Here is a 144,179-nt window from a genome sequence, read left to right on the forward strand (position 1 = left end):
TCCACCTTCTTTCCCCCAGCATTCAGTTTAGTTTTCCCCGCCTAGCTCTGTTCTGCCCTGCTATAGGCTCAAAGCAGTTCTTTGTTCTTTAACCAATAAAGCAACACATAGACAAAAGGACCTCCCACACCAAGCCTGGTCTACATAGCCAATTCTAGGACAGCCAAGGCTACATAATAGAGAGGCCCTGTCTCAGACAAACCAAAAAAAAAAAAAAAATCCCTCGAATAACAAACAAAACCAGAAATAGATGCATCCCTTCAACCAAAGGTTCAGGGATTATCAGATAAGGGAGCAGTAAGATTTTAAGAGCCAGAGGAAGTAAAGGACTGTCTTGAAATAGTGTTCTAGGGACAAAAGAAGACGGCTGAATTCATGAACTCAAAGAGGCTGTAACTGACTGCATGCATAAGACCCACACAAGTCAAGCCAGACCCAGAACCAGCATGGAGTGGGAGGAGTCATGACATCCTACCAGGGCCGAGTGCTACTGGTAACGGCTGGCTGCTGGGCAGTTGGTGCTCTTCAGCATGTTGTTCCTGAGAAGGTACCCATGCTCCAGCAGATAACGCCACACCCATCTACACAGTGGCAGCACAAAGGGGACAGACTGTGTGTAAAAAGCCAAAAACCAAAACCGAACCTTATGAAGTTGGATGGGGGGAAACTGGAATAAAAGAAAATGGATAGATTTAATAATTTACTTTTTAATTATAAAAATGTTAAAGAAATAGAAAAACAAGGGTCAAGAGGAAAAAAATGTAGAAACAAACAAAAACAACCAGAACTGTCAACTGCACTACAGCAATTACGCTCAAAACCTGTTTCTCCCCCTATGTTATTATTCTTGTTTTTTTTTTCATTTTTTTTTTAAATTGTTATATAGCCCTGGCTATATAGATCAGAATGGCCTTGAACTCAGAGATTTGCCTGACTCTTCCTCCCAAATGCTCCCACCACTGCCAGGTTTCAAAACCTATTCTTGAATTTTGATCAGGCAAAATGATGAAATATATGTTTATGGAATTCTCACTGCCTAGAATGGGCAATGGCTCAGTGATGTGGGAGTGTCATATATCAATCTGTTGATTTTATTGGCTAAGTAATAAACAAACTGCTTGGGTTCATAGCTTAGAACATAGGTGGGTGGAGTAAACAGAACAGATTGCTGGGAGGAAGAGGAAGTGAGCTCAGAGACTCGACAGCTCTCCTCTTGGGGGCAGACGCCTCAGAGAGACGCCATGCTCCCGGCTCCTGGGCAGACGCACGCGATGAAGCTCCGACCCAGGATGGACATAGGCTAGAATCTTCCCGGTAAGACCGGTGCCCACAGATTATTAGAGATGGGTTGATCGGGATATCAGAATTAGCCAGTAAGGGCTAGAGCTAAAGGGCCAAGCAGTGTTTAAAAGAATACAGTTTCCGTGTAATTATTTCGGGGCATAGAGCTAGCCATGTAGGCGGCCAGGGTGCTGGGGACGTAGCCCCGCCGTCCCTATTTCAACAGCTCAGAAGAGAAAAGCTTTCCTAGTCCTTACCTCAGAAGAGCAAGCTTTCCTAGTCCTTAGAAAATAACAAGATGAGGATCTTTTCTTAAAAGGGAAATTAGGCATTGCATTAAAAATATTTCCCACAGCACAGCAGATCCACAAAGCCAGTAGCAACATTCCTTGACATGAACCACACTCTTCCTTGACATGGAGTGGAGCTACACATGTCACACAGTAATCAAACATTAGTCCTGGGGGTTTCAGAATCCTGACATCTACACATAGTCACAATTTGGCCTTGCGTTTTGATAAAAGAGGGAAAAAAATCCAATACAAAGAATTGAAGCACCCACCACTCAAACTCCCTCATGCTCAATATTCTCATCTGGAAGTTCAGAACTAGATGCATGGTGTCACCCACCTTTCTTCGGGCCATGCTGGACTGCCCTTCAGATCATCCCTTCTAACTCCTTTCCCAGTGCTCGGAGTTCACTATCAGGGCTTTCAAGGGCTCTTGTCCTCTCTTCACTCTCTGGTTCTGTGATGGCTGTGCCAGCCACCCCTTTCTGGTAACCCTGAGTCAGTTTCTCCTGCTACTCCCCTGTGCAGGCATCAGACCAGCAAGCGCTCTGGAGATGCAAGCAGCAGAGTGAGCCAAGGCCTGAAGACGTCTGCCCAGCAGTGTGCCCCCTACAGGCTCACGGTAGCAGGTACACTTCCTCAAACTCCAGCTAGGAAACATGAACATCTAAACATGTATTCATGGACTAGAGTTGGCTGCACAAGTGGACCCCCAACCTTATCCCTGGAATCCACATGAAGATGGAAGGAGAGAACACAAATTTTCCTCTGACCTTCATAAAATACAGGCTTTCCTTACCCCAACAACAACAGCAACAAATCTATTTTAAATGTTTATTCTGCCTAGCCTAGAAAAACATGGCTTCTGTCAGCTCAATATTTATGCTTTCTTTACCTTCTCTGACCTTTATTTAAGTTCCATGTTAGGGTGAAGGTTCCTGGTGGGAGGCTTGGCATGTGGTGGGCCCCGTGCATGCTGCCATGTGCAGAACTCACCAAGAGGCCCTTCTTTGTGTCCTAGACCCATTCTAGTGACTGTGTGTGCCGTGTCCTGACCTCTTCACCCATGCTGCTGCTGCTGCAACACCGCACTGCCGTCTTCCCTTCATGGAGCATTACTGTGTACCCAAGGCTCTCTGCTCCACTACTTATCCTTGAGGAAGCCTGTGGGATGGGAGGAAGCCTATGGCTGGGGCTCCTTCCTAGTGACCTCCCAACCCCAACAGACTTCCCTTCTGGTGTCAGTTTAAAAAAAAAAAATCTCAGCTGACATGAAAACTCCAATGTAGAGAACTAACCTCCAAACTGAACAGCTCTTGTGGGTACTGGACTGGGGTGGGTGTTAAGGAGAGGAAGGAACAAGTGTCTCCCTGTCACTTACCTCGTGACCGATCCCCATATTTAGCACAGCTGTTTGCTATTTCCAGGTCTTTCTAGACTGCTACAGTTAAGAACCTTCGTGAATCTGGCCTTGCAGAAATTCTGAGCCTTTCTTGACTGCGTAGTCCAATGACTGCTCAGTTTCTCCTTAGTGCAATTACAGTCATGAAAGCCAGGGTTTCACTGAATCTCCACTTGGGATGTGAGACAAGCCTGCAGTCTAGATCTTCCGTGCTGGACCACTGATCTGTGCAGCCAGGGTCTCAGAACTGAACGTGTTCTCTCTTCCCCCTTATCGCTTGGGTTTTCAGGGAGCGATTACTCCTCTTTGACATCAGTTCAAATGCTGCCTCCTCCAGGACACCAGCTCCTGCCCCACGTGTATCCCTTGCCTTGCAGCGCTGATGTCAGATGGCTGTGCAGCTCTCTCACCAGTGTGTGTGCTCTTCTGAGGCATATCTCATAGGTGTTCATGAAAGGATGGGTTACCAGGCAATTGGCATTAGATCCTCCTGACCTGAGAGGCAGACACCGTCCTGATCTGCCACAGCGCTATTCCGTCTTGTCCCATCTTCCTGTTTAAAGATCATAGAATCTTGCAAAATGTGGTTCACTGGGAACACTGCTTTCCCCATAAGCCTGCAGTTTGAGCTCGAGACCACGTAAAGATGGAAGGCAATGGTGGCACTGGATCACGATTCCCAGACCTAGTCACCAGGTAAAGAAGAGTGACAGGCCTTTCTTCTAAGGCAGGCACTATGTCCAGTGCGCCGAGTCACTGGGTACTCTGTCGAACACATGTTGCTGGACAGTGCGATAATTCTGGAGTTTCATCAGTGGAAGCCAAACATTTATTTTTTAGCTTTCAGCAATGTTCTTTCCAGAGTTCATGCTTTCTAATGATTATGGGGTTTTAGAGGTACTGGGGGATATTTGGTAACTAGGTACTAACTAACCCTGAATACTCCTAAGATTTAACAAGCAATCTATGGGTAAGGAAAAAAAATATGGAAACATATAACCTGATTCCCGAAATAGAGAACTCTATGAGAAAAAGAATAAGACAGATTTATAATAGCCTCAAACAAGGAAACTGATGCAGGAGAAAACCCAGACCTTATGATACAATTTGCCCCACAAACTAGAGGTCTCAACAGCTATATATATATATATAGTATATACATGCATATGACATACTGAAAGAATGACATTTAATGCGTCACAGCAATAATGTCAAAAGACGAAAGGAGCATCCTAGTGACTTTTGCTTTATCTGTATTATTTTACAAATAGAGAGAAAGCACATGGTTCGGTGCGATGGCCCAGGGGGTTAACAGTGTTTCGCCTGCATCTGCTCTCCAGAATCCATACAGGCAGAACTGACTTCACACAAGCACTGAGGCCCACATGCTCCCACACAATAAAAGTTGAGTTTCTTTGAAAGCACACATGAACCACTGTGTAATTAGGACAAATTTCCTTTTTAAAAAAGGAAAGAGGCCGGGCGGTGGTGGCGCACGCCTTTAATCCCAGCACTTGGGAGGCAGAGGCAGGCGGATCTCTGCGAGTTCGAGACCAGCCTGGTCTACAAGAGCTAGTTCCAGGACAGGCTCCAAAGCTACAGAGAAACCCTGTCTCGAAAAACCAAAAAAAAAAAAAAAAAAAGGAAAGAGGTTAGGGAGGTCAGAGACACAACAGCAAAAGGGATGGAAAACAAGCCATCTGATTCCTCTTAACAGGCTGATAAGCGTTACATATTGATACATTTTTATACTTACTGCCTTTTAAAAACGTATTTGCATGGCACAGTTCAAGCACGCCGCCAGTAGAAGGCCTGTGTTTCCCTGGTTGCCTCTCACCAGGCCAGTCCCCAGCTCCCCATCTTAGAAGTGGAGGTGACAAAAACGCTTTAGCACGAAACTGCTGTGGTAGCTTCTGTGTAGAGCTGGCCACACACCGTGAAGCAGCAGCTGCCTGTTTACCCCATACACACAGCACTGGGATGTCACTGCACGCGCTGACTGTAAAGTAAAGCTTCTATGGGAGACCAAAATTAATGAGACAGAAAAAGATGAACACGAGTGACTTCAAAGTTATTGTTTATTTGACAATTCCCAAGTCGACTTGAAAATTTTATAGGATATTTTGAGCAAACTGTGAACACTGGTGGTTCCTTTTTCCTTCCTGCAATGTCAAACATGCTCCATCTATTGCCCAAGTGACAAATAATGTCTACTCAAGGAATTCCAACTAATTTTAAATGTAACTCAAACTAGAAATAAAACTTAAATACCACAGCAGACTAAAACCAAGTACAAAGAATAGTTTTTGTTGATACCATTTGAGATTACTTTTATAAGAGAATTTGTAAGTAGTTATGCTTATGAATTAATAAGAAAGAGGAGTACTTAGAATAACAGAAACAAACTTTCTAAAGCATTGAAAATATACAAATACTTGGTCATGAATTCAGTATCAAATTCACAAACCGAAAGACAAAGAACCTCAGACTCAAGTCCCAAGAACTTAACCCTGATGAGGTTGGGGAGCTACAGAAAGGAGTAGTTAAGCTTCTTGTGGCTGTAGCCTCAGTACCCCACTCCCTATAACAACATGAAGTCCAATAATACACAAACAGTGGTTCAGAGCATTTAGTCAACATACCACTAGAGAAAATAAAGCTGTTTTCATTAAGTGTTAAAATGGGTCTCTAGAAGACGCCATTTTTGGGTTTTAGTTCAGCTGGTGCATTCAGGAAGTCCCAATTCCTACAGAGACCAGCGGCAATCCTTTACCAGCTTGCCGTGCTAGTTCAGGAAAAAACTGTTAGCCCGAATTTCTTTCATGTTTTTAAAGGTTATACATAGAGAATCTGAGTTTGCTAAAAGTACATATTTCAGTTTGTTGGGTTGTTTTTTATTCCTTTAAGCCTAAAATATCAAATAAAGGATCCCAACAGAATGTATTTTAAGCCATCACCCTGAGACATGAGTTGATTTGTGGCTGTATTTTCATGTGAATTATGGCTTTCTAGAACTCCACGCTAGGCTCTCAGAAGGCCCACTATTCTGGCTGCCCCCCCCCCCCCCCGTAACTCTTCTTCAAGCTGCATGTAGCCTAGATTCTTCCAGTTCGCATTCTCCCTATTTTCAGGCCCTCAACTGCTACCACACACAGCGAGGATTCCTAAGTAGCTATCTTCAGCTCTTGTTTTCCCCCAAGTCTCATACCTAGACTTAAAGCTTCACTTGGGTATTTTTCCATGCACACTAAACTCATTCAAAAGGAAACTCATTTGCTCCAGTAGTCCCACCCCTACTCCATCTATTCACACAAGAGGAACAGAGCCTAATCCATGCATCTGATCTCTGCCTTGCAGCTCTTCCTCATGTTGAACTCAGCCTGCAGTTCAAGACGCATTCTCCCAAGTCACCTACCCGAGTTAGGAAATCCTACCTCTTAAATCCTATTCAAACACATAATTGCATAGTTACCATCCCCAGCGCCATAGCTGTCAATTCATGTCAGCAGTGATTATTGCCATTCATGTAACTGCCTGGTCTTATAAAACATATTTTATTGCATTACTTCTTCGCAACAAAATCCCCTCATCTCTCCATTACCTTCAGAATGAATAATGCTCCAATCAAACCTTGCAAATGAACTACAAAGTTCCAATGTACCTTTTGCCCCCTCGTTGTCATGCCCTTTCCCATGTTCTATGCTTCATCTGCACTGACCCACTTTAATCTAAAGGCCCCAAAGCTTTTCTGTCTGAGTCTTTGCATATGAAGCACTCTCAATAATTCTTTTATGCCTATAATTGACTAGTTCTAGTTCCTCCAGCAAGAATTTGGGAGGGTTCCCTTTCTTTGGAAAAGACCTTCCTACTCCCCTTCCCTGGGATGATGTCCCCTGCCAGAGTCGTCTTTTGCCACGGCATGTATAGTATAAATAACTTGACCTAACACGCAACTATGGCCCTCTTTCTGTAGTTTCTATCCCAGTACAGAGCCTGGGTCATAGCTGGTGCTCAGTAACTGTCTTAGGAAAGAATGTGTAAAAGGCATATGGACTGGCTGGTGAGACGGCTCCGGAGGTAAAAGTGCGTGCAAGGCAAGCCTGACAGCTTGCGTTTAATCCCCATGACTCAACATGAAAGGAGAGAACCAACTCACAAAAGTTGTTCCCTGACTTCTGCATGACATGCACACATACTTTAAAACAAGGCACGTGGGTCACATATGAACCTATTACAAAACACCAGCCTGGAGACTGGAATTTCCCTGCCAGCTCACACCTTATCCTAGTCTTTTTTAATTTACCCAATTCAAACCTAATCTTCTGCTTGTTCCTCAAAAAGTTAAACCTAGAATTATCACTTGAAATTCCTATTTATATCCTAAGTTTATAGCCCCATAGACTCAGATTCACGTACACAAGCGTTCACAGCAGCATATTCACAATGACAGAAACAACCCAACGTTCATCCACAAATGACTGGATAGGTGAAGTAAAGCTGGTGTCTACACAACAGAATCTTATCAGCCTCAAGAAGCAACAGACTGCCCAGACAAACGACAACATGAATGGACCTTGAGAATATCAGGCTAGGCGAAACGAGTCAGACCCCAAAAGACAAACACTGTGACTCCATGCATCCAAGAATGTACAGAGGTATAAGGTACATCATCAGAGATGACAGAAGGGTAAACGGACAGTGGTGACAATAACACCATGAAAAGTATCAAAAATCACTCTCAGAAATGGTTTAAATGAGCTGGGTTTAGTGGTGCATGCCTTAAATCCCAGCATTGGGGAGGCGGAGGCCGAACCTCTGTCGAGTTCAAGGCCAATCTGGTCTACATAGTGAGTTCCAGGATGGTCAGGGCTATATAAAGAAACTGCCTCAAAAATAAGTAAGTAAATAAACAAACAGGTTGGGAGGCCTATAGCAGAGGATGTGACACATCAACTCAGGGCTCTGTCTTGTCTCCTCCACTCTGCCAGGTGCTGGTGGCTGACATTTTTAATGCCACCACATGGGAGGCAGTGGCAGGTAGATCTCTGAGTTTGAGACCAACCTGGTCTACAGAGAGAGTTCTAGGACAGCCAGGGCTACACAGAGACACAGAAAAACTTGTCTTGGTTGAGGGAGAGGGGAAGCTCAAATGTTGAATGCTATGCTTATGTTATTTCTATTTAAATCTAATTTGATATAAGAGAAAAAGTCACATGACCCAGGAGGCCCTAATAGCCCCCATACCCAGCACAATGCAGGTACTCTATTAATCATGGCTGTGCTCTGACTGGGACTCTGTTAAGTGCTTTCAGCCTTCTTCAAGGTTTAACTTGCACTCATTGTTTATTGGTTAGATCGACTAGGAGAAGCCTACAGAGCTAGCTAGCACTGACTAGTCATCCAGAATTAACAGCATGGCATATCCCAGTGATCTCCCTCAGTGCTAGGAATGAGTTTCCAGGAGTGGAATTGTCTTCCTAAGGCCTTGATGATCAGTTTGCTGTTGGGTTTGTTTATGAGACAGGGTTTCTCTGTATAGTCCTGGCTATCCCGAATCTAGTTCTGAAGACCAAGCTGCCATTGCTTTTGTTTCTTAAAGATTTACTTATTTCATGTGTCTTGTATACATTGTCCGTGCACTGTGTGCATGTCTGGGGTCTGCAGTGTCTGTGCACTGTGTGCTTGTCTGGGGTCTGCAGTGTCTGTGCACTGTGTGCATGTCTGGGGTCTGCAGTGTCTGTGCACTGTGTGCATGTCTGGGGTCTGCAGTGTCTCTGCACTGTGTGCATGTCTGGGGTCTGTGCACTGTGTGCATGTCTGGGGTCTGCAGTGTCTGTGCACTGTGTGCATGTCTGGGGTCTGCAGTGTCTGTGCACTGTGTGCATGTCTGGGGTTTGCAGTGTCTGTGCACTGTGTGCATGTCTGGGGTCTGCAGTGTCTGTGCACTGTGTACATGTTTGGTGTCTGTGCACTGTGTGCATGTCTGGGGTCTGCAGTGTCTGTGCACTGTGTGCATGTCTGGGGTCTGCAGTGTCTGTGCACTGTGTGCATGTCTGGGGTCTGCAGTGTCTGTGCACTGTGTACATGTCTGGGGTCTGCAGTATCTCTGCACTGTATACATGTTTGGTGTCTGTGCACTGTGTGCATGTCTGGGGTCTGCAGTGTCTCTGCACTGTGTGCATGTCTGGGGTCTGCAGTGTCTGTGCACTGTGTACATGTCTGGGGTCTGCAGTATCTCTGCACTGTGTACATGTCTGGTGTCTGTGCACTGTGTGCATGTCTGGGGTCTGCAGTGTCTCTGCACTGTGCGCATGTCTGGGGTCTGTGGCGATCAAAAGAGAATGCTGGACTTCCTGAAACTAAGTGATGCATGGTAGTGAGCAGTCATGTGGGTGCTGGGAATTGAACCTGGATCCTCTGTAAAAACTAGTGCTCTGAATTGAGTCCCTATAGTTTGCTTGTTTATTTCATTTTCTGAGACAGGGTCTCTCTATTAGTAGGTCAGGTTAGCCTCCAACTCACAGAGATCTACCTGTTTTTGTATCCTGAGTGCTGGGATTAAAGGCATGGCCCATCAAGCCCAGCTTTTACTATTTTGTTTTAAGACAGGTTTTGCTATTTATCCTAGGCTAGCCAAAAACTTGCAATGCTGTTTCAGCCTCTCAAGTGCTGAAACTACTAGTTATGTGCTTTCAAACTAAGATGTTATTTAAATTAAAGAGACTTAAATTCTACACATGAACAATTACTCATTAAATCATTGGAAATCTGTAAGTTTTTTTCTTTAAATGGAGACTAAAACACGGCCCATGAATAAGACACCTGCAAAAGCATGATGTAACTTACAATGGCAACAAGAGTTGTAAGCATCAGAAAAGGCCATGAAGCATCCTAACAGGGTAGAACTGTAGCTTAGCTGACAGAATGCTCCTCTAGCATGGGCGAAGCCCTAGGACCACACAGACACTGACAGGACAGCACAGGCCTGGAACCACAGAACCTGGCAGACTATCCTTAGCTATCAACTTGGAGACTATCCTGGGCTACATAAGACTTCTTTCAAATAATAACAAAAAAAAAAAACCCCAAGCAAACAAAAAATTAGTTCTAAAAAATATTTTAGAGAAGCAGGGCAGATGAGTTAGAAGAAAAATCCGCAGCAGAAACATGATCAAGAACTCTACCTCCTGACAGAGGTGTAGACGCCGACCTGTGGCTGTGAACACAGCAGGGCCCATCATCCGAACCTTGCTCCTTGCCCGCCTCTCCAAATGCAAAATGTTGAGAAGGGTCGGCGTCAAGCATATCTCATTTCTAGCCATGCTTTCTGAGATGTCACTCAGCAAAAAGCCAGGGAGAACAAAACGTCTCATTTACAAGTCACACAGACAAAGGGTACTTACTGAGTGAGTACTCAGCAAGAGAGTCCCAACAGACATGCTGACACAAAGATGCTGAAGACCTTGTCATACTACACTAGGAGGTGCATTTATGAAGACACCTAGCATTTTCATTTAATGCTATTATGAAGCAGAGTAATATTTCTATTTCTGTGTGTATCTGACAAAAGTAGGTCAGAATCCCAAAGAATGGTGAGTACGGAAGCTTATGTCTTGGAGCGGGTTATAAATCCTAATGACTGGAAGGATGTTCTCAGGGACTCAGACTCTTCAGAGCAATCATGATTTGGTTAAAAGCAGCAGCAGCTAAGTGTGGTGGCGCACACCTTTAATCCCAGCACTTGGAAGGCAGAGGCAGGCGGATCTCTGTTGAGTTCTGGGGCAGCCTGCCTGGTCATGCAGTGAGGGCCAGGCTAGTCAGGGTTACACAGAGAGACCCTGTCTCAAAACAAACAAACAAACAAACAGACAACAACAGAAAAACCCCAACGAAAACAAAATCAAAGCAGCATCAAAACAGGGATTAAGGTTGGGGAGGACTTTGTGTCTGGCCATCCTGATATGCCTCAGGTAAACACTGGTTCTGATGCTCCTGTTTGCTAGATCAGGATTCATGATAGGGACAATTCTCCATCCCTTTTATTTATTTTTATAGAGACAGGATCTGTATTGGCCCAAGTGGTTCCCAATTCCTACCTCAAATTATTCTCCAGCCTCGGTCATCTGGACAGCTGGGACTAGGAGCATGGAGAGCTATGCTAAAACTTAAAGTACAAGTGACCAGCAGAAGAGAAAATCCACAGGAAGTCTTTGGGTATTTTGGTTTTTTATTCTAGTACAAATGCAGTTTTTTTTTCCCATGGCTCACATGTCTTTAGTAATGACCTAAAGAAAAAATTTTCTCTTCTTTATTTTTCCATTTCTTATTTTGCTAAGGATTTCATGCATGTCTTAGCATGTGCTTAAGCATGCATTCTATCTGTACACAGCACCTGTGGCTACCTTGAAAGGTGCCTTCTCCAGAGTCTCTTACGCTGCATGCTGCTGGGCTCTGTGTGTGGGTCTCTGTGTTAATCACTCCTACTGCAAGGAGAAGCTTCTCCAATGAAGGTGAGCAGCAATGCACTCACCTATGGTACAGTGCTGTCATCAGAGGTCACTTCACTGCCACATTCATCTAGCAGAATAACAGGAGTAGGCTTTCCCTAAGGCCGTGACCTTCCATTAATACTGTCTCAGCCCTGATCGGGTGTCTTTATCACACCTCTCCCCTCTAGACTCAGGATCTATGTGAAAGATTTTAAGAGTCAGGGGTGGTGGATGAGTTTAAGGAGAAGGAAGACACATCCTAGACACAACAGGGCTGATGACCATATGAACTCACAAAGACTGTGACAGTACAGTAAGACCTGCACAAGCTCAAGCAAGACAGAGTCCAAATACTGGGAAGGAGAAGTGGACACAAAATCCCACCACTCACCGAGAAGCTACTGCAACTGACAGCTGCGGGGAGAGGGACGATTCTCCATTGCAGCTCCAGTGCGAGGCAGGCCTCATGCTCAGGAGTAACTTAACCGGCCAACACGAATCAGATTCCATGTTTTCAGTGGCTTCCCCTCTTCTTCAGTCTACCCCATTCTTTTCTCTCATTCAAAACAAAGAACATGAGGTAGGGTAGCTAGGGAGGGGGAAAATCTGGGAGGCGCTGGAGAACATGAATGAAATTCTCAGAGAATTAGGGTGGCAGAGATGCTCAGTGGTTAAGAACAGTTGTTGCTTTTGCAGAGGCCCTGGGTTCAGTTCCCAGCACCCACATGGCAGCTCTGTAACTCCAGTTGCAGAAAATCTGATGCTCTCTTTGGATCTCTGAGAGCACCCGACATACACTTGGTAGATACATATGTATGCAAAACACTTATATGTATACCTTTGTTTGTTTGTTTGTTTTAAAGCCACCCTTTACCTGGTGGCCTAACAGATTGTCAGGCAGTGTGGTGCTGACTCGGAATTTCTTGGGTGAAACTGTCAGTGATTTGGACTCCCTCTGCTTATTAGGTGTAAACTTATTTTTCCTTTTTTGAGACAAAGTCTTACTATATATAGCCCAGGATAACTCCAGCTCTCAATCCTCCTGCCTCAGCCTTCTCAATGCTGGGATTAAAAGAACGATGCTTCCCAGTTTAAAACAGTTTTTGTTGTCTTTAGGAAAATGGTATGAGTGAGTCTAAAATTATATATATATATATATATATATATATATATATATATATATATTCTTAGCAATACTTATTATTACTAACCATATGGTGTGGTATTCTATTAGAGATGTTTAAAAAAACGTGTCAAAGTCAACTACTTCTTACCTGGAGTTTTCTTCTTTGTGATTTTATATAGGGCTGGAAGTAGCTCAGTGACACAGAACTTGCCTAGCATGTGCTAGGTCCTGGGGTTGACCCCCAGCACCATGAAAGAAAAAGAAATTATGTCAGTTTACCTCATGAATGCTAAAAGATTATGCTAAAAGGTTCAATGAAGTCTGTTTTAAGTCTTTAGGCACAAATTTTCAAATGCTAAAATTATTTGGTATCAAATAAATGAAAGGCTCAAGACAATAACCCACAGGTTTTCCCCAGGTCCTGCCTTCTGTTCCAGTTCCAGAGACAGTAGGGGTCAGGAGGCAGCAACCCAAGCCCACACTCCAGAGGCAAAGACATTGACGGCAGAGACACACCTGCTAAAGGATACATTTAATTTGAACAGAGCAAAGACATGGCTTTTTAAAGGTATGTGGTAGCTTACCATTTCAGTGCCACCTGAAAAGATAAGGGACAAGTTCTTCTCTAACTGCTCCAACAGTTCAAAGACAACAGAGCATCAGAGTTTGGATGGTGCTGCAAACTTCATTTAGGGACAAGAAGTAATGCGATATCATGAATGTTCGTTTTTAGTCTAGAGAGGCAGAGCGAGAGGAGGGAATGAGGACAGAAGAATAAAAACTAATTTTCCAGGCAGGGAAATACTTATAAAACCTTTTATGTCAAAGTTAGGATTTTAAAACATCACATACTAACGCAAAATCCAGTAGCACCTGTAGGATTGAAGGAAATGCTGCCATTGCTTAAATGCTTTAAATATCCTTAAAAGACTGAGAGAAAAAGAGGAAGTACATTCTCCAGAGAACAACTGTATTTCAAAATAAAAACTGTATTTTTGTTTTTTTTCCAGTTTTTGCTTTTGTACAAGATTTCATAGTTGTAATAACTTACACACAAATGGGAAAGACCTCTGCTCTCCTCCTGGGTCGCTGCAAGTCCGCAAGTTCAGGCTATCGTCCCCAACATTAGTTCTGATCAATATATTACCACAGTCTGATCTAAATATAGATACATTATATAATATTTATCTCTGGGAAAAATCAAATTTTAATATGCAAATGTTTATATAATACAGCAATGGAAAAAGCTACAGTAGGCACACAATCTATGACTTAGAGGCGATGAGTTCTAGATGCTCCTCTAGTGTAGTGAATGTTTAAAATAGTCAATAGGAAGGCTTATTTATATGTGCACTTGTGTCCACCTCATCCCAAGTACTGTACATGTCTACCGACAAGCTGGGAAGTTATAGGTGCAGCCCTCAAGAAAGTGTTAAGTTACTAAAAAAAGAAACAATTAGGCTCTATTGGACATGGAAAACACTCACAAAATTTCCAATTTTAAATTTCACAGCAGTAAGAAAATATTAAAAATAATTTCTGTATATACATATAGGTATATGTATATATTGAATTACACATATGCCTCACATTATCAGTACAATTCAAGTGGAGACATTTTGGTGAGTTATTTTCCCATTAAATGATCACTATGCCAAAATTTAAAAATATTTTATTACATCATTAAAATAATTCCCTTACCATATTAACAGCTTACACTGTTTTTTTTCTTTTTTTTAAGATTTTTTTTTAAACTCTTCATAACTAAATTCCCTGATCCCTAGTGTTAAGCCTCTACTTAAATTAAAACCTGGTATTCTTTGATATTCAGAAACTCATAGATAAAATCATATGTTTTCAAAATTCTGTCCATCAAATAAATTTTATTACCTGATTTATCAGAGAAATATTTCAGCTCTGAGCATGTGTACCTAAATTATTCTCTCTATAATAAACAGATAAGGAAAATACCCTAAAATAGATGGGGGTGACTGATGTGATGTTATAGGATATATAATACATGATGATTATATGTGTGTCTGATAGAGATTTTTTCAGAGATACCTCACTGTAGAAACTAACTTTAGAAATTAACCATTTATTTTTCACTCTAATATAAATTGATATATATGTATGTATTTATATACATACACATAAGTATAAAACAAAACTAGTACTAAGAATCTGTTTATGAGTGAAAAAATGGGTTAATCTGCTTGATTTGTACTTAACAATTCAATCATTTGGGGTACAAACAAAACCCAGTGCATTCATTGACTCCGGAGTCAGGTACTCAAGCATCCACTGAAAAGAACTCTCTTCAAAATCACAGGCATTGTACAGCAAGAATATATGTATTCTGATGCAATCCCTACTCGGGCAGAGCAGACAGCACTTGGCTTGCTATTAAAATAGCTCTGTAAAAGAAGTGTATCATATAAAGAAATGCATGTTTGCTAAATGTCTTAAAATTACATCAAAACAACACTAAAACTAGCTCTCCGAGAAGAGACTGTTGAAGGTATTTCCCGTTTTGAAATGCCTAGTTAACAGTTCAAAATATTGCCTTGTGAAGTGTGAATAAAGACATGGTTTCGGTGAAGACCCATCTGCCACAGTCACAATTTAGACACAGTCCTCTGATTGGCTGCTAGGTGGAAGTGGACCTCCTTGAAATCAGCTATTTACCTTAAAGTTATCTATAATAAACAGTGCCCCCATAGCCATTATTTCTCATAAACTGAAATTCACTGAACACTCAGAAAAGATTTCTTGCCAAATATATAAATAAGTGTACCTGCATATTTTCTGTAAAGATACTTAACATTGCTAGCCTACACCGCCAAGGACGGACTGCTGCATTTCAGTTCTGTGTGTCAAATTTACTATAAATTTAAAAAGAAAAATATCCGAGGGACTCAGCTGCCTTTGTTTAATTGGCTTTAAAGTGTGTAATAAAATGGGAGACAGTATCTTCTCATAAATACACGAATCAATATGTTAAAGTAAACTATACAGCAGACAAGATTGGAGAACAGTAGAGTGTACCAGAGTAGTCACGAGAGTGAAAACACTCCCAGTAAAAAAAGGAAGAACTCCAGACACCCATTTCTGGTGATTTTCAATTGAAGATGTACCTCTCTCCCACACCTGGCAAGAATTAATTGGTAATGGCCCTGCTTCTCAGCAGTGCAAAAATATCCTGAGAAATTATTCAGATAACAACAAAAGACAGGGCTTTCATTACTAAATTTTTGCACAAAACACAGCTGTAGATATCATAAATAAATTAATTTAAAAAGCAGATAATCTTCACTGTGTTGAACAAAAAAAAGAAGAAAGGACCCAGACATTGTTAATTCTCCCATTAGCTAACATCAGGGGAAGATTGCAGTAAGTGTCTACTTAGAACTTTCCAGTTAACTATGGCCAATATACATGGAGGTAATTTGTAGTTCAAGTTTTTCATGTCTTTTTTTCCCCAACTAGCTACAGGCTAAATTCTAAAATTTATACTGAAATATACAATTCCAATTTTCAAAACACCTCCTCCTGGAGGGATGATATTCAAAAAAATTTGTGCAATCTTGGTGCAAAGCCCAAACAGTCCTACGAAGACAGACAGTATCTTTTCCTCATTTGGCACTGAAATTTACTCTCCTTAGCTGCATTCTAGTAGTTTGGCCAGATTATCTCGTAATTCTGTTAGTTCAAATATCTTTCCATCCAGGATTTCTAAGAGTGTCTTCAGGTTACTGCGGAAAGCTTCCTGCTCACTCTGGCTCTTCTCCAGGCGCTGCTCCAGGTCAGACAGCTGCCCCTCCAGGTCTTTATTCCGAATTTCAACTTCCTTCAGAAACAAAAGTTAACACACACGTCCATGTTAGTTCATTTTTAGATAACAATACAACTTTCTGCTGTCCCTCATATCTTCTAGTAAGCCTGACGTTCAAGTTCACACAACTTACGGAGATTTGGAGTCAGCCACCCTAGAGAGCCAGGCTTGATTAAGAACAGATCTATCCTTCCAACAAGAAAGGGCCGCTAGTCACTGCTTCACTCCAGGCAAGGCTTCCGGACTTCTCAGGGCAGGCAGATCACCCACCAACGTTTTATTTACATCTCACTTTTATTGCTGCTCCTTTGTAACTGACAGTAGGCGTTCCCCTGACCCGTAACTCTAAAGAAAGAGTTCAAAGAAAAGCAACAGCTCCCTAAAATGAGATGGTAAGACTGTCTGATACTGACCCTGTATTCGGGATTGAAGGAACATGTGCATAAAAACATACAATTGCGGGGGCTGGAGAGATGGCTCAGAGGTTAAGAGCACTGACTGCTTTTCCAGAGGTCCTGAGTTCAATTCCCAGCAACCACATGGTGGCTTACAACCATCTATAATGAGACCTGATGCCCCCTTCTGGCTTGCAGGCACACGTGGAAGGAATGCTATACACATAATATAATAAATAAATTTAAAAAAAAACAAAAAACAAAAAAAAACATACAATTGCTCAGATCTAGAAGCTTATACTGAAGATACAGTAACTGCATATATCAGAAGAATAAAGATGACAAATTCAGGCTGAAAATCCAGGAAGGAACAAAAAACAGAAAGAAAGAAAGAAGGAAGGAAGGAAGGAAGGAAAGAAGGAAGGAAAGAAGGAAAGAAAGAAAACAAAACTTTAATACAATACAAAAATATTTAAAATTTTTATGTGGTCTAAATGCCAGCACATTAAGAATTATGGCTTTTAACAATGTTTCTAAGGATGACAAATATTTCTAAACATTATATAATGAGCCAAGTGCAAAAACCCAAAATTACATGACTAATGATTTAAATTTAGTTTTAAAGGTCAAATTTAAAGCTGGAAAGATGGTTCTGTGGTTAAGAACGCTGGCTGCTCTTCTAGAGGACCTGGATTCAATTCTCAGCACCAACAAGGCAGCTCACGTGGATCTCAATGTGAGATCTGATGCCCTCTTCTGGCTTCCACAGGCACTGCGTGCAGGTATTGCACAGGCATACATGCAGACAAAACATCCATACACATAAAAATAAAGATCTTTTTTTTTTTTAAAAAGGATTCTGGTTTTTGAATTATGAATATTTTTCTCCACATTAATTTTTCTCAAGAATAGAAGTTTTTAGGGTCAAAAAGATAGCTCAACAGGTAAAGACACTTGCTTCCAAAACTCACAACTTAAGCTGGTATAATGGTGCACTCCTTTAATCCCCGTCTACGGAGGTCAAGACAGGCAGATCACTGTGAGTTCATGGCCAGCCTGGTCTACACAGTGCATTTCAGGACAGCCAGTGAGACCCTGTCACAACAACAACAGTAACGATTCACAACCTGAGTTCAATCCCTGGACACACATGGTGGAAGGAGAGGACAGACTCCCAAGTTATCCTCTGACATCCACACATCTGTGGCACATACACATAATAAATACATAAATCTAATAAAAACACTGAAGTTCTAAGAAAAAGATGTGGGTAAATTGACTTGAGAAGATGAAAGAGAGTAACTGTTTATAATTCTGAATATAATCACATGATTTGACAGTGATAATTCTGAACAATACTGAAGCCACATTATAATACTTCCCAGATAAGCTGCAATGTGTGGGAGGACTAAGAGAAACAGTACAATTCATAAATGAAGAGTGTAAAGACCACATCTAATCTCAAAGCATTTTCTAACTGGTATTGGCCACTTCTATGTTAGCCACATATGTTTTTAATCATTCTTTGAATAATCTGTGAAGTGAAGATAACTAATAAAATAATCAGAAATTGGTATTTATAAATTCAGAAGCTAAATCCACGGAGGCTGTAAACTATTAGGGAGGAACAGATCCTGTGGTCAAATGCAACAATCCCACTCATGACTGCACAGAGCGCTCTCTTGCACTTGGGCAACAAGCTTAAGGACAGAATGTTTCCAGCTACAGAAATAGACCAAGTGCCATTCAGCATCACGCCCACTTCACAGCCGTAGCCCAGTCTGCCCTCTGCAGTCTTCCTCAGACAAGAAAGGCTCCCTCGTTCTTCTCGCCAACTAATGAAGCACCCAAACATCTGGAGTGGAGCCACACAGTTGTGAATCAATGTCCAGCTCCGACATGTGTCTCTGTAAGACTTTTACTAGTTAAATAACCAAACAGCTCTAGCACAACACAGAGAGAACTGGTCTATTCTCAGGTGGGGAGAATGGACAATCTAGAGAACAGGGGCCGACTAGGTGTGACCAGAGCCTCAGCCAGCACCGCTCCCGGCAAGCTTGCCGATTCCCGTTCTGGCCTTTGCTTCTCTCTGCAAGCATGTCTTCAACCATCATTGCTACCTATTAATTTCCTAGTCATTTAAGGCATGTGAGGGGCACCCATCTCATGGTGTAGATTTAAAAAAAAAAAAAAAGAAGAAGCACTTTATAGGTCAGAATTTCAAATTCCTTTCAGAGTACTGTAATGGCCAAAACCTGAAAGTACAATCTCTGCAGGCCTGTTTCTCAAGCTGTCACTTTAACCTTTCCAGAGGGACTGTAGGGCTGTGCAGCGGACAACACTGTGAGACAGGAAGACCTCCATGGAAGCCCACACCTGCAAACAGTGGCTTGGTAGAACAGAACAGACTGTACATTTGAGGGACTTGACTGCATGTGAAACCTGAAGAGGCAGTCTTGGCAAGGCAACACTGTTTCAGAAAAGAGCAAGAGGCAAGGAGCCTTTAGGAACAGCAAAGGGGAAATCAAGACAAAAAGCTTTAAGCTCTTATTATATAAAGAAAAATTAAAACACTGAAGCATACACATTGTCCCTGTCTATTATTGTCCCTCAAAAGAGGGTGTTTGAACTATGAATTTAATCACCTTAAACTGCCCTTTTGTCCACAAAAATGCAGAGGTATTTTAAAATAAATATGCTCATTTATAAAACAATCAATAGAAAATACTAAAAAGAATTCAGTTAAAAAACAAAACCAACAACAACAAAAAAAACGAAAAATTTCCCCAACCAATTACAAAGCAGAATTTTTTTTAACATGATATCCCATGCTGAGTTAAGGTTTACATAAAAGTATGCAAAAAGGAGCTTGAATTAGGCCCCCATATTAAGGATACTGGGCTGGAGACTGCTCAGTGATTAAGAGCACTGGCTGCTCTTCCAGAGGACCTGGGTTTGGCTCCCAATACCCACACAGCAGCGGACAACAGTCTACAACTCCAGTTCCAGAGTATTCAATGCCCTCTTTGAGAGTACTGCAAACATGCAATACACAGGTGCAACATACAGGCAAAACACCCATAAATAAAATAAAAACAAATGAATCAAAAGACACAACAGAAAGTCCCAGAAAACTAAGCATGCTACACTGAAAAACAGGGGAGTCGATTAAATTGTTGAAAGAAACAGGAAACAACAACAACAAAAAAAACCCCATAAGAAATTAAGTATAAGGTCCTTATAAAAATAAAAAACAAAACAAAAACAGCTTTTATGAACATTTATAAATTCATTCATTATTCCTTAATTATATAAAAAATTAAAGAGAATAAAAGCAAATTAAGTAAGGAAAACCAGAAAAAGATTGGGATAGAAGACAAAAAAATTCAATTACATACTAGATATGCTGCAGAAGAAAAATAACATATAAGGACAAATTTTTAATTTTATATGTGAAGCATTTCATAACCTTTTTGACACTGGGGATGTCTAGAGAAATCTGTGAGGCTCTTTCTGCTGCTCACGATTCAGATACTACAAGAATCAAGAGATAAAGTACTTGAATATACACTATTATTGCTGTTGATATTATTTGACGCAGGGTCTCAGTATGTAGCCCTAGATGGCCTGTAATTTGTGACATAGATCAGGCTAGACTTGAGCTCACAGAAATGTGCTGGACTCAGGATTAAGGGTGTATGTCATGCCCAGCTGGATAAGGAAATTAAAATGGCCCACTAATACTTGAGAAAAATGACTTCCAACAATCACTTTATGAAATATCTTGATAAACATTGTTTTTTGAAAATAAAACAAAAATCCTCATAGCACTTGAATAAACCAAGCCCAAAACTTATTAAGGCAAGAGAATCAGAATTAGAACAAGACTTCTCAAAAGTGACATCTAAGGATTGAACAGTTAAGAGCAATTAAAAGCACAGGCTGGTCTTCCAAGGACATAGGTTTGATTCCAGCGCACACTCAGTAGCTCACAACCATTTCTAACTCCAGTTCCCTTTATGGACCCCACGGACACCTGGTGTGTACATGTGGTGCACAGATATATACACAGGCAAACACCAACATATCTACACTAAAATGTAAATAAATAAATAAATAAAAATTTTAAAGTGACATAAAAAGCCGTAATAGAGTCAAGATTGGTGAGTACTATGGTTTGAATTTGCTTCTCTAAAATTCAGGTACCAAAGCTTCACAGCCAATGTGATGATAGCTGAGTACTGAGAGATCTAGAAAGAAGGGCTGGAGAGATGGCTCAGCAGTGAAGAGCGAAGTGCCATTCCCAGTACCCACATCAGGTGGCTCAAAATCTCCTGTAACTCAAGCTCCAGGACCTGAATTCCTCTTTTGGATTCCATGGGAATCTGCACATATGTGGTGTGTACACACAAACACACAAAGACACACATACACACATCTTTAAAATAAAGAGAAAAAAGGGTGATGGGTGGGGAGGAATCTAGGGAGATTATTAGTTCCATAGTCACTAAAAGGCCATTAACAAAATTCAACATTTACTCCTCATAAAAACAAAATAAACAAACAAAATACTTTCAAGAAAATAAGAATTAAAAATTAGTGAAAAACACGAGAGGCATCTTCACTAAGAACAGAAATGCTGAATGAAAGAAAGACTCAAGAGTACTGATACTTTTGATACTAGATGTCCTATGTAGAGTGTTTTCACCACCATATTTGAAATTAAACTAAAGAAGTGTTAACAGCTGATACAATTTTAGGGGCCTGCTGTAAAATTAAACTATTACTCAATAGCAATAAAATACAATTAGAAATATCAACATAGATGTTTAATGTGAGTTCAATATGCTAAGAAGATTAAATAAACATCTCCACTTTTATATGAGAAAAATTTACACTGACAGACATTTTGAAAAGAATCATTATGGAGGTACTGCAAGCACTGTGACAGTCTGGATGAGAATGGCCACAGGCTAATTCCTGTGATTGCTGGTCCCAGCTGGTGGAACTGTTCTGAGAGGGGTTAGGAGGTGTGGCCTTGCTGGAGGCAGTTCATCACTGAGGGTGGGGTTCCACTGCCTGTGAATAAGATAAAAGTTCCAGCATTTTGCTTGCCAGCTTCCTTACTGCGATGGTCATGGACTCACCCCCTGAAACTGTAAGCAAGCCCTCAATTAAATGCTTCCTTTCGTAAACTGCATTGGTCATAGAGCAACTACAACACACATAAAGAGCAAACTAGAATCAAACAAAGTGAGGCTTCAGCATTTGGTAGCTATGTGTCTTGATTAAACATGTTAACACTTCTGAAGTTAAAATGGATACCCAACCTGTCAACATGAAATGTGTGTCAGTGGGTAGCTTAGCCAGCAGCAAGGTGTTAAGGTACCACAAAGTACTCAAAAACCAAAATAAACAGGAGGGAAACTAGCTTGAACCACCCATTCCCTTCCCTCTAGTCCCAATTATATGTATCATACACAGCCACACCAGCCTGACATTTAGGGTCAGATGACCAAGCCCATTAAGAAGCGTCACTGCCTTGACTACTAAGAGATGGTGACACTCTCCTAGTGATGAAGATATAAAATGCCTTCACACATTAGTAAGTGATCTTTACGATACAGAACTGCCAGCTGAGAACCAGTACTCTACACAGAGAGTTAAAATCTAGAAATGACATTTACCAGGATAGACCAAAACAAGTAATCTTGCCTCTTAGACTGATGAGGGATGTAACAAGTGAAGCAAGGGGGCAGGGATGGGGCTATACCATGTAAAGAACCTGTTTTCTTGTTCTCTTTTTCCTTGAGACAAGGTCTCTCTGTGTTCCAGCTATCTTGGAATTCATATGTAGAGTTTGAAGCTGGTCTCAAGCTCACAGAAATCCTTCTGCTCTGCCTCCTGCGAGTTGGGACTACAGGTGTACAAAACTATGCCTGGCCAAAAGTCTGTTTTCTTTCTGAAGAGTCACCACAGTTGCAGAGTTTTGTGGTCAAGGACAGAGGCATTAGAGTTTGTCTTGATCTAAATATAGGTTGGTCAAGTTACTTTTCTTCAGGCTCTGGGTTCCTCTGCATTGTACTGTGATATTCCGATAGAATATGAAGAGTGCTTGGCACAGTGTCTGTACGCAGCAAGCACTGAATAAGCAGTGCTGAGTCTTCTTATCAACTGGTCCTCCCTTCTACTCCCTGGCTCCCAGGCTCCTCTTCAGAAGCCTCTGCAGACTCCTCACTTTAGGAACATTCTTGTTTCCCTTCTTGAGACAGCTAGCTTAAGCTGGCAAAAGGCAACTTAGTAATACATTTTGAAAAATCTTTTCACATTTGACTCCCAGCAACACAGGATGTATATATGTCAACTAGAATCAGGAAGTATGTTAGCTATGCAGGAAAAAGTTGACAAATTTGCTTAAGACTGACGAAAGGGAAAAGGCATTTCCCTCTGTTCCACTAGGACACAAGGAATGCCAGATTTCAAACAGTAACTTGGCACACAAAACACCAGCAGGTCCCTACACTAAATGAAATCCATTTGAAATATTTTCCCTGAAGTTTAGGGTACCCTTTAATGATAAAAGCAGAAATTTCCAAATTACTGCGCAACAACCCTTTCTAAATGGCCATCGAGGATTACACACTACCTAAAGGAAGTCATCAAGGAAAGTCTACAACACTGGGCAGTAGGCATGAATCAGAAAAAAGAAAAAAAATAAAAGTGAAAGCTTAAAAAGTCACTATGATGTGAAAGAATGACTAGTACTTTCTGTATAGAACCAGTAAAGTTTTTACTTAGCTTACCTGTAGTTTTTGAGTCAGAGAGTCCCTCTGTTCTTGGAGTTCTCGGGCATTATCGATTTCTTGTTTCAATCTTTCTATTTCCTGGAGAAGGTAAAGTAATGTCTTTAACAACATTTAACTTATAATAAGGAGAGGGAAGAACTAATTTTCCTCCGAAACTATTTCCTAGTTCTGAGGAAACAGTAATTAAAAGCATCCCTTATTGACTTTCAGAGGGATATGAGTCCTGTAGAGGCCTGCTCCCTGGAAGAGTCAGGTTTCCTTCTTTTTTTCCTGGAGATGGGGCAGGGTCTTTAACTCCATTCCTTTAACTCATTATATAGCAAAGTTGGCTTCAACGCAGGATCTTCCTGCCTCGGCTCCTAGTCCTGGGACTACAGGCACAATAGCACATGCCAATTCAGAATGATTTCTAACAAAAGTATAATCTGATGGCTTCAGCATAGCACTAAATAGCTTCAAGTTTGAGATACAGTTCTTCCCCTGGTATATGAAATAGCCCTTTTTGACTAAAAATCAAAGAAAGCAACAACTTGCAAAAATTCATTTAATCTCTAACGGTTTCCTATTGCTTATATAAGTACAACTCTCACACAAAAGGCAGCCATAGTCGAACAAAGTTAATAATAACAGAAACATGAGGGGGAAAACATGAACAAGCTTTATAATATTCCATAAAAGTTTTATCTTTAAAACAGAAGCTCACAATCTCACTTTACCGCAGATGGTAATCCAGACCTCCTATGCTGTACATAATGCTATCTGGATCATAGAGGGCTATAGAGTGGGGCCTACCTCTTCCTTCACTTTCAGTGTCTCTTCCAATTCCTGTACCGTCTGATTTAGCTCAGCCTTGTGGGTGTGCACAGCATTTGCTTGACTACTAACACATTCAAGCTCAGTGACCTGCAATTAAATGAGAACACAGGTTAAATTAAGTGGCAGTTTCAAAGAGTTTCTTGAAGTCATAGTAAGCCCCTGAGAAGTTAATGAATTTTGAATTACTATATGAAAGGTTATTAAGAATCTTGGCATAAAATAAATTCTTTAAACATAAATATTTTAGGCAATGGCAAAAACCAAAGGATTACTAGATAGTTTGGGAACAATGAATTTTCAAATGGTGGTCAGAGTCAGATTATGGAAAAACACGTGATTAATCACTACAAAGAATTCCAATAAGGAAAGTTCCTTAAAATTCATACAGGTATAGCTAATGACTGTCTGCTTCCCCCATTTGGAGCATTCTGGTAAATATGGGTTCTGAGAACTGACCTTCCATAAGTAAGAATTCCCCCCAACAAATACGAGAAAATCTGAAATAAAAGATATGCTTAAGAACCACCTTAAAAACTTAGAGATTACAATGGCTTCTTATGTATTTTGGAACCGCTCACAAATGAGTCTTTCATTGTATGATGCTCAAAGTCTTCCAATTGTTTTTTATAATATTAAATTCTTTTTCTTCTTCTTTCCACTAATGAGGATGAATACAGGGCCCAAGTATGAAGCAAGCACTGCACCACTGGGCTGCAACCCCAGACCACACTGGTAAAGTCAATCCTAGCGTCTTTCGGTCACTGGCTGCAACCTATATAAATCATCTATTTGGCCAAGATGTACACTTCTAACAGTAACCTAAGAATAAATGGTGTTCATGTCCAACTTTTTTTTTTTTTTGTTTCCTTGACTGAACTAGAATGTCCCTCTGAAGATCATTCTGATCTTAACGGGTAGTAAACTCAGCACCTATCTTCTGAAAGCCAATCCCCTCTGCTGGAACCCTCAAAGCTCTCTTCTCCTTTGTTCATAATGAGGAGCATCTAATAAAAACTACTGGGAATGGGCTGGAGACATAGCTCAGCAGGAAAAGCAAGTACCACACAAATATGACAATCTGAGTTCCGTTCCCAAAACCTCAACAAGGGAAGTCACGGCACACATTTGCCCACAATCACATGCAGATATTTTACACAAACACATGCACACACTCTTGCAAATGCACATATACACATTAAAAAAATCTTCGGAATCATTGTCTTTGTCTTTCGGAACCAGTTGTCTTTGTTTGATTAACTAAAAATGTTCTAAAGAGAATTTGAATGTTGATAACAATGCAACGGGTTTATTGGACTACTTTCTCACAGATCAAAAAACAGTAAATAGCCTGTAGCAAAATGAACAAAAAATAACAAACAAAAACAACAAAACCCCAAAACAACCAACTGTAGAAAAGCAGTCACTAGCCGGGTGGTGACGCATGCCTTTAATCCCAGCACTCGGGAGGCAGATCTCTGTGAGTTCGAGGCCAGTCTGGGGTCTACAAGAATTAGTTCCAGGACAGGCTTCAAATCAACACAGAAAAACCCTGTCTCGAAAAACCAGAAAAAAAAAAGAAAAAGGAAAATCAGTCACATAGGTGTCAGTGACTCACACATCTCTGTCTAAAGGTACCTGCTGATATAGTTGGACAGCTTGATGGATTCAAACTGAAACATTTAGCTTTATTTTCCTGAAGAGTTCAAGAACTTTTAGATTCCTCAGAATACATGGAAGAGCTAGAAACTGGGATAATTAAATGAAAGGTAAACAGACCTCCCACAGGTCTTTAGTGGACTCCATAGCTGAGTGTACACATAAATGGTCAGGGAGTATAGGGAAGGGGGTGGGAGTAGGTGTAGGCACAGAAAAAGCTGACCTTGGAAGGACTGAGCTGTGGTGGCATTGGCCATAGAGAAGACATTGTGAAATCTTCTCAGATGAACAAGACCGTAAAAACACTTCAGGCTTTCCAGTGACACCTCAAGAGGGCTACATCGTAGGGGAAGAGACTGCCTGGACTAAACTAAGTGATTTTTCCCAAGGATAAGTGAAAATTGAAATAAACCAAATCTACCAGTATATAAATTCAAGAGATGTATTGCCTATTGCTGCTGCTGATAATAATAATAATAATAATAGTGACAGATAATAATAATAATAATAATAAATAAATTGTAGACAGACCACCCGGTTCCATAGCCATTCAGTTCCAAAGAAATACACAGGGATTTATATTAATTATAAACTGTTGGACCTATTAGCTCAAGCTTATTATTAACTAGTTCTTACAACTTAAATTAACCCATTCTTATCTATGTTTAGCCACATGGCTTGGTGCCTATTCTCAGTGAGGCATTCTCATCTTGCTTTCTTAGCCTTTCCTCTTCCCAGAATTCTCTTAGTCTGGTTGTCCCACCTATACTTCCTGCCTGGCTACTGGCCAATCAGCATTTTACTAAACCAATACAAGTGACAAATCTTTACAGTGTACAAAGCATTATCCCACAGCAAATAATGATCACTCTTCAAAGGAACTAGAAGACTTTACAAAATCTCACTTATAATGTCCAATATGTGTCTAAAAAGGACCGTGAATGTGGAAGACAGGAAATGGAACCAGTAGTCAGATAAATTAGAGCTAACTTGTTGCTAGCATCCCCACAGCATAAACAATCTTAAAGGAACCAGATTACACAGTAAGAAAACAAAATAGATTGTCAATGGATATTTAACACCAGTGATTTGTCATAAGTTAGGTTTCTATTGTGATAAAAAAATAAAAACTATCTTACTAATAATTAAGTATATTCATATATTATAAACGGAGCTCCACAATTTTTCACCTTTCAAATTGAAAGATAACTTTTATATACAGGAGAGTATAGTATCTGTTCTGCTCTAACCTTGTCCCCTTTTCTCTTCCTTTCCTATTCACATCTTTGCCATCTTGGCACACAGCTAATTGGCACAGCTGAAACTACAATCAGTTCATTTGCTTTCAAAAGCTATATAGTCTTCATTGCCATGCAACTCTGAGAAATATTTTTCTTTAGCCAGTATAATAAGAAACTTAGCTCATATACATTCCTGACAACTAAAGAGTATCCCAGAAGATTCCATGTGCTCTCCCCCACAGAAACCTTTATTCCCTGTGCTGGCACAGCCCTGTCCTTACCCGCTTGTGCAGCCGCTCTGCTTCTTCCTGATATGCAGCAAGTTGTTGCTTCCATTGTTTCACGTTGGCAGTGGACTCCAGCAGGGCTGCGGTGAGTTTGGCATTATTTCCTTTGAGAGTAGCTAGTTCAGCCTCCCAGTGTTTGCTGATTGCTGAACTAAAACAAAATAAGGAGAAAATTTTATCATTTCACTGAGTATTGTTTCTGAATGGACAACAATATTTAATTCTATTATCAGACGTATAGTCAAAGACAACCCCAAACAATAAAAACAAAAAAGTATGTTTAGAATGGAATACTTGTTTACAGGAAAGTGTGATACACATATATATTAGTATATATTATGCACATATAATATACCCAGTCAAAAGTAATAACAATGCAGTATATTGTTTAAGGACACCAAAGTCTACTACAGTTTCACTCCCCAGTGGGAACATATGAGGATTCTTACACGACAGTAAGGTTGTGTAACGGGTGGTGTAGTATTTTTTTAATTACTATTTTTATCTTTATATTCAGAATTTTCCAATAAGTATTTATTACAGTAACTATAATAAAATGATATGATATGCTAGATTAAGAAATTGATTCTAATAACTTCTATTACAAAAGAAATTCTATTCTTTGGGAAGACCCTTCTCTTGATAATTACTTTGTTAACTTTCCAATGGAGAACTATCTATGGCTTCTCTTTTTCATTACTGAACTTTATTTCAATTAATGAAATTCTACTAATTCTGTCCCATTAACCAGTGATGCCTATAGCTTTCTTTAATCAATGGTTGCATATGTAGTATCAGTTTGTATCACAAGGCATCTTTTTATAGACTGATATTTTATAGTAATTATAATATATTAAAGAAGGCAGTTTCCATCATCAAAATTTCTAAAGCTTAATACCAGTTTTAAAATACATCCACACTGGGGTTGGACAGATGGCTCAGCAGTTAAGAGCACTGGCTGTTCTTCTGGAGGTCCTGAGTTCTATTCCAGCACCCACATCCACAGCCATCTCAAGTGGGATGATGCCCTCTGCTGGCATAAAAGTTGTTCATGCAGAGAGAGCACCCATACACATAAAATAAACAGATTTTTTTTAAAAGATACATCCACACTATAACCCCCTAGCAGGAAGACAGAGAAGGGTAGCAGATCATTTCCAATGACAGTTCTAAGAGAAGCAAACAAATTCAAATTTTTAATCAAACAAATAAAAAAAATCAAAATCATATAAACCCAAATTTAAGGACATTCTTAAAAATAATTAATCAAAATACTTTTAAAATATGAAGAAAAGACCAAGGACCAGAACAGAGACTGGAGATAACAATGAAATACACTGAAGAATCCTTGCATATGTTCCCAAAACAGAAAAAAAAAAACACTGAGGTCGCAGGTATAGTTTAGAGGTAAAGCACTTGCCTCGCATGGGAGAGGCCCTGGGTTCGATCCCCAGCACTGCCAAAGAAACAACAAAAAGAAGGATCATTAGTGAAAGACCGAGACTTAGTTGGTATTACTACATAGTGCTGATTCCCAAGGTTTGACAATCATACTGCAATCATATAAGACATTAATTAAGAGATATCAGAAAAGGGGTATAGGACACTGCAGTTTTTATAACTTTGCTGTAAATTTAAAATTAGTTCTAAGAGTTCCTAAAGTTTCCCAGTGAACAGCATCTCATCAAAACACTAAAGGACAGAATGAAGCAATAAAGGAAGCTCTCAGTTTAACAAACTATTTTTAGTCTCAAAAAAAAACTTTTTTCAAATTCTTCTTTTGTGGAATGACTTTTTAGATTTAGACTTTTTAAAAAAAACGTTAGACTATTCACCTGCTCTAAACGAATTAGTTTTTATTAAAACTCTCTACTAGTATGGACTCCTATCTGGTAACTGAAAACTTACTGAACTAATTTGAACATCTGTTATATGCAATTATCAAAACTCTTTAAAATTAAAAATGAAAATGACTTTAAAGACTTATTCTCAAATCTACCTGTCAAAAATCAATATCATTCTAAAGATGAACTACATCTTTATAGAGAAAGAATGAGGACATTTTAGTGCATTATTATCTCAATGTTATTTTATAATCTATTGGTAGAAACTCCATTAAGAATTTGGTAATTTACTGGGCAGTAGTGGCACATGTCTTTAATTTCAGCACTCAGGAGGCAGAGGCAGGAGGATCTCTGTGAGTTGGAGACCAGCCTGGTCTACAAGAGCTAGTTCCAGGATAGGCTCCAAAGCTACAGAGAAACCCTATCTCAAAAATCAAAACAAAACAAAACAACAACAACAAAATTTGGTAACTCAATCTATGTCTATTTATTTCAATTATTATGACTGTGGTACTGAACCCATATTTTAACTATAGTGCTCCTCCATCTGTCCATGTTAAATAGATTGGTCAAGCATTATGCAAATGTTAGCCACTGTTGCATATGGTTATTTACATTGCTTAATATTCATAAAATTAAAAATTCACTTTTCAGTCTCATTAGGCACAACATACATACAGTCAGTAGCCACAAGCTTCACATGACTATTGTTTATCAAAGACACAGAATATTTAATTGTACCAGAAAGCTCTGCTGGACATTGTCATCCTGCAAGATATGTTAATTTGAACTAGGTTTTCAGTGTCTTTTATTACAGGTTCAATGGTAACCCAACAACCTAAATTTATATACCGAAGTCCTAACTTGTAAGAGTATCACAGTATGACTGTATTTAGAGATAGGCTTTTAGAGAAGCAGGGTTAAATGAGTTCTTTAGGGTGAACCTAATTCATATGACCAAAGTACTTATTAGAAAAGATAGGATCATCTAAGTATATATTTAAAGTAGGTTAGCAACGTTTTCCAATTTACCCTAGGATTTTCCAGTGTCTTAGTTATGGTTTCTATTGCTACAATGAGGAACCATAACCAAAGCAAGTTGGGAAGGAAAGGGTTTATTTGGCTTACACTTTTATGTCACGGTCCCTCAGTGAAGGGAGTCAGGGCAAGAACTCAAGCAGGGTTGTAACTTGGAGGTGGGAGCTGATGCAGAGGCCATGGAGGAGTGCTGCTTACTGGCCTGTTCCCCATGGATTGCTTAGTCTGCTTTCTTATAGAACCCAGGACCACCAGCCCAGGGATGGCACCACCCACAGTGCTGCCCCACCTTTAATTATTAATTAAAAAAAATGCTCTATAAGCTTGCCTATAGTCTGATCTCATAGATGCATTTTCTCAATTGAGGTTCCTCCCTTCAGATGACTCCAGTATGCATCCAGCTGACATAAAACTATTCAGCACATTCAGTATCTTCAAATTTGCTGACTGTTTAGATTAAGGAGGCTTGGGTTTAATATATAGCCATAAATGTTCAGTATACTATGATTAAACCCAGGTAAATGTATTTATTCTCTACGTCAACAAAGTAAGTATAAAACTTTACACATGGAATGATACTTGTTTGTGAGCAAGAAAGCTATTACAAAGTATTTCTAAGATCCTTGGAAGGCACACACACACTCTCCTACAAGCTCTTTACCACAATCTTCGGCTGCGAAGGTGAACGCTGTAGAATATTATTTTAAGGTGTGTTACTTTTGTTTATGCTGTGGAACATTTGTTTAGCAATGTAAAGATGTGTTGCTTTTGTTTATGCTGTTTAACTTGGTGAGGCTGTGATTCTTAGCCTGTCTAAAATACCTGATGGTCTAGTAAAGGGCTGAACGAATGGCCAATAACGAGGCACAAGATACCAGAAGTAGGTGAAAGGATAAACAAAATCAAACTCTAGTTTAACCCCTAAGCAGAATGACCCAACTCCTATGCTAACATAAGAAACATTCATGCCCAAGTATAGGAGGAAATACAGAGGCTGGCTTTCCATATCTATGCACTCAATCAACTACTGGCTGGAAACAGTAGGAAAAACTTATTTTGTCTATACTGAACATAAACATACTTTTCATTATCATTACTTCCTAAATAACAAAGTGTTAACTACTTATATAGCATATGTACTGCAATAGTCTACTTCACCTACAAGTTAAGTGTATAGTAGGATATATATGTAAACACCACGCCACTTGACATAAAGGACTTGACCCACAGATCTGGGTCTTGACAAGGGATCCTAGAACCAATCCCCTATGGATTAAGAGACAACTACTCTAAATTGCTGTTTTTTTATGTAATAATTGACATTCAATACATTATGTGTACCAAAGTGCAATAAATGAAGCCAATGTCAAAAGAGAAAGTAACTCAGGGGTTCTTACTCAGAGATGCAGGGCACACTAAGCAAGGATGGCGAATAGCCTTCTGAGGCTTTACTTGGAAAAGGAGACATCAAGCTAGATCAGATTGTGAATTTCAGCAGAGAAATGAAAACTACAAGCAAGAATCAAGTGATAGTGTCAAATAAAATAGAAATAAAGAATGGTTCTGACAGAGTCAGGGAATTTGACATAACTGTAGAAATTTTAGAAACCAGTTTCACTGAAACACAAGTAGAAAAAGGAAAACCACAAAACATGAAGGTTAATATTGAACTACCTAACAAAATGTGCTACCATACTAGTAAAACAGGGTTAAAGAAGTATTTTAAGATATAAAGGCTGGAAAATAAAATACCCACTCTCACAACAGGGTTAGTCACAGTAGCCAAACGGCAGAAGCAGCCCTGTGTCCTTCAGTGGTTGGCTGACCAACAAAATGAAGTATGTAGGTACATATAACAAAAGGAAATTCTGAATGTACTGCAAGGACATCATGTTACATACAAAAGGCCAACACCCCAAAAACAAATACTCTATGTCTCCACTCATATTTGAGGCACATAGTCAAGACCAGGGAACACAAAAATGCTGTCAGGGAGTATGGAGTTACTTTTTAGTGAGTATTGTATATCAGATTTGCAAAATAAAAAATAAATTACAAAAAGCCAGTGGGGTTGATTGCAAAAGAGCACAAACAACTATAGAACAGATAACCTAGTGTTTGTTTACAAATGTATAAACTACTAAAATATATACAAATTTATACGTTAGAAAGGGGAAATGCCACTGTAACGAAGTTATGCTACTACCAAAAATAGAATGAAAAGTTTTCTATGTGCTTTTGTATGTCCTTTCTGTGACCGTATGATGATATAATTGGAGGAACTGGAAGGACTTTCTTCAGCTTGGTAGACCTGTCTCAGAACTGTTCTGCAAGCCCTGCTTTCCTGGCATGTGAAAAGACTAGGTGGGTAGGAAGCAGACCAGCTGTGCTACCGGATAAGAAAAGGAGGTGTACAAACCACTGGAGACGGTGGTAAGAAATAGAAGGAGGAGAAGGATTCAAGCAGCAGGGATATGCAAAAGGAAAGTGACACAGACAAGGCACAAGGAGCAAGTGGCTGGGGTGGGAAGATACTGAAGTTAAGTCACAGAAATAGGAGAGAAAAAGTTAAAGGCACCCAGTCTCTTAATGTGCTTCTATTTCCAAAAGTATGTTCCAATGTACTGAGTGGTGAGCCGCGACACAGTTGCACTGTCTCGGGGATTTTCTTTAATCTTTTCTTACTCTTCAGAGCCCCCAAACACTGCACAGTGCACAAGGCCACAGACCACCAGACCAAAGACTTGGGTAGCCTGGAATGAGCACTATAGGGAAACAGTTCAGTATTTAGTTTTTGTTTTTACGTTTTCTTCCTTACTGTCTTATGTGTCTAATACATGTATATCTGTGCACCACTTACAGGAAGTGCCCAAGGAAGCCAGAGGAGGTACGGGGTCCCATGGACCTGGAAGAACAGTGAGCAAGGATGCTAAGAATCAAACTAGGGTCCTCTGAAGAGCAGTCAGTGCTCTTAAGTGTCGAGCCATCGCTCCAGCCCCCAGTGACTACATTTTCTTATGCTGATCAAAAGGTAAATGAATGCATGATCTATAAGTTATTATCACACGGCAAGCCTGACTTGTTCAGAGAACAATCCTATTTCCCCTAGCTGCTCCGTGGGTCACTGCATTTCTAAGGAACAGTGAAATACAATTTAGTGTGTGCTTATCGATCTTCTTTGTTTTCCTCCTGCGGCTATGCACACATTCCTTTGGCTACCAAGTATGTAAATGCCTCTGTTATAATGACTTACATAATTTCAACTTCTATAAATGCCAAAGATGTCCTACCAAAGGGAGTTCTACAAGTAAGCTATCTCAGATTCTTATATGCATTTATGTTTTAATATTCTTTCCAATTTTGAAAAAAAGGATGTTCCTTTATCTTCAACCCTAAGATACTGGTTTCCTACCTATTCGATTGATATTTAGTAGTAATTGATTTCTTTGGGTTAACTTTATAGTGTAATTTTAAGTTGGCATTTTACATTTTAGATAAAAAAGTGTTGGGGAGGTAGCTCCCCACTTGCATGTGCAGGGCCCTATGTCTGATTTCCACCAATACAAAAACACTGTGGGTGTTCTTGAGGGTGAATCTGTCTTTTATCATCAACACAGCTTTGAAGGTTATACCTTAACTACTCAGGAAGAAAGCCAATGTGTTCAGTGATTCAGAGACAACTGAAACACTATGAGTGCTGGGAGAAGGCAAAATAATCCTTCATTCTTGTGAGTGTGTTTGAGTGTTCAGTAAACTCTCCCTTCAGAAAGGACCAGTTCGTTTTCTCTTGGCTTCTAATCTACAAGGCATTCAGAACACTTCAAAACCATCACCAGAGTTTCCTTATGCTGGATTTCAAATTCAGTGTCCCTTTATTTCAACTCAAAGTTTTGTGAGGAAAGTAAAGTATTCAAAACAAGAGTCTGATGCATGAGAAGAAGCCACCATGAGTGGTTACTTGCATGCTCTAAGATAGGTTGCCAGGCTCTGGGTCTGTTATCAGAGTCTCTAAAATGGTCACCCCTTCTTTGTACTCCATACATATTAAATAATGTAGCACTAAGAAAAACATTTAGATAACCTTTTTTCAAATACTTAAAAATAGGGTAAAAACAGTCTTTTTTTTTTTTCTTTAGTGTTTCTTTGTATCAAGAATGAAGCCAATCCCCAAGTGGAAACAATCCATAGCACTACCTGATTTTAAGTCTGCCTGTTTCACATCTCACCCCAAATGGGAATAGAAGTCACCAACACTGATCCAAACATGCTTGTGTTCTTTCTCGGTTAGGTTTGTTAGGTTATTGGTGCAAGCTAGTTCCACTTAAAAACAACAAAAATGCATTCAACAGTTTAGGGTTAGGATTTTCATTTTATTCATTCTTCATTCCTTTCTTCTTTTCTTTATTTTGAGACAAAGTCTCTCTACACAGCCCTACTAAACCAGGCTGGCCTTGAATTTAAAAGAGCTCTGCCTGCCTCTGTCTCCAGAGTGCTGGGATTAAAGGTGTGTGGCATGCATGGCAAATTATTGTTTCCCCCCTTTACCTCCTTTCCTCCCTCCCTTCTCTTTTTTTCTTTTCAAGACAGGGTTTCTCTGTGTAGTCCTAGCTGTCCTGAAACTCTGTAGATCAGGCTGGCCTGAACTCACAGAAATCTGCCTTCCTAAACCTTCTGAAGGTGCTGGAATTAAAGGCATGCACCACCATCGCCCAGCAAATTTTTGTTTCTCTGTGTTTGTTTGTTTTGAGACAGGGTTTCTCTATGTAGCTTTGGTGTCTCCAGGAACTTGCTCCGTAGACCAGGCTGGCCTCGAACACAGAGATCCACCTGCCTCTGCATTCCAAGTGCTGGGACTAACGGTGTGTGCCACCACTGCCCAGCAAATTTTTGTTTATTAATAAAAATTGTTTTTTTTTTAAAAAAGGACAGAAATCCCTACTTAATGAAAGCATAGTGATCTTCTTTATAAGTAAGTAATACATCTGCCAAAAGGAAGTGCACGAGTAAGGGTTTTGGGATTTGACAGGTAAATAGGCTGAGATGTGAAGGGAATTTCCTACTACTTTCAACCCAGTAACCCGTCTCTTACTGTTTACTATTATTAAGCAGGGTACTTCTTTGGAGGCTCTTCCTCCAACCTCAGGGCAGGGGTGTCAAACTCTTGCTATGTAGCCCCAACTGACATTAAGCCTGTGATCCTCTGCCCCAATCCTAGTACACCAAGGCTCAATCAGAAAGATTCCCACAAGCCTGAAGCTGGCCTGGGCTAGAGTGAGTTTCCAGCCTGCTTAAGCTATGTAATGAGCTACCTCCAAATAAACAGATAGGTAGGTAATTGATAGGTAGGTATGTAGGTAGACAGATGATGGATAGATGGAAAGAAAGAAAGAAAAAATGAATGAATGAATGATGGCATCAAAAAGTGAATCAGAAGACAAAAGAACAGGACTCTGCACATGATAAAGTCCTAAGAATTCCTAAAACCATTTAATATATCTCACATGTGTACAGAAGTAGCTAGCATGTACTGGGGATATTGCTCAGTACTTGACATGAGGATCTAAATTTGGATCCTTAGTAGCAATGTGAAAAGCTGGGCACAGCTATGCATGCCTGCAATCCCTAAGTTGAGGAAGCAGATCTTGGTGACTAGTCTAGCCAAAATGGGGAGTTCCTGGTTCAGTAAAAGACCCTGTCAAAAATTGAGCTGGAAAGCAAAACAGGAAGACAAACAATATAGATGTCTGGCCTCTGTACTCCCACATATGCATGTACCTCCACCACTACAGGTATGCATAAACCACACACAAATTTAATTTTTAAAAGTAGCTTGATTTAATGTCTTTATCTAAAAGAGCTATCATGTTAAACATTTTAAAGGGACTCTTTTTGATCAGTGATGTAAATGACCAAAATAGACATAATTTAAGTCAAATCAACACCAGGCATTCACTGAATGATTTAAGCTTTCTTCCTTGGTACTGTAGATATATTATTTATGACAAGTCTAAGCCTTTGGTGCAGAACTCAGTAACTTCAGCAAGTTAATGAAGAAGAAAATAAGTAAACAGAACTCACTGTGGGAAGTGCTGCCTGTGATTGAGTTTTGATGGCAAAAGGGGAGACAGAGTGAAACCTGAATCTGAATCACATGTGTTCAGCTCATAAAACATTCAGCACTACTGTGCTGTTTCCCACTAGCTTTTGGAGAACACAAAAATATCTGGTTCTTGCTCACTTTGACCAAGATGAAGAGAGTCATGGTGGCTCTCAGAAATGCCCTGGATCCCACAACTGTGCTCTGTGGAGTGTAAACAATGTTTCCACATAGCTCTCTTGAGACATGTACTTCAGATGAGTGCCACATCTGTACACTCCCGGCCTGGCCTGTGGTTGGAGCTTTCTGTCCTAATGTAGCTGTGGTTGAGGGAAGATGTTAAGCTAAAGGACCACAGAAAGTCCCAATTTTATGGTCTCTCTAGTCTCACTGCTGGCTCCTAATATGAGGCGTTAAAAACCACAGAGATTCCTACTGAAAATTTACAACAGCCTATTTTCTGTCTGGAGCTAGATGAGAACACTAAACTCTTTCTCAACCATATTTACTTGTAAAAGACCCACTTTTTAATTAAGTATTTTAAACACCTTCACATAAAAATAGTTTTCCTGTATCAGTGGATTTAGAGGACTGAAGAGCCTTGCAGAAGAAGGCACTAACTACTCACTTGCAACAGAACCCGAGAGACTTGGCCCAAGCTGGTACTAGAAATTACAAGTCTATCATAGTAATACAAGTCAGTGCTTATGTTGATTTATCATTTGAAAACAACAAAAATAACTAAGAGTTTTCTTTAGGAACTTTCCCCCAGAATTCTCTACTGAGGAGGTCTCCAGGACATGAGCTTTATTTATTAAATGAAAAATGATGTTTCTTTCAACTCTTTTGAACATGTATTTACCTTTTGCAAAAGTGAGGTTTATCTACTAAATTCAAGCTTGTCCTCCATTTGCTAGACTATAACTTATAGTCATAACTTATTCAAGATAAAATAGTTTAACTATATGCTGACTTAGCTTCCGAAGGACATGAAAATAAACATCCTTGCAAAGCAAGTCCTTCAGAAAAATCCACTGTAAAAACTGCTTGGTGGGACTGGAAAGATTAACAGAGATTAACTGGAGAGTTAACAGCACTGGCTGCTCTTACAGAGGACCTGAGCTCAAGTTCCAGCACCCACAAGGCAACTTACAACCATCTGCAACTTAATTCCATAAAATCCAACACTCTCTCACACAAACAAGCAGGCAAAACACAAGTGCAGCCCCAAAAGCCATACATTCCAAGCCTATGACAGCCTTCTTCATACGCTGTATTCACCCATATAAACGCCTGCTGGAACAAACACCCTGTGATAACTGACTACCTACTTCTCCACCAGGTTAACTGTACCTCTCTAATTGTCAGTGATTTGGAGAAGACTTCAGGGGAAACTATGTGATCAGAGATCTGGATGTCTAACTGCCATGCTGGTCCTTCAAGAATCATGCAACTGAACGTCATTAATCTTAAGTTTGCTGGGGACTGAACCCAGGGGCTCATGTATACTGGGCAGATGCTCTGGCACTGAACAATACTCCCACACCATAAAAGCATTTATCTTTTGAAAGTAAAACGACACTTTCAGATACATTTTTATAAAAGAAAATAAAGAAATGCAAGAAGATAAACTTATTTTATATTGTACTTACTGATACTACTTATAGAATACCCACCGAAGACCTCAGTAGTGCTAAATGATTTTCATGCTTAATGTAATCAGAAATGCCTCTCCTTCACAAAGTTTCAGAAACTTAGAACTGTCTGACAAATTTGATGAAATTTGGGCATTTATGTATTTTGGCTTCTGAGTTTTATATGAAAATGCACACTATCTAAAGAGATTTAGCTCAGTAAGTATCTACATTGAAGATTTGCATCTGAGAAGGAAAAGAGCATGCTGCCAAAATCTGCTGGGAGCCAAGATGCTATTATCAGAAGCTGCAATGGTTTGATGGGGAGCTGCAGAATTTGATATTTGCCCTGCTGGTTTTGGTCTGCCTGGGTAGAATAGGAACGTTTACGCCACTGTAGGAACCTAGCAGGTAACTTGTTTTTTATTCTACAGGAGCTCACAGCTAAGAGTATGCTTTAAGTCTCAGCAGAGATTGTGTGGACGATGGCACATGTTGGAATTGTAAGAGTACAGAAACTTCACAACTTGAACTGAATGCATTTTGCATTAGGAGATGGTCCTGAGCCAGGTGTAGAATGCTATGGCTTGAACTTGCACTGTTCCCCATGGGCTCATGTATTCTAATACTCCAGCTGGTTTTCTGCTTTGGGGACCTTTAAGAGGTAGGGCACAGCTGGAGAAAGTAGACTGCTGGGAAGGGCACATCTGGGGTTAGAGCCAGGCTATACTTTGATCCTGTGCTCCCTCCACCTCACCCCCCCCCCCTGAAGTGCTGTAACCAGCAGCCCTTAGGTTCCCTCCCACTGCCAGTGTCCTGAGCTGCTTCTGCAGTTGTGTTGTCTCTGTCATGGTAGGCTGTGCACTTTCACGTGGTGAGTAAGCACAAATGCTTTTCCTTTCAGTTATTTTCATGTAGCCACGAGAAGGGTATGTCAGCCAAGCACCTTGCCTTTCCTTTCCTCCTACCCGACTCCTTTCATCTCTTTCCTCCCTTTCCTGCCCCTCACTTTGATAATGGCAATGCAAGTTGAAGTTGTACACTGATTTAGACTTAGACTTGTAAATACAAAAAAAAAAAGTATGGGAGGAAAATAAAAATGATTAATACAACAGATTATATTACTCTGTACCTGAAAACAAAAGGCAAAATGAATGCTTTTATCCCTGCAAGTACATTTCCTTAGCATGTATAATTCAGTTAAAAAGATGGATTAAAATGGAAGTTTCTGATTGCAATTTCCAGGACGACTCTGGGTAAATGACTTATACTCTGTTCTGCAATTTCTCCTGTTTGTAAAGTGGAAACTATACTTATTACAAACTACAATTCCTACTTATGCTGTAAGGATTAAAACTAACGATTTAAAGTTTAGATAACTGCAACTACTCAATATGCGTTTGAGTGCCATTGTCACACAACGACTTATGTTTTATTTTATTGATCTATGATGTTACAGTTTGATGATTACTATGTAGTCAGTCTACCAGTACATATATTTTACAAATTTTTTTTAAATATTTATTTATTATGTGTACAATATTCTGTCTGTATGTCTGCAGGCCAGAAGGGAGCACCAGATCTCATTACAGATGGTTGTGAGCCACCATGTGGTTGCTGGGAATTGAACTCAGGACCTTTGGAAGAGCAGGCAATGCTCTTAACCACTGAGCCATCTCTCCAGCCCTATATTTTACAAATTTAATTCAAGCCATCAATGTATTAAATGTGGTAAGTCAATAGGATTTTCTAATATTTTTCAGGTGGAGGTATCCTTAACAACAGGGGAGGGAAAAGAGGTCTAATAATGAAGAAATAACTGGCCACCTGCTCAGCAGATGTTTATTAAGCCTTGACAGTGTTTCATGCACTGTAACAGTGAGATTCAAGGATGAATAAGCATGGCAAATCCTCAAAACACTTAAGAGGATAGAAAACTTAAAAATACATCTTTCCTCCTACTCTTTTACTCTTAAAGCTAAGTAGGAAAGAATTCTTACTTCTTCCAAGTTTTAGCTTTCCAGATGTCATTTCTATGATCTCAAGATGAGGGCGAAACTACCTTGAACCTACACAAACATCATACACTGGTCAAGTCCAGTCAGGTAGTATGCATTCATCAGCCCATCTCAGTACTCATTTGATAGAAATCATGTATCAAGCATCTATAAAGGTGGATGAGATTGTTCTTAGGAGCACCATGAGGGCAGGAGAATATGTAAGCCATATGGATGACGACTTTGCACTTACAATGTGTCAAATGACATCCAATGCATGAGGTTATATATGCAAGTGAACATGCACACACGCATGAGCACACCACACACACACACACACACACACGCTATATACCACACAGACATAACTGTGCCTTCTAAATACCCCTAACTTCTAGAAATACTCATTTTGCATAATATCTTTGCAGCTATGTTGGAAGATTCAACTTCTTATGATGTTTCTCTAGATGCACATGGGTTGCAATATGCTTACACAAAAATCTGAGAACTCTCAGGACATGAGTACCAATGTTTGCCGATCCTATGATTTAAGGTATGAATTGCTTAGTTCTAAGCTAAGATCTAAGATCAACAGCTAGCTACTTGGTAAATATGCAGAATGTAATCTTAGTATTACATTACCTAATAATAGAGCAAAGAAATCATGTATAAGGACATTATACTGTGGCCTACACTCATACATTATGCAAACAAAGATCCCCTATAATTCTTTGAAAATATAATCTATCAGATACTCAAGACTATTATGACTACAAACACCTAAGTATATGCACTAGACTCTATGACATATGTCAATTATAACATGAATACAAAGGCAAGCCATCTTCTAAAATATTTATTTATACCCAGAAATTAATGGTGTTCTCAACCTGATACTAGACCATTTTTTTTTTTTACAGTGGGCAGTGGTTAAGGTAGAACCTTCTATCTGGTCATGGTGCCGAGGGTGACTGCTCAGTGTTCAGCTCAAAATGGGACCTCTTTGCACCACCCTTCCACTAAGGGTCAGTTAACATTAAAGAAGGCAATAGAAACAATTCAAGAGACAGAAGATGGAGAGAAATATTGTGTCTTCTGGACATGGCATGGCCACTGCCTTGTAAGTGCAAAGGCAGTTATGGGCTATCTGTACAAATCGAGCCTGACGAGTTCCAGGGGCTGTCGTGTGAGTCAATGGCCGCCAGGGAAGGACGAGACATTTTTCCTCAGGGGTGCAGCCACTGGTAAGCTGCCCATGATCCAGTAAATAACACTATACCCATGTGCAAATACTCTTTATTAAATTTTGTAGGTTATTGGAGGAAAGACAAACCCCTGAAAGCAGGGGGACAGTACTGGGAAGAAGTGCTCCAGAGAGACTGGGAATAGGGCTAAGAGAAAGGGATGAAGGTGAACATGATCAAATACATTAATTGTCAAGAATAAAAAAAAAAGACTAAATAAATGAACATGATCATATGGGTCTAGTCTAAATTCATTTCATGTCCTCAAATGAATACATGTCTACAGGCTCAATACTCACTGCATTTCAATTGTACCTTTTAGGCAATCCTATTTTGTCCCACATAATGACTAAATTCTGTTAATTATTTGTTTTCCAAGTCTAGTGTCCTTTAGAGACTTAAAATTTCTTCACAGCAGACCAAGGAAAAGACTGCAGAGGATCAGCCAAGTTCTAATTCTTATTCCTTTAGATTTGTAAAAGTTCCTTAGCCTGGGTATGGCTACCGGTATGTTGCCCAATCTGCTATGAATGGCCTTGCAGCCATGCTCAGGGAACTGAGCTTAGTGGTTGGGAGGGGGAGAGAGGGAGGAAGGGAGGGATGTAGACAGACAGACGGATAGAAGGTATAAAGGGGAAATTGTGGATTGATATGACTAAGATATATTATATACATGTATGAAATTTTCTAAGAATAAAAAAAGAATAGCTTTTCGTTTTTAAATCCCTAACACTTCTATGCTTCAGATTTTTTCCCTCTGGGGGAAAAGTAGGTAATGGTGCCTGTTCTATTTCTGATGAAACAACAGAAAACAAAAATTTATAAAAACGGGATAAATATAAACCTGGCTACCCTTTAATGAGCGACTTCCACATACCCCACTATTACTTTAGTTCTTTAAAAGGACTAAGGATACTGCATGCGATTTGGCATTCAGACTCTGAAGCTAACATTCATAAACAAGTCATTACAAAATATCTCCCCAGGAAAAAATTAAAAAATAACAAAAATGCATTACATTTGATATTATTGAATTTCAATAAATTAAACACAAAGGGTGACCTTTGTTGGACCCTGTATAAAATACTTTACTTCTCTAAACTAGTATAGAACTTGTGCGGGACAGGTAAGGTGTGGCTCACATGTAAAGCATCAACTGGCACTATTTAGGGTGCAAGATGTCCATACTGCTTTTCCAGATACAGTATTCTATCATTCACTAAAGGTTCACAACTTGCTTGCCCAAAGAATCTGATGCTATCATATTCCATAAATTTGTAAAATGATGCTAAGAAAGCCACTTTAGAGAACAAATTTATTTTCAGCTGGCCAGTTAATATTTGTGTGTGTGCACGTGCACAAGTGTGTGTGCGTGTGTTTGTGTGTGTGAACATGCGTAGGATAAGCCCACCTAGTCAGGACTTCACTGAACTATATTCCCAGGCTATTATTAATACTGCTAAACTCGGGCTGGAGAGATGGCCCAGTGGGTAGGAGCACTGGCCGCTCTTCCAGAGGACCTGGGTTCAATTCCCAGCGCCCACATAAGCTCAAAACTATAACTTTAAGCTATCTATAACTCCTGGGGATCAGATATCCCACAGACATGTAGGCAAAACACTAATGCACACAAAGTAAAAATAGATCATTTTTAAAATTAGTGCTAAACTCCAAATTTTCAAGTATAAGAGATTTAATTCAACCTATAACCTATTTTATCAACCTGTTTTCAATCTTTAAGTCTAGTTACCAGATAAACGATATGCTTCTGAAACTTATCTCATTATAATAATCCATTCCAAGAGCTTATGAATTCATCTGATATCTTAGGAGAGTGCTCTAATTTTACATGAATCTATTGTTGAAAAGTAGTAACTGATATACACTTTGAATCTGTAGTGCCATCTGGAAGGAATTTAAATAATTTCAATTATGTGTGCACATTATGCCAAAGCATTGGATACTCCTTTTCCTAATGTTCTATTTAAAGGCAGAGCTAGCTAATTTGCTGTATGAAAAGGGTTCCTTTATATAGCACAGTAACATTACATGTCTTAGCAATTACAAAGCCAATACTGACTCTCAGATGCAGCCACCGAAGACAGAGGATATATTTACTCATTTCTTTTTTTTTAAAGATTTATTTATTCATTATGTATACAGTATTCTGCCTGCATGTATGCCTGCAGGCCGGAAGAGGGTATCAGATGTCCTAACAGATGGTTGTGAGCCACCATGTGGTTGCTGGGAATTGAACTCAGGACCTCTGGAAGGGTAATCAGTGCTCTTAACCTCTGAGCCATCTCTCCAATCCTATTTACTCATTTCTTGACTGAAGACAGGGTCACATTAAGGAAATCAAATCTCACTTACTTAGAAATCACATCCTAGCCTTTCTCTTTTCCTAACAGCTGAAGACAACATTTGCTGAAGTGATAGTACTGAAGGCAGAAGAACCCAAGTGCAATCCCTATATTCTTGTTAAGAACATTCTGTACTTTTAGAGACCAAAATGATGACAAAACCATTTCACTACAGATTACATTATCCTTATTTAAAATACATGGAACTAGAAGTGTTCCAGAATTAAAAATTTTTCATATCATAATGAGGTATCTTGGGTGTGAAATTCATGTATGTTTTATAGACATCTCACATATACAGTCTGAAGATTATTTTATACAGGATTTTCGGTTTGTCTGAATGAACGTTGACTATAAGTTACCACCTGTGGTCAGATGAATAATTTTCCATTTGTGCCATCATATTGAAGTTTCAGAGTTCAAAGTATTTTATATTCCAAAATTCTTAATCAAATTCGTATCTCCCATAAAATTTATTTCTTGAATTAAATTAGGCTCAAGATGAATCCTATAAATTATTCACACAATAAAACTGGTTGAAGAAAGCATTGTTTTAAACATTAGAGAAATCAACACTGCTAAGGTACCATTGTATGTTTCCACTGTTTCCGAAGTACATGTTCATAAGCTTTTAACACTTGTTTCCATAACACCTCAGCCAGAAAAGCAATATGGGGGATACTTTTTTCCCCAAATACAGTTTTCTTAAAAAAAAAATATTTATTTATTATATATTCAGTGTTCTGCTGCATGTTTGCCTGCACAAAAGAAGAAGGCATCAGAACTCATCATAGATGGTTGTGAGCCACCACGAGGCCGCTGAGGATTGAACTCAGAACCTCTGGAAGAACAAGCAATGCTCTTAACCATCGCTCCAGCACTGGGATACTTTTAAATAAATATCTTAAAGCAATAACTGATGTCTTAAAGTTAAAATTACATTTTTGGTATATAAAAAATATTCAGATTAATTTTGAGGGGCTTTATTAATTCTTATATATAGTTTTATTTATTATTTAATGATTGCTATCAAATTCATTGCATTGCTCATTGTTGATATAATTTTTAATAAGAGAAAAAAATTCCCCCTAATATGTTTGTTGAGTATTCAAGTGTGGATATTACAGTGGAATTGGAAAACTACAGTACGGACCACTTCCGCCTACTGAGAGCAACAGATATACACAAAATGCTTAAATGACTGTGGATCACAAAACTATTACATGAGCAATCAGGTTGTGAATAACCCTCATTAGTAACAAGCTTGCTTAATATGTAAAGATCCTAGTTTGGTTCTCAGCACTGCAAAAACAAAGCAAACAAAGAAACACGCACATGCACACACAGGTTGTGGGAGAAAATGGAACAGGAGGGAAGGAAATTCATTATAGTAATTTATTAAAGATGTCTTCTTTAGCTCCCATTCCTACACGTTTATCCTCTGAGTAATCTAGGGTATATAGGATGGTGAGGTAGTGAAGTTTGTAAAGTTTATTAAAAGGTATTATGTACAAAGGTATGTCTCAGTGTTAGGAGTGCCTGCCTAGCACATGTTACCTACTGGATCCTACATCCCCAGCACTGCACAACCAGCCAACAACCAGACCAACACATGCAACTAAAAGTAGTGGTTCTCAATCCCCTTGTGCTGTTATCCTTTAATACAGCTCCTCATGCTGCGGTGATCCCCAACCATAAAATTATTTTTGTTGCTATTTCATAACTATAATTTTGCTATTGTTATAATTAATGTAAATGTAATGTAAATCCAATGGTCTTAGGTTACTCCTATAAAAGGGTCATTGGATCCCAAGGAGTCATGACCCACAGGTTAAGAATAACTGCCCTTGTTCCCTTTTTTATAGTACATAGGATTTAGTCATCAAATAATATTTCAACGATATAACTGTACAGGAAAGAATTTTTATTTGTTTGTAAGTATCAGTGTATAAGCTTGAATCCTTCAATTCACTTCCTTATTTTCTAATTAAAAGATACAAATTTTCTTTCAATATATTATGAAGTATTCATCAAATCTTTATTTGTATAGTAAGAGCAATTAAATAAAAGGAAAACCCAGACATTTTCCCCATAGCTTTTATTATTATTGTCTAAAAGCTCATTAGTAAAAGAATCACTTTAACACGTTATGTAACCAAATTATTCTTTGTACAGGATGCTCACTGATGGATCAAACACAATGCAATTATCTTTCAAAAGGTTACCTAATATTCATTTATAGATATAATACGGCACTTAATAGATTTTTAAATAAACAGAAACTATCAACAAAGAAATAGGCATGAATTGCTATTTATAGACATTTTTTGAGAATTTAAACTTTGCCTCACAACATCCCTGTGAGGTAGGGAGGTGGATACACGACAACATATGTGCTTGAGCAATGTTACATGTGTCAAGATTACATGGAAAAAGTTGCTATATTAGCTAAATTTCAAAAGAAATAACATCTGTACACCAGTTCTGTTTAGAAGTCCAAGAAAACCAGGTTGCTTGGTTCTTTTTTTTTTTTTTTTACTGTCTTCATCAGGAAGTTATTTTGATTTTCAACAAAGTTTTCCTCCTCTATCAAGGGCTTTTCGGTCTTCTGAAAATTAGTGAAGCAAATATTATGTCATTTCCCAAAGTTCTAAAATAGGAAATGTTTTCTCAAGTGTCTCTTCTTTCTCTAGATGGCCACACAGGATCCAGGCAGGTGTCTTCTTTAACAGAACTACTCTCTTTTCATTCTTCAATGCTAACACTGCATGACTGGGTCTTTTAAAGCTGTCGTGTTTCTCCGAGGAGCTTCTGTCAGTCAGGGATCATTTTATCTTTTCCACTAGAATACGCTGTAGATCCTCTTCTTCCAAGGGAAATAGTGACTTCACTCAGTTAAAAAAATAACCAAGGCCAGAGAAGTTCTCCAGTAAGGAAAACTGGCTGTCTTCACAGTAGGGGGAAAAAATCCATCTTGGAGAACTGATTTTTTTTTTTAAGTTGAGAAAATCACTATCCAATAAGTATAGGATAAAAAGGAATAAAGAGTTCAACTTTTCCATAAAAAGAAAAAATCTTCAAGTAGAATTTAAAAAAAAAAGTGGTAGTGGGGAAAAGGATAGGAATCTCTTTAGGTATGTGATGTTTTGTATTTATTTCTCTCTACCCAATATATTTTTCTCCAGCAAAACTCAAACATTCTCCTCTGTCTAGTCTGAGTTCAGGGTTTGACTACTAGCAGGCCCTATATGTGATAAGGCTCCTAAAATTCCATTAAAGATCGTTCTCTTCCTTTGTCATGGAACCTAAGACTTTGTGGCCACTTGTAATGGTGACAAAACAGTTAATACCTCTTGAAAGAGGCATGACTACCAGCTGGGTATGGTGGTAAGCACCTGTAATTCTGCTAAGACAAGAAGAAAGTTCAAGGCCAGTCTGAGCTACAGAACCAGATCCCACCTCACAAAACAAAACAAAACAAAACAAGGCAAAGCAAAGCAAAGCAAAGCAAAGAGCATACACACCAGCAGTGAGCTTGGAATTAGACATCACACATCATCTATTTCACTGCATAATTAAAAAAATTAGTACTACTCATTCTCTGTAATGGATGGGGGAGTGCTGTATTTTGTAGAACATAAGAAAGTCCTTAGGTGGTCTCTTTAATGGTAATTTAGCTTACAAATAAGCATATCCTAGAAAAACTTAGTTACAAAAATGTATTAAGCCTCTTCCCTGATCGCTTAAAACATTTTTGTAACTAAGGAAGCGGTTGCGGGGAGGAGGCAGAAATCCTTAATAAATAAATAAATTTAAAAAAAAAAGAAATGAAAAGCAAAAATCTCTACGTTAAATGTCAGTTAATTATCATTCTGAAAGGAATAATTATCGCTGTGGCTAAAGTTTTGAGCATGAAAACAAGTTGCTTGAATGTCCTTGATTTTTGTTAACTTATAATAAAGTTTTCAAACTGGTAAATTAAAAAAAAATAAAAAATAAATAAAATAAAATATGAAAAAAAAATGTATTAAGCCGTAGGATCAAATAAGTTTTTTAAAAACATATTTTCTAACAGGCCATGTCATTAACTTCACATTTATAGACACTAAAGCTGTGACTCTGGATTAAGAAAGAAAGCATCTTGCAGAACTGTCCAAGGTTACAGTTCAAGAATGTCTTTGGGGGCTGGAGAGATGGCTCAGAGGTTAAGAGCACTGACTGCTCTTCTAGAGGTTCTGAGTTGAGTTCCCAGCAACCACATGGTGGCTCACAAGCATCAGAAGTGATATCTAATGCCCTCTTCTGGCCTGCAGGTATACATGCAGACAGAACACAGTATACACAATAAATTAATCTTTTTTTTAAAAAAAAGAGTGTCATGGACTACTTTTATGTTGAAAGTTTAAACAAATGCCTTTGGTGTCTCAGGTATACGGAAGTAAAAGTTTTTAACATTAATTTCTCTAGGACTTCTACTATGCATGCAAAGTTTTAAAAATGTCCTATGAGATAACCACAACATTCTTGCATTCCTTGAAAATAAATGCAGAAATTTACTAAACTCTTAAAATGCCTATGCTCCAAAACACAAAATCATCCAAAGTAAACCTGGTGGAACACTGTCAAAATAAGTAATCATTTAAGTGATCATTTAAAATAACCAGCTGACGTCGTACCATAAGGAAAAAAATACTGATCATATAAGTGATCATTTAAATCAACCAGCTGACATACTGCAATAACAAAAAAAGCCATTGGTAGAGCATTAATTATATGACAAATCAATAACTTTAATATTCAAAATAACAATAGACCTTAAAGATCAGGTAGCAAGTGAACTTTATTCATATTCTCCTGTATAAGAATTACTTCCTATATGATGGAGAGAGAAAAAGAAAACAAAAATCTTCACATTTGAATATAGTAAAAGTGATGACCATGTTATATTCTTTAACAATATTAGTATTTTTTAAGGTTTTTTCTTATCAAGTTTCTTTTTTTCCTTTGAAATAATCCATAAATATTGTTGAATTTGAAAATACATAAAATAGTAAATCTATCACACTGTAGAGGCATAAGAGAAGAAATCACTAACAGGAATTAGTATGATGAAAAAAATGCTAAAAAATCTAGGGATACAAGAGAATTTGTATTTATCTACAAAACCTGCACAGCTGACATTTGATGGAAGACCCTGAATGTTTTGCCTAAGATCAGAAACAAGGTAAGGGCTTGCATGTTCTTAGTACTTACTACTGTAAGTACTACTCTAAGCTAGAGCTATTAGGCAGAAAGGTGAAATGCAAGGCACCTAGATGAAAAGTAATACAGTAAAGTTATATCAATTTGCAGAAAATTAAATTTTATCCACAGAAAATCCTAAGGAATCCACTTTAAAACTACTAAAATTAACACATTAATTTTAATAAATCCTTATCAGAATTCCAAACAGTTTCGCTGTAGGAATCTAAAGGGATTTTCTGTAGGATAAACTTTGCTTAGAGATTTTAGAGACTCAAAAATCAAACCAAAGGGCCGGGTAGTGGTGGCACACACCTTTAACACCAGCACTCGCGAGGCAGAGGGCAGGCGGATCTCTGAGTTTAGGGCCAGCCTGGTCTACAAGAGCTAGTTCCAGGATAGGCTCCAAAGCTACAGAGAAACCCTGTTTTGGGAAAAAAAAAAACCCAATAAATAAATAAACAAATGAAAGGAAAAAAGGAAGGAAGGGAGGGAGGGAGGGAGGAAGGGAGGGAGGGAGGGAAAAACGGAAGGGAGGGAGGGAGGGAGGGAGGGAAGGAAGGAGGGAGGGAGGGAAAAAAGGAAGGGAATAAGGGAAGGAGGGAGGGAGGGAGGAAGGGAAAAAGACTATACAAACATATATCCCAATTTTAAAGATTAAAATCTTTAAAGATTAAAAAGCTAAAACTATGAAGGCAATGTAGTACTGGTATAAGGATAGGACTTATCAATAGGCAAGAAGAAAATTCTATTTTTATGGTCTTTGTTTAGAATGTTAAGGTATTTTCAATGGAGAAGGAATAGCCTTGAAAAAAATAGTGCTAGAAAAACTAGATAATCATATAAAAGAATGAAGGCAAGTCTCTACTTCATATCTACATGCAAAAAAATGGATCAGAGATTAAAATTGAAGAGCTGAAACTTAGAAAAAAGTGTGCTGCAAATCTTTTGACCTCAGACAATGATGCTAAAACTGTAAAGCACATCAAAATAGGAGACAACCTACTAAATTAGAGAAACCATTTGCAACTCATTTATAAAACTTTAATATCTAGAGTATATAGAGGACTCTCACAAATCAAAAATAAAGAGACAAATCTTAACTGAAAGTGGGTAAGGGATCTGAGTAGCATTTCTCTGAAGATATACAAGTGGTCTACAGGCGTATCTAAAGATTTCCATTAGGAAAATCAAAATCACAATAAAATACAAATGCATCCAAGAAGATGTCACTCATAGGAAAGATGAGGGGAGGGAGAAGGGTGTTGCTCAGTGCAGAATGCTGACTCAACACACTTGGGGTTCTAGGTTCAATGCCAGTACCAGGAAGGTTGAAGGAGACAAACAAAAAGAAGCCCTGGTGCTACTTATACTCTGGTGAAGGAAGTGCAAATTGGTGCCGCTGCTTGCCACAACAGTCTGGCGATTCTTTTAAATAGTTACCACTGAATGAACGTATGACTCAGTGCATATTATAGAGTTCTTATACATGAAATGTAAGTAAAGAAACCCACATAGGCAGAGTAGATTCCTGATTGTTTAGTGTTGGAAATGAGAGTATGTAAGCATAGGCAAACGGGGTAATTTCTGATGGGTAGAGATTTGTTTTCATCTTGGACAAGGGACAGGAGAGTGGTAAAAATTCATTATAGTTAAGGCTGTAGTACTGTGTAAATATATTTAAACTGCTGAATTGTACATTTTAATACGTAAATATTAAATAGCACATTAAACATTGTTTAGCATGTCAATTACTGCTATAAAAAGTTGCCAATAAAAATAGTAAAGGGAGTCCAGCAGTGGTGGCACACACCTTTAATCCCAGCACACAGGAGGCAGAGGCAGGGGGATTTCTTTGATTTCAAGGCCAGCCAGGTCTACAGAGTAAGTTCTAAAACAGCCAGAACTACACGGGGAACTCTGCCTCAAAAAAACAAACAAATAAGTAAACAAATGGGCAAACAAACAAATGAATAGTAACAGGACTATTAACAGTCTTTTGCTGGAATTATGACATTAAGCTGATATCTTCAAATATGTATCTTTGCTAGTTCTACTAAATATGTGTCTGTTAATGAACAAGTTGAATCAACTTGATGTACCTTGTTCTATTATCTCAGTTACCAACAGGAACAGCAAAGAGCCATTTATTTGTTCAAAAAAACTATTCATTATTTACTGTTTGTCTGAAATAAGTAGAAATATATGACAGATAGTTAGAAATTCAAGTCAATGAGGCCTACTTGGAAAGCTGAGAATTTCTGAACAGGGAGTTCAGAAATTTCTGAACAGGGAGAGAATTTCTGAACATGAAGAGGCAAGCATGTCAAGTGATAATAAAAATGAGGAGGGTGAGTGTTTAAAAAGGGACACTTTCTTATGTTAGACTCTAATGGACCAAATTTCTGGAGGTCTCTCTGATGATCTTAGCAGGTAAGGTTACTCTGATTCTGTCCCCATGCTTGTAAAATGAAATGGCTTCTAACTACATAATGGCCAAAGTTCCTTCTACTGGTCAACAAGCTAAATTGCAAACAGAAAAATGGCAAAGTGATATAAACAAATACAATGTATGGTCATTTCAATAGCTTTTGTATCTATACTTCCTATATTCCATAAGAAAGGAAGTCACTGGAGCACACTTTCAACATACTTTAGCAAATTGTCGTTGTATTTTCATGGGAAGTGCGAGTCTAATGGAAGAAACAAGTATTTATCTGTTACAGGTTGGTACGGTCTAGATGAGAGATCAGCTGATCACTAGATAACATCCCTCTGCTTTCACTTCTAAAACCTTCAATATCTTGCACACTCCACTTAACCAGAGCTCATCATTCTTTACAATCACCCATATCACAAATTTCACCTATGCATGCAGCATGCCTGCTTCTCCCTAGGTTTGTTTTATCTTGGTCTTAATCTTTAATTCTCTAAAAAGTAAAGTCAAATAGAAATAAAAGCATTTTCCCTTATGAGCCAGAGCTGACCGCTCTCCAATGGAATCCATGCAATGGTTTGCTAAGAACAGAAAGAGAAAGGAGGAATTTTTAAAAGTCCTCCAAGGGAAGGGATCATAATCTACATCAATCTCATCTATGGCCAGTTACCACATAGCTAACTCCAATCAGACAGCTGCAAAAAGAAGCTGACAGCATAAGAGATGAACTAGCAATATCTTTCCTCACTAACAGTAACAGCAGGGAAGGGAAGGGAAGAGGAAGGAACTAATCATACACTGGAAGTAGCTTAGAAATGTCTGGATCTCACAGAAACATTTCTTCTTATAAATAACCTATACAGAGTGATGATGCCTTACAAAAGGCTTTAGCAAATTTTAACATTTCCACAAAATCTTAGATGACTTCAGAAGAAAATGAAAAGTAGTTTTCCAAAACTTTAAGACAGAAAATTAGGTGTATCCACTCAGAAAACTACTTAACAATCTTGGTGATAAAACTATATTCTTTGTTGCATTTATTTTTAAAAGACATAAATTGCTTCTCAGTTCGCAGAGAACGCAGCTCAGTATTAAGTAGCGAATTAACAAGACAGCACTTGTTATAAAATGCTACCCTTTCACAATTATGGTAAAGTAAATTCTGTATCTCTAAATTGCTGAGTTATGATCTCAAGTTATCTTAGCTTTCATATTAACCTTAAAAAATCTAGTATAATTTTTGAAGTTTGACAATGCAAAGTCAAACTGTAGCAGATAAGGGAATTGTACAATGTAAAATTTTTGCCTATAATTTTATCGGTGATAAAAAAATCACTTCTTATAAAATTAAACTCCAGTTTTATAGATTTATCCAAAAAAATTACCTACAGCAATTATTTTTACTTTAGTCCATACATATAACCTTCTAGGTTCTCTTTACCTAGAAAAGGAGAGAGATACACGCCTGGATATACACAGTAAGTGGTAAATTAGACCCGTTTTTGAGACAAGGTCCCACTGTATAATCCTGGCTGACCTGGAACTCATGAAATCTACTCCCCCTTGCCTCCAGAGAGCTAGGGTTAAAGGCAGGTGCCAGCACAACAGGAAGAACTTAGGCCTATTAACAGTACTCACTTTTTTTCTGATTTGTAACATCTGCAAATAACTACAAACTGTATTTAATTTATAAAAAGTACACTTTGGTATACTTTAGCTCATTTAAATATACATACTTTAATTTTTAAAAAATTGGTTAAAATGTTCCTTAAGACAGCCAATGAAATTTAGCTTTTAAAACTGCACAAAAACGTCTAGATGTAACTTTAATCTAGTCCCTTTCTGAAGCTTAGATAATGGATAAAAATGGAGCGGATCAACCCAGGTGTTTACTATTATATTGTTTTATAGTAAAAAGCAATATACTAGAAAATATTTTTGTATATACCTTTTAATGGGTTATTGGAAACACACAAGAAATGGCAAAAAAATCTCTAACAGAATAGAAGACACATGCAGTACCTCCAAAATGCAAAAGTCCAGCAGCACCATAAGAATGTACTATCCAAACATTAGAAGAATCCAAATATAATCAATCCTTAAAAGAACCTATTTTCCATTATGGTAGCCAAACCTATTAAAATGTCAGTACAAAAATAGCTTCACAAACTGCTGATCTATGTTCTGAACTCTTAAAAAGATGATAGCAGTTATTTATCAATATAAATACTGCATCTGAGAATCAAAGTTATAATTAACAAAATAAAATTTCTTTTCAGTAATATATTTCAATATCACATTCCAGCAGCACTACAATAATATAAAACTAATTACTTCTAAGAGAATTAGGTTGTCTTAAATCTTAATTTAAAAAATCCAACCACTTATTGTAAGAGATAACACATTCCAAAATTCCACACAAATGACACCAGGAAGCAAACAATTACCTTGTATAAGATAGGAAAACGTTTTTACACACATACATACAGGTTGGTCTATTAGGGTATAACTACATTTTAGTTAGCTAGTTTAAAACTATGGTCTCAAATTACACCCTAAAAAGTCACTTCAGTTGTCAATGCATTTTTGTTCAACCCCAAAAGGATAAACAATAAAGTTAAAAATAATTTTAAAGAAAAAAGTAATTTAGAAAAGATTTAATAACATATCCTCACAGAAATTAGCCAACATTTACCCTTGTGGTCTTCCTGTTTTACATTTCTGAAGTTTTTGAAAGCACTTATGGAAGTAGACTAAAGAGTGTTCATTCCTCAAAACATATTTGATTAGACTATCATTGCATAGTTTATGTCAGGGACATAAAACAGTACGATAGCACTTAACTAAAGAGTACTTAAGAGCCCATTTAGCAGTATACTTTCTAAAAACCAAAGAAAGTAGTAAATGATCAAGGTATGGCATTATGACACTGAATTAGGTAAAATAAAAACTGTCCTAGCTTAGTCATATTCCCTTAAAAGTTCAAGAAACTATTGTAGATAAAATTATGTATCTATAATTTGCTTTTAAAATAACACAATGAAGGAAGGCTTGAGAGTTGGCTCAGTGCTTAAGAGCACTTGCTGCTCTTGTAGAAGAAAGACCAAGGTTGAGATACCAGCACCTGCATGGTGGCTCACAACCATCTAGAACTCCAATTCTAGGGCATCTTACAACCTCTTTTGGCTTCTGTGGGTACCAGGCATGGACATGCCTGCATTTAAAACACTCATACACATAAACATTTTTAAAAGTTATTATGTATGTATTATGATATGTGTATATATATATACATACATACATACACATATATACTAGGGCAGAGTCAGAAGAACTGAGCCATCGAATCACAGTAATTATTAATGAGCAATTGGACCTAGGACATAATAAACTAAATTTTAGGATTTAGTTTTCTCTAAGTCAAAGGCATGTGCTTTCAAACTGTGATGCTTTACACCGTAATTCAGCATGCACATATATATGCATAACACCGACACTACAATGAGTTTAACTGATGTTTTCTGCTTCCCTTCTTTTTCAGAAGCCATGGAAAACCTACTAAGTTGATCTGAAACTACCATAGTTTAGGAAATCTTGAATAATACCATCTTCTATCTTTTTGAAAAGTAGGAATTCTTGCAGTACCTGTAAATAATCCATCTCCCATGAAAATCTTTATTTCAGTCAAGAAAGTAGATGAATGCTGAATCATATACCATTGAATTCAAAGGAATACTTTTTTATAAAATCCTACACTGAGAATTCTTAACATATTAAGAAAAACTGTCTGATTATAAAATGCCTTCAACATAGACTAAGATGAAATTAATCTCCCAGGTTTCCTATTCAGAACACTGTCAAATCCTTCATGACAAATCATGGAAGTCACAGAAGCAGTATCTTTAAGGTAAAAGTGACTCCTCACAGACACTCATGAAAACAGGAAAAAAAAATCATTAGTGAGGACCTATTCTAGGGAAGCAATGGCAATATTAAGGATTAGCAAAACAGTGGACACTGTGAAAATTTAAGTGTATAAACTAGAAGTAGCTTCTATAGATGTTAAATTTAAAAGTTGTTATTTCTAAATGCCACAGTATTCAGTACAGAGGACTCAGCTGAGGTGTTAAGTATATAATTACCATCGCTACAGTTCAGTCCTTTAAATGCAAATGTTAAATATAACATAATAGAAAGGAAAATTTTCCTTTCCATAATATAGTTAAAAAATTTTAAATTCTATCCTACAATACCATTTTTATAATTAAATAATGTAATTTTTGTAATGGTATCAAAGAACTGCAGTCCTTTTAAAAGACTGCTCACTAAATCGACGTGAATGTCTAGAAGTCAGATTGAGGGAATGAAGGTTTTCCCGAGTTCAGCTCTGTATACTCCAGTAACTCAAATCAGGAACAACTTACTTCAAAAAGTCTTACTATCTTATGTAAAATTTGTATTAGAGCAACCTTACATTCAAAATTTCCCATTTTTTCTAAAAAATCATTCCTGACTTCCTCCTTAGCCTAATGAGATTCCTTACTACTTGTCTAGTATGTTTAGTCCTATGCCCCATTACTTAATTCAGCTCAATCAAAATTAGAATTCACTTAAGACAGCTTGAAATATCTCACTTTGCAACTTTTAATCTGTTAAAGAATTTAATTTTGTAAACTTGGTCCCTCCAAAACAATGTGCAGTAAAAAAACAAAACAAAACTATTTTCTTAATTTTACATAAGCTAGTTAGTAAAAAGCATTCAAATAAGGGTAAAAATTAATGCTAAGGCAGATTACAGATAGGGTTTAAAAAAATAATTTCAATAGTGCCTTTTCACATTCTTCATTACAATCTAATAATACCATTTGGTCAATAATTAATGTAACTAGTTTATAATACATTAAGAACATACTGTATCTTTTAGAATACAGAATTCTTTTAAAAATTCAGAAGCAATTCAAGCTTTTTCTCCTGTTGGCAGACAAAGCAACCTGCTATTACTATTCACAGGCTTATGCCTGGTATCTACTGTCTTCTGTGAAATCAAACTATGACACCTCTAGGACAATGGAAAAGCTTGACTTCAGAGTAGGAATCCTATTGCTTCTAATTACAATTTGTGAGTCTTAGGTTACATACATGAAAACAGCAAATTGGTTAACAAAAGGGGTCTTTAAAAATTAGAAGGAATTTATGCTTTGTTCCATTGAAAAAGTTTCTCCTATAATTAACTCAATACCTCCTTTTCCACAAAGATAAGGGAAATATTCACTTAGTCAATCAATTTAAGCAACCAAAAACAATAAATTAATTAAAGAAGTCTGACCTGAGATTTTCACTCAAAGGTTGTTTCTGAAACCAAATAAGCTTCCACATTTATACAACTTATTTAATCATGATTGCTGAATTGAATGTGTACCTATGTGAAAATGGCAATGCATTCTGAGCTGGCTCAGCCCTGGGCTCTGAGTTCTGTGTCACATCAGGTGTTCTTTCATCATCTGTCCCATTGATGCTTTCTGGTGTTAAAGGAGACTGAAGATCTCCTCCTGCTGACTCCTTTAAAAAAAGAAGAAGAAAGAGAGAAAAGAGAGTAAGAGATTTTTTAAAAAGTGTTTTACTTTTGTTCAGTCACACAATGTCATCTAAATGAATTCCTTGTGATAAATCAAATAGCAATTGAAATCTGAATTAGATTAAAAATATTTTTTCAAGAAAGCAACTCATAAGAAAATTAATAAACTATAACATAATTTAAAATTATCAAGATAACGATTTAGAAATGTAATTTTAAAAACCTAAAGAATATTTGTGTTAATAAAAGAAACCAAATAGAGTAAATGGTATTCACAAAATTACTTCAGAATGAAAAATGGGCATGATAGTGTTTGCCTACAATCCCAGCACTCAAGAGGACAAGGCAGGAGAATAGTGTGCTTCAAGGCCAACCTGAGCAGCACAATGAGACACTGTCTCAGAAAAACAGAAGACTATTACCACCTACAGTGTGGTAAGCAGGGTGGGGGGCACTACCAGCTCCACCCTTTCTCACCAGACTCTGTACTAATTCTAATAAGGCCCGAAGAGTTCCTTAGTTTCTTCCTTTTCAGCTGCACTAAAACAGGCCCTTTATTATTTAATAAACATCCACTAAAGACTCACCCACCTCATTCTTTCATACTTCTGCAAAACTGTAAATACCTACTTTTCTGTGAAGTGTGAAGGGAAAATCTGGGGAGATACTTCATGATTCTGATACATAAAGAAGATGGAGTTGAGGCAAGTATCTTGTCATCTTCCGGTGTGAATTAGTCCCTATAGTCTGCCACCATCTCTGAAATCCCAGCTTCTGACAACTTAACATTCTTAGACAGACACAGTGCGGGCCCAGCATGTGGCAAGGCCATGGGTTCCCTCTGCTCCTATCTGACTTTAAAGATACTGCTTCTGTGACTGCTGAAAGTCATGGACTTTTCATGGAAGTTTTTCAGAGTTCTAAATATAAAGTCAAGCATATTAACAGACTTTTAATTATGTTAAAGGCATTTTACAATTTAATGTCAACACTAAGGATTAGAAAAATAGTAAACATTTAGAACCTCCCTACACACACACATACACACACACACACACACACACACATTGGAAAAAAGAGGAATAGAAAGGAAAGGAAAAGAAAATCTGAGTCTGAACCAACCCATACTATTATATTTTTATGTGCTAGTGTGTGTTTGTGTGAGTGTATGCATGCACTTACAGAAGACAGAAGAGAGAGTGTTAGATCCTCCAGAGCTGAGGTGACTTGGGGTTGTAAGCTCCCTGACATAGGTGCTGGGAACTGAACTCTGGTCCTCTGTAAGAACAACCAACCCCTAAGTAACATTGTAAGATGCACTAAATGATTGAGGTTCATGACTAACAGGTCACTCTTCACTCTGCTTACATATTTTGTACCCAGTAACTGCATTAGACAGTAACTGTCTAATGGAGCCAGCTGTATTTGCCTTCAAGATTGTTTATGCCAACTATACTTACAATATTAATAACTGGATTAAATATTATGCTAATTAATGAAATCTGAATGCAAAGCTAGAAGTTATTTTAATTAAAACCAAATGAAATGCTTTAAAATGTCTGAAAAATAAATGGCTATAAAGTAAAATAAAACTCACAGATGAATTGATTATATATAATACACTATATTTATCATACCATATATCAGAGAAATGATATAAAAATAGAATATTCAGGTATGTTTGCAAGTGCCAAGGTTTAGCTCTATTTAACAACTTCAAATTCATCTCTCTCTGCTTCCTGACTTCAGATGCAATGTGACCAGCAGCTTCATCTTCTCTGCCATAATGAATATATATCCCTTCAAATTGCAGGTCAAAATAAACCTATTCTCAAAAACAACAAAACAAAGCAAAATAAAAAACCCTCAAAATTCAAGAAAACGTGTAAAGGGCAAAAAGGTTGTTTGTTGTGCACACAGAGAAGCACTAGAGAAGGCAGGAAAATTAAACACACTGCTAATCTCTCCAAAGGGAGAAGATATTTGGCCGATCTCCCAGAATGTTGGGAGAAAATATAGCTTACAACTTGGTAATCCTTTGCTACCTGTTGAACTAGACTCTGTCCATATCATTCAGAATACTATGTTTGTTAATTCCAGGCCTTTTCCCCTAAAAACCCTGAGCACTGCTTCTAGGCCATAAAACTCATCCTTGGGAGAGAAGTCACTTGTATTTTACAACAGCCTAATTGACTTCTATGTTACCTTAGGGCCAGGCCAAACCCTGACTCCCACAGGGATTATGTTTACGTTAGTTGTCCTCCCTAGACCTTCTTTTGAGTACTGTTTCTAAGTCAACAGAATCCATTTTAGGGATGAAGTCATACACACTTTGTAACATTTCTTAAGGTTTGTTGTACTCAAGGGAATGGGTTAATTCTTATCTGAAAACTTTTTCCAAAATTGTGCAGTGCTTAAATACGGCAAAAAGGCAAAAAATATATAAGCTGACGTCAGACTCTCAGAATCTTGGCCCAGCACCAGCCACCTAAATCGGTGTCGAGTTTCACTCTTCCCTCACCAGGATCATTTCCCTGCTGGTTTCACATCCTGCAGAGACCTCCCTTAACAACTAACTCTTGGTATAGTAAATCTGTTAGAATCAAACACAGAAGATAAAGGTAGGATTCAAGTCAACAACCTATTTTAAGGTTTGAGATTAAAATATTGAAGAATAAAATTATTGAATGATAATATAACAATTTTAAGAATGTTTTAAAACATTTTCCTCATATTTTCCACCACTAAGAAGATTGAATCTAGGGCCTTCCGCACATTAAGCAAGCACTGTACCGATGCGCTCAACCCTGTTTTTCACTTACTGTTATGTTAAGACAGAATCTTATCAGTGTGTAGCCCAGGCATACTTTACAATCCTCCTGCCTCAACCAGGATATTTGAGATTACAGATCTGTTCTTCAAGCCTTAGTTCTTTCTTGATTAATTCATCAACTATTGGTTTCGATTCCAACAGACAAAGAGTGTGTACCCCACAGTCTCTGGCTCTCCCGATCTGTTCCACTCCCTTTCTACTGTTCTAGACTTCACCTAACTTCCTGCAGCCCGTACAGACTTGACTTAATAACTACAGTGCTCATGCTAGCTTTAACTCTCTCCCTACTAAGCCAGGAGTATATACAGCCTTAGCTCAAGAGGGTAAGACTATGAAATGGCTAACTTCTGTCTAAATGCCAGACTCCTTTCATTTCAGGAATTGAAGGTGGATGGAATAACTTGTTTATTTATAAAATTCCTTACCTACAACCAATTTCACCAGTAGCTCTTGAAAAGGGATCAGAAATACAATTTTCTGGGCTCCATCTTAGACCTATTAAGTATGAAAACTATACTGTGCTTTAGTAAGTCTTCCAGAGAATTCTGACGCATGCTGTGCTGGTTGTTTTTCGTCAACTCAACACAAACTAGTCATCTGAGAAGAGATCTCAATTAACAAACCACCTCTGTTAGGCCGGCCTGCTGGCAAGCCTGTGAGGCATTTTCTTGACTAATAAACCCTCTGTGGGCAGTGCCACCTCTAAGCAGGTGGTCCTGGGTTATGTAAGAAGCAGGTTGAGCAAACCAAACAGCAGAGTTCTTCCATCGCTTCTGCTTCAGTTCCTAACTCCAGGTTCCAACTTTGGCTTCCCTCAAGGGTCTGTGACATTGATGGAGGAAGGTCATTGGCTAATAAAGGAACTGCATTGGCCCATTTTATTGGTTAGAAGATAGGTGGGAGGAGTAAACAGAACAGAACGCTGGGAGGAAGAGGAAGTGAGCTCAGACTCCACAGCTCTCCTCTGGGGAGCAGACGCCTCAGAGAGATGCCATGCTCCGTTCTCCCAGGCAGACGCACGCGATGAAGCAAGCCGCCAGGTTAGACATGCTGAACCTTTCCCGGTAAGACCGGTGCTCACAGATTATTAGAGATGGGTTGATCGGGATGTGAGAATTAGCCTGTAAGGGCTAGAGTTAAAGGGCCAAGCAGTGTTTAAATGAATACAGTTTGTGTGTTGTTATTTCGGAGCATAAGCTAGCCAGGCGGCTGGGGTGCCAGGGACGCAGCCCCGCCGCTCTTATTACTACATGACATAGGATATAAAAACTAAATAAACCTTTACCTCCCCAAGTTCTTTTAAGTCATGGTTTTATCAAAGCAATAGAAACCCTAAAACACACGGCATCTATGTTTTCCTAACAACTATTACATGTCAGGTACTGTTTAAAGACTTCGGTGGTCTTATTCCTAATTTCACGCACAGCCCTCCCACACCTACCTTCTGGTCTAACTCATAAAGCTAATAAAGAATAGTGCCAAAATTCAAGCCTGGCTCGAGAGTACACATCATTCACTAACCATGAGTTGCCATTACCTTTATCATACTCAACTCTCTCAATAAAGTGATATAAAACTCATGCTAAAATGTACAAACACTCTTGGGTTAAGCAATTTCTCCAGTCACAAAAAACAAAAAAACCACTTAAGTTCATCTGACTTGAAAATACGTACGCTTTCTTTTGTGTTTTACTGTTTGCTGTGTATTTTTTGGAGTAAATGGAGAATGAAAGTTCGGAGGGAGAGAGAGGGACAGAGAAGCAGGGGGAGGGAAAAAGGAAGAGGGAAAAAGGAAGAGAAGGGGCACTTGAGTGTTACAGCATGAGGCAGTAGAGTCAGGAGTTGGGTCTCTCCTTCCACCATGTGGCTCTAGGGATCACACAAACTAGGTTATGAGGCTTGTACACCAAGAGATTGTGCATGCTGAACCATCTTGAGCTTCCCATCTCATTTCATTTTGCTTTTTAGTGCTGGGCATCTATTCTAGAATTTGATAAGCAAGGGGTCTCTCTCTCTATATGTATCACTGAGCTATATCCCATCCCACACACTCAAATATTCTTTTATTTATTTATTTATTTGTTTGTTTGTTTATTATGTATACAATATTCTGTCTGTGTATATGCCTACAGGCAGAAGAGGGCACCAGACCCCATTACAGATGGTTGTGAGCCACCATGTGGTTGCTGGGAATTGAACTCAGGACCTTTGGAAGAGCAGGCAATGCTCTGAGCCATCTCTGCCGCCCACTCAAATATTCTTAACTAATATGGTATACCTCCTCAAATAAAAATAAGGGTTTTGACCATCTACTATCACAAGTTATTGCATTAAAATTATTCCATTCAAACAAAACAGAAGCATTAGATTGTCATAAATGCAAGGAAGAGGAGGAAGAAAAAATTATTTTTTTTTCTACTTTTTCTCTGGCTCCTACAAAGTAAGTTAATAGACTTCTAATATTTGATAAATTAAGGCCTATATCTAAAATGCTGAACAAATTAACATATTATTCATTTTTTTCTTTACTTTTTTTTTTGAGACAGGGTTTCTCTGTGTAGCTTTGGAGCCCGTCCTGGAACTCATTCTGTAGATCAGGCTGGCCTAGAACTCACAGAGATTCACCTGCCTCTGCCTCCAGAGTGCTGGGAATAAAGGCATGCGCTACCACTGCCTGGCCCATTCTTTTTATAACATGATTTTTTTTTCCAAATATGATCATCTTTTCTACATATGTTTGACCAAAGTAAAAGCTTCAAGACATTTCTTCCACCAAAGACAAGAAATTAGCTTACTAACCTGTAATAGTTTACAATCAATTATAACACAGCAAGTTATAACTGGAGAAACAGTAACTAAATACACTGACAATGTATCAACCACTACAGCTTTATTAATATTTTTCTGTATTTACTAACTGAATGTGCAATGTGCTTTTTGTTGCAGCTTTTGGTAACAACAAAATCATTCACCTGAAAGAATCAGAACTCCCGATACACAGTGGCACATAATTTTAAATGGCTTTTATGCTTAAAGGAATCGCTGGAGTAGCAAAGCATTTGAAAAGGAAATTCAACAGAGTTTCACAAAGATAACCCAAATTATACCAGGTTGCTGCAAGTATGGAAGAATGGACTTTGTTTCCAATTCGCAGTAAACGTTTAGTCTGTGAGGAAAGCACATTTAGCACAACTCTCCTAAGTAAAACAAAAATGAACTCTTTATACTTAGTGAGGCTTGCCAAATAGTTAGATGTAAGCAGATTCTAACATCAGGAATAACCAACCATATGCCTTATATTTTACAATGTTTTATATTTTGCAATTTTTTATTTTTAAAAAGATTATTATGCACGCCTTTAATCCCAGCACTCGGGAGGCAGAGGCAGGCGGATCTCTGTGAGTTCGAGGCCAGCCTGGTCTACAAGAGCTAGTTCCAGGACAGGAACCAAAAGCTACGGAGAAACCCTGTCTCAAAAAATCAAAAAAAAAAAAAAAAAGATTATTATGGTGGGGAGATGCACAAGCTATGGCAGGCATGTGGGGTACAGAGGGCATGGATGTTGGTTCTCTCCTGCCATCTTGGGAGTTCTCGGGGGAGAACTTAGCTTGTCAAGCTTGCACATAAGCAATTCTACTCACCATAATTATCCAATATCTTGCAATATTCTGACTAGATAAATTACTCCTCTCCCCTAGAACTAGTCAATACTTTAAGAAAGTAGGAGCCTAGTGAGGAACAGAATTCTGATACCAAACTAACCACGCTAGTATCAAACAAACCAGTTTATCTGGCCTAGTACTGCAGAAACATATTCCTTTGTTTTAATCACTCCAGAGCCAGATTAGAGCCAACAGAAACTGAGAGCCAATAAAATAGCTCAAACTAACCAATCCTAAATTATTTTATCATTTCTCCACTTTTCCATGAAATCCCAAGACAAAGTCTGGCATAGATTTCCATTGCTGTTTCTGCCTCTTAACTACTTCCTTTGGGCTTTCCCAAGTGGCTCTGCATGGTGTGTCACACCTAGCTTCTAGGAATGAGTGCTCTCCTTTAGTTCCACTAAGTGAGCAAATTTGTCTTACCACTGCCTGTACAAAAGACCATGGTCAAAAACAAAGGTTGATCATCTTGGACTTTTGCTCTTCTGTTGTTAGGTATCATAGTGGTTTGAAAGAAAATGGCCCCAAAGGGAATCACATTATTAGATGTAGCCTTCTTGGAGGAAGTGTGTCACTTTGGGAGCGGGCTTAAGTCTTCTCTTGCTCAAGCTACCCTCAGTATGACTTTAAGTCAACTTCCAGATGCCTGAAAGATATAGCACTCTCAGCTCCAGCACCAGGTCTGCCTGCACGCCACCATGCTGATAATGGACTGAATCTCTGAAACTGTAAGTGAGCTCCCTCAATTTAACGTTCTATTTTTAAGTGTTGCCATGGTCATGGTGTCTTTTCATAGCAAGAAAAACTTAAACTAATACAAAAGTTGGTATCAAGCGTGGCTTGATAGTCCTGACCATGTGTTTATTAGGAGGAATTTAGACCTTGGTACTTTGGGTTAGGAAAGCAGTAGAATGCTTTAAGCACTGCATAATGGGCCATACTAATAGGAGCAAAGAAGACAGTGGTACTAAGAGTATTTAAACTGTTGGGAGCTCACTCAAAAGGTTTCAGAGAAGAATTTTAGTATGTTGTCCAGACACTGATCTTGTAATATTTTGGTGAAAAAAGGTGGTTGCTTTTTGCCCTTGTCTTAAAAGTCTGCTTAAAGCTAAAGTGAAGAATTTTGTATTAATTTCATTAGCAGAAGAAATCTCAAAACAGCCTAGTATAGACTCTGCCATGTGATTTTTAGTGGTAACTCTAATGAAGACTTATAATGAAAAGGAGCAAGTTGAGCAGGGTCAATAAGAAAATAAAAACTTTGAAGAGAAAAAGAACACCAGAAAGTGTAACAGAGCTAAATTCTGTGTTCAAGGAGATAAACAGATTAAGGAATAGAATAAAGGGAGTGGTGACCTCAGGGTAAGATCCCAACCAGTTAAATTTCCAATTTGTGAAAAGGAACTAAAGAAAAGCTTAAACCCAGTGTGGTGAGACAAGCCTTTAATCCCAGAACTGGGAAGGTATAGGTTGGTGGATCTGAGTCTGAGGTCAGCCAAGCTTAGGCAGTGAAGGGCAGAAAGCTGGTAAAGATGTAATTAAACAAGAGGGCCAAAGTTGAAAGCTTTGGTCCTGTGGTTCTGGCTTTTGAGTTAAGAATAGAAGAAAAGTTATGAAATAAAGCCGTTGAGGCCAGGCACGTGTCATGGGTGTCCCTGCATGGAGGCCATTGCATGAAGCTGTGAAGTTGAAACCTGGGTTGCCTTGCAGACCCCAAGATGTTAGAGATGCCAGAGCCATGGGATACCTGCTGAGGAGAGCTACTAACAGGAGTGGAACCAATAAAAAAGAAAGAAGTGTGTTGCAGTCAACAAAACTGAAAGGAGCTAGACATGTGAAGTGTTCTGACATCAGACATGGAGATGCAGAGTTTGGAGTTTGCCCAGCTGGTTTTCGGTCTTGCTTTGCTCCAGTATTTTCTCACTATGTTTCTTTCCCTATGTTTTGGAACAGTAATGTATATCCTGTGCCATTATATGTTGGAAGTATTTGATCTGCTTTTTGATTTTTGTTTGTTTATCAAGACAGGGTTTACATGTGTAGCTTTGGTGCTTGTCCTGGAACTCATTTTGTATGAAGACCAGGCTGGCCTCGAACTCACAGAGATTCACCTGCCTCTGCCTCCCAAATCTGGGATTAAAGGCATGTACCAACACTGCCCAGCTGATTTTGATTTTATAAGGGATTACAGCTAAGAGATTACATGAATCTCTGAAGAGACTTTGAATTTTAGACTAGTAAATAAGTTTCAGATTGTTATAGATTATGGGGACTTTTGAAGTTGAACTAAATGCATTTATTAATTATTATTATTATTTTTGCATTATGATATGGCTATAAGCCTTTGGGGGCCAGGGAATGGAATGTGGTTGTTTGAAAGAAAATGACCCCCCAAAGGGAGTGGCACTATTAGAAGGTGTGGGCTTGTTGGAGGAACTGAGTCACTATGGGGGCAGGCTTTGAGGTCTCCTTTGCACAAGCTTCCCACAGTGTGGCCTTCAGTCAACTTCCTTTTGCCTGCAAGATGTAGGGCTCTCAGCTCCAGCACCATATTCCCCACCATGATGAGAACGGCCTGAACCTTTAAAACTATAAGGGAGTCCACTCAATTAAACGTTTTACTTTTTAAGAGTTGCTGCAGTCATGATCTTTTCACAGCAATAAAAACTCAAACTAAGATAGATAGGTACATAAAAGTTATCTGGATTAAAATATTAAAAATATTCTTGTAGACACTGATATATTCTTTGTAGTAGAGATTAATTGACCAGCACACTTCTATATATACTTTGTAATTAATTTTGCCATTATTCTTCCAAATTTCACTCTGGCAAAAAGGGTATGATGATCTTAAGAGAGCAAGCTCACACATGAAAACAGATCCATGACACATACCTGTGAAGGTGTACTGGTCAGTTCCATCTTCTCCTGTGACTTCTCCTTTGCAAGTCGAGCAGCTTCTTTAAATTCCTGAAACTTTTCTGCAAACTGAACGCAGAGACTATATGCGTTAACCAAGTAGTAGTATGCCACAGAACTCGTTTTTCCTTGGGTTTCTATTAGTTTCTGAAGTGACTCCTACATAAGGGCAAACCCTTTAAACAGAATAGTTTTAGCATAAATCTTTATGTCTTGTGGGCACAGAATCCAGAGAGCAAGGTGAGTACTATCCATCCTACCCTCCTAGTATCTTGTGGCTATTCTTCCCTGTGCACTTTTCCACTCTCTATTTTCATTCTTCCTGTGTAATTTCCACAAGAACTCGAGATGCCCAGTGTAAGTATGGCGTGGCTTTCTTTACAGGCAGGACAACTGCTTGTTCCCAGCATTCAGTCTGTTGACACTCTGCATTTTATAAGTCTTTCATGCCACTGTAATTCCTTTAATCAACATTATCCAAGAAATTCCTCTTGGGGCTGATTGGATCTCAGTCTGTACAGCAGACAGTTCAAAGACTCTATATTCAAGCAAATCAAGAGTTTTCTCAATAAATAATAACATATGACTGCTGTCATATTAAGGAACAAACAAGAAAATTCACGTGAAATCTATATTTTCGTCAACTGTAATTTTCGTAATTTGGAAGAGTTTGTGTTTGCTTATCTTTAAGACCATCTCCAAATAAAGGATGTTAATTTTTTTTTAATCAAAATCCCTTCTGGAGAGGTAGTTCCCACCTTTTACTTCCTCCCACAAAGCTAATTCACTACAAGAAGCCCTAATAACCAGTGGTGACTATTCTGAATGTGTATTATAAATCTTCATGTAAAATTAGGAAGAATCCAATTATATTTTTATATTATGTTTATATTTATATAATATTTAATATATTAATATTCTTATTTTAAAGTCACTATAGTTGTTTCATTACAGAAATTAAACAAATTTCTCCTGTATTTTGTATTCTCCACTTACTATTGTGTTGCAAGGAGTGAGGATTGTATGTTAGGACATGTAAATTATGATGATTTTCTCAGAAATCTACTTAAATACTTACTTTTGAAAGATGATGCTCGGAGGAGAATCCCAATCCATAAACAGTGTTTGCCCGGCTATCAGCCCACTGGCCGAACTTCTGAGATGTTTTAGTAAATGTCATGTTTGGAGTGATGGTGCTATTTATTATTGCCTGAAAAATAAAATAAGAGTAGCCAGCCAAAAATAAGCAAATAGGCTTTTAAATATAAGACCATTTCAGCTACATAAAAATAGGTTCACTTGTAGCTCACAAAGTTAAATGTATAATTGTAGTGGTGGCGATGTGGAAATATGCAACTAGTAGAACTACAGATATATTTTTTAATGATCAAAAAAACTTTAAAGGTTTTGTGTGTATGTGTGAGGGGAAGGGCATGCACACAGATGCCTGTGTAGGCTAAATAACTTCAAATGTTGTTCCTCAAAAGCTGTCCAACTTGGTTTTTGTGATAGGGTTTCCCACTAGGACTTGGGACTTGCTGATTAGGCTAAATTGCTTGACTAGAAGGCCAAGGAATTCACCTGTCTCAACCTCCCCAGAGCAAGATTACATACAGATCCCATGTAGTCCAGCTTTTTTACAACTCAGATCCTCACCTTTGCACAAGTAAACACTTTACTGACTGAGGTAGCACCCAAGCCCCAAAGATGTACCTTGTAAATCAACTTTTACAAGTTGATAATGGACAAATGTAAGCAGTTTCTTTAATCTTGGTTTTAGGCAATTGCCCCTTTTTGGTAGAGTGGCCATCAAACTCAGGATCTTGCATATACAAGGCAAGTGTTCAACCACTGAGCCTTCAAACAGTTTTGAAACTTCTTTCCTAGGAATGTTGAGGATCAATATTCACTAATTCTAAATGCTATTCTCTAGAAACAAATATGCTTTAGTTGTAACAGAATCATTCAAAAATAAATGTATAAGGGGCTAAAGAAATATCTCAGTGGTTAAGAGGGTAAAGAGAACTGGCTACTCTTCCAAAGACCTGAGTTCAGTTTCTAGCACTTACACAGCAGTTTACAACCATCTGTAACTTCAGTTCCAGGGGATCTGACATCAAGCAACCAGCATGAATATGGTGCACTGGCATGCATGCAGGCATAACACCCACATACATAAAATTAAACCAAAATAAAATAATGTATGATATTTTGATATTTTAATGCATAATCAAGCTTTATACAATCTAATTTACACAAAATATATTTTCATACAAAAAAAAGAATTTCAATCATTTAGAAGACATTTTCTCTATTCAAGGGAAAAACAAACTCCAAAAAAAAATATTTTTACTTCTTATTGAAAAAAAACAGGCTGGTGGCAATATTTTGATTTCACACATAATTTCTTAGAAAACATAGCATTTTTAGCATGTTAATAAAGATTAACTCTGGAGATCTTAATACATTTCGGGTATTATAACATTAATTCATGTTCTCTGCCAGTGCTGGAAAGGGAAGGGACATTTATAGGTGGGTAGTCTAGTGCTCCCTAAAATTAAGAAATATAATTGCACTAACAACAAAAACATTTATGTTGTCAAATTTGAATTGGCATCTAGCAAACTAGTAAATGTGCAATGAAAAATCCAGCATTTTCTAAAAAAAATTGAAATTTGTTTACCAAGTAAAACACTAGAATGGAAATGTTTATGTGCTATTAGGAACTGATGAAGTTGCAGTGAGGATATACAGACATAGTTGTTCTGCTAAAGAAAAGGAAGATGGCACAATATAAACTGGATCCCTCCTTTCTCAAAGAAAATATGTTATCTATTGTTATGAGAGCTTTATCTTCGTATAAAATGTCTATATTTATATTTATAAAGCTTCCTCACCATTTAGTTCAAACAGCTTCCACTAGCACACACCATTTCAGGAATTTAAAACATGCTCACAATTATTTTAACTTGTGGAGCAGTCATCAAATAAAAGTCTAGGGGCTAGAGAGGTTGGTAAGCAATTTGGAGCATTTGTTGCTCTTGCAGAGGACCCAAGTTTGATACCCAGCACCCACATGGTAGCTTACAACTACCTGTAATTCCAGTTACAGGGGATCTGATGCTCTTTTCTGTTCTCTTCAGACACCAGGCACATGGTGCACATACACAAATACAGACCAAACACTCATACATATAATATAAATTAAAATAACCTAAAAAAAATTTAAAGGACTAAGTAGAAAGAAGACTATAAACAAACAACGAAAGATGATTGATTTGTTTGATGTTCTCTGAGTGCCTATTAGCTACCAAGTACAATTCTAGAAATTTGAAACACAACAACAAGAGAGGAAATGCAGTTATGAATTTAATACTATAAGAGTTGGTTACAGCAAAGAAATATTAACAATGGAATTTCAACGCCTGCAAAGGCTGTGAAATCCCTAGAAGGATATAACAGAGAGTAAAGGCAAGCAGATAAAGACCAGCAAGCATTATCTAGATTTGGTGGTCCTTCAGTGTTCTCCATGAAATGGTTAAGGAGGAACCTAAGTGTTAACCAATATCAAAAGAGCATTTTGGCATCAGACCCCAATAACTCTAAAAGGTAGGGTGATAATACATTTAATAAGCAACAAGAAAAACTGACCAATGTGCTGGTTGGACACCAGGGTTCATTTCAACCATTTCAAATTAACTTCATTATGTCTTGTTAAAGGGGTTCATTCTAATCTCCATCCTGAACCTCTCCTTGTTTCTGTATTTCTAGTCCTTGAATCATGGAAACAAAACTTTAAATGAACCTATGCCTGAAAATCTATTTCTTAGATTTTTTTTTTTTACTAGAACACAATTTAAAATTTTTTTTGGTTTTTTGAAATAGGGTTTCTCTGTGTATTCCTGGTTGTCCTGGAATGCACACTGTAAACCAGGCTAGCGTCAAATTTAGAGATCGATCTGCCTCTGCCTGCCAAGTGCTGAGATTAAAAGTGTGTGCATCACATAATACAGTCTCTCTTGAGTAGAATGAAGAAATTTAAAAAAAAAATCTTGTGTTTTAAAATAAATAATTCTCAAACCTCAAGTTTTTGTCCTTTTAAGGTGAACATGTAGAAAAGTGTGTCATTTCACACCAGGAAAGCTTTGGACCTGGCTAGGGTGAGCTAGGGTCTCTATACCATGATCAGATAACTAGAGCAATATGATGTTGCTATAAACCTTTAATCTTGGCATTTGGGAGGCAGAAACAGGTGAACTTTTGAGTTCCAGGCCAGCCAGAGTATAGAGGCCCAAAAATGTGAGCCTATTCCCACCCTGACCAGGGGTCAGAGAATTGGCTCCCTTCCTTCAAGGTTATTGTGTTTCTACCTCAAACAAAGGTCTCACTTAGATTTAGGTGACCAGGGAGTTCCTCTCTCAAGGTTACTGTGGTTAATAGTCTACCTTCAACTCCCCCAGAATAGAGAAGTAGATATGTTTCTACCTCAAACAAAAGTCTAAGGATCCAATTAAGGCTCCAGTTCCCTTAAGGAGATAACACTGGATTTCAACCTGGGAGTGATTTGCCTACAAAATGTTTTGGTCTAGGATGTGAGTGTGACTTAGTTTGTCCTAGCAACAGAATGTTTAACTATGGATGTAGCCCACAATCTTCAACTGGTTCTATTCATTTCCTTGTATCATGTTAATGCAGTTTTTTATCTTACTCCTACCTCTTAGGGTCGGGGTATTTTAAGCAATGGGAAGTTAAACGCGGGAGATTTCAGTATTCACTGAAACTCCCTCCCGATACTATTCTATAGTTTCTACTATTATTTTTGCATTTTTGTACTCTTTTTTAAAAATTTTTATCAATTTTTATTGAGCTCTACATTTTTCTCTGCTCCCCTCCCTGCCTCTCCTCTCCCCTTCATTCCTCTCCCAAGGTTCCCATGCTTCCAATTTACTCAGGAGATCTTATCTTTTTCTACTTCCCCTGTAGATTAGATCCATGTATGTCTCTCTTAGGGTTCTCACTGTTGTCTAGTTTCTCTGGGATTGTGATTTGTAGGGTGGTTTTCTTTGCTTTATGTTTAAAAACCACTTATGAGTAAGTACATGTGATAACTGTCTTTATGAGTCTGGGTTACCTCACTCAAAATGATGTTTTCTAGCTCCATCCATTTTCCTGAAAAATTCAAGATGTTGTTACTTTTTTCTACTGTGTAATATGCCATTGTGTAAATGTACTACATTTTTCTTATCCATTCTTTGGTCAAGGGCATTTAGGTTGTTTCCAGGTTCTGGCTATGACAAATAAAGCTGAGCATCCTTTGTACTCTTATATTTCTAACCCTCACACCCTTACCCTGGCAATTAGTATTTTTGTTGAGGCTGGTCCCCGACACCAGAGCTAAAGAGTGAAAGCCTGTCTCAAAAAGAAAAAAGGAAGAAAGAAAAAAACAAAAACAAAAGAAAATCAACTGTTTCATATGTTCCATTCAAGCACCAAGAACAAATGAACATTTTCTACTTAGGGTACTCTGGGCTTTTAAGGCAATCATGAAACAGAGAGGTGGAGATGAGACAGTAGAAAAAATATTGAAAGAACTGAAGTGTATTTAATTATTTCAGTGTAATTTTCCTTCCTAGACATGGACTACTTCAGTTGACCTTTATTTCCATTTAACCCCTTTTAAAGCCCATCTAATAAAAGCACAATATACTTGTACTTTTTAGGTCAAGTGACATAAGAGATTACAGAAACTGAGAGTTCAAGTAGGGAAAATAAATTAAAGCCTGAGATAGTATTTAATATCTGTTTACTTCACTAAACCAAACAGTTATGAGCAGTTACTCATTAACATTTCACAGAAACTTACTATCATCATCTCAACTTTAAGTCATTCACGTGAAAGTGGAAAGACAAGGAACTATCTGGAGAAACACAGTTTAATGACTTATGTAAGACAAAAAGTCTATATAGCCCTGAGGTCCTATAATCTAGTAAGACTTCAACACAAGGTCTGCTCCTAAAATAAATCTACTATCCCTGCCTGCCTTCTTTTTTCTTTGTGGGAATGGTAGTGACTAACACTGAACCAAAGGCTTTATACATATATACCTCCAGCCCTCCTTGTAGGACAGTTAAAAAGACAAGGAGTGAGCATAATGAAAACATCAGACTACAAGTTTAGCATTAAAATTAATTTTTTTTAGTCCTCAAACCATACTAAGTCATATGCAAAATTATTATCCCAGTAATATTAAGTATATGTAGGACAAATGCCATAAATACTGTACACTGTTGTGGTGTTGCTACTCTAAAAATGTGTTTACATTATGTGTATTTGCACATGCATGCCCTGTAGGTCTGGGGACAATGTGTGGGTCCCACTGTTGTCAGGCTAGGTGACAAGCACCTTCACCCAGAGTCAACACACTGCTGCACACTGTGCTTTTAAGAATGTATTTACTCTTCACAGCAATGCCCTGGTAGAACAGTGCATTACTACTCTTAAGATCTTTTCTACACGGGAGAAAACAGATGCACAGAACTCGAACACCTTGTCAAGGTCACAGGGTAGAAAATTCGAATGAGGTGGCTTCTATTCTGTGTTCCTAACTTCTACACTAAACTGATGGAAAGTTGGAAAGACTTTTCAAGAAAACTTGAAGGAAACTTCAGAATCTGATGTTTGGAACCTGATAGTTATACAAAATTCTCCCTTATGAACAGCATACTATCCACAAAGGATGAAATGTGTTTTGCCGATATAAACTTACTTAATCCTTACGCTGGTATGAAAAAAGGAAAGCGTTTTCTTCAAAGTCAAAACAGTAAATGACAGAGTTGAGGGTGGAACCCAATGGTCCTTGATCATAAATGTTACACCATCTACCTCTCCTATAAGCAAAGATTTTAAGATTTCTGTCTTCACACTTCTGTTACTTTAGTTTTGAAGTCGGCAGGCTTCATGGTTCAAGTGTACAGAAGTTGTTAGGGTTAGTTAAGCATTAACTGTGTTCTCCTAAAGGATCTTGGTTGCTGCTGTTTTATTTAATTTAATGTTTGTGAGTATTTTGCCTGCTTGTATGTATGTACACCATGTGTGTGCCTGGTGCCTGGAGAGGTCAGAATGGGTGTCAGATCCTCCAGAAGTAGTTACAGATAGCTATGAGCCTCTGTATGGGTGTTGGGACCCAAACCCAGATTCTCAGCCCTATATTCCACCCCAAGAAGTGATCTGAAGGAGGTGTTGTTAAACATTAAAGTGTTCTACAGGTAGGTCATCATCAGGTCACTGAGAATGTGCTCTAGTAAAATAATTTAAAGAACTTCAATTCTCCTGAATGGGCTATCATAAAGGGATCATGCCCGGCCCCATTAAGCTCCACCATGGCTCAAAATGTAATCACTTGATCATCCATAGAGAATCATCATTACCAAACTATACAGCACTGTTGTAGGAAGGAGCCAACCTGGAGTCTGCCTGGAGCTATCAAAGGTCCTGTCTGTGCCTAGCCAATAAAGAGATGCCAAGCGGTGTTTTCCGAGTGCCTAGGAACAGGCTCTGTCAGAGGTCCTGATCGTGTTTAGCCAATGAGAGGCAAGCATGAGATATTAACTGTCAATGGATTAGAATGCCTGGGTGCTGGGAGGATGTTATACAAGTTTTTCCCCATTGTTAAATAAACAAGTCTGCTATAAGCCTTCTATCTGACTCCTGGCATCTGAGTTTGTTGTCATTGCGCCTTTTTACTCCCTCCCCTGAGGAAGACTTTAGGACCCAGCAACACACTATAACCAAGGAGAAAGGGCTAGTCCCCCTTGGATTAGCTTCAAAACTGTAAACTAAATAAAGCCTTTTCTCCGCAGGTAGTCAAAAGCTGGTGTTGTAAGAATGAAAAGTGACTAATATGGAAATTCACAGTTCACCAATATTTTCTTACCATTCAACATCGATACAAAACAGAAATACAAGAAATGTTCATTAAACAAACTAATCTACCATAAATCTGAAAAGTATGTTTTCTCATAAAAATATAATAAGAGAGTAAGTTTATTCAAAAAACTTGATGAACAAAAAATGTTGCTACTCTAAGAATGACCACTTTTTGTTTCTTAAAGTCAGGCTCAGTAATTCAAAAAGGAGTATTTTAATAAAAATTAAAATATGAATGAAATTGAAGTTCTATGCTGAGGAGAGCAAGAGAGTAAGATTATTTGAAGTAACTGTGACCTACCTTTGAGCCATCTAAACTGATTATCCTATAGACATTTCTTGTGCTGTCATAGAAATAAGATACAGTGACTGCATGCTTGCTGGTGGGAACCCAGTTCTTCTTTGTGTTTGGGTCAATCTGGAAGACATGAGCTCGAGTGCTGAAGATAGGTTGTTCCCTGAGGGAAGAAGACAGAGAAGACATAAAACCATAAAGGTGACGACTGGCTGCATTACTAGGAACTTACACATACCCACAAATAAAAGAATCTTTCTTTCCAATATGAAAAGTGCAAGTATTCCATTTTAAACTTCTTTAAAACAATTACAGCCGCCAGGCAGTGGTGGCACATGCCTTTAAAATCCCAGCACTCGGGAGGCAGAGGCAGGCGGATCTCTGTGAGTTCGAGGCCAGCCTGATCTACACAGGTAGTTCCAGGACAGTCTCCAAAGCTACAGAGAAATTCTGTCTCCAAAAAATAAAATAAAATAACAAAATTTTTAAAAAGCCAATTCTTGCTACTCAGAGACTCTGTACACATGAATTCAGCTACTCACTAAAAGACATCAGTAACTCTGCGAGGTTTTGCCAACTTGACACACTAGAGTCATCTGGAATGAGAGAACTTCAACTGAGGAATTGCATCCATCAGAATGGCCTTTGGACTGTCTCTGAGGAACTGATTAATGACTGATGGAGTGGGGGGAGGAGCGCTCGGCTCCAGAGAGATCCTGGGTTGTATAAGAGAGCGAGCTGGGCAAGCCAGTAAGCAGTATTCCTCTGTGAATTCTGCTTCAGTTCCTGCCCCGGCTTTTCTCAATAATGGACTGGAAGCTGTAAGCCAAATAAACAATTTTCTCCCTCAAGCTTTTGGTTATTGTTTTATCACAGCAATAGAGAACCAAATTAATAGTCTTCAAGTAAGTACTTGTGACTCCCCCCAACCCCGTCTTACGGAACTGTGGAAAAATGAGTCACCTAACATGTACTTTTCCACCTGAAGATGAACAAGACAATACTGTCGTCTTGTTTCAACACTCAGACGATACAAGCAGGTGTCTTTTCAGTGGTCTGTTTAGTACCACGGTTTTTGCACTGCTGTGCTATAATAGATTCACTGCTTAAAATGGCCTCTCGGCATAATGCTGACGTGTTCCTAAGTTTTATATATTCATAGATGCAAGTTAATGTGTCTTATGAAGAAAAATGTGTTAGATAAGCTTAACTCAGGCACAAGTCATACTATAATTGGTCACATGTTCAATGTTAAGACACTGATAATGGAATCACACATTAACTGGGTGTAGTGCGGTATACCTACAATCCCAGCATTTGGGAAGCATGGATTATCTTGTAAATTCAAGGCCAAACTGAACTGCAAACATTATGAGAGCATGCCTATAAATAAACACATGAAAGAAATGCGCATGAAACAATTGCATGTCCTAACTGCTTTATAAAATGTGACCAGAGGCTTTAGGAACATGGTATCATATTCCCCAGGAGCAAAGCTTCAGTGCTTTTTAATTAATTATTTCTAGGACTTAGGTCCCTAGGTGACAAGTAGGATATACTATAGAGAACAGACTATAAAAATAAAAGACCCTGACTCAGACATTTTATGAACTTACAACTACATCAATCTGTAATAACTGAAAGATTCCATTCAATATACTATCCTTCCATGAGTTATACCAAAAGGTATATGGAGGAGGTACTCAAAACCATAAACAATATTTTCTTAAATCAAGTAGGATCTGAAAAATGTACAAGAAGGTTTTACAAATAGAAAGAACAAAACTAGTCAATACTCAAAACAATATTACATGTTGGAAAAGAAGGCACAAGGCAATCTGCACATAACAGGAGCACTATAGTCCAACGTTTCCAAGTTTTGAGTAAACTTGCTTTGGAAACAACATTCACTAGGTTGTCTTTGCTACTCACCCTAGTTAGTTTAAACAACATTATTTATTTATTTACTTAATGAGAAAGTCTTGCTACGTAGCCCAGGCTATTCTTGAAGTCAATATCCTCCTGCCCCTGCTTCCTGAGTGCTGAGATTGCAGGAGGTAAGCCACTAAGCTTGGTCAGAATGTTAACCTTTTAACTGGGGATATTTAATGTTTAAATCTAAATAAATCAAATTTATTTTAAATAATTTAAAACATCTTTACAAGAGTAAGTTTTAAAAAAAAAGTATAGGAAAAAGAAAACCAAGACAAAGAAGTGCCCAGAGCAGGGACAGTAAACCTGCTCTGTGGTGAATGGCTCTTCAGATTAAGCCTCGTGGATGGGACAGCATGTCTCCCATGACTTCAGCGTGTCTTAAATACTCTCCACACATCAACTTCCTCAATTTATATCAATTCCTTCAGTAACATCTGCTAACTAGTTATTTCATAAACAAATGACATTTGAATATTAACTAAGTATACAGCTTTGTTCAAGGAACAAATAGTTTCTTGATTAAAATTGAACTTAAGATTTCTGTGGTCAAAAGCCAACTGTTCAAAGTCTGGATGATAGGGGCTGCAGAGATGGCTCAGCGGTTAAGAGCATTGCCTGCTCTTCCAAAGGTCCTGAGTTCAATTCCCAGCAACCACATGGTGGCTCACAACCATCTGGGATGAGGTCTGGTGCCCTCTTCTGGCCTGCAGGCATACACACAGAAAGAATATTGTATACATAACAAATAAATAAATATTTAAAAAAAAAACAAACTCTGGATGATAAAGACTAGGGACATAATATCACTAATGAGACCACTATAACATCTGATACAACATAAGAACACAAGATTAAAAAATATCTACTACATGCCAAGAACTGGGCTAGAGGCTGGAGATGTAGCTGGGGCATAGATTCTTTAAAAACATTCAAGCCAGGCAGTGGTGGCAGAGGCAGGTGGATCTCTGTGAGTTCAAGGCCAGCCTAGTCTACAAGAGCTGGTTCCAGGACAGCTAGGGCTACACAAAGAAATCCTGTCTCAGAACTCATCCCCACCCCCGATTAAAGAAAAAAAAAGAATTTTAGTGAGTATACAAAGTACAAGAATGAAGAAATAGAAAAGCCAGTTCTTGGGGATCTCCCTTGGAAGAAAGTGAAATCAGGCAGGAAATAATTGTGCAGTTTAGGAAGATAAAGTTGATAGTAGTATGCTTGCCTATCAGGCAGGAAATGCATAAAACTTTAGGTTTAGTTCTTAGAGCTGGGGGTGAGGGAGGGAAAGGGGAAGAATGCTGCTGCTATGCAATGGGTAACAGGCAGGATGCTATTAAACACAGACAACGTATAAGACAGCAAACACATGATGTGATTTGAATTCTGATGAAGGAGAAATCCGAGTTTCCTGGATTTTTAAATTTTGGGCAACTGAAAAGATACAAGTGTTGTTAGCCAGGATAGTAAATAGAACACGGGATTTGAGACTGGAGGATTAGAAGTAGAGCTCAATCTTGACCAAATTCAGATGACTAAGAATTGGCATGCAGATCTGTCAGATTAGAAAATCAACATCTGTTTAGACCTCAGAAGAGAAAAACATGAGAAACTCAAAGTTTAGGGAAATCATCAGTTTATAACCATGCAATTTAAAATATGTTTGAACATTATCCATGTTAATAAGTTTCTTTACAGAAAAGCTATGGAAGAAGCAGCAGAGAGGGTACAAACAAAATATTATGTGTCTTCTTTAGGAAGACTTAAAATGCATCTCAAACTGACAAGTATCCAATTGATAAACACTACTTTTTCCTAGTAAAAGTTCATCGTTTTACTTGCTCCACAATAATTCACAAAAATACTAACTGAATTAAATAGTGTTTTTCTAACTATTTTGAGACTGAGAAGCAGGAGCTCCATCTTTTTTTTTTTGAGACAGGGTTTCTCTGTGGCTTTGGAGCCTGTCCTGGAACTAGCTCTGTAGACCAGGCTGGTCTCGAACTCACAGAGATCCGCCTGTCTCTGCCTCCCGAGTGCTGGGATTAAAGGCGTGCGCCACCATCGCCCGGCAGGAGCTCCATCTTAAAATATGTTTTGCAAATACTGTGTCATATCCAGTTCTAAAGTATCTACTACGAACATTTGAAGAATAAAGATCCTAACAAGTTCTGTAATAAAGAAATGCATATAACTTTAAATAATCCAGTAATAGATAATTATTTTTTTTTGAACTTTTGAGAAAGGGTTTCTCCGTAGCCTTTTGGTTCCTGTCCTAGAACTAGCTCTTGTAGACCAGGCTGGCCTCAAACTCACAGAGATCCGCCTGCCTCTGCCTCCAGAGTGCTGGGATTAAAGGCTTGCGCCACCACCGCCCGGCATAGATAATTATTTTATCTCTGATCTCGTCTTCATGCTAGGAATTGTATTTATATATACATCATAAAAAACAAACCACAAATTGAGTTATGTATTACCTCACTGAAAATTGGCCTTGGTATTTGACATGGCTATTAATGTTATACTTATAATAATGATCACTAGAAAATACGTATATATACAGAAAATACAAAATTGAGGGTTTACTTAATAATGACTACAGTATTATTTAAGTTAATTGTTAAAAAAAAAGCTCAAAGCAACCATTCTAAGAAACAGCATCAACCTCAAATTAAATAGCAAACAGAATCACTATGAAATGTTTTAAACTAGCTTAGAAAAGCAAAACTATATATACACACACAGATTCACACACATACATACACAAAATGTCAATCCTAGAGATAAGCCTAGGGTTCTTGATAATTTTCTATACTCTGTAATCAGACAGCAAGGGGCTGAAAGCACTGTATATGTTATACTTATATTAATAAGAACAGCTTACTGGGGTGTTTTTCTGTTGGTTCACTAAATTACTTTAGGAAACTAGTATAAAATAATTTTAAAATTCTATATAATATTGTTACAGAGCTAAAATTCTGTTACACTTTTTTTAATGTAATTTTATGATTTATTTTTATTTCTTATGCATTGGTGTTTGCCTGTATGTCTGTATGAGAGCATAAGATCCCCTGGAACTAGAGTTACAGACAGTAGTGAGCTGCCATGTGGGTGCAGGAAACGGAACCTGGATCCTCTGGAAGAGCAGTCAGTGCTCTTAACCACTAGTTACACTTCTATATTCAGTGACAGATTCTCAAACTTTAAATACAAACATGGGAACCTGGAAGTAGAAGACAACTAAGGGGGAGAAAGTTTTTAAAAAATCGGAATTCTGTTAGAAAAACGAGTCTTATTCAAATTCACTAGAGTTGACAATTATTATATCTAGATCTCAAACATCTGTGCAATAAGAAAGGAGCACATAAAAGAATGAACGAAACAGCTCTATCCAGGGGCTACTGAAATTTAGATTTAGAAAAAGTCCACATTTGTCATTTGACTAGCCTTATTTTAAAATGAACCAATGATAATGCTCTTTAAGATGACTACTGAAATCTATACTTTTGCAAATATTGTACTTACTCGATAAAGCTTTGCTCCAAGGAAGTACAAAAGCGTAGGCTCAATAATTACAATCAAACTGAAGAGAAATGGTGTTTCTTAGTCCACCTTTAGTGCCTACATTACAAACATCCTTTTCAGATATTTAAAGTACTAATGGACACTCAAAGATATAAAGATTTTTAACTTCAAATAACTCCCTTTCTACTATATTTTTCAAAAGAAAGTGGCCTGGTTACTGGAAATACCGTTACTAATACTTTCCACTGAGAATCTGACCCTTAAGACACTATTGGCTGACTATCCACTAACTATCCTTCTAGTTCCTCCCTAACGAACCTCAGATATTATCTACCTCTACAATTCCATTCTTGTCATAAGTTCATCTATAAATGGATCTCTGAAGCAATGATTCTGGCCAATGAAATTGCTCAGTAATTTGCTAGAGGTTTCTATGAGTATGCACCAAGAGATAACATATAAGAAAGAATCTTGTCTTAAACATTGCACATAACAACTATACCTGAAGAAGCCACCCTAACATTCTAATGGAGATACAACTGAACATAGGGGCAACATTCTTAGTTAATATTACATGGGAAATCAAAGAATCTAGTTCCTTGATTGTGAACTAAAGAAATGAGTCAGCCTAGCTGCAGGCTTCTGCTGTGATCAAATAGGTTTCCTAAGTGAAATAGCTGCTACTTAAAATACCACACAAATAGGAATGGAAGAGGTTAATGTACAAATGAGCTACCGGAACTTGTTTTCACCTGTCTGCCCAATATGATTACTGGTCCTGCACAACTCCAGCCTAGCTAGCTACAGACTAACAGTTGTTCATTATCTTCTTAAGCACTCCACAGTACACACGATTTGCCCTGTTTAAAATTGTAGTAGAACTCGATAGCTCAAGTTATAACTGTATTGAGATTAGTGGAGAGGAAGGAGGAAGGAGTAGAAAGGAGAATGTGGAGTGCTGCCACAGTCTACTCCCAGTTCATTTTCTATCACAGAGATTTAACATTAAAACTATTAACCAGAACACAGTCGAATAAGAGCTGTGCAAAAGCAGCTGTCCCTTGCAATGGGGCTGGATGAGGAGGGTGTGGCAGAGAGAACTGATGATTTTTATTTATAATCCTTTAACTACTACTGAATTTTTTTTTTTTTACCTTGCAGAAGTACTTTTAAAATGTCATTGTAGGGGCTGGCGAGATGGCTCAGCGGTTAAGAGCGTTGCCTGCTCTTCCAAAGGTCCTGAGTTCAATTCCCAGCAACCACATGGTGGCTCACAACCATCTGTAATGAGGTCTGGTGCCCTCTTCTGGCCTTCAGGCATACACGCAGAAAGAATATTGTGTACATAATAAATAAATAAATAAATAAATAAGTAAGTAAGTAAAAAATGTCATTGTAGAAAAGCTACATTTATGTAACTTGAGAAAATGCTGCTTTAGGGAACATTTTCAAAGACTCCCAAAAAGCGAGTGACTGACAATTTTTAGGACCTTAGAGTTGGATGGACTTAGAGGATGTGACACAGAGAAGGTAAAGGAAGAGTAAAGGAGCAGACAGGTAGAGCAGCTGACAGCATGACTGAAGCACAGAAGGCACACACAACTCCTGATTATAGTAATAACAAAACAAGATTTCTAGTTTGGACTTCATCTGATGTGGCAAGAGAGGAACGGTACTTGGTGAGATTAAAACTTAGAACACGTGCAGGCACACCAAGGAGCGGGCAGATGCTAGTGTGCATTAGAACACGTGCAGGCAAACCAAGGAGCGGGCAGATGCTAGTGTGCATTACTCGCTCGCAGGTCTGAGAACGAACTGTGTACCACTGAAGTAGCGCTGCATGCCTCGGTCAAGCAGGAGCACAAGCACTGACACTTCTAAAAAGATTTATCTTTCCAAATTTCATAATATAAACTGCTTAGCTATAGCACTAAATCTCAATTCCTTCCCCTCCCCTACCCCAACACGCCTAACCAAAATATTGACTAAAATATTTGGTGTTTCTTGTACAAATCAAGAAAAAAGTACCACCTAAAAACTCCTATTACTATGTTATGCATTCAACTGTGGTTTAAAGAAAGTTCTCTTAAAAAAAAAAAAATGTACTTAGAGGAAAGCAGTCCTAGCAATGCCTACCAACACGGAGTTACACTCTAAGAATTTCACTGTCATCTAGTGATGAACCAAACACACAGCAGGTGGTGCATTATAAAACCTGCAAGTCACTTTGTGGCAAATACAAAATTATAACATGATCTTGCTATACAAGAGGGAGATATACACACTTAAGATGTGGCACTGCCAACTGATGTCTCTGCTACTCCACGTTCTTAAAATCTTCTCTACTTAGAAACAATTAAAATACTATAGGTTTAGGGTGCATCAGGAGTTATAACATTTAGAGTTATGTATAAAATTTGTATTATCAGTTTTATTATACTTTATGTGTTATTTTCTGGCCTAATGATTTCCTCTAAATAAAGCTAAATTCAGAGAACTAACAGTATGCACTAGAGAAATCTGAGGAAGAGTTTTCAGTAAACATCTAGTCCTTTAAACTTTCAAAATGACTAAAATATTAAAAGGCCATTTAAGGTTTAAAAGCACCTTCAAAGAACAAGATAATTCTTAACAATGTTAAATTGATCAGTGGAGACACAGATGTTGTGCACATACAGTCAAATAAAAGGTATTTTAAATTTTCTCAAACAATAAAATTCCTCACCATTTCTCTAGTTTTATTTATACTACAAATCTGATTATATTTTATTTTATACATATCCATTTTTACTGTCATATAACAGTATACCTACTATGATCAGAACTGCACTATCTAACATGGTAGACACTAGTCACATTACTACTGAGCATCTGGAGAACAGAACTACTGAGGGAAATAAATTTAAACTCTGATATTCATTTCAGTTATCAGAAAAAAAAATGTAAGGAACAACTCTGGTAGGGGAATCTTTCCCCAAAAATATATTACATGAAATTTAAATTCAGATGAAGTACTTCCAATGACAACCTAACAGCTGAGTAGAAATGTGTACTAAATGCACATAATAGATTTCAAAATACTTGTTTTTACACTAATTACATGTTTAATGTACTATCTCAAAATATACTAAAATTGGTTTAGTTATGAACTTCAAAAGTATATTAAAGTGACATAACAACATACTATATTCTATACTAGAATGCTGTACTAGACAATGCTATATGTAGTCATTTCCTTACTAATAAGACATACCGGTTACTTTAATATTTTCACTATTATGAACCATGCTTCCCTATGTTTTCTTGTGTATGTATCATACCAGAAGCAGTGTTCCTGGCATGTGATATGCACTATAGCAGATATCCAAATTACTCTTCACAGTGCTTGTATCAATGTTTTTATATTGATTGGTCCTTATTGCACTCTACCAACATTTGATAATGTCCAAGAAACATCTTTAACTTTTGCCAATTTGATGGGCATGAAATGGCATTTCAAAGTTGCTTTAAGTTTCCATGTCCCTGGTGACAGTGAAGCTAAAGAGCTCTTCATGTACTTATGGGCCAAGGGCCAATGGATTTCTCTACTCATTTCTAAACTTGTTTGGACTCCTATTTTAAACTTGAGAATCTAAAATGACATCAGACTATACTTATGGAAATATCTCATATCTCCATTATTAGCTATATTTATTATAAAGAGAGTAAGATCAATACTCACCAGAGTAGGGCTGAATCACTCATTTTCCTAATTCGACGGAATTTATTTTAAAAAAGCAGTGTAGCAGTGGTTCTCAATCTTCCTAATGCTGTGATCCTTAATCAAAGTTCCTCATTCTGCAGTGACCCCCATAAAATTATTTCATTGCCACTTCCTAACTGTAATTTTGCTACAAATTGCAATTTGTTACAAATTGCAATGTAAATGTCTGATATGCATGATATCTAATTTGCCACTCCCAAAGGGGTTCCAACCCACAGGCTGAGAACCACTGTAATATAGGGTAGATACAACAGATATATTCTGATCTTTTCCCAAGAAAGATAAATTGTTTCTTCAACATAAAACATAGTTTTTATTTTTATATAGTACACTTTGTAACATTTCTCTAAATTTTTTTCAAATGTGGAACAGTGGGAGAGTGGCAAATGCCTGAAGTTTTTATCTTAGCCATTTAAAATGTTCACCATCTGTAATGAGATCTGGTGCCCTCTTCCTGACTGTAGACATCCAAGCAGACAGAATATTGTATACATAATAAATAAATAAATCTTTAAAAAAAATGTTCAAGGGCTGGAGAGATGGCTCAGTGGTTAAGAGCATTGCCTGCTCTTCCAAAGGTCATGAGTTCAATTCCCAGCAACCACATGGTGGCTCACAACCATCTGTAATGAGATTTAGTGCCCTCTTCTGGCCTGTGAACACACACACAGAATATTGTATACATAATAAATAAATAAATATTTAAAAAAAATGTTCAAGCTATTCAGTCTAAGAAAATTCTTTTAGGCAAAACATACTTAACCTACATATCAAGAGTAAAAATACGCTTGTACTACTGATTAGGGATACTACCAAGTAGTTTTCAAATAATGCCCACCACTACTCCATCCTCATTCACTGCAAGTCCACAGTGAACATCTGGTACTTTATATAAGGCAGCCACACATCCTTCACTTCCTACTTCCTGGTGTGGGAGAATGGTCTGTATTCTGCCAATTATATTTTAAATAAACGTTGATTGGCCAGTAGCCAGGCATGAAGTATAGGCAGAACAACCAGACAGGAAGTAGAGGTGGGTCAATGAGAACAGGAGAATTCTGGGAAGAGGATGCAGTTGCGGGCCCAGCCACAGAAGAAGCAAGATGTGACTACCTCACTGAAAAAGGTACTGAGCCATGTGGCTAACATATACTAGAATAATGGGCTAATGTAAGTTATAAGAGTTAATAAGATGCTTGAGCTAATGGGCCAATCAGTTTATAGTTAGTGTATAGCTCTGTGTGATTTCTTTGGGACCTAACATCTGCAGGAAACAGGGCAGGACAGAAACCCCAACAACAACTTCCTATATTACCCAGTTCTCATTCTTTTTCTCTGCTTAAAGGGGGCTATATTAAAACCAAATGTTATTTATCATTTTGTTATATTTTAAAGTAACAAAACCATAGGTGCAATTCCTTTATTAATGATATTTTTCAGTTATGGAGTCTGCAGATATAATTCCTGTACTGTGTTATTTCTACTCAAATATAGTATATCTCCCAAGAGTCATGTGAATGGCTCAGTTAGTACGGCATCGTATGTATATAGCAAGGCGGGTCTGGAGCCTTGTCCCTGTTCAGCTTTACTGCCCTAAAGAGGAGCTGAATTCTGAGGTACTGGGGTGATCCCAATGGATAAAGACCCAGGAGGACATAACTTAGAGCACTGATTTGCAAACTCTAGGCCACAACCAGAAGGTTATGATCAATAACAGTCAGTAAAGCATTTATTAAAATGAATATAAACATAAACTCTCAAAATAATTCAGACTTCATAAAGGGATATGTGTTGTTCCATGAAACTCTGGTTACAAAAAACTATGAACCGTGGGCAAAAAAAGCTTAAGATTCTCAATTTTAAAAATGCTTTTAATATTCATGAGTAGCTTATGAAGCAAGTGTACAAGATAAAAACAAAGGTCCTAAGTGACTTAAAGTCACACAGCCAGCAACTGATATTATTTTTAATATATGTAAGAGAAAATTCAAGTCTATCTCATTAGATAGATAAAAAACAAGTGAAGTCTCAAGTTACGTTTACAGCTATCAAAACAGGATTTATTTTTTTTAAATATTTATTTATTTATTTATTATGTATACAATATTCTGTCTGTGTGTATGTCTGCAGGCCAGAAGAGGGCACCAGACCCCATTACAGATGGTTGTGAGCCATCATGTGGTTGCTGGGAATTGAACTCAGGACCTTTGGAAGAGCAGGCAATGCTCTTAACCTCTGAGCCATCTCTCCAGCCCCAAAACAGGATTTAAAAACAAATAAACATGGAACAAAAGTCAATGTCCATGAGAGTTAAGGGAAACTGACCCTTTCAGAAGCAGTCAGTGGGTGTAGAGTCTATATATTTCAAAGCCTTTAGATTCTCAGGTGGTCGTGGCACACGCCTTTAAACCCAGTACTCAGGAGGCAGAGACAAGCAGATCTCTGTGATTTCAAGGCCAGCCTGGTCTACAAAAGATTTCTATATGCACCCTTTGACAAAGTAATTTTATTCAGGTAGTTTATATTATGTAACTAACCATAGAGATATGCGCAGACTTATTTAAGAGATCTGTGGAAGTTAGTTTTAGTTTTATGCCAACTTGACACAAGTTAGTCATTTGAGAAAAGGAAACCTCAACTGAGAAAATGTCCGCCAGACAGGCCTATGGGCAAGCCTGTGGCAGACTTTGATGATGGATGTGGGAAGGCTCAGCTCATTGTAGGTGGTGCTCCCCACCCCCTGGGCTGGTAGTCCTGTGTGCTTTAAGCAATCAAGCTGATTAAGTAATTGAAAGGAAGCCCTGCTTCATTTCTTGCCTCCAGATTCCTGCCCTAACTTCCCTGGATAATGGACTACAAGCTCTAACATGAAATAAACTCCTTCTTTCCCAAGTTGCTTTTGGTCAAGTATTAATAAAATACAGCAATAGAACTCCTAGGACATGGTCTATCACCATGGCTTAATACAAAAGGGTATGAGTTAAAAATGTTTCGTAGTTTAAGAATAACTTAGGCACATCCTAATGGAGTAGTATTTAACTATAAAAAATGAGATTCAGAGTAGTCAATGATATAAATGCTCAATATAATAAATAAAAATAGGTCATAATGCGTGGATATAGCATGTTGTGTCTGCATGACCGGAAGGAAAGGAGGGAGGGAGGGAAGGAGGACTTTTTAAGCCTTGTCTGTCTCTTATTTCTCTTAGCCCAGAAACCAGAATGATCCTTCTAAAAGCCAAACTAGCATTAAAATATTATAGAGAAAAAAGGTTGGGAGAAGGGACAAAATAAAGTCAGCAAATATGGTAACATGCAGCTGGCTATTGAAAGAGAGTTAGTAGCTACTTTTCTATGTCTGGGAAATTTCCTAATACATATAGTTTTAAAACAAGAACAGGCTCCAAAGCCACAGCGAAACCCTGTCTCGAAAAAACAAACAAACAAAAAACAAGAAAAATTCCTCCAAACTCTTCATCAGCTTCAACATCTCCTTCCTTAATGTAGCCTCGTGATGTTTTGCTACTATTTCTCAACTCTGGCTGCACAATAGAAACCAGCCTCCCTTCAGTACACCACCAGTGAATGATTTGTAAGTTTCCAAGGTGATTCTCATATGCTGCTAGGAGGAAGAACCCTCATTGGATGTGGCTCCAGCTCCTACTTTGTCTTGGTTACTGTTCTATTGTTGTAAAGAGACATCATAACGAAGACAACATATAAAAGAAAGCATTTAATTGGGATGCTTACAGTTTCACCATCATGGTGAAAAGCACAGCAATAGCCAGGCAGGCAGGCAGGCATGGCCCTGGAGCAGTAGGCTAAGAGCTTGCATCTGACTCACAAGAAAACAGACAGAGAGCTTGCTTTCTTTTAAAAGCTCAAAGCCCACCTCAAATGACACATCTCTTCCAAGGTCATACCTCCCAGGCCTTCCCAAACTACCATACCCTTCAACTTCATTTGCTCCTTGTCCTCTTTGGATTTAGTAACATTTGCCCTCTTGATCTTTTAGGCACATAGACACACCAACCCCATCCTTCAATGCACAGACATACACACCCCCCACCACCCACCTATCTAAAAGACTTTGCTTAAAGTGCTCTTTTTCCTCAGGTCCTCCCAGCATCTTCTTATGTCTCCTCGAGGTCTTTGCTAAGATATGACCTTTCAATATCTATATTAAAAAATCATAACTCCTTCATCTTTCTCAAAAAAGAGGATTTTGTTAGTTTTAATTACTGTGCTCCCAGAAACTTAAATACTGATATATCAGGCATATGGAAAATACTTACTAAGTGAATAAAATAAGTCCAAAATGCTTAAGACTTCTTGGTGGTGAGATTACAAGTAATTTGACTCATCAAATCAAAACATGGTTCAGCAAACAATTTCAATCCAATTTATTTATCTGTGTTTAAAAACCGTGAATGATATTTTTGTGATCATGTATATGTATACATATGCATACATATTCATACACATGTACATATATACACGTATATACATTCACACAAACATAAAAGTAAATCTGAGCTATTAGACGTTAGGCTTGACAGAATATGAAATGCCTTAATGTTTAAAATTAGTACCAGTTAAAAAATACTATATAGCTCTAGGATATTTGATTCATCAAGAAAATAGACTTGAAGACACTCTTACCTATAAAATGCTTTTTTCTTTTCAAAAGAAACCAGCCCCCAAATCTCCATGGATGTAAGCCTTTCCAATCAATTTTATCAGTTCAGAATTATATTCATCGTGTATAACAAAGCTAGCACTAAACTACCCCACAATAAGTCTACAGCTACTTTTGTAGCTAACTATAAACCTGCAAGCTCACCCTAAGAGATGCCATAAGCAGCAAGAAAACCAACCACCTAAGAAGAAAGCAAGGCAATCATTTATAACCAGAGAGGGTTTTCAGACTAGCTCTCAAGTGAACACAGTGTAGAAGATGATGATTTAACTAAGTGCAGACACTTGTTTAACCAATTTATAAGGAAAAGTATCAATTCTACTAAAGCCTGTGTGCCTGGGAGGTATTCTAGAACATTTAAATAAATATTATCCAAACCCCAACTGATGTTATCTCATCCAACCATTTAAGCTATTTTTAGATACATAAAAGCCATACTCTGGAGACTAAATAAAGTGGCAATATCTACACTTAAATTACCTTGTGACAAAATTATTCAAAAAGAACTCTTAAGTCTCAGTTCAGTGTCCTTTTGGAACACTTGAGAAAAGTAAATTATTAAAATGAGGAAGGCGTAATTAAACAATGAAGGTGCGATGAACAATCGCACAACATCACAGCATGCTACAACAATCACACACTGCGGCACAGTAAAGACTCCATTATAAAGGGGACAGGATATGGTGAAGAACGCAGTCTACAAAATGACACCATGCTATTTCCAGTATTAAATGTATTCACTCTTCTGCTATTAAAGTAGTCTCTCTGTATCCACAGAAGACTGACTCCAGGACCCTCGTGGGTGAAAAATCCAGAGTCCTGTATATAAAGTGGTATAATATTTGCATCCAGCCCCAACACAACCCTCCCAAATACCTTATCTTTAGATTGCTTATAATATGGACTACAAATGAAACATAATTAAAATGTTGTATAGTTATCATTCTGACAAGAACTATACATGTTCAGTACAAACTTTCTTTTTACAAATGTTTTAATTCATTCTTGATTATCAGATACAGAATTTTGAAGTGTTTATTTAATAGCATGCAAACTGTTCAAAGTTTTTGAAAACTTAAGTTCTTTACCACTACAGAATAGAAATGGATAAGAACCATTCACTAAATTAAGACTTTTAGTTCTCAGGAGGGCATGGGAGTACTGACCTATAAATCCAGCACTCAAAGGGCTAAGGCAGTCTCCTGGATATTTAAGGCCATTCTGAGGTTACAAACAAGACCCTATACTTAATATAAGAAAGTTCCAGAAAGGGGCCACGAGAAGGGGGTTAAACAGGAAAATAGTAGAATACAGTGTAGTAATAGGAGTGGCGGGGCTGCGTCCCTAGCACCCCGGCCGCCTAGCTAGCTTATACCCCGAAATAATTACACGGACACTGTATTCTTTTAAACACTGCTTGGCCCTTTAGCTCTAGCCCTTACTGGCTAATTCTGATATCCCGATCAACCCATCTCTAATAATCTGTGAGCACCTGTCTTACTGGGAAGATTCTAGCCTACATCCACCCTGGGTTGGAGCTTCATCGTGTGTGTCTGCCCGGGAGCGGGGCATGGCGTCTCTCTTCCAGAGAGCAGAGCTGTCGAGTCTGAGCTCATTTCCTCTTCCTCCCACCATTCTGTTCTGTTTACTCCACCCACCTATGTTTTAACCTATGAGGGCCAAGCAGTTTCTTTATTGCTTAACCAATGAAATCAACAATTGATATATGACACTCCCACATCAATACAGCAATATGGAAGCAAAGTAGGAAATACTCAGGAAGGTTTAAGTGGGAATGGGCTTGGGGAAAGAAGGAAGTGAAGTGTGTGTGTGTGTGTGTGTGTGTGTGTGTGTGTGTGTGTAATGTGAGTTAACCTAACTAAAGATATATGAAAAAGCCACATGGAAACCTAATATTCTGTAAGCTAGTGAAAAAAATTAAGATTATGGATTTAATTATCATGCACAGATGAATAATGTTGTTCCCAGAAGACATATTATTAAAGAAAAAATCCAAGTGCCAAGTATAGAATACCCTCCCATAAGTGGTAGGCCAAGGACCCCAGGGACCCCAACAATGCACAGGTATGACACTGCCCCTGACTGCCAACTAGAACTGAGTGGTATGACCCTACAGCAGAAGAGCACACCTTTGGGCTGCAGACACAGAGAAATAAAGCTTCATTCCTGCGGGCTAGCTTTCATCGTCCAGGAAGGTGCTATGAAGCTTCTCTGACCAAGGCTGAGAACAGCACTAATTTTTGAGTATGAACAATAATATTTAAAAGACAATTTGATAACACATCTGTTTAGCAGCACAGCAATGGTAAATTTCATCTAAAAGCCTATGACCTGCTAGCCATGGACTTTCGACCAGGTTTGCAGGGCCAGACATTAATTCCTTTCCCTGAGCAGACCTCAAATCCAAAAAGAAAATAGTTGGTTACCCCCTGATATAGATATGAATAATTTGCATTGGTGTGGATTTTAAGGTCAATTTTGTTATATGTATATGCATATTTCTAATCTTGATTAAGGTATTGTGATTGTGTAGTTCATTTAAAAATGTAATGTATAATTAGGATATATAGGTTGTTAATGGATAATCATCGATAATAGTTAGGCTTGTAGTCATGTTAGATTTTCTAGATATATAGAGATATATTTCAGTTAGATAGGCATTCTTCATATCTTTCAAAGACTGCAGGATATGGCATTTAAAGTTTTAATAACTTAGGGCTCTTCATGACAATGAGACACGTCTGCTCCTGGCAGCGCAGCACCAATCTACTTCAAGAGGAAGATGGGCATCGAAGAGGCTCGTTATGGAGTTTGATAGCCATTTGGGCAAGAAACTGCTCTTGCCTGGACTGTTGCATAAACTGGACACAGAGAACCCTCAGAGAGAGGACTGCTGAACTTGCCTAAAGGTGAGATGGTCTTTCGGGGTTCCTGACTCTTGAAAGAGTCTGCAAGACATTCTGCAAGGCACAGCAGAAAATGACTGAACTGTCTTTGAAATTTCCTGCTTCATGGAAAAGTCTGCTGGATACTATGGGCCTGAAGGCTGAAGATGGATGCCCCAACGGTACAGAGGAACTTTGGGTGACTGTCCAGGCAGTGAGATGTCTCTGTCATTTCTAGAGTTTTGGACTTCTTGTTTGCTTAGGTAATATTATATCCTTCTGGAGTCTTTGATGGAGTTGAAGAATGGATAGTTACAGTTTTCCTTAGTTATGATAAAGATAAAATAGATATAAATATTGTAACTGTAATTCTTGCTTGATAACTGTTTTGTTATATGTAATTTTACTATGTTAAAGTTAAAGCCTTTCTTTTTTGTTTAAACAGAAAAAGAGGAAATGATGGAGGTGGGTCTTGTATCTTATCTGTTGCTTTCATTGGTTAATTAATAAAGAAACTGCTTGGCCCTCTGATAGGGTAGAATTTAGATAGGCGGAGTAAACAGTGCAGAATGCTGGGAGAAAGAAGCCGAATGAGAGTCGCCATGATCTCCCACTCCAGACAGACGCAGGTTAAGATCTTTCCTGGTAAGCCAGCTCGTGGTGCTACACAGAATATTAGAAATGGGTTAGATCAATATGTAAGAGCTAGTCAATAAGAGGTTAAAACTAATGGGTCAAGCAGTGTTTAAAAGAATACAGTTTCCATGTAATTATTTCGGATAAAGCTAGCAATGCGGGCAGCCAGGTGCCGGGGACGCAGCCCGCCACTCCTATCACAACAACCCCCAACAATAGTCATGCCACTATTACACCAGAAGGTACATCTTGTCTGAAAAGTCAGTATTGTAGCTTCTTTTTCCACGGGGTAGGAGTTAATGAAGAAATAGTAATGAGGCCAAGAATGAGTGACTATTGAACGCTGACTTACCAAAGTGGAAAGAATGTGAAGAGCCCAGGACAGGGAAGAGATGTTATGAAGTGTCTTTTGGATGACACTGCCATGCATTTCATGCCATCATGAAATCACAGCAGTTATCTATGGGTACTTGCATAAGAAAGGACCCATAAACTTCCATCATGGATGCAGCCACTAGTATGCTGCCATGTCCCAGGGTTATACTGAAGATGACCTTCATCTTGCCTCTACTTCAAGTACTGGCACAACACCCAGACTCAACACCCTGCTTTCAACTCTCCAGTTTTGTAGTACTTGTTTAAAAACACATCAAAAATTTTCTGCAGAAACTAATTCTGTGTGATAAAGGTCAAAGATCTAATATAATAAAAACTGAAGGGCTTAAGTACCAGACAGTGAACCAAAAAGGTTAATAGTTACAGGAAAACCTTGATAGTTTTAACCTTTTGCAGTTGGAATTAAGTGGCATCTCAACACTATTCATCTTATAAATCAAGATGCACATAAGACACTGTTCAGTAACTTCAATCATTTATGCCAGAGGGAAGTCACAAGTCAGACAATGCAAGCTGAAACATTTAAATATGCTGCTCTGAAGCCTAAAGACAAAAGCCTATATTTACAAGATGTGGTAAAATCTGTGGTCACCATGAACGGTTTCCAGAGTCTGCCCCCTGAACACACATGATTCTGAACACCATCTGCAATAATCTTCTCAACCTTTGTGAACAGCTACTATCCCCCCCCCCCCCATTTGAAGATGAGGAACCTATGGATGAAGAGAGTATGTAATTAGCTGGGCATACTGAATCACCAATATTCACACACAGTCTGGTTCTAGAGCCATATACTGAATCACTGAGTGGAAGAATTATAGTAGAATCCTGAATTCACTGCTATCACCAAACCTATGCCTTGCCCAGGGGGAGGTGGTGGTAGTCAATAAATGCTGGAAGGGTAAATTGTTGGTGTTTTTGCCAGGAAGAAATAAAATCAAAGTAGGAAAAAGCGATGGGAAAATTAGAAAGTATTACCACATATATAAAGCTTATTTTTAGTCAAATATGCATATTCCTCCTGTCATGTTATGAAATCCAACCAACAGCTGAAGCAGATATGGGACACTTTGGACTAAATATCAAACTTTGCATTTCAAAGATCAACATATAGAAATCTCAATAAGATTAGACTCCTGTTCTTAACACAGATCTTATGAAACTTAAGTAACTTTTAAAAAGCCTACACAGTGACTGAAGTTATATTATTGGGCAATCACATGTCTACCAACAACATTCCAGCAAAGACAATTATGAACTGAGTAAGTAAATCTTCTTTATGAGGCCCTTTCCCAGCAGTTTCAACCATCCCAATGAGAATGAACTTTCCTAGGTGATAATCTTTAAATATGAAACATGGAAGCATCTTATTCATTCCTCCATACACATTTATTAACATCTCCTACTGCTGCCACTGTTGGTCCCAATGACAAGCTTTTCTGTCTAGAATTACTTCCCAAGCTCTCTCTGGCTTTATGTGGATGCACTTGTCCACATGAGCATCATTTGTTGCCCAAGAGAAAGAAGTGTGTTGCAGTCAGCAAAACTAGAAGGGCATTTGCCATTAAACATGAAATTACAGGAACTGGAGTTTGCCCTGTTGGGTTTTCATCTTGCTTTAGTCTGGTATTTCCTCATTATGCCCTCATTTCTTTATTTTGGCATAATGATATATATGTGCCACTGTATATCAGAAGTATATATTTTTCTTTTGGGTTTACAGGGGGCTACAGTTGAGAGATTGTCTTGATTCTCATTGAAACTTTGGACCTATTTTTATTTTTGGGGTGTTCAAGATAGGGTTTCTCTGTGTAGCCATGGCTGTCCTGAACACTCTGTAGACCAGGGAGACCTCAAACTCAGAGATCCACCTGCCTCTGCCTCCAAGTACTGAGATTAAGTTGTGCATAACCATGTCCAGTTGAGAAGTTCAAACTTTTAAACAGTATTGGGACTGGGAAAGACTACATGGACTTTTGAAGTTAGACTAAATGCATTTTGTATTATGATATGGCTACAAAGCCTATGAGGGGGCTGGAGAGATGGCTCAGAGGTTAAGAGCACTGACTGCTCTTCCAGAGGTCCTGAGTTCAATTCCCAGCAACCACATGGTGGCTCACAACCATCTGTAATGAGATCTGGTGCCCTCTTCTGGCATGCAAACATACATGAGAAAAAATTTATATACATAATAATAAAAAAAAAGCCTATGAGGGCCAGGGAATGGAATATGATGGTTTGGATGAAAATGCCCCATAGGCTTATATGTTCAAATGCTTACTTCCTAGTTGGTGAATGATTTGGGAAGGATTAAAAGGTATGGCTTTGTTGGAGGAGGTGTGTCACTGGTGGAAGGCTTTGAGGTTTCTTTCCAGTTGGCTTTTCTTCTCTCTGTCTCATGGTCGTTATCTCAACATGGACGCTCTCAGCTCCTGCTCCAGTGCTATGCCTGTTGGCCACCATGCTTTCCACCATGACAGTCATGGACTAACTGAAACTGTAAACAAACCCTGATAAACTCTTTTGTAAGTTATGTTGCTTCACAGCAAAAGAAAAGTAACTAAGATATGTTAAATTTTTTTATTTTTAAATCACTTTAAAAGATAACTGCTGAAGTAAAAATAACAATGTTAATGTAGGGTTCGTAACACTAATAGAGGTAAAACATACAACATTAGCACAAACTAATTCCCTAGACTCTAGTGACTAGAATATAACAGTCAAAGAGGCCAAGCTCTGCTTACAGAAGGATCTCATATATTTAGAACAGTGTCTGACACAATATAGGTTAGATGAACCAGTAAACAAATTGAAAAAAAGGAGTCGATCAACTAAAAAGCCCAAGTGCCTCCTGTCCTTCAGGGTACAAACAATACAGTCATGCCTTCCATCTCTCTTACTGCTAACCACTTCACCTACGTGCCACATCACATCCTGCCCCACCTTTTTTCAACAATTATCCGTTTATTATTTTAAAAATAACTCCTGTTAGTTATTCCTCCTCACGGAATGTTTGTTCATATTTTTGTGGACAAAATTCAACTTCCTGAACTTAGAGAATTTTGAAGCTACATATTTCACAGATATTCTTGTGAGGGAGAGAGAATGTGTGTTTGGCATGTGTTCTGCTCTTTCATGTTCTGCTTTGCTTGAGAAGGGTCTCTCACTGAACCTGGAACCAGCTGTTAGCCAGCAAGCCCAGGGACCCTCCTAACTTCAGCTGTAACCTAGTGAGGTTACAAGTCTCTAACCACTCCGGGTTTTTCACATGGTGTTGAGGTTCTGAACTCGGGCCCTTGTGTGAGTGCCCTTATCACAACTATGTTACTAGCCCCAAAATACATTCCCTTCAAGTAGACGTCTACGTTTCTAATCTACTTCATCCTGCTCCCTCCCTCGTTCTGCAACAATTTGGTTTCCAATGTAGGCTGCTCAGAGTGGAAAACCTGCCAGACCAAATTCACCGACACCCCTTACCTCACCCGGTCATTCTACTCATCTGGTCCCAGGTATTCCTTTCTTCAAGCTCATTTTCTTAATCTGTGTGACATGTGCTTTTACCTGACGTTCTCTCAGCTCTTCTGCCTACTCCTAAAATGATTCCCAGAGAAGCCTAGCCTGTTCTTTTCTATAAATACCCTGAATGAGCTCATCCACATTCACAGCATCAACCAATACTTATATATTCTAATGATTCCCAAAACTCAGTCCCTAGCCAAGTTCTGCTTTTACTAAATATCAGATCTAAATACCCAATTGTAAGATATCCCCAATGCAGATGACCATAATACATCAACTTTCAATCACCACCTCTTTCCAATGTAAACTTGCCTCACTCAATTCATGGTTACAAAAGTCAACTTCTTTATTACCCTATCCTCCAAATCTATCTAGTTTATGTCAACTCTAAAAGACAAGAACTACTTAAATCTCTTGAGTCCATGCCCTAGGGTAGTGTTTTAATTCAAACAATTATTCCTGACTAAACTGTGGCAATGAACCTACTTTGGAATTAAATTTAAGTATCTTTTGATCCCAGTTACTTCTTATACACACACCCTCTCTCAAATATAACACTTCCCCACAATGTAGCCTGAATGGCAAATCTAAAATGCAAGGCTGGTAATAACTAGTTGGAAATTGTTCTACTGGTCACCATTACTCAGAGCAATAGCTTTAGTTTTCCTCTTCTTTCATGTCTACTTTTGTATTTTATTATATATAAATATGCCTATTATGAAAGTTATGTGCCTATTACACAAAATGTGCTTATATAAATATACACACACATAGGACATATAATTTATAAATATATATGTATGAAGAAAAATGCTTCAAATCTTTTATGGATATGGGCTCATAAAAATACATGAAAACCACTAGCCTAAGGGAAATGTACAATCCTCTAACATGACAGTCAGAAAGTGGCCCCAGAGAGCCTGCTGCTCACATCTCTCTTGCCTACCTTTCCTCTCTAACGAGCATTCTTATACTCTGAAACTACCCAAACTATCTTCCCACCTGAAATGTCCTAACCATCTTACTCACATCTTCTTCCAATTTACGTTTGTGTTATAAGTCTCAACTCAAACTTAGCTGGCTATATGAATCACTTGACCATCCAAGAAACTTCCTGTTCTGCATGCCCAAACTCAGTGTATACCTCTTACAGCTTTTAAATCACAGAAATAAGAGCTTCATGCATATCTACTCATTTTTGTATTGCCAATGCCTAGCATGGCTCATGACATAAACTAAGTGCTTTTTGTTTTTTTAACAAGCACTCAGGGAGGGGCTAGAGATGGCTCAGGGGTTAAGAGCACTGACTGCTTTTCCAGAGGTCCTGAGTTCAATTCCCAGCAACCGCATGGTGGCTCACAACCATCTGTAATGAGATCTGGTGCCCTCTTCTGGCCTGCAGGCATACATGCAGACAGAACACTGCATACATAATAAATAAATAAAGCTTTAAAAAAAAGCGCTCAGGGAGCACAGTGTAGACAAACCTGAACTTCGGTTTGTCTAGCACAGTAAGGAGAACAAGTATGCTGAGGGCTGTTTTTAGTTTTTTGTTTTGTTTTAAATAGTCAAGCATGGTGGTGTATGTTCTTTCTCTCTCTAAATTATTTTTATTTTACTTATATGTGTTTTGTCTTCAAATACGTCCATGCACCATGTGTATCTGGTACTCAAGGAGGCCAGAAAAGGGCACTGGATCCCCTATACTTGCTGGGGAGTTGTAGCTGGTTGTGAGCCACCATGTAGGTGCTGTGAATCTAACCCAGGTCCACTGAAAGAGAACCTCTGAAAGATCAACAAGTGCTTTGAACCACAAAGCTATCACTCCACCCCCCAATTTTAAGTTTTTAATTTTAAAATGTACTTAAATTAGGCTTGAGTTTTCAAATGTTAGTCAGAGATTTTTAGGAAGTATTTTTGTCATCTATCAAACTCCAGACAATTAATTAATACTATCAACACATTCTGAAAAATGCCTTATATATATATTCAAGACCCAAAGGCTGATCAAAGATGGTAAATTAATGACACACATTTATCTTCCTTTTTTAAAAATTCATTCAAGTCAAAGTGAAGGAAAAAGAAGGTATAAGTCTATAATATCAAAGAACAGAAAGTAAAATTTTCAAGTATGGAAAACAAATTATTTAGTACATGAGTTGGCAAAACAAGGAAGTGTGAAAGTATCAGCAAAGAGAGAGTTAAGTGAGCAACTGCTGGTCAGAACAGAAGCAAGGTGAATGCAGAGTGAACGGTGTGGGACTTAGAACTGGGGTTGGCTGAAAGTTTAATGGGGAGCAATGGGATCTTTACCTCAGCCCTAACATCAACTACCTTTCCCACAAACAGGAGCAGTACTTGAAACGGGTGTATTAAGAAAAAAGGTTACAAATGGAACCAGGTCCCCTAAAAACAATACAAAAACCCTCTCCCCATGAATGTAAAGGGAAATACACTTACCTTATCTCAGAATGCTAAGCGTTATGTGTGTGCAATTAATCTTCTTTAAAGAAATTAACATGCAAGAATGAAGTCTATCATCCAACAAACAGGCAGTTCATAAAGAGCAGAGAGAAAATGGGCAAGAAAAAATTTCTAGTCAGGCATGGCAGCACATAGCTACAATCCCAGCACTCAAGAAAGCTGAGGCAGGATAGTTTAAAGCATTGGCTACAGAGTAAGACCTTGGCTTGGAAAGTAGGGAGAAAGGGAGGGAAATTATTCCTTAAAAATATAAGGAACTCAGCCGGGCGGTGGTGGTGCACACCTTTAATCCCAACACTCGGGAGGTGGAGGCAGGCGGATCTCTGGGAGTTCGAGGCCAGCCTGGTCTACAAGAGCTAGTTCCAGGACAGGCACCAAAGCTACAGAGAAACCCTGTCTCGAAAAATCAAAAAAAAAAAAAAAGGAACTCTGCAAATTTAGGGAGGTGAGTTGCCCACTAAAATACTGAAGAACAGGTGATTAAAAAGTAAAACCAAACAGCAGAGCTGGGCATACAGCTCAGGGGCAGAACACTTGCCTAGCCTGTGGGAGGCCCTGGGTTAATCCACAGCACTGCAAAACAAACGGATGAATAAACAACAGCATTCAGGAAAAACGCCCCATGAAATATCATCACGAAAGCCCCGAGCATCAGCACCACACATCAAGAAACAAGAAGAGAAACAATCAAGTTTCAACAGCACTGAAAACTGGATAGAATGGAGTAAGTGCGGGACTTGAGAAAAGAGGAGTTTGTTTTTCTACAAGACTCTCAACAACTAGGAGAGAACAATTTCACACATATAATATAGCATCTGAAAAAATTTATATTCTATCTAGCCCTTCACAGGAAATTATATTGGAGAAGGATGTGTTGTTAAAATACAAAAGGCATAGTACCCAGCATGAAATAAAATAAAATTGTAAGGGAAGTTCTGGGATGCATAGAGGACCAGTCCATATAGGAGTAAAAATACAGAAGGCTATTCTTAAATGTTAAAGACTTGGAAAAAGGAACCATGGGTACTTGGTATGATGTGCCAATTTTAAGATGGCCTCTAAGGCCATTCCCTGATGGACACTTTCTCCATAAACCTGGGGGGGGGGTGTTAAAGGACCCTTTCACATGGGTTGCCTAAGATCACTGTAAAACACAGATATTTACATTATGATTCATAAGCAAAATTACAGTTATGAAGTAGCAACAAAAGTAATTTTATGGTTTGGGGGGGGGGGTCTCCACAACATGAAGAACTGTATTAAAGGGAAGGTTGAGAACCACTGCTTTAGAGAGTGGGTGAACCTGAGTAGGGGGTGCACACAAATAATAAACACAAATTTGCTGACCATGAATTAATCAAAAAGAAGATTATTATCCTAAGTGATCTGGATCTATGCAGGTAAATGACCAATCAAAAGATTCTCCTTGACTGGTCTGAAAGACAGAGCAAGCAAAGAAATTAATTCTGTTGAAAACTACAGGAATACAAGAGAAAATGTCTATAATCCCAAGCCTAGCTTCCACCTGGATTGCCTTATGAGGAAGATTCAGTTAATTGCCAATGCCTAGACTCTTGGCCCACAGAAATTCTAGAAAACAAATAGGTGTTGTTTTAAGCCAGTAAAATCTTGCTATTAGTCACACAACAATAAGCCTAATATTTATGACACACGACTTAAAACTAAGCAAAATCAGTAATTTATAATGAAATCATATTTCATCCTAAAGCAGAAAACTTCAGAAGTCAATGCCATCTCAAGTAGTTTTAAAAACAATACATTAAAAATGTCAGAAAGCAGAAACCTTGAACAGGAAATTGTCATACCTGGTTAGGGTGGCTAAAAACAATCAGGTTCATAGGGATCAGCTTCCGGCTGTCCTGGATCTTCTAGCTTATAAAGAATAGATTGGCAGCTAAACCAGGTGTTCCTGCCCCCAGTTTGTATCATGGTTTTTCTAACTTTAAAGTCATGCCTAAGGAAGGAGCCTGGGAGGGACTGGGAGACAGAGGCACTTTAGGAATCAGGTAAGCTTTCTGAATAGACAAAAGTTTTCACTTTTGTGAGTTTCACTGGTGCAATGCAGCATCCCTTAGTAAGGTCCCTACACCAGCAGCAGCCTCACTGCAAACTCATTAGAACAATTAGTGAGCCACTCAGACCCACTGAATAAAAATCTGAGGGCAAAGGAAACCCAGCAATCTGTGTTTTCTTTTTAACAAGCTCTCTAGGTGTTGCTGATATGAGCTTACAATTGAGAACAACTAATCTTTATTAATTTCTCCCAGCATCATACTATGATCTTCCTATCATACTATGATACTTCTTCCTGTTGTAGCCAAGAGGCAATGCATTTCAAAACTGTGTATGACCTAGCTAACATATCACAATTGCTTTAATAAAAAGGGGGGGGCTTGCAGAATAAATAAAAAAAAATCAGGCTATAGATATCTTTCCTTGACTAGAAGATTTTAAAAACAATGTGTTTAGGAAGCATATGTTCTCTTCACTTTCTCACAGTCCTTGCTAATCTCTACTCCTTTTACCTTACACCATGACATGTTGTTCTGAAGAACTAATGACTTATGTATTAGAGTTTAGGAGGTAATTCCAAAACAAACCTGGGGGCTAGAGAGATGGCTCAGCACTTAAGAACATGTGTTGCTCTTAGAAGACCTGAGGATTTGTTTACCAAAACCCACATGGCAGCTCACAACAGTCTGTACCAAGGGATTCCTCTTCTGGCCTCCACAGGCACCAGGTTAAGTGTGTGGTGTGCATGCATACATGAAGCCAGGCATTCATACACATGAAATAAAAGGTTTTTTTTTTAATGAATAATGACAAATTTTAATCTGGTACAGTATAGGCCAGCTTTTCCTTACAAGCTAGAAAAATCAAGTAACATAGAGACCACTTCTTTCAGGAGCGGCAATATGCTATATCCTGGCCCTCCACATGCAGGTCTGTACTTTTAAGCATGTTCCAAAATGACATCACAAGTGTCCCTCCTCTCCCCACCAGACTGAGATCTTCAGAGACACAGATTCTTTCTGTCTAAGTATTCCAGAGACTGAAGTGCCCAATAACTAAAAGGGGGGTTAGCTTATAAAAATTTCAATTAAAAGTTAACAGTGTAAATTCTATAGCAAACATGTAATGATGTCAAAACTTATCAGATTTAAATACATTAAAAGTAAAATGCAGGGTTTTCATCATCTTAAAGGAAGACAAAAGACATGCATAAGGAACCCACCAATAACCAAGCTTGTACTAAATTTGAATGCTTTAAAAAAAAACTATGAAGGATTAAAAACAGTTTTCCAAGTAATCACTGAGCATCCATTTAGGTTCCCTGAACTAAGAGTTTTCAGCGGCTCCAAGTTCAACACATGCTCTATCATTTCACAGTTGTAGAACGTTCCATTAGTCAAATATTCCTTTAGAGCTTTTCCCCATAAAGATGCAGATAGCATTAAGATTCTGATAACTGCCAATAATCCTTACATTTAAAACAGTTTTTGCTGGACAAGTACAGTAACTACTCTTTTAGTCAATCTTGAAAATAATGAACTAAGATTTTACATGTAGAAGCCAAAACTGATACAAATGCATATAAAACTATATGTATGAATAGTTACTGGGTGTGGTAGTAATAGCTATTAACATTGTTTAAATACCTTCATTCTTAAATCTCAAGAGAAAACATTAAAACTTAAATGTACTCATTTTAGAGAAACTAAGCAATTCAGAAAGACAACAACTTTCACAACTGGTCTTCCCAGAAACATGGCAGCACTTTAAAGCCTCTTTCTCATCTTTTCCTTTTTGTACACACACACACACACACACACACACACACACACACACACACTTTATGTATGTACTTTATGTATGTATGTTATGTGTTTGCCTGCATGCCTGTTTGTGTACTACGTGCATGCCTGGTGCCCAGAGGCCAGAAGAAAACATCAGATCCCCTGAACTGGAGTTATAGGTGGCTATGAGCTGCCATGTAGGTGCTGGGAATAGAACCCAGACCCTCTTGGAAGAGCAGTTAATGCTCTTGACCACTGAATCACCTCTCCAGCTCTATTATATACTTTGCATCATGGCAAACTCTACCATCTTGAAAAATATTCTTTGGACTAGCTTTCTGCCACATTGGTATTATGATTCATAACAGTAGCAAAATTAAAATTATGAAATAGCAACAAAAATAATTTTATGGTTGTGGGGTCACCACACATATAACAGCATTAGAAAGGTTGAGAATCACCGTGTAGGATAGGAGTCCTATAAAATGCTGCTTCCTAGATATGACAAGGGCAATCTCATCAAGAATGAACACACAGCAGCAATGACTACCAGCATGCTTTTATGTGCAGGAACACACACACAAATAACACATGAAAGCAGAAGGACATTAGTTGGGAAGGAAGGATACAGGAGAGGGCAATGGGGTGAATATATTCAGAATACATAGATACATGCACGAACTTGTCAATGATTTAACAAAATAATATCTATTATTATCAGCAGAGAAGATAAATCGGCATCCTGCAAGATCTAGAACTATTTTTGCTTTTTTAATCAACAAAGCATCTTAAGAAAGTTGGGTTAAAGGGTAACGAGAGTCTTTTCACTCAGTTTTTTGTTATTGTTTTGAGTAAAGGTTTCTCTTTGTACTCCTGGAACTTGCTCTATAGACCAGGCTGGCCTTGAACTCAGAAATCTGCCTCTTTATTGTTGGGGCTAAAGGTGTGTAACACCATGCCTACCTCTTCTCAGTTGAACCTATACAGTGATCCCTGGTAATACTTAGAGTAGGTAGAGTCCTTATTAAGTATGATGGAAGCTGGCAGGACAATTAAGCAAACCACACACATTTCAATGTTAAAATTCAAAAGACAGACATTTGAAACAGCAGAGTCAGATACGAAACAACAGCATTTTACAAGAGAACACACAAGAAAGCAGCACACAAAAAGCAAAGGGATGGTAGGTCAAAGTAACTGTCCTAAGTTTAGGAATATTGGAGGACACGGAAACATTTTCTAAGTAGAAATATTGAGATCTTTGGTAGTTAATTCCATTCAAGATAATTTACTAGTGATCATCATTAAGAGCCTAACAGGAAAAACTGAAAGTACCAGAGATGAAAACTCCAAATCACAGAGATACCTTACAGAATAACCCTGAGACTTCTCACAAACATTTATGAAAAACAGGAAAGCAGTAATAAGTTCTCAAGTAAACCTGAGGCATACTTAAGCACAAAAAAGAATCTAACAATCTACCTACATTAAAAAAAAAATAACTGACATATCCAAATTACTAGAAATCGGGATTTTTCTGTATACTAAAAATGGAACTTAATTCACTTAATTCTTTCAGCTGATTTTACAATATGGTGCGGTGTCACAAACTCACTGTGAAGCACAGAGCACTTTTAGTCATGAAAATACCTGCCAGAGCTAAGGCTCCCGTCACCCTCTCTCCTGAGTCCAGGACTCAGCTTGCTGGGCAAGGTGCTCCACCACTGAGCTATACTCCCAGGGCGTTTGAGCACTACTTTATTAAGACTCAACAACTAAAAACAATGTGGAACAAGGAACAAGTCCTTCTACGATAAAGTCAAGGACAATCTCTTTCACGGGCTTTTGGACTCTGCAGTGAGTGACCACGTGGATCCAGATATGCCATTAGACTGAAGACATGGTAACAATGACTTACTTTTTTCTACACAGTAATGAAAACACACCTTTTGATTTCACTTCCACTCTAATTCTTGTTTGGCAGTTTTACAAAAAGCTGTCGATTCTCACAATCTCTCTGTTTTAGGACTTAGTACTAACCCTTTCATTTCAAAGGATGTGAAAGAGCTCTTCATGTTTTACAGAAAATGAAAGAAAATATCCAGAGCTAAGGAGATGGCTCCGTGGGTTAAAGGCTTGCCTAGCAAATGTGAAGCCCAGTGTGATGTTGAGTCCCCAGAACCCACGTAAAAACCAGGTGGGTGGGATCATCCCAGAACCTGAGAAGGAACAAGTAGACAGAGAATCCCCAAAGCAAGCGGGCTAGCGAGACTATAAGCTCCAGGTTCAGCAAGGGACCCTGCTGCAGTCTAAGGTGGAGAGCTATCGAGGAAGACACTGATATCAATCTCAGGCCTCCACAAACACACTAGCACACAACTACCTGCTCCCAGACCTACACCTTTCCTAAATACGTGCAAACATACAAACACACACACATTCAGAGTTAATTTTATAGTAATATTAGTTTTCACAGAGATTAAGATGACTTTTGAAAAGCTGGAAAAACTGCAAGGGTTGATCATATTATAAGGATAAAACAATGATTAGACATTTCCTAGATTTCACAATTTTAATTTCTAATAAAAAACAATGAGAAAAAAATTGATCGGCCTACATTAAACAGAAAAGTATAAATAAAATTCAGTTTTATGAGTTAAAAATTATTTTGCTATACAAAGGCCATAATGGATTTAAGATCCATTCTTATAGATGTCTGGAAAGTTTAAAAACAAGATAAAAAAAATAAAATGAAAGTAAAAGAAAAAGTCAGAGTATTAAAAAGATATATATGCGAATTACTCCATCCTCTTTTCTCAAAACTATTTAAGAAACAAAAACAAGGAACAAGAGTTAGTCCCGTGCCCTCCCCCCTCCTTCCTTGGACACTTGGGAACACAAAATCGACCACCACGCGTGATTTACAAGGACAGGGAAGGCTATCGATAAGTATGAACTGCTAAATTAAGAACATAAAGTCAAGTGAGGGCAGCAGCACACTCCTAACACTCAACGTAGGGATCACGAGTTCCAGGCCACATGATAAACCTCTCTCATACAGAAGGAGGCTTGAGAAGAGAGAGGGAGGGAAGAGGAAGGAAAGGAGGAGGGTGTTGAAGTAAGGAGAAAATGTACTGTAAATTTTAAGATTTTTTTGACCTAAAAGAAAGATTCTAGATATACAATTTATTTTTATTTTTTTATTTTCGAGACAGGGTTTCTCAGTAGCTTTTTGGTGCCTGTCCTGGAACTAGCTCTTGTAGACCAGGCTGGCCTCGAACTCACAGAGATTCGCCTGTCTCTGCCTCCCGAGCGCTGGGATTAAAGGCGTGCGCCACCACCGCCCGGCTTAGATACACAATTTTATTCATATACTGTTGACTGGGTTTTTGCTGTTGAGTTTCATCTATACTCCTATAACACCATTCAGGAAGGGTTAAAGGGTTTTATGGGATGTGGTTTTACACACCTGTAATGCCAGTACCCTGGGATAGCCAATCAGAGCTACTTAGCAAGGTCCTATGTCTCAAGGAAAAACGGATCTCATTTTTTTGTTTCGTTCTCAATTCTTGTACACAGATTAAGCCTACCTAAAATTACCTTATTACATACAAATTCTTCTGTAATTAACTTGAACTCTTACAATACCTTAAAATCACTCATTTAAAAAAAAAAAAGTCTTCTGACCTCCAGGAAAATCTTGTTTCTTCAACAACATAATGTATCTTGTAAATTGCACTGTCACCACGAAGTGTGTGAGCAAATGGTAAGATATTAAAAACAAGCGACACAAACAGAAGCCCGCACATTACATCTCACTAGACAGGTCCTAACCGAACATACGAGGGCTACTTCAAACAGTCACTTACACCTTATAGTAGGAACTGATGATTCCAGATAATACGAAATATCTGGGATTCATTTTCCTGTTCTTCTATTCCATTAGCAATATCCAAGACAAAGAGAAAACTCAAATGGCAGAACAGAGATCTGATCTTTTGAGATGTGAATGCCTTTAATCTTGACTGTCAGTAACAGAAGCCAGCAAGGTAAGAACAAGGACAGTTTTCTTGTTAACGCTCCAACTCATTCATCCACAGCTCCCCTGAGTATGAGTGCCTACTCCTCTCTGAGCACACCATGCAGGTTCCCACATTACTACCTCCGTACTTGAAAACTCCCAGTTCCACAGCCTGACTCTTGGCCATGACACATTTCTCAGCCACTCCCTCTCCACGCTGGAACTTCCCGGCTGTTCCATTATTCACTTCCTTTACCCAGCGGAGTTCATTGTTTTACCTTAGTGTTTCTACAGTCCCGAAATGGTTCCTATCACACCACCAAGAACAATGTTTTTTTCAAATTGCCAGTTGCTACCACAGGCTTGTTAAATCTAAGTAGTTGATCTTCACTATCACTTCTTGAAAACTAAATGGAATATAATTGAATAGAAACTATCAGACTGCATCAAATAAAGTAAGAATATTATTTTGTGTTTTTTATCATTTTAAATATGAGAGTATTTCATCACAGCATAAAAATGTATGCTGCCAGGCTATATTTTTAAATTTGTCTGGTTTTTTTGTTTTGTCTTGTTTTTTAGGCAGGTTCTTCCTATAGCCAAGGCTGGCCTCCAACTCCAGATCCTCCTGCCTCAGCTTTCCAAGGACTAGATGTGTACAGCATGCCACATCAGGCTGGGTCACATCTCTTGAGTTTTCAAGCCCAGTATTGCACAGCCCAGCTTTCATTGGCTCACATGATTCTGGATAAAGTTCTGGAGACTCACTCTATATCCAAAGGAGTCCATGCGAGCAAGGCTTTTATGCAGTGGTTCTGTCCAGCACTGTTCTATCTAAATGCTCTCTCATTTATCTACAGAGCCTACCTGAACTCACCTTTTAGTATTTAATATCGCCGGCTCCAGAGTCGTGTTACCTTCCTACAGCAGCAAATGTCCCCTCACATACATACTGTTAACCGCTCTTTCATCACCTCACATCTACTCTAACCAGGCTTCCCCACTTCTAAACTCTCAACTCCTTTAGGGAAGAAACACATGTCACTGACTCTTCAACAGTACTCAGCTGAGTACATGCCGTATAATCGGTGCTGAACGTTTGGAAAAATTAACAAAAACTAAGGACTTAAACTGTTAGGACAGGTCAGATGGTTGCCTTTACAGAGTGCACTGCTATAGTGACAGGCAGATCAACTTCTCCACATGTCTGCTACCACCCACAGAGCCTTAAGTAAAACAGGCAGTTTCTCATCCTTCAGCAAAGAAAGACTCCAGGTAACAATGTAGCAGCACCCACTTCCATCCTTTTGAGTTCAAGGCAAAAAGAAAAGGCTTAAAGTTTGCAAAGCAGGGTAGATACCAGAAAAACAAACAGAAATCTCATCACCCATTAGTAGGGAATGGGAAACTCCCATTCTGTACATAACTATCTCTTAATAAAGTCAGGCATTACTGCACTAAGTAAAAACAAATAGTAGCTCAAGATAACTGGCTGGAGTGGCTTGCTGTCGGTTGCCTTCTCCAGTGTTCTGAAAGAGTTCCAGACTCACTAAGAACATTATGGTATGCTCCTGGGTGCACAACCTTACAGATATTCCTCATTGAGACTCAACCTTCTCATGGGCTTCATTTGTAAGGTGTCTGCCATACCTATTTTTACACAGCCATCCTTGAGCTGACCTCACTCCAATTAAAAACAGTGCGCGCAACTTTGACAGACTCTGCCAACTGTTGGTTTCAGCTGTTCTTTTCCTTTTCCACAGTTCATAAACTAGTATTACAGGAGTCATTTTTTCCTGCCTAATCATTTATTTTAGTTTAAGAAAATAATTCCTTTACTCCTTAATTGTAACCCACAATTAAAGCTATGTAAACTATATTATAACATTCATCAAAAATCCATCTGTAATACATAAACTTCCTTAACCACATGAAATTTTGGATATTCGTCTAAGTAAGGTAATTTAGGACTGCCTGGGAAAACTTTAAAGGTCATATAATACTAACTTCTGTTTCAAAGAGGCCCAGATGGCTATGCTTATTCACTTACAAAGGATAGAAGCTTCGGCAGATGCCTTTGCTGTAGGACACTCTTGTCTACTTCCACCAAATCACCCTCAATAAGAAAGGGCCATATTCCCAAATACAGATTGTGGGGAAAATAAAAGTATGTGCTCTTAACTGCTGAGCCATATCTCCATCCCTTCTTTCTAGATCTCTTAATACTAGTTATCATCACATTGGCCATGAAGTTTTGGTACCTAAAAAATTTTGGAGGCACAAACTCAAATTATATTACTCACCAATCAGGACTCTATTACAGTCATTTTTAAAATTTTGTTTTACTCCTTTTTTAAATATTAGTTTATGTGTTTCAGTGTTTTGCCTGTGTATGTATGTATGTGCACCACTTGCAAGCCTGGCACCTGCAGTGGTCAAAGATCGGTATCAGATCTGGGAACTGGAGTTACAGAGTTGTGACCATGTGGGTGCTGGGAATTGAACCCAGGTCCTCTGAAAGAGCACAAGTGCTCCTAACCCCTGAGCCATCCCTCCAGCCCCTTAAAATACTTCTAACAAAAAGGCTAGTGAGTTGTTTATAAACAAATTATGCTGAGTGTCTAAATGTGTTTCATGTAAGTAGCTTAGATTCATATTTAAAACACTAATCTCCTTTAGTATTAAATTGATCTCAGTCTTCACTTGGTAAAACAGTGGACATTCATGTAATGAGAGACACAGAAAACGGAATCTCTTCACGCCGCTGCCACTCCAGTCTGGAGAATTCAGTCTGCTGATGAAAACCTGCACTTGATTTTGTGTGCAGCTACGAGTGCACGTGACACTCCAACACGACTTTACAACACATTTTAAACGTGGAGCTACACGTAATCAAGGGAAGCCAATATTAATATTCTTTTCAGTATTTTCTCATTTAAAATTGGTGCAAATGATTCAAAACATTTTCAAACACCATTATTTTCTAGCTTAAGTGCTTTAACAGTTTAGAAGAAAAAAGTCAACAATTGACTATTAAATAAGGAGAAAAAAAACACTTTTACAGGTTGATTTATACTCCTTATTTTACAGATAAGAATACAGTCCATAAAGGTTAAGCAATTTAAGCTATTAACAGCACCAGAAATAGAGTAAGGTATTTTAATTACATTCTTATCCTTGTCATTTAAGTATTAAACGTAATTACCAACCCATAATTAATATCTGAGGAAGGACTCCTGTGACACGTGTTCTACATTTTCAAAGTTGTATAAGCTAATAAACTTCAAATTTCAATTGCCAGAACAAAACGAAACTACAAGAACTTTAAAGTGTGTGCTCCTAATAAACCATCACAATGAATTCCAAAAATCCATCATTCCAAACCTTGTCCCTCAACTACATATTTATCGGTATTAATTCGACCACGGGAAGAATTCAGAGACATCATTAACAATTCCCTAAAGAAATCAATAGATCACCACTCCCGTAACACGGGTTTCCAGCTTAAATAAAGAGGAGCTCCTCGCATTTTATTAAGCTGCACTATTTAGAATTAAAAGTTTGGAAAAGGCACTCTCAGCTGGCTTATGTTGAGGATGTAAATCTAACACTGCTGACACAAGCCAAAGGTCTGAGCTTAAAAGAGAAAAGCAGAAAAAGTGAACAAGTCCCTTTAATCAAAAGCTTGCTCTCTCCAGCGACCACACCGTGGAGACCGCAATAGTGAGACGCGGAGATTTTCGTTTAAATCCCCAGTAAGCTAACGCTGTACACTCAGCTTCGGGTGTTCAAGGATAAAACACCGGGCACAGCGAGGGCAACAACTTACGAGGGATCGGTTTCAAGGACTGCAGTCTAACTACTCATTACAATCGTCCCTTTGTGCAACTGATTATTTCTACAAAGTCCTGGAAGAATGCAACTCTTCTCTTCGAACGATACCAGGTCAACCAAATCTAAGATGGCAAGATTTTGGTAACCTACACAGCGGTTTGACCAATGAAGAGGCACAGGGTAGACCAGCACATTCTCTTCACACAAATCATTAATAAGACTGTAACAAACAACATTACACGTTCTAATTAGGACCTCTGGTGTCGCTCTACAACAACACAAATATAATCCCTATTTTAAAGTAGTACCCGTTGAGCAAGGGGGAGTATTTAAAAGCAGCCACCCCCACCGCTCAGCAGCACACATGCACAAACAGATTTAAAGCTGTGATAAGCACAAAATCCTTACCCCATTTTGCCCAATGAAAACTTGCTCTGAAGTTTCTACAAAAATAACGTCCAAGGAATTTTCTCCGTCTGTTATTTTGCAGTTGCTTTTCAACCCCCGAGATCTTTTCCGGAGGTAACTCAACGATGCTGACTGTTCAGTTAGTTCTTGTCGGCAAAAGGATTTCACTCGCGCCGATACCAAAACGTTCAAACATTTGCTTATTTGGAATTTGAAAAGGTTGCGCGGAGAATACGGCACTCAACTATTCCACAAAATCCGTGTGTGCATGAAGGAAAACGCAAAACCCAGCTTCACCGAGTCTTATAAAAAACGAGTTCGCTGGTCATTTCGCTCACATCCCCCTCGCCACTACTCCAGGGAGCCAGGTAACTTGGCCTTCTCAGGGCTAAGGCGGTGGGTTCAAATTTCACCACACCAGGTCCCTAGGGGTGGAGCGTGCAACCCAACGCGACGTGCACTTTAATAAAAAAAATCCTACAGGCAGCAATGCCCGTCTCCCGTCGCTGACATTAAAAAAAAAATTATATAGAAAAAATCTCGAAGTGCAAAGCCCTGCCGCTCGCGATGTGCACGGCACACCACATCGGAATCCGTCCTTTCAATGTTCGTCCTCCTAAGACTCGGAGCAGAGAGGAGGTGGAGAGCAGGCAGAGAAGGCTGGGAAGGATCGATTCGTTCTCTCGAAGAGCATCAGCGGAGCCATTTCCAGGCTGGCGCTTAGCTGGGGGCGCAGCGGCCGCCGGGGAGCAGCGCGGGGGGCCCAAGCCCACCTCCCTCGGCTTCCCGGCCCCCGCCGAGCACAATGGAGCCCCGCTCGCGGCCGCCCCCTCTTCCCGCCTCTCCTCGCAGCACCGGCGGCCTCGGGCTCCAGACGGCGGCGAATGAATGAATCAGAGAACCCAGCCCCGCGCGGTTCCCGGCACCCAGCCCCCAGCTCCTGGCGGCCGCGCGCTGAGGCGAGAGAGGCACGCGGCTCGTCCGAGGCACGGCAGCCGCGGCTCGCGCTCCCACCCCGGCTCGTCTCTCCCGCTCCGTGCCGCCTCACATTCCCCGGGCCGCCGCTGCCTCTTCACGCTCCCCTCAGCGGCCGCCTCCGCCGGCCCCGGGGCGGCCTGGCGCCCGTCGCTGCCACAGCCTCCACAGAGCGCCTCCGAACCGAGCGCAGCCGAGGGCGCCGCTTCCCGGTCCGCGCCGCCGGCGTGAGGCGAGCACGGCGGGCGAGCGGGAGAGGGGGCGGGGCGGGGCGGGGCCGGGAGCGCGGCCCTCCCGGCTCGAGGGGCGGAGCGTCGCCGCCGCCGCAGGCCGGCGGAGGAGGTGGGGCGCGGCGGAGGCGGGGCCCGGGCTCGGAGCAGGGCGGGGAAGAGACAAGCCCGGAGGGGATTAGCCGGCCGGTCCGTCGGTCCGTCCCTTATTCCTTCCCCTACCCTAGCGGCCAGCGGCGGGCCGGCAGCGCGCTCGGCTCCTACGCTGGCTCGGGAGCGCCAAGGCCTCTTCCGCTCCGCACGCCGGGTTCTCGCGCTGTGTCTCCATCCTCCCCGCAGGAGGACCTTTAAATAGCAACGTCAGCGCGCTCCTCGCCGCACACACGTCACCCTCCGCTTACGTCACCCTGTGCGGGGGATGATGTCACGCGGCCGGAAGTACTGCTAAATTAGGGAAAGGAGCAGGGGGGTGGAGGGCTGGGCGAGCGGCTGTGTGCCCACCTGCTCTCGCTTCTCCTTAAAGGCTAACGCGCTGGAGAAAGTCGGAGGAGAGCTCAGAGAAGGCGGCGGAAGGAGGTTTCCTTGTCACAAATGTGCCAAACGCGAGTGAATCACTCATAGCAACCGTGCCGAAGTGTCGCCGGTAAAGTCCTGTCTTCCACTCCCAGTGGGTTCGCCGCAGCATCCCCAGGCTGCTCACACCCCAACCTGCAGGGAAACGTGGGAGGGAGAGTGGTAGACTTGGGGAACATCGCCGTTAATTTTAGGAGTCATAAATAACCATTCTGAACTTCCCGCCTCCTGATGGCATGAACTTCTTTTAAAAAAAAAAAAAGTGGAGTTAGGAACAAACCTCCTGTTACAAAGGATAGTAATTAAAGCTGAGGGGAGCTCCCAAATGTTCTAAATGTTGCCGTTCGCAACCTAGCCATGGTTCTGCGTGGCATAATGAATCAAATAAAACTTAGATTCCCTCAGATAATTATCATTCTTCAGTTTCGCAAATGCCAATGAATCCCTTCAGTTCTGACCTACCGAGAATAACAATTACAGTCTGGAAACAAAGGCCTGTCACCCAATCCTTTTTAATTAACAGAAATACACATTAGCACGATAACTCTCAAGTACGTTTTCATTTTCTATATGGCAAGGATGATTAGCCATTCATAGCTTTATAGCTATATATGTGAAAACCGTGTTTTTAAAATCATAAAAGTTAAAATGGCCTCATTATCCTAAGATACCCTTTGATTAGGTAGATTCACAGGCTGAACTTAACTTTTATTTGATTTAACTCGGCAATCATGGCCCAGAAATAGAATTGCTACACACTGCTAAAGGCCTTTTACTTTTATGACAGTAACTCTATAAATACAGCAACCATATTTTACAAACTAAAGTCATTTGACATTAAACAGAATATTCAAAACCTGAAGTGACCTGGAAAATTCAGGACATAATAGTATTTTCAAACCATGAAGCTGTGCTTAGAAAAATTATAAATCAATACCAATGCAGGTCAAAATAAAATCAGCTAAAGTTCTATAGACTCTGCCGGGAGTAGTGGTTTTTGTTTTGATTGAGACGTGGTCTCAGTATTTAGCCCAGGCTGACCTTGAACTCCCAATCCCCTCTGAGCAATGCAATTACAGGAGTGTCACTGCTTTCCTACTACATGTGGTTTTTAATACGTGTTTTTAATGTTTACACATGATTCTGAATTAAGGAACAACAATTTTGGTTTGTTTTTTGTTATTGTTTTGTTTGTTCTGCATTGGCAATTGACATTTTCTTGCTTGAGTTTGGAACCCAAGATTTAAAAACACCAGCAAAAACTGTTAGGACCAATTTGTAACTTATCAGACTATGTGGTCACTTCTCTTCTCATTATAAAATTATGATCTTGCTTTAAGTTTGAAATAGCAAAGCGCTGTTTTTTCACACAAGTATATATTTGTTATGTGTGTGTGTGCAAGTGTATGTATGTGTGTGCTAGCACATGTATGCATGACAAGAGTGGAGGCCATAGGTTAATGTCGGGGGTCTTCCTCGATTGCTGTCCACCTTACTGATTGAGGGAGCGTCTCTCTCAGTTGAACTCAGAGCTCATCAGTAGGGCTAATCTAAGTAGCCAGCATACTCTTGAGTGTCCAGTCTCTGCCTTTCTGGTACTGGAATTACAGGTAGGATGCCATCCCCCTCAGCAGTTATGTGGAGCTGGGGATCTCAACTCTCTTTGTCATCACTTGTGTGGTGACAAAGGGTTATTGGTTTCTTAAACATTATGTTAAAAGGTTAATGAAAAACAAATATCTGCTTGCTTAAAGATAAAATACTAAAGAAATGATACTGCCATTTTTCAAATACCGTCATCACTGATCCCTGCAAGTTAGAATGCAAATTGTTACTACTTTCTAAAATTCTGAAACAACAACAAAAACCTTTAAAAACCATTTCCTTCTGAACTAAATTTCCCTTTCTGGGTCTTTCTCTCTCTGTTAATTAACTCTTATTTTGCCATTTTCAGCACCTCATTTAAGCTTATGAGCACAACTTCCTCCTGTTTGTATTCTTTACCAAACCGATTGTCGCCCACCTGCTGAGATGGCAGTCAGCTGCTTCTGTGCTTTTAACACACGGGCCCTTCCTCAGTGTCTGTTTCTCACAGGGGCGGGGTGTCCTCACAGCTGCCTCTTGTCAGCTGATAGAGAGCAACTTTTTTGTAAATCTGAGGGTTCACTGTGCTATAATTACTCAAAATGTATGTGATCATTTCAGCTTCTTCTGGTCAATTCTAACTACAGTTGGCCAATTCTTTTCTTTCCCATTTGTGTGTGATTCACATACCAAGAAGTACTTGTATGTATATAATATGTATGTATGTAACCAAAGCTGTAAGTAAAACCTTGAAACATGTGATATGAAACATGTCCTTAGAAAAATAAATGCCTTTCCCCCCTACTTTGGTACAATTCCTGTACACTTTTGCGAGGCATCGGAGAACCGTTATAGGGCTTTTCATCTATTAGTAACTATCTTTTCCCCTAAATGAGCTGTTGTGCCATGAATTCCAATTCTAATTTACGGATTTGTTAAGGAAGTACTGAACTTCCTAGAAAGGAATGCATTTCTCTCACCGGAAGAGGAAGAAAGTACTTCAGTAACATTTCAGTTTTTAACAGTTCCTGTTTCCCACTCTGCTCTCAGATTTGTGGGGCGGTTTCTGAATACCCTCTGATTTTAGAATCTGTGGGCGAAGGCATCTGTTTCAGTTTCTGAGTTTACTTCCATGCCCTTAGCAGGAGATGGTAGCCTCCAATGGGAGGTTCATAGATGTGTCATGAAATGGGTCTTTTTAAATGAAAAGTCATTCATGAGCTAGAAAAAAATGCAGAAAAAGGAGTTAAAGCCAGAATTTGTTTTTAATTGACTAACATTAGGTAATAGCAAATCCCTTTGGAGTATCCTATTTTTAATCACAAAGCACCACTGCCACTTCAAATAAAGTTATAAGCAGGCATAATACACAGACAGTACATAGAAATCCCACTAGCTCAAGACAAATGATTATTGAGAAACTAACCAGCAAAGGCTACAAGTAATGTTAAGAAAAGAATAAAAAATTGGAATTTTTTTTCTAATGGATGCTAAAAGTCTCAGTCCACATGCTCCATGATTTAGCAAGGCCATCATTAAGTCGATTTGGCTTGTGTAAAGCCATCTTTTATTATTGTTACCAGTCTCGTTCTCAACAGAACTAGGGTAGTTGAAAAGTCTTTTCAAAGGACTCTCAATTAAATTAGTATAAAGCAGCTCAAGAGTGGGAATATAGGTGTTTCCCTTTTTCTCCAAGGCGAAGTCTTCAGACAGAGTTATTCATCTGAGAGCGTCCATACTTGGTTTTTGTTCTTTAGAGCAGTTTGTGAGTTGTCGAGGGAGAGAGGGTTAAGAATTACCCACACCGGAAAGCTATGTTGTAGAGCATGGCAAATAATCTCATGGCATTCCCCTTGCTTTGATTTTATTGTAATCTCATTGCTGATTTTCCAACTATGGTCAGAGAAGTACAATCCTAGGCTTGAAAAGGAAGGTTCCAGAAGGTTTTCAGTTAGGTGCCTAACTACAATAGGGGAATTGATCATAATAACCCCACAATTACAGGAAATTGATGTGCAGTCTGTTTTGTTTTTTTTTTTTAACATTCATGCCTTTCAAAAACGATCAGGCTTGACTTTGTTTTGTTGGACATTTTAAGCAGCAGCCACAGAGAGCAGGCTGGGAAACCATGCCGATCTTCAGGGACCTACAGTAAGGAATGTAGAGTAAAGCTGCACCTGTGTAGTTACTTAGCATGGAATGCTGTGGAAGCTGATTGCCATGGTAACCAATAATCTTTTTCCTGAATGGGGAAACAGAACAACCATGAGGAAAATATTCTAAATGAGCTACCTCATTTCGTGACTCTTGGTGGGTGCCAGCTAGGATAAAAACAGCACCCAAGGTATTCGGGACAGCCACACTTATAAAAGGAAATTGCCTTCTTTTCAGAGAAATTAGGCTGAAGCTACTTGGAATTGGGGAAGACTCTAACGTGCCTGGAGCTGACAGAAACAATATCTAGAGCTATGTTAAAGGCTCTCTCCCTCAAGCTGGGTGGTGGTGGCTCAGGCCTTTAATCCCAGCACTCAGGAGGCAGAGGCAGGCGAATCTCTGTGAGTTCAAGGCCAGTCTGGGTCTACAAGAGCTAGTTCCTGGACAGGCTCCAAAGATACAGAGGTAACCCTGCCTCGAAAAAACAAAAACAAAACAACAAAAAAAGCTCTCTTCCTCACAAATGGTCCAAAAAACTCTCCCCATTTGAAGATTTCAAGAGTTAATACTTTGTTTTAATCTGGTTCAGATAGTAATTGCTCTAAATATTACAGTGCAATTAGTGTTCTCTAGAGAAGCAGAATCAATAGGGTATATACACACACGTACAGACAGATGATGGATGACCCAGAGACACTTGTTATAGGATTTGGCTCATAGTTCATTGAAACCATAAAGTCCCAATCTGCGCATTGGAGAACCAAGGGTCTGATTCATTTTCAACCGAAAAGACCTGAGAACCAGAGACGCCAATAGCACCACTCATGCCGGATTTAAACTCCTGAGAAACTGTCATCCTGATGTCTCCAGGCAGGGGATGATTGTCCAGACTCCAGCGTAGATGAGCATTCTTCCTTCTGTCTTCCTCTTCTACTCAGACCATATACATATTAGATGATGCCTGGTGGTTGGGGCTGCATCCTGAGACCTTGGTGATGTCCGACAGCCACACGACTGCCAGAACCATTCCCACCTGAGTGCCCATTCCTTCCACCCAGAGCCAGGATGTCCTCCCAGCCTAGGCTGCTGCTAAAGACCATGTCTGGGTCCATGGTCAAGTCACAGCTGGGGTCTATGTTGATATTTATGGCCCGCCCATGTCACCTCAGGAGGCCTTAGGAATCATGACAGGTGAAATCAGAGGACTATGCTGAGCCAGCCCTGTCCTTCGCTGTCCTGGGAAAGCTGGCCTTGTCTCTCACTGGCCACTACAGCAAGAGCTGCCCCCTGCACTCGGGAGAGAGGGCCCCCACCCCTCAGCACAGGAGAGAATGAACCTACCCTGAGGGCATGCATGTAGGAGAGCTGACTGCACCACCACACTGAAGTCAAGTGTCCCCAGTGACTCTCTGACCCGCCTGGCTAACACCCAGACTCACAACTGGTCCTTGGGTTGACCCACCTAGCATCTACCCCATCTGGGTCCTGCTGGAGGTCGTGAAGGGACTGGTCCTGTGGAACAATACCCGCAAGATCTCCAAGATTCCGGTGGCCACGGGATATCCCAGAGGAACTCTGATGAGGACCCAGTGAGGATGGTGTACCAAAAACCGGAGGCCTTGAACAAGACCAGTGGCTCATTGCAATGAACATCCTCAAAGGTATACTATATGACACACTGAAGCCTCCAGAGCCACCAGGACAAATGAAGTGATGAAGAGGCAGGAGAGGAATGCAGAGATTTTTCTGTTCCTGGTGTGGTTTTTTTTCTGTTTTGGTTTATTGGGTTTTTTTGTTGTTGTTTTTGTTTGCTTGGTTGGTTACCTTGTTTTGTTTTCTTTTGTGGGAGGCGGCACACCAGGGATGAGGGAAGAAATGGGGGATTGGTAGGTGAACATAATTGGGATGCATAATGTGAAACCTCCAAAAATTCAATAAAGATTTTTTTTAAAAAAAGATGGTGCCTGGTGGTTTTAGTAAGACCACTAATTTAAATATGAGTCTTTCTCTCTCTCTCTCTCTCTCTCTCTCTCTCTCTATATATATATATATATATATATATATATATATATTATAAATAATGATTTACCAGTTCTCTAGGTATCCCTTAACCCATCAAATTTACACCCAACATTGACCATCATAACATCTGTTATTTTAATGATAAATTATGTTTTTATCATGTTTTTCTTTGATTAAAGCATATTTCCTCTGTTCATCAAATATCTACTAATATCACTTAATACTTAGAAGGACAACTGGATTTCATGTCTTAGCTGAAGAGAAAGTTCATGACTGTGGTCCCTGTTTTCCTCTGTTAAGTTGAAGACCACTTCCCAGTATGTGGACTGATTTATCAACTGCAAGAAACACAAAGTCCAAATAATGGTGATGCACTAGAAACGCGTTGTGTTTGGTTTTATTTGTTTGCATATGGGAGATCTAGGGTAGGTCATCCTGCAGTGGATATGAAAGGTCCACGGTGTCGTTGGTATCTTTACCGTCCCTCACATTGCTGTCTTCCCATGTCGTCTTCTAAATCTGGCTTATTATCTCCTATTTGTCAGATTGGTGCATTTCCAGACAAGGAATATACAAGGAGAGAAAGAAGGAGGGAGAAAGAAGGAAAAAAAGAAAGGAGGGAAAATTACCTTTCACGGTGTTGCCGCCAAATTCTCTTTTATGTCTTCTTAGTCAGAACTGCCTGTTTTGACGAATTGGAACAGGATTTTCATGACTAGGTTAGATATGTTTCTTTCGTCCCTGGATCTGTGTATCGTATGAACAAAATTAGACATCTTGCAGCGAAGCAGAGGGTCAGTGCCTGTTGAACAAACCAACCACACGTTTATAAGAAACACCTAGGAATAAAACAAGCTAATGATAAGAAAAACTTGCAGAATGAAAACGTCACCATCTCTTATGAATTTGTTAGGTGCATGATGTATGCACACGTGTGTGTTGGGAGTGCACATGTGTGCATGTGAGGAGACTGTCTCACTGAACCTGCAGCTCATCATTTGGGTCATCATCTGATTGTCTTTACTGACCAACACTGGACTTCAGGCATGAATGGCATCCCCAGATTTTACTTGGGGCCTAGAAATTGGACTTGGGCCTTCTTGTTTTCACGGCAAATGCTCTTACCCACTGAGTCATCTCTCCAGTCTCACAATGAAAACTTCAAAACACAAGAAAAAATGGATAAATGATACTAAAACTGGAAAGACCTCTTTCATTTGTGCAGTTGCAGAATTAATGTTGTGAAAGTAGCCCTATTACCAAAATGCACATCCAGTGCAATCCCCATCAAAATTCCAAAGACATTCTTTACAGAACTGGAAGAATCAATCCCACTGGGCAGTGGCAGTGCACGCATTTAATCCCAACACTTGGGAAACAGAGGCCAGCCTGGTCTACAAGAGCTAGTTTCAGGACAGGCTGCAAAGTTACAGAGAAGCCCTGTCTCGACAAACCAAAAAAAGAAAAAAAGAAAAAGAAACAGCAATCCTAAGTTTCATTACAGAGCACTCACTAAAGACCCCATATAGTCAAAGGATTCCTGAGAAAGAAATATCAATGTTGGAGGTATTAAAATAATGAATTTTAAATTATAATGCAGATCCACAAAAGTAGCATGGTATTGGAACAAAAACACATAGACCGATGAAATAGAATAGGGTGCCCCAAAGTAAATCTATACAACTACAGCCAACCAATTTTGGACAGAATTGCCAAAAACACACATTGATTGGAGAAAAGACAGTGGTTCTAGAAAAACGATATCCATGTGTAGAAGAATGAAGCTATATTCCTATCTCTCACCTGTAAAACATAAGCTCAAGATGTGTTAAAGACCTAGTGCAAGGCCTGAAAGTGCAGCTAGGAAGGATCCTCAGGATGCAGGCACAGCCAGGGCTTCCCAAAGATAGCTCTGACAGCTCAGGACACAATAGCAATAACTGATAAATGGGATTGCACAAACTTGGAAACAAGCACGCGCTCAAAGAGGCAGCTAGAGAGCCTGCTATACATCTGATAGCTTAATAGCTAGAATCTGGAAAGACACATCGAAAAATAGACCAAGAAACTAATGATCCAATCAATAAATGGGCAAATGAAATGAACAGACACATCTTGAGATGAAAACAGGGATGGGGAGATGGTTCAGCCAGTAAAATGCTTACTGCACAAGCTTGAGGGCTTGAGTTTGGATACCCAGCATGGATGTAAATCAGGGTTGGCAATGTGACCCTGTAATCCTAGCACGGGGAAGCAGAGACAGGCATATGTCAGGGACTCACCGGCCAGCTAGTCCATCCAATTGGTTGAGTTTCAGATTAAGTGAGAGACCCTGCCTTAAAAATAAACAAACAAACATATGGGGTTGGCTCGAGAGATGGCTCAGGAGTTCAGAGCACTGACTACTTTCTCACAGGACTCTCTAGTTATGGCAGCTCACAACTGTCTGTAACTCCAGTTCTAGGGGATCCACCCTTCTTCTGACCTCTGCAGGCACCAGGCAAGCACACACATGGTGCATAGACATACATGCAGACAAAATGCCCATATGCATAAAATTAATAATTTTTTAAATATGGAGTGATAGAAGAAGGTATCTCATGTCAACCTCTGCCCTCCACATACACATATATGGGCACCAGAAACACATTCAACACACACACACACCCTAACCACACTCCTAACTCTGAGGATCCCTGCCATCTCCTCTTCAGAGCCTAGAACAAGACAATGTCTAGCACATAGTGGGGGTTCAGTATGTTCTTATATGCTAAATGAATGATTTTCTTCTATCCTTAAGAAGAACATAATTGTAACAGGTCTCTCAACCATTTAGAGAAGCAACAGAATCTGGAGGAGCTAGAGCCCAGGAGTTAGGAGAGTGGTCATCCATAGCTGAGGGAAAGTTAGGAGACTAAAGGTCCAGGAATCAGAGAGCGAAAATTGGGTACTTTGAGGAGAGCTTGTAAAGGACACTGCCCTTTTCAAAGATGGAATAGGTGATTAAAAAAAACAAAAACCAAAAAACAGAGAGGGCAGGACCTTGCCCAGCAAGACAGACCACCGTCTCTGTGCCCAAAAGGTCAGGGAAGGAAAGCAGTGCCTAAGATGCAGAGACAAAGAAGGCTTCCTGAGCAGCTGTTTATGTGTGCCTAGGGGTCACAGCCATCACATAGTGAGCTGGTAAGTGGTCAGTCCACCTCATTACCCAGTTCTCTCTTTGTTTCCTCTTAAAGCTGGCAGGCAGGAAGCTACAGGCAGCGCCTGTGATTGTTATCCTGGGTAAGAAAGGTACAGGGTGAATCTGGAGGGAAAGATAGAAGACAGTCAGACCACATTATATTCCATTTGCCAGTCATAAGAAAACGGTTATTTTCTAGTTCAGCACATGGGAAGACAAGCTCATCCACACAGTAGGAACATAAATTGATATGCCTTTGAAGATAGGTAAAGCTTGACACAGCGGGTCTACTTCAAGGAATTTATTTTACAGATGTATTTTCTTCAGTGTTCAAAGCAACATGCGCAAAGATTTTCTTGTACTGCTTTAAAATGAAAACGGATTAACTGTTTCTTTATCTATATAGAACTGGCTAAATAAATAACGCCACTATCCAAAAAAGTAAGGTAGATCCTGAGTGCAGATATGAAAAGATGCCTAATATGGAAGGAAATTCTGGATGGACAGCAAATCGTGGTTACCTTTGGGTTGCGTGAATATAAATTTAAGAGTTAGAAATTAAGTTTCTTGTTTTGCTTTTCTGTTCTCTCCTTAATACTATTTTATTGCTTGAATTTTTTACAGTGAGCTTGTATTACTTTAGTAATCTAAAACTGGACCAACTTGTTTTAAATGTTATTAAAGATACGTGTGATATAAGCCTGGAAAGATAGCCCAATGGGTAAAGTGCATAGTTTGGGACCTTCGTTTAATCTCCATCATCCATATCAAACGTTGAGCAAGTCGGCCTGTGCTTACGGTCCCAGTGCTGGGAAGGCAAAGGCGGAAGGGTCTTTTGGATTTCTTTGGCCAGACTGTGCACTCTCCAGGAACAGTGGAAGACCCTGTCTTAAAGAATAGGAGGAAAACTGTGAATGATGACATGCGCCTATACTTCCAGCACTTGCAAGGCAGAGGCAGGGAGATCTCTGTGAGTTCAAGGCCAGCATGGTCTACATAGAGAATCCCAGGCAACCAGGGCTACACAATGATACCCTGTCTCAAGACACAAGAAACAAACAAAATAATAATAAGGTGGAAGTGATTGAGGGAAAATTCAGCTTCTGAATTCCATATGCATATATATACACACGCACTATGACCTACACACATGTAAAAATAACAACAGTGCGCAGGCACACACACACACACACACACACACAGGAAAAAGAAAAATGCGTATACAGAATTTGAGAGGCAGAAAGATTACAAGTTTGAGGCCATGCTGAATACTGAAATCCAGATTCCAACTCAAATAGATGTTCAAAATTCAATTATACTACAATAGAATGAGACATTAATATGCATTCCAATTTCCTTTCTCCCTCATACCATTGTTTGAGGAAAACATTGTAAGTTTACAAAATACATTTATAAAAGGAAGAAAATGATATAACCTATTTTATTAAAAGCAATAATCTCATTGTGCTCCTCACTGATGAAATTGGAGCTGTATATTCTGTTTTATGAGAGATGATGATGAGATAGCAGAATGAAGTGGCAAGTACCAAGACGAGGCCGTGTGAGCATGGATGAAATCAGGTGTTTAATTGGTTGACTTCACAGAAGGTCTGTCACAAAGCATAGCTAACAGCTGTGTGAATACATACGCCATGAAATTGTGACAGATCAATAGCAAAGATTATTAGAAGGCATGTTTTAACTCAATATGAGAAAGGATGCAAAAAATGATTATATCAATAGAATCGGCTGACTTGGAATGACTGGCTATCTCTTCCATTCTAGATTCATTGAAGCAGCAACTAGTAAGACTTTGTTGGGGTGACATAGGAGAGATACTTTCATCAGAGAAGAAGCTGAATATAACACCCCTAAAATCATTTTTATTAAGAGATGTGTGACAAGTCTGAACAAACACAACAGTCCCTTCTTAGTAGCTTCTCTGTATTTTATCCTTCCAAGAAACCATCTGTTATTCGCCATAGCCAATATACAACGTACTTCTGCCACTTTCGTCCATGTTTGTGTTTCATATGTAGCCTGCTGAAGAGGTACATTTGCATGGTTTTTGTTTATTATGTATCTCCTTGACTTTATGTTTTAGTTTTTTTTTTTTTGAGACAGAGTAACCCATGCTAGCCTAGAGCTTACTGTAGGAGCCTCAGCTGGCCTCAAACTTGTAATCTTTATGTTTTATCCTCCTAATATCTGGGATTCATAAGCGTGTGCCCCTAAAAGTCAAATTTCTAAGACAAAGTGAAGGATTTAATTTCCCTCACTTGTCCCTTTGAAATTTTTCTTATTTCTATACATGACAAGCCAAGAAAGGCCAATGTATTTGGCTGATTGAGAAACAATAAACCCTTCTAAAGCCTCAGACAATTTTTTTTATTTATAGAGTTAACAAAAGAAAGCACAGCAAAGTTGTCATGTCCCTTGTCCTATTGGACTGTACAGAAACAAAAGGGACTCAGTGACAATGCCCTGTTGCTAAGGAGCAAATTCCATGCTGCAACTGAGCAGTTTAATAGACTACAATTATAGCTAACAGTGAGAGAAAATATCATTTAATATAGAGTTTGGCTGGCCTTTGTTCCTGGCTCCTGGAAGGGAAACAAAATCTCTAGAATTCCCAAGATGTAGAAGTGCCTTTATTATTTTTGATGATTGTTGTGATTTGAATGTGAATTGTCCCCCATACGCTCATTTACTTGAACATTTATTTCCTTGCTGGTTTGGGAAGTTTGTTGAACCTTTAGAAAGTTAAGCCTAGCTGAAGTAAGTGGGTCATGGAGCCACCTTGTAGCCCAACTCTATGTGCTGTCCTTTAACCCCTAATCTACCCAGATGTGAACAAGGAGCTGTCTTAAGCTTCCTATTGTTGTGGAATATTGCTTTAACTATGTAAAGGTGTGCTGTATTTGTTTATGCTGCATTTGCTTAACTATGTAAAGATGCGTTGCTGTTTCCTTGCCTGCCTAAGGCACCTGATTGGTCTAATAAAAAGCTGAATGGCCAGCCAATAGCTAGGCAGAAGAGGAATAGGCAGGGCAGAGAGAATAAGTAGTAGGAGGAATCTAGGCTTGAGAGAGAATGAGGGAGAAAGAAAGGGAGACACATGGGGCCAGACAACTGCCAGACAGACAGACACAGAAGAATCAGGAAAGTAGGACATATAGAAGGAAAGAAAGGTTAAAAAAAAACTTGAGGAAAAACATAAATGAAAAGAAAGAGGTTATATTAAGTTATAAGAGCTAGTGGGAAGCTGGGCGGTGGTGGCGCACGCCTTTAATCCCAGCACTCGGGAGGCAGAGGCAGGCGGATCTCTGTGAGTTCGAGACCAGCCTGGTCTACAGAGCTAGTTCCAGGACAGGCTCCAAAACCACAGAGAAACCCTGTCTCGAAAAACCAAAAAAAAAAAAAAAAAAAAAAAAAAGAGCTAGTGGGGCAAACCTAAACTAAGGCCGAGCATTCATAATTAATAATAAGTCATGACTTGGGGGCTGACAGTCCAAGAAAGCCTACTACACCCTATGCCACAGAGTTGCCATCCCCCTTCCCTATCATAAACTGTATCCCTTCAAACTGTGAGCAACAGTAAATCCTTCTTCCATTAGGTTGGCCCTTCCCAGATATTTTGTCCTTCCAAAGAAAAGTAATGACAGCCGGGCGGTGGTGGCGCACGCCTTTAATCCCAGCACTCGGGAGGCAGAGGCAGGCGGATCTCTGTGAGTTCGAGACCAGCCTGGTCTACAGAGCTAGTTCCAGGACAGGCTCCAAAGCCACAGAGAAACCCTGTCTCGAAAAACCAAAAAAAAAAAAAAAAGAAAAGAAAAGTAATGACAATATAAATGTGATGCCAACAATAGGGTTATTGCTATGATAAACTTGACCATGGGGCTTTATGCCTCCAGAAATGGTTTGCAGGAAGGATGTGGGTTTGAAGGTGCAGCCTCCATGCCGTAAGCAGAGCTTAATGGGCAATTCTGATATGGAAGACCAGAATGTTAATGAGGATGTGGACAGTAAAAATTGGGCTCCTCAGATTTTAAACAGGAACAAGCTCTTCGCCTGGAATTGAGCTGGTGGCTCTTTACGTTGTATGCTGGCAAAGAAGCTGGCTGAATTCTACTGATGCCTTGAAATTCTGAGTGAGGTTGAATTAAAGAGTTATGGACTACATTGTTCATTAGAGGAAATTTCAGAACAGCATAACATTCAGGCTGTGGCATTGTTATGGCTCACTGCTTTTACCCAGATTTACAGTGAAACAGCAGAAAGAACAGAAAAAATATGAAAAATATAGTTTGGCAAGGAGATTGAATGTAGTTATAGTTACAGACAGAATGGACACAGGGCCAGACAAAGCACAAGTAATTATTAAAGGGAGTAGTGCAACTAAGAAGAAGCCTCAAACTGAACACCTGGACCATAGAAAAGATGGCTGAGGACAACACCCTAACCTCTGAGAACTCCTAGACATAACAGTACAAATCCATTTGGAAATTTTTCATTTGAAAACAAACTCAGTGTTTTCTGATTTATCTGGGCCTCCTAGGGAAGTAATTTCACAGACTCAGCCTTGTAGGCTGTTATGAGTGACCATCCTCTGAGCTAAACAACTGCCATCTTAGAGCATTCAGCTGTGCCCCTTGCAAAAGATCATACCAGCTGGACTTGCTGAAAGTTTAAACTGCCACATAGAGAGAGGGGCCTACTCAAGTTTTACTTGAGTATCCAGCTGCTCCTACAACCTGGCAACTCTGCATGTGGCCTGGGGGAGATGCTGGAGCGTATAGAGGCTGGGGAAGACTAGCGTAGGGAAGACACGCTCTGTCTATGCAGTATGAGGAATTCTTCATCTCTGCTACATAAAGCTTTTCAGATGTGGCTGGTTGGGGGAGGACCACTCACACCCCTAAGTAACCTCTCTACTATGCTTTCTAGGGAGGTCCAATAAACTTAGAAATCCCAGAGTGAACTTTGGTGGAATCATGTCTTGGTTTGTTGTTGTGACCTTAGGAAAAGAGGAAGACACTGTTTTTTATCTTCCCCTGGAAAGGAATTTTGGCAAAAAGGCACAGAGAGGCCTCTATAGCTGCAATCCAGTAGAGCTAGGCTACAACCCAGCAGCAGTATTTGGCACTATCCACATATGCTGGTTGTGCAATCATGCAAGGTGCAAGAGTAGAGAGATCATGGAGTCTTTACCAAGATCCCAGAAAACCACTGCAGCCCAACAATTGTGTAGCAGGGTTGGATTCCTTATAAGGAGCTCCTGAGTGTGAAGTTGTGGAGGTCGAACCCCAGTTGTAACTGGGATCCAGGGCACTGGGAATTTCCAAACATCCAGGCATTCTAAGAGAGAGGCCACATGTGCTGCAGCCAACACAACTGGAGAGGGGATACCAAAGCTTGTTGGAGCACAGATATTTCACGATGACATCTGAAGCTGCAGAGTTTGATGACTGTCCTGATGAGGTTGGTCTTGCTTTGGTCTAATTTTCCTTTCTATATCCACATTTCTTTTGAAATTTGAATAATCTGTGCTAATTTTTATTGAAAGCATGTAACTTTGATTTTACAGGTACTTTGAACTAAGGCTATAATTTGTGTCTAAGAAGGGACTTTGGAACAACATCAGCACTGAAAGACTATAATACTTTTGAAGTTAGACAGAATGAATTTTACATTATGAAATGGCCATGAGGCTATGGAGGTCAAGGATGGAGTCTTATTAATTGAATATGAAATGTCCTTTATGTCTAAACCCTGGGTTTCCAGGCAGAGGCACTGTTGTGTGATGTTATGGAACTTTAGAAGGTAAGGTTCAGCTTGAGGATGGATCACTACGGGACAGGCCTTGAGGTTTTATGTCCCAGGTGCACTCCAGCCTTCTCTCTGCCTCACAGTCCACCCAGATAGGGGTGCATAGCTGCTACACGCTCCTACTGACTGGGAGCTGTCTGCCTCCGTACCTTCCCTGCTGTAATGAATATGCCCCCACAAACCGTGAACTAAAATTGTCATTTCCTACTTTAAGTTGCTTCCCTATCAGGTGTTTGATCACAGTGCCAAGAAGAGTAACTGATACAATGTTTTTTGGGTCATGTGGTCAATCAGTCATCCCTATGTAGTATCCCTAATGAAGACTCCAGACACTGAGACTCAGGTGAACGACCTTGATTAGTCATTCATTATTCAATGATGAAGTCTCAAATACTGCAAGAATGTAGACAGTGATGTGCTGGGAGGAGAACACAGGCAGTGATGTGCTGGGATGGAAAACACAGGCAATGATGGGAGGAGAACACAGGCAGTGATGTGCTGGGATGGAGAACACAGGCAGGGATGTGCTGGGATGGAAAACACAGGCAGTGATGGGAGGAGAACACAGGCAGTGATGTGCTGGGACGGAGAAGTACCACAGTTACCCTAACTTGTGTCTTTTGTTTGATTTTTTTCACCTTCACCATTATTGCATAAGTGTGTGTGTGTGTGTGTGTGTGTGTGTGTGTGTGTGTTGGCACATGTGTGTCTCAGCACGTGCTTGACAATTAGAGAGACAACTTTATTGGGTTGGCTTTGTCCTTCCACCTTTACATGGTGTTTTCGATAGAGCATATCCCTGGCCCTGACTTGTATTTTTTAAAATAAAGCTGTAATCTTGAGTATAGATTCTCTAAGTCCTTACAGTGAATTGTAAAGTATGAGGACTCCTTAAATTTGTAGCTAGTTAGTCAAAAATGATTTTTGTCTAGGATCCCCTGATCTTGGAGCCAGTACTTGAAATGAGGGAAATCTTGTGGAGGACTCTGCCTTTAGTATGCGAAATTTGACCTAATTCTGGATAGTTCAAATACTTGTTTGGAAGAGTGAAAAGAAAAACCCTCAGTAAACCTCCTTGGAATCCAGGAGACAAGAGATGGTCTTATACATTTTCTGAAAACACTGGGAGGCAAATAAGAGATGCCATCAAGGTCTTCACATGTCTTTCGTGGTTTCCTGTTCCCTGAAGATCACATGGCAGTCCACCAAGCTTACTGGCTCCATGGAAACCCTGCCTTAAAAGAGGGTATAAAAGGTGTTTACCAGTATAATGGCAGCTTTTAGCACTGGGTTGTAGAGCAGGAAGACTTTTACTTTCTTTTCAATGCCTTTTTCCTTTGTAATTCCTAGGGGTAGATTGAGGTAAAAGTGTGGGCTCTGGTGATGCCCTCCCTGGACTTAGATAGCAGCTCTGCTATCTCTTTAGTAACTGCATGTCTCTGATGCTGATTCACCAACATGCCCGTCAGTTCAAGGGCTCATCCTCATTCTCAGTCCACAAGAACATTGCCTGAGGCTATCCTTCTCTTCCCTGAAATACTGGCATCTGTTCATTCTTTGCCCTGCTACTTTCTTTCCAGGACAAAGCTCTAATTAATCATCTTTGTTTACCCACTGTTTTAGTCACTATTCTAATGCTGTGAAGACACACCATGACCAGGGCAACTCTTATAAAAGAAAGCATTTCATTTGGGAGTTTGCTTACATTTTCAGAGGGTTAGTCCTTCATCATCATCATGGCAGGGAACATAATGGCACACATGGCGCTGGAGCAATAGCTGAGAGTTACATCCTGATGTGCAGGCAGGGGTTATGGAAAGATGCTGGCCTTGGGTGGGCTTTTAAAACCTCAAAGTCCACCTCCAGTGACACACTTCCTCCAACAAGGCCACACTTCCTAATCCTTCTAATCCTTTCAAATAACACCACTTCCTGATGACTAAGCATGCAAATATTTGAGCCTGTGGGGGCAATTCTTATTTAAACCATTATAACCATTAAAATAACCCAGTGAACAAACAAAAGCCATCTTAGTTTACAATTATTCTTTGCCTTGGGAAACCAAGCCTCCAATTAAATTAGCCTCTTGAGGTCACATTTTCTTATTTGTTAAAGGGATGATAAATAATAGTCTCTGCCTTATGCCATTGTTGGAAGAAGTTAGTGAGTTAGTAGCAGCAAAATCCTTAGAATAGTGCCTAGCATGTGGAGGCATTCAAAGAATGTCACATATTTTAAATTTTTTTCATATATAATTTGATCATTACGTAGTGACTATTATTGTAAACAAAAATCAAGTATACAAACATTAAAACTTCAATATATAATTCTCAATGTATTTTTCAACTCAATAAATACAGTTTTCCTTGTTATCATAACCTCTCATAATTACTATGTGGAGAACTGCATTAAATTTAATAAAAACACATTTGAAATTTTAACATGAGTATCTTATAGGAATATGTATTTATAATTTATTGAAATTCCTTAGTGATCAGGGAAATGCAAATCAAAACAACTTTGAGATACCATCTTACACCTGTCAGAATGGCTAAAATCAAAAACACCAATGATAGCCTTTGGTGGAGAGGATGTGGAGTAAGGGGAACACTCATCCATTGTTGGTGGGAATGCAAACTTGTGCAACCACTTTGGAAATCAGTGTGGCGGTTTCTCAGCAAATTCGGGATCAACCTACCCCAGGATCCAGCAATACCACTCCTGGGAATATATCCAAGAGATGCCCTATCATACTACAAAAGCATTTGTTCATCTATGTTCATAGCAGCATTATTTGTAATAGTCAGAACCAGGAAACAATCTAGATGCCCCTCAATGGAAGAATGGATAAAGAAAGTGTGGAATATATACATATTAGAGTACTACTCAGCGGTAAAAAACAATGACATCTTGAATTTTGCATGCAAATGGATGGAAATAGAGAACACTATCCTAAGTGAGGTAACCCAGACCCAAAAAGATGAATATGGTATGTACTCACTCATTAATGGATTCTAGCCATAAATAAAGAACATTGAGCCTATAATTCATGATTCTAGAGAAGCTAATTAGGAAGGTGAACCAAAAAAAAAAAAATGTAGTTATCCTCCTGGATATTGGAAGTATACAAGATTTCCGAGCAAAAATTGAGAGCTTGGGGGTGGGGGTGGGATGGGGGTAAGGAGAGATGGGGAGAGAAAAGTGAGAAGGGGAGGATGGGAAGAGCATGGGGAAATGGGACAGTTGGGATGGAGGAGGAGTGGATATGGGGGCAGGGAAGTATATATCTTAATTAAGGGAGCCATTTGAGGGTTGGCAAGAGACTGGACTCAAGAGGGGTTCCTAGGTGTCGAAAGAGATGTCCCCAGCTTGTTCCTTAAGCAGCTGAGGAGAGGGTGCCTAAACTGGCCCTATACTATAGCCACACTGATGAATATCTTGCATATCACCATAGAACCTTCATCTGGCGATGGATGGAAATAGAGACAGAGTCCTACATTGGAGCACGGACTGAGCTCCCAAGGTCCAGATGAGGAGCAGAAGGAGAGAACATGAGCAAGGAAGTCAGGGCCGCAAGGGGTGTGCCCATCCACTGTGACAGTGGGGCCGATCTAATGGGAACTCACCAAGGGCCAGCTGGACTGGGACTGATGGAGCATGTGATCAAACCGGACTCTCTGAACGTGGCTGACATGGAGAGCTGACTGAGAAGCCAAGGACAATGGCACTGGGTTTTGATTCTACTCCATGTACTGGCTTTGTGGGAACCTAATCTGTTTGGATCCTCACCTTCCTAGACCTAGATGGAGGGGGGAGGACCTTGGACTTCCCACAGGGCAGAGAACCCTGACTGCTCTTTAGACTGGAGCGGGAGGGGGAATGAGGGGGGGAGGGGAATGGGAGGAGGGGAGGAGGTGAAAATTTGTAATAATAATAATAAACACAAAAAGGAAAAAAAGAAATTCCTTTACCACACTTTAAAACAAAGCATTCGACAATTTTTGTTTTTAAATTTTATGTATATTGATGTACTCCTGGGGAGGGTGTCAGGTCCCCTGAAGCTGGAGTTGCAGATGACTGTGAGCTGCCATGTGGGTGCTGGGAATTCAACTCGGGTCCTCTGAAAGAGCAGTCAGTGCTCTTAACCACTGAGCCATCTCTCCAGCCCCCAGAGTTAACATTTTTGTTGCATACATTTAAAGGAAGAAAGTTAAAGTGTTCATCATATTTTATCTTGAGATAATGGAATTTTGGATTTTTCTTTATATCTTTATGTTTAAATTTTTTCAAGTGATGATATATTATTTTTCTAATTAGTAAGACAATGATCCTTAAAGGTAAAAAGTACTTTTTAATCAGAATCTTTTCTGTACTGGGCAAGGAGAGAGAAGAAAAGAAAGGATTTGAGACTTCTGCAGCATGAGCTATTGCTTTTGAAACATCCTTAAATTATATTTTTATTGGTTTTAACTAGATTCATAACCTACTCGAAAATGCAATCGAGTGGGCACCACAAGCAAATATCTTTGAAATCACGAGCCCCAATACATGAACAGTCATGACATTGAGCAGCATGTCCCTGTAGGAAAGAATTCTTATAATCTGTAATAGTGGATGTTGTACTAACTAGGCCAAGGTGTGCTGTGTGAAGAATAAGATAAAACATTTCTAAAGTAGAGATGAAGATTGATGATGAAGATGAAAAGGTGTTTCAGTGAAGCTGCCTTTTGTTATGTTAGTAACATCACCATCAAATACCATCATGAACTCTAAGAATGGTTTCACCATACAGGGACAGGAAGAGCCGTGGTGACCCATGCCTTTTCCCAGAACTTGGGAGGGAGACAGGTGGCTCTCTGTGGGTTCGAGACCAGCCTGATCTACAGAGCAAGTTCCTGTTTAGCCAGAGCTGATATACAGAGAAACAACCCCCCCCCCCAAAAAAAAAAAACCAACTAATGAACATGGAAGGTGAAGACTGGCAGATTTTTTGAGTTTGAATTCACCTAGTACAGCCAGGTAACCTGAACACATTATTTAATATCTGTGACCCTCCCTTTCCCAGATCCTAATATGTGCTTAATAATGATGGCACCTGAGGGGCTCACTATAATAATTAAATGAAGTGTAAACCCTGGGTATTTATGCACTTGCTCTTTGTATTTGAAAATTAACTGTCGTTTTCTGGTGCGGTTTTGTGTTTTTACTGTTGTGAAACAGGTCTCCATGCACTCCTGTTAGCTTTTACCTTAGTCACCGGCTTTAGAACAATTGTCAGGGTAGAGAAAGTAGCCCAGAGGTCTAGAACTTGCCTAGCATGTGAGGTGACCTAGGCTCTGGCCCCACGACCTCTAAAGCAAGAGGGATGGTTAAAGAGGCAGGAAACAGACTTTTTAAATGCTTCCAAAACACATTCTTTTCCTTTGAGGCCTCCAGGCCTTGTGAGCTTTTTAGTGAGCACGGAAGGAGAGCACGAAAGGCCCCGTAACATCCCAGTGGAAAATCTTTTACACTTCTCCTTCAGTAATCTGAATTCTCCACGCCACCACAGTCTAGCCTCTTGTATCTGTGCTGAATTTCCTTGACCTTGTATTTATTTATTGCACAGGTGCTGAGGGAAATTCCTGGCCTGTTAAGAATTCACTTCCTCGCTCACAAGCTGTATCATCTTTCAGAGACCTTTGCAGAACTCAAAATTAGCTTCAAAGATCGCCCAGGGGTTAAGAGGCTGTTTAAGAGTACATTAGGAGGTAGCCTGTAGTCCCAGCAGTCAGGGCAAAGGCTGGTGGATGATGAGTTTAAAGTTAGTCTGGGCTGTCTATCAAACTTGTGGTTAGTACGAGCTACATAGCAAGACCCTTTCTCAAAATGCAAAACTAAGTTTACTAGGTCACCCAAGGTGTTTAGCCAATCCTCACAAAACAGCCACCCTCAAGGAGAAAGTCTATATTCATAGTTCTGCCCACCCGACTCCTACAGGAAGACTTCTTTAGAATGATGAAACACCCTCCAGTATAGATCCAGTGAGAAACTGGGCCACTTCTATCCTTAGCCCTCTGCTACCTAGTTTAAAACGAACGAACGTTGAGGCTTCAACTACATGGAGCCTTCTACTCTGCTGTGGTTTCCCTATAGCTAACAGCATCTTTCTGAGGTCTTCTCACCTGAAGAGAAGCTCAACCCTCATGAGCCCAAATGATTTCCCCGCCTCATTGCTGTTGCTGGCATTTTCTATTGGGAAGAACTCAAGACCATTTGTAAACTTGGTGAATTAGTTTCTTTTCTTGTTGCTAAGACAAAGTACATGCCAAGAATCATGTTCAGAAAGGGAGGATTTATTTTGCTCAGTGTCCAAGAACGTAGCCCATCCTGGCAGGGAAGTCCTGGCATGCAGCTGCTCACATCCCATCCATAGTCAGGAGCCAATGAAGAGGAATGCCAGTGTTAGCTCATTTCGTCCTTTTTATTCCATCCAGGACCCCAGTCGGTAGAGTGGCACCACCCACAGTTAAGGTGGGTCCTCCCCTTAACTAACCTAGTTAGTTAACCTAGATAGTCTTCACAGGGATACCCAGATGTTGACAGCCAGCACTAAACAGCGTACCTGGTGTTCTGTCTCCCAGATTACAGGCAAAAGTTTTAAATCCATATGTCCCAGCAGAGAGGGACCGCTGAACCCCGTTTTCCACAGTTCTTCAAATTAAGCTTTTTTTTATTTGTATACTTTATCTTTCCTCTTAATCCAGTTTCCTCTCCATATTGTTTAAATCTTGTCACTTCAATAATGACACAGTCTCTAAAATATTGTATTTAGCAGGAGGAAATACCTTTACATATGAGGTCTTGTTTCATTTTGTTTGATACAGGGTTTCATGTAACCCAGGCTGACCTTGAATTTACTATGTAGCTAAAGATGCTCTTGACTTTCCTGCTTCCACTTCCCAAGTATTGGAGTTGGGAAGGTCTTTCATTCATGAATTCATCGACTGGCTCTTCCTTTGCCGGTCATTATTTCCCCAAGTGCTCATGGTATTTCTGTATAAACTTCTCTCACCTGCTAAGGTCCCTTCCCCCTGTAGCCTGTTTACATATTTTTCTGTGACCCTGCCCTTTGATTACAGGCTCAGTTATCTGCCCAGGGTTCTGCAATGCTATCTGCGAGCCTCCACAGCCATCCCTGCATGTCTTCTCTTAGAATTCAGATAGGTGATCTCTCAGCCCACTAGAGAGTTTCCCCAACAGCTTGTACAAGCATTTGCTGTTTTGTCTTTGAAATATACATATTTAAACCTAGATATATCAAGTTACGCGACTCCTCTCTTTCTGGAATATTAAATAGGTATGAGTACCTCTTCCTATTCAATCATAAGAAGTAGATTCCTTTAACACTCTAAAGAGCTTTGTGATTTTCAGATAGTTTCAACTTTTTATTGGCTACGATAATATCCATTTCTGTGAATCAAATGAAAATTTATGTGTAAAACTGCAGGAAAATCTATTAATTTTATGAAGTGTGTAATTTGAAAGTAAAAACTACACATCTTTAGTGAAGACGGGGAGAAAACAGCTGCTTTGCCCTGCTAGTCCCCTGCGCCTTTCCTTTACCCTGCCAGTTCCGTGCACCCTTTCCTCCGCTCTTTCCTGTAGCTCCCCCCACTTTCTGCTTTGCCTCTTTGCTTTACATAAAGGTGCTCGTCTCGGCTTGATGGTCCCTGTATCGCGCTTCTCTAATACATTTCATTAAGCATCTTCCATGACTAATATTTTTCTAAGAGAAAAGCAAGACGATATTGCAATCAGCATGTAATATCTTGTATTTACTGGATGGCTACTACATGCCAAACATTATGCTAAATACTTTATGTGTATTTTCCTAACAGGATAGATGTTATATAATCACATCATATTTAATTTTGTTTATTTTAAAGTTTCTTTCTTTCTTTCTTTTTTTTCTTTTTCGAGACAGGGTTTCTCTGTGGTTTTGGAGCCTGTCCTGGAACTAGCTCTTGTAGACCAGGCTGGTCTTGAACTCACAGAGATCCGCCTGCCTCTGCCTCCCGAGTGCTGGGATTAAAGGCGTGCGCCACCACCGCCCGGCTATTTTAAAGTTTCTTACCCCCAGGTAAACATGGTCTACTTTCTGTCTCTGTAGATTAAACAGTATTCTCTAGAGTTTTGTGCAGGGAGAATCATACCAAATATCCTTCGTAGAGTTTGCTTCACTCGGCATAGTTGCTAGGATCCATTCATGCTGCTGCACATTCGGTCATTACCTTTTCTATTGTATGGATTTGCCATGATTTCTCTCTGTGTCAATCTGTTGGTGAGCAGCTAGTGACCCTGAGTTTGAAATTATCATAGACAATGCTGCTGTGAACATTCACGTATGCATCTTTTTTTTTTTTTTTTTTTTTTTTTGGTTTTTCGAGACAGGGTTTCTCTGTGGTTTTGGAGCCTGTCCTGGAACTAGCTCTGTAGACCAGGCTGGTCTCGAACTCACAGAGATCCGCCTGCCTCTGCCTCCCGAGTGCTGGGATTAAAGGCGTGCGCCACCACCGCCCGGCCACGTATGCATCTTTGTAGGGATATGCATTTCATTGCCTCTTATGTAATGAATGCTACAAGTGAAATGGCGGATCATGTGTAGAGATGTGCTCAGCATTTTAAGAAACTGCCAAGCTGTTGAACAAAGTAGTTGGACATTTCAGATTCCCCCCTACAGTGTCATCATCCCTGTGTGTAAGGGAAGAAAGGGAGGATCAGTGGGAAATTGTCCTTTGTCTAAGGGCCAGCTAGATTTGAGCCTCCATCTGCCTAATTGCAAAACTTTGACTTTAACCGCTCTGCTACTTAGTAAGAAATAGACCAGGCATTTCTAGATGTCTGGGTAACTGAGTTTGGATGCTGAGTTTTCTGGTGTTGCTCTGCCATAGCTAGCTCCCAGATAAAGAGAACTTACCTGTGAGGGCCTGTTAATTTATTTGTTCAAGAACACAGCAGATCACAAGACCTTCATGTCCTTTAGTTCTGTGATTCTATTTCTGTAAATATTTGCTGCCCCTACATGGTCACCAATGGCATGAAGCTATAGTGACAAATGTTAAAATTATTTATTAAATTAATAAAATTTATAAATTAATAAAATTATTAAATAAATATTTACAGAGCCCGAACTAAAAAAATTAAAACAAAAACAAACTTAAAATGGAGATGCTCAGTAGGTGGGGTAGCCCCCACATCTGGGTACGATGACAACTATGTCCATCAACAGATTTCATTCATTGTGTTGAGTGATGGATATGAATATTCATTCCCAGGCTTAATGCTCAAAAAACAAAATCATTGACCAAAACAGAACATTCATTCTCTAAATTCAGAGAGATTTAGTGAAGAAAATTAACACCATGTCGAGATCTAAACTCGCTTAGATTTTAGTTCATTCACGTGATTTTGGGTTTCCTGGCGTCTCCTGGTCCTTAGTGATTCAGCCCTTTGCTCTTGGTCTCCATTTATAACGGACACTGTGCTAGCTACTGTTCCAGTCCTGCCCAGCCCTACCAGTGTCCTCCCTACTTCTATTCCCCTCCATCTTGTCTTCCGTGCTCCCCACATGTCCTCCCCACTCCTATTCCCTCCACCTTGTCTTCTGTGCTCCCCACATACCCTCCCTACTCCTATCCCCCCACCTTGTTTTCTGTGCCCCCATGTGTCCTCCCTACTTCTATTCCCTCCACTTTGTCTTCCGTGTTCCCCAAATGTCCTCCCTACTCCTATCCCCTCCATCTTGTTTTCCATTACCATACATGTCCTCCCCACTCCTATTCCCTCAACTGTGTCATCTGTGCTCCCCACATGTCCTCCCTATTCCTCTTCCCTCCACCTTGTCTTCTGTGCTCCCCACGTGTCCTCCCTATTCCTATTCCCTCCACTTTGTCTTCCATGCTCCTCAGGCATCCTCCCTAATCCTATTCCCTCCATTTTGTCTTCCGTGCTCCCCACATGTCTTCCTACTCCTATTCCCTCCACTTTGTCTTCCATGCTCCCTACATGTCCTCCCTACTCCTATTCCCTCCACCTTGTCTTCTGTGCTCCCCATATGTCCTCCCTACTCCTATTCCCTCCACCTTGTCTTCTGTGCTCCCCATATGTCCTCCCTACTCCTATTCCCTTCACCTTGTCTTCTGTGCTCCCCACATGTCCTCCCTACTCCTATTCCCTCCACCTTGTCTTCCGTGCTCCCCACATGTCCTCCCCACTCCTATTCCCCCCACCTTGTCTTCCATACTCCCCACCACCACCACCACGTCCTAACGCTGAAATTTGCTGGCTCATTCTCTAGGGCTGTTTTTGAGCAGGAGCACATGGGTGATCTAAAGGTGCAGATGAGAATCTCTCATGCTCGGGCTTCGGCTCCTCATTGGTCCCAGTAGCCATATCTTTCTTCCATTCCACTTCCTGCTACTCCTTACTGGGTTTTTCTGACTCCATTGTCTTTTGTTCTTCCTTTCATTCTATCTGTTTTTTTTTTTTTAAATCTCACTGGAGTTTTGTTGTTTTCTATTTTTAATACAGGGTCTCTGGTCTGAAACTCATCATGTAAGCCACAAAGCTGTCCGTCTCCTAGGGGCTATGCCCATAGGTGTGCACCATTGTGCCCCTTTGGGTTCTATTTTCTTTCTTTTTCCTTAACCCCAGGTGAAATTAGGGTTCTCCTTTTATGGTTTGCACTTGGGTAACTTACCATGAATTTTCTGTTTTCTTAACCTTGCAGAGGCATATTTATTTGTGTGACCATTTCATTTAAGTCTCTTCTTTCAAACTACATAGAATGAATTTTATTTCTTTCTGTAAATTCCATTGATTCACCATTTCTTAAAACCTATTGAACTGGAACTCAAAAACTCCTTTTGGAAGACAACTGTGACATCAACCAGTGAATACATATTTAGCATCTTGTGCTATACCACGAATTATACTAAGAGCCATGAGAGGTGCAAGTCACTTTCATCATGCTCTACCCCTTGAGGTTTATGATCAACACGTTAAACATTAACATGGAACGTGAAACCTCGAATGTTAAGTTAGATAAGGTGGGCCATGGAATGAGCCAGGTGTGGCGTGAGATAAACTTGTCACAGGAAATGCTCGCTCTCAAGATATGACATGCTTCTTGTAATGTGTGTGGGGGGGTAGAGGTTGAGACAGAGTTTCCTGGTAGCCCTGGACGTCCTGGAACTCACTCGGTAGATCAGGTTGACCTTGAATGCACAAAGATCAGCCTGCCTCTGTCTCCCTACTGGTATTAAAGGTATGTGCCACCACCGTCCACCTATGGCTACTTCTTGTCATTTTAAAAGAGCTTCTTGAATCAGAAGTGTTTTTGCTTATTGGACTTGCTAATTAGATCATTCTGAACTAGAAAGTACTGGTGAAGTTTCCACCATGAATACTGACCCTGGGAAGTGTGTCCAGCAGTACACAAATTTCATGGGAACTATCTACCATTCCCATGTACTGACAGAGCAGGAACCCAGGCAACTGCTGCTGACTTTTCTGTAGACTTGGTGTGCAGTAAATAAAACCCAGCTTCACTAAGCTGTACATTTCCCCCACGTGGTTCAGAGGCAAAGCTCTAGGGATGGCAGCATGGGAAAAACATGCACTAACTTATGCCTACTGTGATTGTCTCAACTCAATACAGTCACTGTATTAAAAGCTCGATTCTCAAGTGGGCACGGTGGCACATGACTTTAATCCCAGCACTCTGGAGGCAGAGGCAGGTGAATCTATGTGAGTTTGAGACCAGCCTGGTCTACAGAGTGAGTTCCAGGAGAGCCAGGGCTACACAGAGAGAAGCCCTATCTCAAAAACCAAACCAGTCCAATCCAAACCAAAACAAAACAAAAGAAGAAGATTTAAAAAGCTTGATACTCAAGCTTACTCCTTTGATGATTCAACCACCATTCGAAAAGGAAAGACATTAGGATGTGAGGAGAGCGTTGCTCTCTGCAGACATACATACAGCACGGATGTCATATGCAGGAAGGCTTTTGTGCTATTTGAGGGCCCATTCTTCAAACTTGATTAGAATTCAGGTGTGCAAGAGGAGGGCTTAAGGAGGAGGGAGCAACGATATAGTGGAAAGGAGTTAGCAATTACACAGGTTAAGGAAGGGCAAGCAGGACGAGAGCTGATCACAGTAGTGGTGTTTTGTTTTTAACTCTTTGGGGCCTGCCACCCAGCTTCCAAATAAAAACATGGAGACCTATTCTTACTTATGAATGCCTTGGCTGTGTCTAGCCAACTTTTCTAACTTAAATTATCCCATTTCTCTTTATTTACATTTTGTCTCTGGGCTTTTTACCTTTCCTTATTCTATATATCGTTCTTTCTTTCTAACTTGTGGTTGGCTGAGTGACTGGATGACTGGCACCTGGTGTCCTCCTCTCCTCCTGTTCTCGCTTCTTGGTTTTTCTGTTCTCTCTCTCTCTCTCCCTCCCTTTCTCTCTTTCTCCCTCCCTTTCTCTCTTTCTCCCTCCCTTTCTCTCTTTCTCTCTCTCCTTCTCTCTCTCTCACCTAGACTTTTATGTATTCTCTCTTCCTGATAGCTCCACTTATCCCTTTATCCTGCCTGTCTATTGGCTGTTCTGCTTTTTATTAGACCAATCAGGTGTTTTAGACAGGTAAAGTAACACAACTTCACAAGTTAAACAAATACAACATAAGGATGCAGCACATCTTTACACCATTAAGCAAACATCCCACAGCACAAACAAATGTAACACATCTTAAACTAGTATTCCCCAACAGACCACCCTGTAGCCATGCTGACAGAACTCTACAGTTTCACGCTTTGTTTTAAGCATTAATGTAGCCACTCAGCAAAGTCATAGTTGACTAAAAATTATAGACATATTTAATATACAGCGCTTCGACAGGAGACAGGACCCTGTGGAATTTCAGAGCTGATTTTTGAGGCCTTTGTTGCTGCAATACATGTATAAAAGAGGAAGTTCTGAAGTACATTCTTGTTAGGAGCCAATTTCCTCCTAAAATCATTACAGGAACCATCACCCTGGGGAGTCTGCAGAGAACCCCACACCCTTAATTGTGTTAGGAATAGTTCTATTGACAGAGCCTACCCCACACCCAAATTGGCTGTTAATGAGAGCTATCTGTTAGCGAAACCCACCCCACATTCCAAACTATCTAGGGATCTAGGTGTGTCAACTCGTGACTTCTTGGCCTACAGTGACCTGACCGAAGACAACCTCCTGCCTACGTGACCAACTCGGACCATGTGACCAACGTGAACCACGAGGCAAGAGCCCAGGCCCCTGTGCCCACCCCCCAACTCTTTACCCTATAAAAGTTGTACCCCGTCTCTAATAAACTGAGGCTTTGACAAGAATTCTCGCTTAGCCTCCTTCCGCTTTCCTAGCTCATTATCTTCCAGGTAGTGCCTCTCCGTGACCCTGGAATAACTGAACTGCCGGGTGGGTTACAACCCCTATACTGAGTAGCCCACCCCAAGGCAATCAACACATTCTCAGTGTAAATCAAGGACGTGGTACGTCTGATAATGAGCCAATTAAAGGTTGCAGTTATGGCAACAATCGTATCATTCAGATGTTTCCTTTCCCCAAAGGGAAGACAGCACAACATTGATTTCCTATCCCTGAGCAGGCACTTGCTTCCTCTGGGCACTGTGGGAAATGAAGGAAAACTACATCAACCATTACAGGCACTCCATAAAGGGAAGCTCCTTGGGATAAGAAATAATGCTGCATGCGGACAGGGATTTCTAATCGTTAAGGCCCCTGGGTTGGGGCTACATTCTGTGGTCTTTCACCCCATCTCTGTCTGATCTTCCAATTCCAAAGGAGGAAAAGTAGGACTGAAACTCACCCACTAAGAGCCGCTGCATAAATGTCTTTTAAATGCTTTATTCGGGAGAGCCACAATTACTGCGGCACTTTGCTAATAAACTCCTGATGAGTCTAATCTCTAGATATCAAAGAACTAAATAAAAATGCATGAACTGGATAGCAAATTAGCAGCCGCAGCTATTGAAGTGACACACGAGTGCTGCCCACATAAGGCACCTGGAAACAACCTAGATGCCCTTCAATGGAAGAATGGATGAAGAAAGTATGGAATATATACATATTAGAGTACTACTCAGCAGTAAAAAACAAGGACTTCTTGAATTTTGCATGCAAATGGATGGAAATAGAAAACACTATCCTGAGTGAGAATTTGAAACCAAAAAAAAAAAAAGGCACCAGGATGATCTAGCACTTCTTTCAGACCAGTAGTCTTGGGTCCCGAGTTAGCAGAACACAGGGTCTACTCGCTAAATAATTACTCCAAGCAGTGTGAGTTTCCGAATCAGCACCATTTGTTTCTACGAAACTATCCTCTATGCATCCCACCAATGTGAGAAACAGATGAGACAATTATGCAAAGGTGCTTTGTAAACTGAAAAGCTGCGTGCTGCTCGAGGAATGGTTACTGTCTTTCAGGGATTTGTACATAGAACGCGTTGGAGGGTCTTCTGTAGGGCAATATCTCAAATTACATAAAATGCGTTTATCTTTAAGAACTAAAAGTACTAGTAAGATTTTTGAAATGTCATTTGTTAACAAAGTTGCTCTCCTCCCATAGTGAGCTGAGAGACTAAAAAGAATTACAGTCAGATAGTATTATTCCATTGTATCTTTAAAATATTTTAATTATATATACAAACATGTATTTGCATTTGTGTAGGTGTATGTATGAGCACACATGAACATCAAAGGACAATTTGTGAGAGTTGGATCTCACCTTTTACCATGTAGATATATTGCTGCGCATTGAACGCAGGTGGTCAGGCTGGCCTCAAACTCACAGAAATCTGCCTGCCTCTGCCTCCCGAGTGCTGGGGTTAAGGGCATGCACCACCACTGCTGACATATTTTATTCTTAACAATGGCTGTCCATGTAAGAGTTTAATTTTTCTACAGATTTTTAGCATTTAAATTTTCTTTTTTATTTAAATTTTGTTATTATTGTGTATGCACATGTACATGGTGTGTGTGTTTGTGTGTGTGTGTGTGTGTGTGTGTGTGTGTGTACCACAGTCTATGTGTGGCAGTCAGAGGACAATTTTGTGGAGTTAGTTCTCTCCTTTCAACTTTACACGGGTTCCAGGGATCACACTCAGATCTCCAGGCTTGAGCAGCAAGCCCCTTTATTTACCATCTAAGCCCTGCCTTGATTTGTTTTTAATAATGAGCTTACACTACATTAATAAACATACCATATCAAGGTTTTATGTGACTAAAACACTTGAAACAAATCGCAAGCTCATTACTGAGCCGGATGATTGTCGTGGCCCGTGAGGGTCCAACATAAATTCCCTAATTCCTCAAACCGGCTGGAACGGAGTCGCGAGGAAAAGAACTGACACAGCTTACACCGTCATCACGGAAAATGGCCGGATCCCCGTTTATTCTCCAAACATTTTATATACCCACACCAAATTGAGCGGGGAAGGGGGAAAACACATTACGCCATCACATAGGCAACCAGGTGCCTGGGCTAAAGTCAAGTCCGCATCTAGCAGTCAGGTAGGCCCTGAATTAGCATCTCTATAAGACATCCTTCCAAATTACAAAAGAAAGGAAGCACCAAATATCTGAACTCTTAAGTCATCAGCTTCAGTCAAACATCTCTTCTCAGGTAATCCACATCTTAACAAAAGAAGCTAGGAGCAGGCATCCTGGCCTTTGTTAAGGGCAGAGACAGCTTGTCTGCAGAGCTACCTGATCAGCTCGGACCCGGCTAATGGCTTTTGTGCCATATCGAAATATGGGCCCACAGATGATTGACTTTGAAAAACTGGAAAAGAAATATTGAAGGTTTGAGTTGTTAAAGCCAAACGAAGTTTTAGTTCTGCTTGCTGAAGTTAGTTTGGAATTGTCGGGCTTGAAAAAAATGACTCAAAATATTGTTCTCAGTGCTCTGAAGCACCAGGAAGTAAGTGCAAAATAATGCCGATTCTCCGTGGGGCGGAAGCAACTCTCCCTCCAAACATAAGCTGCAAAAAGATGAGCTTTATCCTCCTGTATGATTTTAGCCTTTGTTTGTGATCAATAAATCAAAAAGTCCACATGTTTGCTGAATGCACTCCAAGCCCCAGAGAAGAATCAGTAACAATGGCTTGAACATAGTTAACAAGATCAACTTGACTTGCACAAAGGAAGTACTGGTAATGACTGGACTTGGTACTTACTGCTGAGAGTAACGCACAAAAGGTGTGGACTGTTTCCACAAGAGGTGTTAAAACATTTCAAAACTGAGAGGTGGTGGTGCATGCCTTTAATCTTAGTACTCAAGAGGCAGAGGCAGGCAGATCTTTGTGAGTTGGAGACCAGCCTGGTCTACAAAGTGAGTTCCAGGACAGCCAGGGCTACACAGAATAAATTCTGTCTCGAAAAACAAACAAACAAAAAAGAGCCAATTCAAAGGGGAGTGAGTATTTTTCCTTCACCTGATTTCCTTCATCCAGTCTCATACTTGTTAAAATGCTGATATCTATATATGTATATGTGGGGAGAAAAAACTAGGAGGTTATTAAACTTATATATTATGCCACTACCTAGTCATATGTAAACGGACTTTCTACCAGAATATTAAAGGACAGGAACAAAACAAAACAGAAAGCAAAGTGGGCTGGAGAGATGGCTCAGCAGTTAACAGCGTTGGCTGCTCTTCCAGAGGACCAGGCTTTGGTTCCCAGCACCCACAAGGTGGCTCACAACCATCCATAACCCCAATTCTAGGGCGTGTCACACCTTCTTCTGGACTCTGAATTGGGCATGTATATGGTTCACAAACACACATACATAAAAATAAATAAATAAATTTTAAGTAAGTGAGCCAGGCACCGTGTCATGTGCCTGTAGTCTCTACACTTCAGA

The 144,179-nt window shown here is 39.4% G+C and overlaps 1 protein-coding gene across 1 annotated transcript; it reads right to left on the reverse strand.

The window, feature by feature from the left end:
• Positions 1–13,557: 13,557 nt before the first annotated feature.
• On the reverse strand, positions 13,558–110,800 carry Homer1 (homer scaffold protein 1). The gene is made up of 10 exons (XM_041663246.1): positions 110,668–110,800; positions 74,740–74,896; positions 67,590–67,721; positions 66,488–66,580; positions 56,939–57,078; positions 29,045–29,080; positions 27,619–27,775; positions 24,417–24,527; positions 23,622–23,702; positions 13,558–16,438 (listed from the first exon to the last, which is right to left on the reverse strand). The coding sequence occupies exons 1-10, from the start codon at positions 110,670–110,672 to the stop codon at positions 16,250–16,252; spliced, it is 1,101 nt and encodes a 366-aa protein (XP_041519180.1). The 5' UTR covers positions 110,673–110,800; the 3' UTR covers positions 13,558–16,249.
• Positions 110,801–144,179: the final 33,379 nt, after the last annotated feature.

The sequence above is a fragment of the Microtus oregoni genome, unplaced genomic scaffold, assembly GCF_018167655.1.
Source record: "Microtus oregoni isolate MIOR12 unplaced genomic scaffold, Mior012 000014F_ref0000157, whole genome shotgun sequence".
NCBI classification, from domain to species: domain Eukaryota; kingdom Metazoa; phylum Chordata; class Mammalia; order Rodentia; family Cricetidae; genus Microtus; species Microtus oregoni.

Bases quoted from the DNA above. Each gene is read 5' to 3' on its own strand.
- Homer1 (XM_041663246.1), bottom strand. The intron at 67,722-74,739 runs GTAGGTCACAGT...TTTATTTTTCAG, and splicing joins TCAGTTTAGATGGCTCAAAG to GCAATAATAAATAGCACCAT. The intron at 16,439-23,621 runs GTAAGCTAAGTA...TTGTTTCTGAAG, and splicing joins CTCTGACTCAAAAACTACAG to GAAGTTGAAATTCGGAATAA.